The sequence below is a fragment of the Zingiber officinale genome, chromosome 1A, assembly GCF_018446385.1.
Source record: "Zingiber officinale cultivar Zhangliang chromosome 1A, Zo_v1.1, whole genome shotgun sequence".
Lineage (NCBI taxonomy): Eukaryota > Viridiplantae > Streptophyta > Magnoliopsida > Zingiberales > Zingiberaceae > Zingiber > Zingiber officinale.
The window spans coordinates 190,861,048-190,999,476 of record NC_055987.1 but is presented as its reverse complement, the minus strand read 5'-3'; the positions used below and the strand labels follow the sequence as shown (position 1 = coordinate 190,999,476).

Sequence of the window (138,429 nt, the reverse complement as noted above, 5' to 3'; positions counted from 1 at the left end):
CCACTTTGTCATCTTAGTTATTTTGAACTCAGATGCTCGTTATGAGGATAATTTCCCTCATGTGAGACTTTTTCTGTCTCCATTTGATGAAAATTATTTTAATTAGAAATTATTTTGTCACTCTGATTTCTTGTATAAAAGATTATTAAGACGTTTCTTTGCACTATCTTCAGAATAAACATTTTAACCTGTACAAGAGTGATCAGATATCTGCAGAAAGGTATTTGTCTTCAAGAGATTTACGTGGACTCCTGTCACACTGTAGCAAACAGGTATACGTTATTAGTTTTCCTTTCCCCAAAGACATGACATATTTGTCTGAAACGTATTTCCACAAACTGTAGGTTGAAAATGCAATGGCTATGTGGAACAATGATGAGGAGTTCCGCATGCAATATGTTAAATCCAACATGAACAGCACGCTTAGAAGGAAGAGGAGCTCAAAAAAAAGGCAGAAGAATTGGCTAAGAAGGAAGAAGAATTGAGGAAAGAAAAGACTGCAGCTGAGTTAAAAGAACTGCATCGTTTAGAGCAAATTGCAAAATTCAAAGAGGCAGAAGAAAGAAAAAGAAGACTAGCTGAGAAGGCGCAGGCCAGAGCCGAATTCCGAGCACAGAAGGAAGCTGAACAGAGGGAGAAGGTATCAGCCTTGTTCAATACCGAGCTTGCAAATAGCTTTTTCTAATATAAATTTTGCACTGCCTTTTCATAACCACAACAATGCTTGCATCTCTACAGAACCGATCAAAGAAGCAGAAAAAGAAAGGTCTTGCAGTTGAAAAAAGAATTTCAATTAATGGTTCTGAGGAACACACTGCAGCATCTATTGAAAGTACTCAAACTACTCAGGAACTCAATATCAGAGAAACTCTTGCATTACAAAAACCTTCAATGCCAGTACCTGCTTTAAAGCAATTCAACAAGGTGCAACCTATTCCCTCATCACTTCGTAAGAAGGGCAAGAGGAAGATGATGACCACATGGATGTGGGCTATACTAGCCATCATATTGCTAGTCCTACTTCTGACGTCTAACTACATCTCTTTCTCTGGTTACACCTACCAATCACCCTGATTTTTGAAGATATTCTAGCTCCATTCATCATCATACATACATAAAATATAGATCTGAGTGGCATCCATTCTTTGTCCAGTTTTTTTAGATTGTTCTCTCTACTATAATTTGCTATTAATGGTCTATAGAATCATTTTGTTTCATTGGTTCTTCCTACTTCTATTTGAGAATCTTCCACCAGCATGATGCTGGTCTTCTCCAGCTTCTGTTGTAGTAGTTGCTATATATACAATATATCAACTCGATCTGATGATTGACCGCAAGACCCTTGCAAAGTCAAAGTCAAAGGTCTGATTCCACAAGAACAATTTGGAATAAATTGTTCTTGCTGACCTCTTTGCCTTAGCAATTGAACTGTACATAAACAGAGCAGATGGCCCTTGCTCCTAACCATCTTAGCTCATTCATGACAACAGTTTGATTTTGATCAGTTAGAAGGTCTTGTGGAATAAAATATTCACTGATCTGAGACTCTGCTTTCAGCGAGGCTTCCATTAAACTTCTTCATGGTGGAAGGTTGCTACTTTGTTCCACAGTACAGACCTCTTCGGTGGCACCATGCATGTGAAAATAGTTTATTCCACATGGTGATTATGGAATAATTAATCAATTACAAGATAATTTAGAATAAATTAAAGAGAATCATGGACTTGTTTTCCTAGTTGTAATTGTGGCCAGGCACGTCTCTACTATGAGACTCATGTTTTATAAACAAAGTCACGTTTACTTGAGAAGGACGCGTTTATTTAGATTCTTTGGGAGTGAGAAGCTTAACTCGACCAAAGGTTGTTTTGTTAGCCCTCCCTCACCCATCCAAGGCCATTTCGAACTCCCTCACATGCTAGATGCCACCCCGATCCCATCGGGCACCACCTTGGTTCGCCTCATTGGTCATGGGCAGGCCTCTTGTGGGGACATTGCATCTGGTCAAACCTGGTCAGCAAAGAACCCTTAGAACTAGATCAAGAAGGCTAGTTATGCTATTCAGATTTGAAAGCATCTATTAATTTTTTTTAATAGAAATATTGGCAACTGGTTTGGTAGAGTAAACAATTGAGTCTCATCATGCTAATACAGCACATACTTAAGTCTTTATATGTTAATACTTACTCTAGAAGTATTAGCCTCAGATCGCTCCTTCCGCTGCTCCGCCCTAATCCTCTTCTGATGGGCGACGCCACCGCTTGCCTTCCCCTCCGCCGCCGCCGTTGCCATCGTATCCTCCTTGCGGCTGTTTTCTGCCTCTACCTGGTATTACCTGCGCTCTCCCAGGCCGACTCCGATGCCGTCCCCGCAAACACCTCCAACTCAGTTTCCTTCGTTTTCCCCTCCTTCTTCAACGTGGTCAACGGCAGCAATCTCCTCCTCCTCCAGGACGCCGGCTTCAGCCAGGGTGCCCTCCAGCTCACCCCCGACACCGTCAACAACGCCAACTACCTCATCAACAAATCAGGAAACGTCTTCCTCACCCGCTCCTTCAAACTCTGGGAGGACCTCCCCGCCACCGCCACCGCCAACGCCTCCCGGCGCGTCGCTTCCTTCAACACTTCCTTCAACATCAACGTCTACCGCCCGAACGGGGACATCCCCGGCGACGGTCTCGCCTTCGTTATTGCGCGCTCCCTCGACGGTCCGCCGCCCGGCAGCGACGGGGCCTACCTCGGCCTCACCAACGCGACCCTAAACGGCCTCTCGACCAACCAATTCGTCGCCTTGGAGCTGGACACCGTGATGGACAGCAGCGTCGAGGACCCTGACGACAACCACGTCGGCCTCGATATCAACGGCGTCGTCTCCAATGTCACGGCCAATCTGACGCGCCTCGACATCGAGATCGCCCCCGTCAACGCGACCAACTACACGGTGTGGATCAACTACGATGGTGGCGCGCGAGCGATCCGGTTGTACATGGCCGTCGTTGGAAATCCGAAGCCGGCGTCTCCGGCGCTGCAAGCGTCTCTGGATCTAAGCGAGTTCCTGAATCAGCGCTCTTTCTTCGGCTTCACCGGGTCGACTGGGGAGACTTACCAGCTCAACTGCGTGCTGGCGTGGAATCTGACGGTGGAGATCTTGCCGGATGATGACAACGGCGCTCTCTCGGGGTGGAAGTTGGGGGCGGTGATCGGCGCCGCAGCGTTAGTCGGGTTGGCGCTTGTTGTAGGGGTGGTGGTATGGGTGTACATGAGGCGGCGGAGCGTGAGGGGCGTGGACTCGAGGGCGGTGGTGGCGGGGACGCTCAGGAGCCTGCCAGGGACGCCGAGGGAGTTCGAGTTCAAGGAACTGCGGAGGGCGACGAGGAACTTCGACGAGAAGATGAAGCTTGGGCAAGGTGGGTTCGGGGTGGTCTACAGGGGGGTTTTACCGGGAGAGAACCGCGACCTGGCGGTGAAGAAGTTTTCCAGGGGAAGCAGCGGCACCGATGACTTCCTCAAGGAGCTCACCATCATCAATCGCCTCCGCCACAAGCATCTTGTGCCCCTCGTCGGTGAGTCTTTCAATTAGTGTTGCAGAGAAATCGATTTGTCGAGTAGAAAATTTGATCAATTGATCTCTTAATAACAAGCAGGGTGGTGCCATGAAAAGGGGATTCTGCTTCTGGTGTACGAGTACATGCCGAACGGCAGTCTGGATCAGCACCTCTACGGCGGCGACGACCACCGGCCTCTGCTGGGGTGGGAGCGGCGCTACAATATCGTGGCCGGGGTGGGGTCGGCGCTGCACTACCTCCACGAGGAGTACGACCAGCTTGTGATCCACCGCGACCTCAAGTCCTCCAACGTTATGCTCGACGCCGGCTTCGGTGCGCGCCTCGGCGACTTTGGCCTCGCGCGCGCGCTGGAGATCGACAAAACCTCCTACGCCGAGCTGGAGCTAGCCGGCGTCCCCGGCACGCTGGGCTACATCGCTCCTGAGTGCTTCCACACCGGCAAGGCCACGCGCACCTCCGATGTCTTCGGCTTCGGGGCTGTCGTCCTCGAGGTCGTCTGCGGCCGCCGCCCCCGCGGCGACAACGGACAGTTCCTCACCGACTCGGTCTGGAAGCTCCACGGCGACGGCCACATCCTCGACGCCGTCGACCCGCGCCTCGCCGGCGATTTCGACGCGAAGGACGCCGAGCGCCTCCTCCTTCTCGGCCTCGCCTGCAGCCACCCAATCCCGTCCGATCGTCCCAAGACGGAGACCATCCTCCAGATCCTCTCCCGGTCGGTGCCGCCGCCCACAGTGCCGGCCGGGAAGCCTGCCTTCGTGTGGCCCGCCGGCCCCGTGGACGATGAGGAAGACGACGACCTCCGGCTGATGCGCAGGGCGGCGATTAGCATGAGCATGAGCATGACGTCGTCAAACTTTGCATCATCATCCGGGTACACGACCTCGCAGTCCCAATACAGCCGAGATGGACCTCCTCAAGTCTGACGACGAGGCTTATCCCCAAAAGGAGACGACTCTGGAGGAGCTCAAGCAAATGTGCCCAATAAACTATTATTGGCAGTGAGAAGGACGTTAATGGCTGCCGGTCTTCTCAACAAATCCATCGCAATCGCATCGTCATGCAAAACAAATCCATCGCAATCGCATCGTCATGCATTCACTTTGATTCCTTCTCCCTATCGGTCGTCGGTTTCAGGCCTCCGTCGCTGTCTGATTCCCTGTATATGAACCTTCCCATTACTTGCTTGTACAATCTCGAAGTCAACATGTAATTGCAGTCTGCGTCTTTAATCACGCTCCGTGATTTTTTTCTTAACCGAAGAAATCGGCAAATCCCGGTGATAAAGGGAATCCAGAAAGTGCGGATCCAAAGAAAATAACAATCGATATGAAGGTCAAAATTAAAAAGATCAATATAAGAGGATCAACGAGTTTGTTAAATGGTAACCGAGCGAAGTTCTACATCAAAAGTTGACTGGGCATGAGTTGTCCGATTGGTAATGGGATGAGTCAAGTGAAGATGCATGTAGATGATCGGATCTCTATTTCGCTCTGGTATGAACATATTATCTAGACTCATCGTCCCAAGAAAGAGCAGTTAAACAGAGGAATACTTGACCGAGCAGAGGAGTATTCAGTCGAGCGACTATCCCGCTCGATCGATCGACAAAATGCTGATATGTATTTGGATATACTTTTGGAAGATGGCGTCACCGACATATAGCATGGTCTACAGGTGGATCGTACGACGGACGAAACAAAGGGCGTGCCCACAATCAATTGGAGAACGTGTCCATGACTACGTGTCCAGGACAAATTAAGGAACGTGTTCGCAACAATGGAAGAACATGCTCATGCCTCGAAAAGTGCACACGTTGCCCAAGAGGACATTATATAAAGGGGGTTCGTTCACTAGCGCAGGTATCCGTAATTCACTTTTGTCGCTTGTGTTACTGTTCTTTCATCTTCTTCTTCGTACCGGTGAGTGACTTGAGAGTCGAAAGACCAACGTCGAGGACCTCTTCCCTAGCCCGGCACTGACGTTTCTCGTGCTTGCAGATCGGAGCGGGATATACATCCAGTCAACGTAGCAGTCACATCCCCAGTTTTTCATCTCCATGATTTTCGGGTAAGATCATATTGGTGTCGTCCATGGGAACATAGTCTGAATCCGAAATGCGAAGATGGAGAACGCTGGACAACTCATCATGGTTACTTTAACAAAGGAGGAGCTGGATGCGCTGATATAAGCCCGAGCGGCAAAAATAGTAGAGCATCAACAGTAATAGGCATTGACCGATTGCCATGTGCAGGAGTCTGCGGCCTCAGTAGCAGGTCATCCAGCCGGATATGGAGACCGAGTGGATCATGTATCCGTTCGTGGGCATAATAAGAAGTCGGCCAACACATACGGAGACACACCCCATGCGCTGATCCCCTTCCTTCGAGCCCTGTTCCACACTCTAGCAGAGGAGCTAGGCCAAGTGGATAAGGAACGAGGATCTTTCTCGGGCGAAGCGCCTGTTCGAGACACACGTAAAGGGAAAGCACCGAGGAATGAGGATTCGCCCGAGCAGATCAATCAACAGTTTTCGTAGAGAATCTTGGATGACCCTCTACCAAAACGCTACACCTCATTGACAATTGCCAAGTATAACGGAACAACCGATCCGGACGACCACCTGGCCCAGTTTGATAACGGGCCACACTTCATCAGTACATCGACAGGGTGAAGTGTCGGGCCACACTTCATCAGTACACTTCTGAGGCAGCGCAGCGTTGGTTCAAACAAATGTCGATCGATTCGATTAATAGTTTCAAAGACTTTCAAGCGGCATTCTTACATCACTTTGTCAAGAGCTGTCGCTATCAGAAGACGACCGCCAACATATTTTCCTTGAAACAAGGACCTAAGAAGGCACTGAGGGCATACATCAAGTGCTTCAACTAGGTGGTCATGGATATTCCATTAGTCTCCTCAGAAATATTGGTGAACGCCTTTGCCCAGGGGCTCACCGAAGGAGAGTTCTTCCGCTCACTCATCCAGAGGCCACCAAAGGACTTCGACCACCTACTCAGGAGGGCCACGGAGTACCAAAGCGTGGAAGAGGGCCAAGCAGCAAGAAGAAAGGAGGCGTCGGCCAAACCCACAGGAGTGCCTGAACGACGACCGCCTAGTAGCCATCAGCCACCCAAGGAGCCCTGAGCGGGAGGTGCACATCAACACCAGGACCCAAAACGTAGGCCGTATGGCATATAACAGCCAGTCGCCCAAAGGCGGCGAAGGGAAAGGTATGGACGCTAATATTTTGCTCGTTCCATTAGTTGGCAATGCACAACACGCATGATTATTACGATCTGACGCCAATTTAAAGCCGACCGGCTCCTTGAGGATATCACCGTCGATCATCATCATCTAATCGACATAAGAGTCGCCGATTAGCGGAGAGGCGAGATAGCGATCGAGTGGCATCTGATCGGCGTCATCATCAGCCTCATCATCATCAGCTTCAAAGGAGAAACAACACAAGTCCCGCTCGAGCTTCTGCTGAGCGGACTAGGACCTCGGCTCGGGAGGAGGAGAACCGAAACAACACCACTCGGGGAGAGATTGGAATGATCACAGTTGGGACAACTGGCAGTGACTCAAATTGGGCTAGGAAGTCGCATGCCCGACACCTAGAAATACACGCTGTCGGATGCAGCAAGGAAAAAGTCGAGGGACCTGAGATCAGTTTCGCCCCCGAGACCTAGAGGGAGTGGAGATTTCTCACGACGACGCCCTGATCATTCGAGCGGTAATAGCTAATTATAATATTCACCGAACCTTTGTTGATACAGGAAGCTCGGTGAATATTATATTTAAGAAGGCGTTCGACTAGCTGCAAATTGATCGGAGCGAGTTGCAGCCAATGACGACCCCGCTCTACGGGTTCACAGGCAATGAAGTATTCTCAATCGGTCATATTCGACTGGCAATATTGATCGGAGAGGTGTCGCTCAAGAGGACAAGGACCACAAAATTTATTATGGTGGACCGTCGTTCGCCTACAATGTTATATTGGGCTGACTTGCCCTTAACGAGTTTCGAGCGGTGCTGTCCACTTTCTGCCAGAAGATCAAGTTTCCTGTGGACAACAAGGTAGACGAAGTAAAAGGCAATCAACTAACTGCTCGGCGATGCTACGTCGAGATTGTCAAGTCCAAAGTAAGAGCCGCGCGGAAGGCCCCTCGCTTAGAAGTGAATGCCATTAGGGAAAAACATCCCGTGCTGGTTTACAAGGAAAAAGAGAAAGTCCAGTTTTATCCTAGCTGATCGGAGGTCACTACCTTCATCGCTGTCGACCTGATAGAGGAGAGGAAGCTAGAGTTGGTCACCTGCCTTAGGTGAAATCACGACGTGTTCGCCTGGTCGACCCACGAGCTCCCGGGCATCTCGCCAAGTGTAGCTCAGCATGAGTTTCACGTCCGACCGGATGCTCAGCCTGTGAAGCATAAGAAGAGGGACTTAAGTGCAGAGCAAAACTAGATCATCTGGGCGGAGATAGAAAAACTACTTGATGTCGGTCACATCCGCGAGGTTCAGTTTCCCAGCTGGTTCGCCAACATCATGCTGGTCTCCAAGCCGAGCAACAAATGGCGAGTCTGCATCGACTTTCGTGATCTGAACAAGGGTTGTCCGAAGGACTTCTATCCCCTTCTCAGGATAGACCAGATGGTGGACTCCACGGCATGCTGCGAGCTAATCTGCATGTTAGACGCATATCAAGGTTACCACCAACTGTCGCTCCCCCGGGAGGATCAAGAAAAGGTCAGCTTCATCATTGCCGACTGAACTTATTGCTACAATGTCATGTCGTTCGGACTGAAGAATGTTGGCGCCACCTATCAGAGGCTGATGAACAAGGTGTTCTGTCAGTAGATCGGTTGCAACATGGAGGTATATGTTGATGACATACTGATAAAATCCCTCCGAGCTGCTGATCTTTATGCTGATATCAAAGAAACATGTCAAACTTTAAGGGCGTATGGGATAAAGATGAATCCGAACAAGTTCCTGTTCGGAGCAAGGAGCGGTCGCTTCCTCAGATACATCATCACTGAACGAGGGATCGAGGCGAATCCGAGCAAGGTGAAGGCTCTAAGAGACATGCCCCCGCTCGACAACTTGAAGGAGGCCCAACGACTCACCGGACGGATCACCGCGCTATCAAGGTTCATCTCCAAGTCATCCGATCAAAGTCATCCATTTTTCAAGATATTGTGCCGAGCGACCAAGTTCTAGTGAGACGTTGAATGTGACAAGGCGCTAGAAAAGCTTAAAAGGTCCCTTAACTCCTTGCCTGTATTGGCCAAATCCATCGTTGGCGAGTCACTTTTGATTTACTTATCAACCATTAAGTATGTGGTTGGCTAAGTGGTAGTGCGCCAGAATGGCTCAGAGCAACAACCTGTATATTTTCTTAGTTATATGTTAAAAGATGTAGAATCCCACTACACCTATCTCGAAAAATTAGCATACGGACTAGTACTCGCCACTCGAAGGCTTCGTCCATACTTCCTTTCACATCTGATTGTCGTGATGATCAACAGTGCCTTGAGAAGAGCCATTCTTAACCCAGAGGCATCCGGACGACTAATCAAATGGACAACGGAATTGAGTGAATTCGGCATAAAATATCAACCCAGAACGACGATCAAGGCCCAAACATTAGCTGATTTTTTCACTAAGGTCCAGAATGTCGAGCCGAACGCGACCTAGAAAATATATGTAGACAGATCATCCACTCAATAAGGTAGCAATATTGGCATTCTCTTAATCTCGCCACGAAAGGACAGGATGCAATTGTCTGTGCGGCTAGACTATCGGGCTACCAATAATGAAGCCAAGTACGGGCCCTTAATAGTTGGCTTGTACGCGGCTCGGCATGTTGGAGCAGCAAAGGTCATTATCCACTCGGATTCTCAGTTGGCCACTCAGTAGCTATTGGGGGCATTCGAAATAAGCAGCTCTCGACTCAGACTATATGCAGAAGCTTTCGAGAAGTTGAAAGAAAACTTCCAAGAAGTTGTTATATAGAAGATCGCCCTCTCGGACAACCAAATCACGGATGGGTTGGCTAAGTTAGCAAGTTTATTGTCACCGATCATGATAAAGCAGCCAATCGAGCAAGTCTCACTGGTAGCGCACATCGACAGGATGGATAGAATAAACTTCTCGAGCTACTGGAGGACCCCATTGATAGAGGTCCTCCGATAAGATAGCACTCTAGCCAATCAAGAAGAAGCTTGAATGTCGAAAAAGAGGACTAGACAGTTCACTCTGATAGGAGACCAGCTGTATAAAAAAGCTTTCTTAAGGTCGTTGCTCAAGGAAGAAGCGCGAATGTTGAAAACGAGGGTTGGACGGTTCACTCTGATCGGAGACCGGTTGTATAAAAGATCTTTCTTAATGTCGTTGCTCAAATGTGACACTCCAGCCAATCAGGAAGAAGCTTGAATGTTGAAAAAGAGGACTGGATGATTCACTCTGATCAGAGACCAGCTGTATAAAAGAGTTTTCTCAAAACCATTGCTCAAGTGTGTCGGATCAAAGGACGTCAAGTACATCCTTCAAGAAGTATATCAGGGCTCCTACAGAAGCCACCAGGGCGACAGATCGCTAGCCCAAAAGATCCTATTGGTGAGATATTTTTGTCCCACACTGTAAGAGAATGTCGCTCCGACAGTGGCCACCTACTTGTCGTGTCAAAAATATCACAACATCCAACACCGGCCGACTAAGGAGATGAAGACATGCATTGTGTCTTGTCCGTTCGACCAATGAGGCATGGATATCATTGGACCATTTCCAATGGCGATCGGTCAGCGAAGATTTCTGCTCGTCATAGTAGACCACTTTTCAAAGTGGATGGAGGCCAAGCCGATAGCGAAGATAACCGAACACAGGGTCACCAAATTCATATGGTAGAATATCCTATGTCGGTTCGGCATCACTCGCTGGCTCGTCTCGGATAACGGGAGGCAGTTCGCCAAACGGAGACTCAAGAAGTGGTGAGAGGGTTACGACATTGTGCAGGCTTTCACCTCAGTGGCCTACCCTTAGAGTAACGATCAGGCGAAAGTCACCAACCGGGAGATCCTTAAGGGGTTACGAGCTCGGCTCGACCACGTTGGAGGAAGTTGGGTCGATGAGCTCTCGAGTGTCTTGTGGGCTCATCGTACAACACCAAGAGAAGCAACCCGCGTCACACCATTCCACCTGGTGTACAGTGGTGAGACGGTGGTTCTAGTGGAAGTTGGAGTAGAGTCCGATTGGGTGCAACTCTACGACGATGGAAACACCGAGCGGAGGCTCATGGAATTCGACCTTGTGGACGAAGCGCGAGACAAGGCCGTCGTCCGACTGATGGCGTACAGATAACGCATGAAGCAGAACTACAATCGGAGGATAATCCCAAGGTTATTTCAGGTCAGCGACCTGGTTTGGAAAATAATAAAGCAGGTCAATAATGCCACCAAATTAGAGGTTCTATAGGGAGGACCTTTTAAAGTCATTCAGAAGCTCCACTCAGGAGCCTACTACCTACAGGATGAGGATGGGCGAAAGCTCGAGCAACCTTGGAGTGTGAACCATCTCCAATAATATAGGGTTAGGTGAGAGGTGAGTGGTTAAATTCGAATGTACTTGTATAAGTGTAGATCTTGTGGATGCAGGAAGACAATGAATAAAAATTCTAAGTGTTCCAGACTCTTGTGTTATTCGACCAAGTTAAAAGTCGAGCGGCGACTATAAATCCTAGTCTTCATCAACAGTCAAGTGGCGACTATAAACTCATATCTTCGTCAAAAGTCGAGCGACGACTATAAACCCTAGTTTTCACTAACAGTCGAGCGACGACTATAAACCCTAGTTTTCGTCAACAGTCAAGCAGCAACTATAAATCCTAGTCTTCACCAACAGTCAAGCGACAATTATAAACTCATGTCTTCACCAACAGTCGAGCGACGACTATAAATCTATGTCTTCATCAAAAGTCAAGTAGCAACTATAAACCCTAGTCTTCACCAACAGTCGAGCGGCAACTATAAACTCATTTCTTCGTTAAAAGTTGAACGGTGACTATAAATCCCAGTCTTCTTCAACAGTCGAGCGACGACTATAAATTCATGCCTACGCATCAACAGCTGAGCGGCGGCTATAAATTCAAGTCTACGATGAATGGTTGTTGAGCAACGGCTCTAAAACCGAGTCGGTGATGAATAAGGCCGAGTGGCTTCCTAAAGTCATAAAATAAAGTTAACAGGTCGAGTAGTGATCAAAGCAGGGATGCCTCACCATGATATTTCCATTCGGCCTATGCTGGAATGGGCATGTGGTAGTCTCTGGGATTAGCTACACTAACGATCGAGAAAGCAGGGAGTTATACTTAGACAAATTTTATAAAATTTTAAGTGGTGCACAGTCCCAATTATGCCGAACGACAACACATTGCTCAAGCACTTTCAAGATTCAACAAAGTGAAGAGACGTCGAATGGTGAGTCGCCAATAGGCACTTGTAAAGTCTGATTGAAAGATTAAATGTCGAACGGCGATGCATTCATTTTAACTTAGAAAATTTGTTACATATGGAGAAATACAGAAAGTGATCTGAGGAGGCAAAGGCTACTCGAGATAGTTGAGCACGTTGTTAGGGAGCAACTCGGTCAGTTTCTCCCTGTTGATAACATTGTTTGTCAGCGCGGAAAGGAGATAGCAGTCGTCGTTCAACTAGTCGATAGTCCCATCAATTCCGAAGTTGAATAGGCGGAGCGCTCAGTTAGTAAATCGGTCATTGAAGGCATCCGAGTGGAGATAATCCCACTTGAGTACTTCAAATCGACCGGGCTCTACCTCTTGATAAATTTGTAGGGTCGATCGAGAGGCCTCCAACTCTGCTTTTAGAGACTCCAACTCAACATCCTTGGCAGCGAGCTGGACCTTCACCGCAAATTACTCTACCGATCGACTCTCCCGCTCGGCGCTCTGTGCGGACTCGTCCTCCTTCGAGTTTTGAGCTAGGACTCGAGCCTCTTTGTTCTTGATCTCTAAGTCTTCAATGGCTCGGAGTTACATGGTGTTGGCTGAATGGATCTTCGACTCAAAAGAGCTGACTTATTTATTGGGTCTCGCCAGTTGCGAAGTCTGATCGGCGCTCTTGCTCCTCTCTGCCTCCAACAGCTTGGAGCTTCGTTGCAGATCGACCGTCAGTTAGGCCCCCTCGGCGGTTAGCTGCTCCAAGCGCGCCTCAGAAGCCTCCGACTGGCCACTAGAGGCGTGCATCTGTTGGACTTCATGCTTGAGGAAGGCTAGCCTCTGGCACATGACCAAACTCTCAACCGAATATTGTAGTGACAAGGAGAACGTAAGGGTCGAGTGGGCAAACACATGTAAATATAAATGCAATATACTTACCCCAGTGGCCATCTGAGTATGGTCGTTTGCGAGCTCGCCCGGAGAGATGACAAGGGGGGGGGGGGTGCGGCTCATATTTGTACAAGCAGCCCTTGGATCCGAATCTGATGCGAGGGGGTGTGGGATGCAATGTCGTTCGAGCTACGCCATTCATTAGTTGGCAAATGGATGATTGCCGTTATTTGGTGCTGGCCGCTCGGACCAGACGGTTCAGAGGTCGCTCTCCCCATGGACTGGGACCTAGGGACCGGCCGGATAACAGATACTTGTGCGGCCGATGAGGATGGTGGTGGCATGAAGGTGACCGACAGCGAACAGATTGTTCCCGGTCGTAGATCGGACAGCGATGGAGTCCGGTCGGCGGAAACGGAAGTATGGAGCACAGCGACTCCTTGCTTTGGAAGAACGGGCGTTGATGTCTCACCCCGCTCAGATGAAGGGCGTGAACTGGATCGGGCAGGGGTCTGCAGGCCGGATGTGGAGGAGCGGGAGGAAACTTCCGCATGGCGCCTCTTGCGCCGTTGGAGGGGTTTGCCGGAAGTGGCCAACTCTGAAACAACCGCGATTGGCAGCATCGAAGGTCGTTTAGGAAGAAGGTCAGCTGTAGCGGTCGTTGCATCACTAGCCGCTGTCTGACTGCCTCCTGCCTCGCTGACCAGCGCAGGAGTCTCGCCAGCCTCACCAAGTGGGTCTTCAAAAGGGGTGACCGACTGTAAGCCACGGCTCTCCAACTCGGCCACGACCGTTGAGTAGATCTCTGCGTCCATGACCCTACTCTTGCCGGCCAGGCGTGCCCTCAACATGATGCTGGCTGCAAAAAAGGGAGGAAAAGTTAATTAGATTCAAAGATGAGGAGAAGAAAGAGCATACCTAGGCTGGACGATAGGCGTGTTCAGATCGGGCTCAGGCCGAACACATACAGGACGCCCTCCAACAGCAGCTTGTGAATGTAATACTTCTGACCAGCTAAACTAGATGATGCTTGGATAGAGTCCGATCGGTTTCTATATCTCCTAGGAGTCGTCATCACTTCCATTTGCCACTCGGTCGGGAAGTCGGGCCGCCCGGAAAAATGAACAAAGAAATAATGCTCCCTCCAATGCTTATTGGAGGACAACATTTTGTCAAAGAAGATCAAGCCCACTCGAGCTTGGAGCAAGAAGGCCCCCCGACTCGAACAATTTAGGGTAGTAGAAGTAATGAAAGAATTGAGGAGTCAAGGGAAGACCGTGTAAGCGAAAGAGAATTACTACCCGCATAGCAATCTAAAGGAGTTCGACACTAATCGATGTAGGGAAATATGAAAATATTTACAGACGGCGGAAAAAAAAGATGAATGGGAAACCGAAGGCCTGCACTAAATTGGTCCTTAAAGAAAGTCAAAAAGTCGACTAGTGGTTCGTGTGGCCAGTCGTAAGCGGAAGGAAAGGCAACTTGATAAGAAGAGGGAAATTGGAATGTGGATTTCAGCTTTTCTATGTCGTCCCCATCAAACATGGACTCGGTGGAAGTATACCAAAGTCCAGGGACGGACACCGGAGGTTGTGAGGAACTAGTCATCAAAAGCGAGGAAATCTGGAAGAAGTAACGAATGGATTCAATGAAGGAAAAGAAGAAGGAGCTTACTGAGAATGGTCGTCGGAGAAGAAATGTCGCAGACGCCGCTCGAAGACGAAAACGCAGGGAATGAAGACGACGACAAAGCGAAGTAATCTTTATAAACCTCGCAGTCGATCACCCTAAGTCGTCCGATGAAAGGTTGTGAAAAACTAGGAAAATATCCGACTTTAGAATTTGAAAAGGCACCTGTCATATCACCAACGGTTATCTGCCTATCACATTGAGCGTGCGGCGATAGAAAGTAGGACACGTATCGGTAGGTTATAGCGGGGCATTAATGAGGTTTAATTAAAAGGTATGGGTGACATGTTCGACCATAATTTTTAGAGATTTGCACGGTCTTCTAGAAATTGAGATAATGTCAGCCCTTGTTGTTGGGCACCCAGCCAAGAAAGTTTAGAGAAATGGAAAAATTCGCTAAGTATTGACGACAACCATCCCGATCGTCACAGATATTCGATCATGGTATAGCTGAATGGCCAATCCAACACCAAACTTATAAGGTATCATCTAAGCGGCAACTACACATACCCAACAAAGGAATGGTCGGTCAGCCCTCTAACCAGTTACCAGGCCATGGATAGTGTTCGATCGGAGGAGGTCACTCAATACACTACTTGTTCAGTCAGTCGGACTTGTTGCCTCCTTCGACTAAACTTGCGGGAAAGGCTTGTGATGAGGTGATAAAGGAGGCCCACCAAGTGCAGGTCAAAGGAAAAAGATAGCAGCTAACATAGATGTCAAAGTCAAGGAGGTCAACGCCAGAGGACCAACGGGCTCACTAAATGGTAGCTGAGCGGAGCCCTACATCAAGGGCCCACCGGGCATGACTCGCCTGGCCGACAATGGGATGAGCCAAGCGAAGGCGAATGTAGATGACTGGATTGCTATTTCGATTGGGTGTGAACATACTATCTAGACTCGTCATCGTAGGGAAGAGCAGCCGAGCAAAGGAATAGTCGACCGAGCAGAGGAGTACTCGATCGAGCGGCTATCCTATGTTGGTACCCTAAGGTAATTTTGATGTGATCAAACAAGCTAAGTTAGGTCATGTTGAGTTTAACCCTGTGTCTAAGTGTGCATGAACTTAGGAGCACAGGAAGTCGAGCGAAAGACGCAGCTAGCGAGAAGGACGACACGGGAGAGAGCCGACGGGATTTGTGCGTCTGAGGGACGAGATGCTACGGAAGAGTACACCAGCGGACGAGAAGGGAGCGTGCGGTGTTTCCGAGGGATGAGAAACCGAAGTGGAAGATTGCTTGAGAAGCAAAAGACGCAACTGTCCAAGGGATGAAAAGTTGTGGAAGAGTATGCTGGCGGACGAGAAGGAAGCAAGCAGCGATTTCGAGGGACGAGAAGCCAGAGCGAAAGTTTGCTCAAGAAGGTCGGAAGTTGGGTTCGGGTGAGCCCTATTTTAGATGGCCAAAATCACTCAAACGAACGGAGCCGGAGTGGAAAATCCAGACCGATGCGAGCGAAACCGGAGTAGGAGACCGGGACCAAAAATCAACAAAAGCTAATTTTTGTCCCTGTGGTGCCCGGACCTGGTCGAGGCGCCCGGACCAGTCTAGGGCGCCTTAACTAGTGGCGCCCGGACCTGGTCGAGGCACCCAGACCAGTCCGAGATGCCCGGACTGGAACCCTTCCGGATGCCCAGAACCCAATTCTTAGCTAATTCGACGTGGCGTTTGAACATTGCGTCAGGGATAAAGTTTTATTTCATTTCAGGCACCCCCGAGCAGGGCTATATAAGCAGCCCTGCTCCCAGAAGCTAACAACAATAGGAATTACAAAGTAACAACATTTGTGCTTGAGTTTGTCTGAATTTAGCTTTCTGATTATGTGTATTCATTACTGTAAGAGGCTTCTCCGCCCTGAGAAAATTTTTAGTGCATTTTTTCATCTACTTTGGATTAACAACCTCCCCGATTGTAACCAAGTAAATCTGTTGAGCCTCATATTCTTAGTTTATTATTATTTCTATGTTTGTACAAATATTTTAATTAACTTAGAAGTTCGAGAAATGTCTTTTTGTTTTATTTTTGTGCAGGGTCTATTCACCCCCCTCTAGTCGGCTGCCAAGGGTCCTAACAAGTGATATCAGAGTAAGGACACTTCAGGAGGACTAACCGCCAAATGAAGCACACGAGATGGCCAGACCAAGCATCTACCCACTAAAATTCGCGGAGGAGTTCGCGAGCTGGAAAAATAGAATAAACACTACAACAAATATGACTTTCCGCAGCGCATCATCAACGGCGTGTGATTAGAGCGTGCCGTTAATAATAGTTTTTACGGCGTGCCCAATTATGTGCGCTGCGGATAGTATAATGTTTATACAAATGACGGCGTGCAGAAAAAGTATGCTGCCAATAAACTTTTCTATGGCGTGCAAAGTGCGCCGTTAAAACTTAATATTAATGGCGTGCAGAGCACGCTGTTAATATTATTATAATTATATAAATGACGGCGTGCAAAATATATACGCTGTCAATAAATATTATCTGAAAAAAAATATTAACAATATGTTGCACATTGTTAATATTTTTTTTTTTAATTTTAGAATCCCTAAACTTTTGCTCCCACATCACAAGCAATTCCTTAGCCAAATTCTTTCCACCAAATCCCTAAGGCCACCTCGCGACTCCCTCTTCATCAAAATTTTCCGCCGCAAAACTTACTCCTCTTCGCCAAAACCCTTCTTCTCCGCTCGAAACCTTCCCCTCTGCCAAAATCTTCCTCTCTGCCGAAACCTTTTGCGCTTTGCCTCTGCACTCCACCATCTCTACGGTGCTCCTCCTTCATCACTCTCATCGCTGCCCCTTAGTCGCCGCAAGATAACTACAACCTCGCACTTCTGCCCTTATGTGTTCTTCAATGCCTAGCAATGTGAGTCCTCATCGACAACCTCTTCGAAAAATTAAAAAGGGTTTTGATTGGATTAAAAAACATTCTTTTTACCCCTGATTTCTTTTCAGAAAGGCTGATTTCGAAACTCAACAATGTATTGTGGAGGGGGAACTTCGTCTTGAGGGATGACCTCTCTGATCAATCGTACGGGAAGTCTCGTCAGTGGATTCTATGATGTCGGCGATGCCATCAAGTTCACCTTCCCCCTTTCCTTTTCCATGACCTAGCTCAGTTGGAGCGTTATCGAGTACAGTGCCAAATATGAATCCACCAAAGAGCTCCACCACATCAAGGAGATCATAAGGTGGGGTGTCGATTACCTACTAAAAACCTTCAATTCTTCTGTCGACACCACTAATAACATCGTTGCAGAGGTAAAGGAGAGCAAAAAAAGACAGTTTTTATATAAATTAACCCTAAATGGTGCTTTGAAATATTTAGTTTTTGTAGGTTGAGCAAGGTTTAGCTTCAAGAGGATCCAAGCTAAACAACCACTACTCTTGGATGAGGCCAGAGGACATTGATTATCAGTGTTGGTTGCCATCTGTTTGGGCTAGGTGCTCTGACCTCGCCGCAGAGGTTGCTGCTGCTTTAGCTGTAGCTTCCATTGTCTTCAAGAATGACAAGGTCAACTCCTACAAGCTCGTCCATGGCGTTTTCACTCTTTGGAAGTTCGCCTCTAGAGATATCAAGCACAAAAACGTATATGTTGGACAATGGGATGCTGCCTCGTTCAATTCGACTAGTTTAGTTGATTCTTTGAAATGAATTCCACTTCGATACATATTCATCAACTTACAATGAGGTATTCATTATTCCATGGATTCTTTTATGTGGTAGTTTGTTCTCTTAGACAAACTTATGATCTTAATGTTATAGTTAAAGGTATGTGAGATTGTCTTCGATTCATAGGCATCTTTTAGTTGAAATGATGGAAGTATGCATGCCGAAAATTCACAAAGAATAGGAAGTAGAAGTTTAGATGTGCCCAAATTATATTGATATCTATGTGGTAATGTCTTTATGTTTGAGATGATTGCTAGAACAATGATGTTTGTGATGTTAGAGATACAATGTGTTGAAAAGAATGAAGCAATTAGCAATGTGGTTGAGTGTTGTTTGTCATGCTCTAGTGTTTGTAGATGGTTAGAAAGGAGATTTTCAAGCAGTGATACATGGAAAATGTACACTGCTTGTCACAATTTTGTAGATATTGTCACAATTTTCAAGTTTTACTGTACTATCTTCAAGTGTTACTGTACTATCTTGTCACAATTTTGTAGATATTTTAAATAGAATTTTATACATTTAGTTTTAAATTTTTGTAATGTAATGTGTTACATTGGAGTTTTAGCTGTGTTTGTATGAGAAAAGTTTGGTTTGCATGAGAAACTACATACTACTGCATTAACTTAAGTTAATCTAAAAAAGTAGTTGTTTTAAAGGTATATATTGTAGGCTCATTTTTTTATCAGTGAGCTAAAAGTTTAATAATCAGTACTCCTTTTTTTAAATCATTTTTAATACTATATGAGAGGTTTCTCACCAAATTGATATACCTTGTGCCCATGCTATTTGTTTTGTTTTGCCATCTGATTTTGTTTTCTTCTTGAAAACATTTCAGCTTAATGCTCATACTTTTGATTTTCAACAAGTTTATTTTACTGAGCCCCCATTGATCACCTCCTCCTCATGTCTTTTGCTTTATTGACTTAACGATCTTCATTGAGTCCTCAAATTGTTTTACACATCCTCATGCATAAATTTTTTTTCCTCGTGTTTCTTTTCTTTTTTATACACCAATAGATTGTAATAGAAATTAATATGTTTTAGTAATTTTTTATGATTTTATGTACTTAATCTTATCTGTTATTTAATGATTAATGTGAAGTATTCTTATTTTCCTTCTCAACTCATATATGCTTTATTAATTTACTCAAGTTTACTAACTGAAACTCTCATCATGGTTAATGTGTAGGTTGTAATTCCCTTACATCAGCTGATTTCAATTGTGCTCTCTACAAGCAAAACAAATTCCATCGAAAAATATATTCAAGTCGACAATAATGAATTCTGATTCATGGGGTTTCTAAACTATGACGCTACTGTGCACCATCTGCACGAAGCTTTGTACCATATGCAATAGGAAGCATCGCCGCGACTGCATATCCAAATGTTCCAACCATGTAATTTTGGTATTGGGCAATAGACTTAGGGTCTTTCTTTGGTTCATGTCAATATTTATATTGTTGATTAGAGAAATTGATGAGCTTTGTAAAATAATTATTATGAATAAAAATTATGTATTCACATTTTGATTTTATTTTATAATTTATATTCTATTTTAAGTGGTGTATGAATTAGGATAATGCCTAAATTTTAAATTTGTATTATATATTTTAAATAAATATTAGTGATAATTATATGATATTTTAACTACGGCGCACAACGTATGCTGCGGATATTATTTTTCACGACGTGCAATGCATGTCGTGGATATTATTTTTTGCAGCGTATGTTGTGCGCCGTGGATAATAATATCTGCGGCAAGCAAGGCACTTTCTGCGGCGTGCAACGCATGCTGCGGATATTATTTTTCACGGCGTACATTGCACGCCGCGGATAATAATATTCGCAGCATACGTTGCACGCTGCCAATAACCTAGAACTTTCAACAGCTTTCAATTGTGCAGCATACAATGCGCGCTGCGGAAAGTAAATTTGCGCGCTGCGGAAAGTCATTTTTGTTGTAGTGAAAGGTATTTTTCAAAATAGACTTTGATTTATTATTAGTAATGGAATTTGGTTTTGAAGCACCCGAGAGCAAAGAAAAGTATCAATGGACGAAGAAAGAACAAGCCGACTTTGTGGCAAACGACAAGGTAGAGTTTCATCTACTGAGCGTCCTACCGCCACAAGAAGTCAATCGGATCGGAACTTACGAGTTTGCCAAGGAGCTCTAGGAAAAATTCTTGGAACTTCATGAAGGAACCTCGGAGGCGAAACTTTCTAGATGGGACTTACTTCGCAATCAGATCAGCAATCTCCTATTAGAAGAAGACGAAACTATAGCACATCTTCACTTGAGGATCAAGGAGCTCATCACCGGATTTTCAAATCTCGAAGAAAAGGTATGCAGCCGGGATTCGCTAAGGTACACTCTTAATGCATTACTAGAAATACAAAATGGGCATCATTAGTAGATGTCTACTATATCTCTAAGGATTTAAAATCTGTTACCTTAGAAGAGTTATTTTCAACTTTTGAAATTCATGAAACAATATGTGCATATTCAAAGAAGGAGTCAAAGCACAACATTACCTTTAAGGCAAAAATAGACGAACAAAATTCAGAATCCTCTCTCGATGAAGATGAAACGACAATGATGGTAAGGCGATTTAAAAAAATATATTTAAATTTAAAAAAACTAACCATCTGCAGGGTAGAAAGAAATGAAAAAACCAAATGCTACCACTGAATGAAAATGGGCATGTTAAAGACAACTGTCATAAGTTGAAGAACAAGGACAAGGGCAAGAACAAGTAGCATGTCCAATCTAACAAGTATAAAACGCTAAAGGCTACGTGGGATGAAACGTCGTCCGAATTAAAGATTGAGGCTTTCTCTGAACTTGCATTAATGGCAAGCCATCAAGAAAACGAACATGAAGCAAGCTCGTCCGAAATGAGCATCGAGAGGATTGATGAAGGGGGAGCTACATCAGATAAAAGCAGCAGTTCAAGGGGAGTTACGGATGATGGGATCGACAAGGTAAGTCAGGTACGATCTCTATCTCCCGATAAATTATTCAAGTTTGTTAAATTATTGTCAAAGGATTGTTGTAAGCTAGAAAAAGAAAACCAAGAGTTAAAATTGATTCTAGCCAAATCTTGTTCATTAGAAGAATTTGATAAAATAAAACTGAAAAATGATAATTTGCAAAAAGAAATAAAGAACTTGAAAAATTATACATGCTCATATAATACAAGTATTAGAAAATTTAATGGTCTAAATTGGTACCTTAATTATTACAATGGACAAATTAGAAAATTTTTTTGGAAATATATTTCTAAAATATTTTTAATTAACCCAGTTGGAAGGAACCTATATTAGGTTCCAAAATCATTCTTGGATTAAAACTTTAAAGTTAGGGCTTTCAGAGAGTAGAATAAATATTTGATTTCCTTAAGAGGCTTTGTCTAGAAAGTGATTGTTGTTCCAATAATCAAGAAGGTCTAGTACCTCCCCACAGTCTGGAAGTCAATTAATGAAATAAAATTTTTAATTGACTAACTGATAAAGTATTTAATTGTAATTAATGCTTTAAATAGTTACTCAAATATTTTTTACTTAGAAATTTTTTTTTGCAAAACTAAAAGTTTCTAAAATTATTTACATTGCATTTTTTTTTAAGTGATATCAAAATTATTTTCAAAGTTTACAAAAACTTGATAAGTTTTTCAAAATTGTTAGAAAATCAAAGTTTTTTTTTAAACTAAAAACTTTCTTATTTTTGAAAAGTTACACTTAGATTTTTTTTAAGTACCCCACTTTTTATGTGATGAAAGAAAGAGAAGGGAAGATTAAGTCTAGGGGGAGGTAGCTTAACTTTTTTCAATTTTTGCACTTTATTGTAAAATTTATTTCTTTTACTTTATGTTGGTTTACTCTAACTTAACTTGGGTTGCTCATATCAAAAAAAAAGAGATTGTTGGTATCCCAAATTAATTTTGATGTGATCAAACAAGTTAAATTAGGTCATGTTGTGTTTAACCCTGTGTTTAAGTGTGTAGAAACTTAGGAGCACAGGAAGTCGAGCACAAGACGCAGCTAGCGAGAAGGATGGCACAGGAGAGAGTCGACGAGCTCGGTGCATCTAAGGGACGAGGTGCTGCGGAAGAGTACACTGGCGGATGAGAACGGAGCGTGCGGTGTTTCCGAGGGACGAGAAGTCGAAGCAAAAGATTGCTCGAGGAGCAAAAGACGCAGCTGTCCGACGGACGAAAAGCTATAGAAGAGTACGTTGGCAGACGAGAAGGAAGTAAGCAGCGATTTCAAGGGATAAGAAATCGGAGCGGAAGTTTGCTCGAGAAGGTCGGAAGTTGGGTTCGGGTGAGCCCTATTCAGGATGACCAAAATCACCCAAGCAAGCGGAGCTGGAACGAAAGACCCGGATCGATGCGAGCGGAACCGAAGCAAGAGACCGGGACCAAAAATTAGCAAAAACTTATTTTTGGCCCTGAGGGCCCGGACTAGACCGGGGCGCCTAGACCAGTCCGGGGCGCCTGAATTGGGGGCACTCGGACCAGTCCGGGGCTCCCGGAACCCTTCTGAGCGCCCGGACTCCAGGCACCCGGAACCCTTCCGAGCGCCCGGAACCCAATTCTTAGCCAATTCGACGTGGCGTTTGAACGTTGCGTTAGGGATAAAATTTTATCCCATTTCAGGTGCCCCGAGCAGGGCTATATAAGCAGCCATACTCTCAAAAGATAACAACAACAAGAATTACAAATTAACAACACTTGTGCTTGAGTTTGTCTGAGTTTAGCTTTCTGATTCTGTTCGTTCATTATTGTAAGATGCTTCTCTGCTCAGAGGAGACTTTTAGTGCACTTTTTCATCTGTCTTGGATTAACAACCTCCCCAGTTGTAACCAAGTAAATCTATTGAGCCTCGTCTTTTTAGTTTATTATTATTTCTATGTTTATGCAAGTGTTTTAATTAAGTTATAAGTTCGAGAAACGTCTTTTTATTTTGTTTTTGTGCAGCGGCTTTTCATCCCCCCTCTAGCTGCCCGCCAAAGATCCTAACATCCCACTCGACCAATCGGCTGGAACGCTGACGTGTATTTTGACATACTTTTGAGACATGACGTCACCAACACATGGTATGGCCTACAGACAGATTGTACGACAGACAAATCGGAGGACGTGCCCAAGACCAATTGGAGAACGTGTCCATGACCACGTGGGGAACATGTTCACAACCAATGAGAGAACATGCTCATGCCTCAAAAAGCATGCACGTCGCCCATCAGGATATTATATAAAGGGGGGTCCGTACACCGACGTAGGTACGTGTAATTCACCTTTTGCGCTTGTGTTACTGTTGTTTCATCTTTTTCTTTATGTTGATGACTGACTTGAGCGTGGAGGGCCAACGTCGGGGACTCATTCCCTGACCGGACAATGATGTTTCTCATGCTTACATATTTGGAGCGGGGTCTACATCTAGTCAACATCGGAGCGAGGTCTACATTCAGTCAACATCGGAGCGGGATCTACATCCAGTCAACGTAGTACCTACATCCCTAACTTTTCATCTCCACGATTTTTTGGGCTTCATTCTTAAATTTTTTTTAATTTTTCAAAAGATTCTGACTGGTATTTCAATAAATATACATAATCATATCTACTAAAATCGTTAGTAAAAGTACTAAAATATTGGTAGCCTTCTCTAGTTGTTATATTGAAAGGGTCGCATATAACTCTATGTATAAGTCATAACAATTCATTAGCTCGTTCATTTTGTTCACTAAAAAGAGTTTTAGTCATCTTGTCTAATAGATAAGTTTATATACCTCATATGATTCAAAATCAAATTGGTCCAAAACTTTTTCCTTATGAAGTTTAGATATGCATTTCTCATTTATATGACTCAAATGATAGTACCAAAGATATGTTATGTTTAAATTATTGGATTTTAACTATTTTGTATTTATGTTATAAATTAAATTTTCAAGGTCCAGAACGTAAAGTTTATTCATTAATTATATACTATAATAAAATATATCATTTAAATAATAAATAAAATAACATTTGTTATTGTAAATGAAAATTTTTTCCTCTCTAAACTAGAAATATAAATAATATTTCTTGTTAAAAAAAGATAGATCTGTTATCTTAGCAGCCCCCCTAATATTGATCTCACGGATATGGAGGGAGATTCATGTAGGTACATAATAATTCTCAAATTCTAAAATAAACCCAATAGACATTAATCACGGACTAATTTTCCTAGCTAGTTGTAATTGTGTTCCAGCCCATCTCCACTATCAGACTCATGTTTTATAAACAAAGTCACATCTATATAAAAAAATGATAATCTCAATTAACCTCTTTGATTATCTCTGGGGTGACCGATCCGGTTGATTATGCCCTTCATTTGAAGGAAAAATTCTTGTAAATACGTCGTAGCTGGAATTCGAACCGTGAGTATCTGAGAGACAATTTGGATGTCCTACCGTGACACCATGACTCCAAGACCGTCATGTTTATATAGATTCTTTGGGAATGAGTAATTTTTTTTTACATAATGGATTAAAGAAATCTAATTAAGGTGAAGTCGTTTACTTGAGAAGGTAAAAACTAGAAGAGAGGAAATAATGGTGTTCGATGCCACCTCGACCCCATCGGGCACCACCTTGGTTTAATCTCTTCTCACTTTGGTGTGGACATTGATCTGGTCGAACCTGGTCAGCCAAGAACGCGTCAAACAGAATAGTCATGCTACTCAGTCTTTTTCTATTAATACTTAATCCACAAGTATTAGCCTCTCATCGCTCCCTCCGCTGCATGCTCCGCCCAAATCCTCTTCTGATGGCCGTCGCCACCGCTTGCCTTCCCCTCCGTCGCCGTCGCAGCCTCCTTGCGGCCGTTTTCTTCCTCTTCCTGGTATTCCCTGCGCTCTCCCAGGCCTCCTCCGATGCCGTCCCCGCAAACTCCTCCAACTCTCGTTCCTTCGTTTTCCCCTCCTTCGACAACGTGGTCAACGGCAGCAATCTCGTCTTCTTCAAGGACGCCGCCATCAGCCCGGGTGCCCTCCAGCTCACGCCCGACCATTACGACAACGTCGACCAGCTCATGAACAAATCCGGCAACGTCTTCCTCGCCCGCTCCTTCAAACTCTGGGAGGACCTCCCCGCCACCGCCACCGCCAACGCCTCCCAGCGCGTCGCTTCCTTCAACACTTCCTTCAACATCAACGTCTACCGCCCGAACGAGGACATCCCCGGCGACGGTCTCGCCTTCGTTATTGCGCGCTCCCTCGACGGTCCGCCGCCCGGCAGCGAAGGGGCCTACCTCGGCCTCACCAACGCGACCCTAAACGGCCTCTCGACCAACCAATTCGTCGCCTTGGAGCTGGACACCGTGATGGACAGCAGCGTCGAGGACCCTGACGACAACCACGTCGGCCTCGATATCAACGGCGTCGTCTCCAATGTCACGGCCAGTATGACGCGCTTCAACATCTCGATCGCCCCTGTCTACGGGGTCAACTACACGGTGTGGATCAACTACGATGGTGGCGCGCGTTTCATCCGGATGTACATGACCGTCGTTGGAAATCCGAAGCCGGCGTCTCCGGCTCTGCAAGCGCCTCTGGATCTAAGCGAGTACCTGAATCAGCACTCTTTCTTCGGCTTCGCCGGGGCGACTGGGGAGACTTACCAGCTCAATTGCGTGCTGGCGTGGAATCTGACGGTTGAGATCCTGCCGGAGGACGACAACGGTGCTCTCTCGGGGTGGAAGTTGGGGGCGGTGATCGGCGCCGCGGCGTTAGTCGGGTTGGCGCTGGTTGTAGGGGTGGTGGTGTGGATGCACATGAGGCGGCGGAGGGTGAGGGACGTGGACTCGGGGGCAGTGATGGCGGGGACGCTCAGGAGCCTGCCAGGGACGCCGAGGGAGTTCGAGTTCAAGGAACTGCGGAGGGCGACGAGGAACTTCGACGAGAAGATGAAGCTTGGGCAGGGTGGGTTCGGGGTGGTCTACCGGGGGATTTTACCGGGAGAGAACCGCCAGCTGGCGGTGAAGAAGTTTTCCAGGGGAAGCAGCGGCACCGATGACTTCCTCAAGGAGCTCACCATCATCAACCGCCTCCGCCACAAGCATCTTGTGCCCCTCGTCGGTGAGTCTTTCAATTAGTGTTGCAGAGAAATCGATTTGTCGAGTAGAAAATTTGATCAATTGATCTCTTAATAACAATCAGGGTGGTGCCATGAAAAGGGGATTCTGCTTCTGGTGTACGAGTACATGCCGAACGGCAGTCTGGATCAGCACCTCTACGGCGGCGACAACGACCACCGGCCTCTGCTGGGGTGGGAGCGGCGCTACAACATCGTGGCCGGGGTGGGGTCGGCGCTGCACTACCTCCACGAGGAGTACGACCAGCTCGTGATCCACCGCGACCTCAAGTCCTCCAACGTTATGCTCGACGCCGGCTTCGGTGCGCGCCTCGGCGACTTCGGCCTCGCGCGCGCGCTGGAGATCGACAAAACCTCCTACGCCGAGCTGGAGCTGGCCGGCGTCCCCGGCACGCTGGGCTACATCGCCCCTGAGTGCTTCCACACCGGCAAGGCCACGCGCACCTCCGATGTCTTCGGCTTCGGGGCCGTCGTCCTCGAGGTCGTCTGCGGCCGCCGCCCCCGCGGCGACAACGGACAGTTCCTCACCGACTCGGTCTGGAAGCTCCACGGCGACGGCCACATCCTCGACGCCGTCGACCCGCGCCTCGACGGCGAGTTCGACGCCCAGGACGCCGAGCGCCTCCTCCTTCTCGGCCTCGCCTGCAGCCACCCAATCCCGTCCGATCGTCCCAAGACAGAGACCATCCTCCAGATCCTCTCCCGGTCGGTGCCTCCGCCCACAGTGCCGGCCGCGAAGCCCTCCTTCGTCTGGCCCTCCGGCCCCGTGGACGATGAGGAAGACGACCGCCTCCGGCTGATACGCAGGGCGGCGATGAGCATGAGCATGACGTCGTCAAACTATGCGTCATCAGCCGGGTACACGACCTCGCAGTCCCAATACCTCAGCCGAGATGGACCCCCTCCAGTCTGACGGCGAGGTTTATCCCCCAAAGTAGACGACTTTGGAGGAGCTCAAGCAATCTACGCGATAAACTTGGACTATTATTTACAGTGAGAAGGACGTTAATGGCTGCCGGTCGTCTCAACAAATCCATCGCAATCGCATCGTCATGCAAAACAAATAGAATTCATTTTGATTCCTTCTGCCGATCGGTCGTCGGTATGAACCTTCCCAGTACTTGCCTGTACAAAGTCAACATTTAATTTTGTTCTATGTCTTTAAATCGCGTTCCTTGACTATTTTTTTCAGCCGCTTAAAATAATTCTTTTAAAATTGTTTGTCAATAATGTAAATTATATAATGGCAACTATTTGCAAAATAGCTTGGTTCGTTGAAACATTCCTATAAATTGATTGTACAATAAAATATTATTTTGGTGGATCAGCATTAATGAAAATATTTTAAGAACTAAAACTAACTATCTAATTCAAATAGAATTTTTTATATAAAAGTTCGAATAACTTCAGTTGATTTTGAATGAAATATTAGAGGGTCTCAGTTTAAGTGATTGCTAATAATTTTGTTAAAATGCAGTCACCTCAAAGTTTACATGCTTAACATGTATTTTAAATTTAAAATTGTCAAAATATTCCTATAATTAAAAAATTATATGATTCTACCTCATACGCGTTAGGACTGGGTAAATACATTTTGTATAATTTTTTAATTAAAATAAAATGTACGTGATCCGGCAGTAAGAATGGGGGACCCACTTCCTGAAGGGTCTTAACTTGAGAACCGATGAAGGGCTGACTAAGCGGTTAATGGTCGAGCCGATCAGCCGGGTTGATCCGAGCGGAGTTAGAGATAACTCATCCATGGGGTTGGGTGTCCGACGCCAAGGCAGGAGGATCGAAGGGCCGACCGGGAGCCCGAACGGCAGGGGCCAAAGAGCCGAGCGGGCAACCCGCCCGGACAAAATAAGGGCGAGGGGAAAAAAGGTGGCCGAGCGGCCTATGCGCTCGGCTCGGGATATGGAATATCGGTAGAAGCATGTCTGATGATTAGGCCGTACACAAGATCGCACGATGGAGGATCTTGCCGTCACATCATGGAAAGGTTGATACAGTAGCAGTATGGCCTCAGGGACGCCTTTTCTGACGGATCCATATCTGGGCATGGCCCTTCTGACAGACCCATGCCTGGGCATGGTCAAATGCAGGTGATTGCTTTGATTGGCGCGCCCAGGTTTCTTCGAGGGGTCTATATAAGGCCCCAATTTCTTCACCGGAAGTATGCACGTCTTCATCTTGAGGCCACCTTTTTGTCATTCCTCGCCTGACTTGAGCGTCGGAGGACCGTCGCCGGGACACCCCTCCCGGCTCGGTTTTGTTGCAGGTTCGCCGGAGCACTCGAAGATCCAGCAGAGAGCGCCACGTGCCCAGCGTCCACTGACTCTTGGTTCGGACAGGATCAGTACGTATAAGTGCACAGCTAAAAGAGCCGGTGCTCAGTAGCAGCTGCTACTCTAGTTGCCCCGATTACCTCTTTGGTATAGCTAATGATTGGATATAAGCTGTCATCTCGGGACGGTCTAGTCGTTAGCGCATGAAGTGTTGCCATCATGAAGTTTAGAGTTCGAATTTCGATAAAATCGAGATAAATATCTCCCTTATATAGTAGTTACTATTCCAAAGACTATCTTTTGCCGCCATGACTGGGCATAGGCCAGACGGATATTGATCCGGTGGTAAGAATCCGGAACCCCATAACGAGGGGTCAACGCCACTAGGAGGTCAAAGGGCCCAGTGGCTCGTTGGAGAAGGACGAGCCGACCGGATTTGGAAGAAAGGGACATCTGATAGTAAAAAGCACCCTGGTAAGGACCAGGGTTCCGACGCTCAATGAAACAGTACATAATCACCGAGCGGAGGGACGCGCCGCCCGGCCGACGAAGGGAATTAAGGCCGGCCGGACGCCGTTCTTTGCCCTGTCGACCGGACGGATGTCCTAGCCGGGCGATGGGTAAAGAAAGGGAACACCCTCTGACAGCCGTCAAGTCGCATGGCTACGTCATACTCCTACTCTGGTAACGGGATGTCCTGTTGTCCCATCGAAGACATGCTCGGACTGTAGCAGTATGGTGTCAGGTAAGCTCTTTGACAATCGCATACCAAAGTATGGGTTGCTGACACGTCTACACCTCGGTGAACGTGCATTAGTTCTCTCCTCGCTCTATAAATAGAGCCTCTTACTTCGCCGCAGGTACGCGCGAGTCTTCATCTTGCAGCCACCTTCTTCATCTATTTCTTGCCTGACTTGAGCGTCGGAGGGCCGTCGCCGGGACACCCCCCCCCCCCGGCTCGGTTTTGTTGCAGGTTCGCCGGAGCACTCGAGGATCCAGCAGGGAGCGTCACATCCCCAGCATTCGTTGACCCCTGATTCGGACAGGATCAGATATGATTCAAAAAATTTTGAGGGGCGTAGATGACAGTCCACACGGATGTGTATGCAGCGGTGCAGGTATTCTTTTCAAAATCAGAATATGCACTGTCCGTCGTATACTACCGACTGATTTCGTATTGTACGGTGATTTACAAAATCATTTATAAGGTGCTAGCAATCAATTTCGCATGATTTTGAGCAAAATTTTGGATCCTGCACAAGCCGCCTATGTTGAAGGTAGATCCATAGTGGAAACATCCATCTTACTTAAGAATTGTTACGAAAATATGCATGGAAGCGGGTCTCACCGAGACGTGTGCTCAAAGTAGACCTACAAAAGGTTTTTGATACGGTGGATTAAACCTTCTTGATAGCTGCCCTCCCACGTTTTGGCTTCCCTCAACAATATTGGGCTTGGATTGAGGAGTGCATCACAACCTTATCTTAATCGGTGGACATCAATGATGCCATGTATGGATTCCTCAAAAGCCGGAGGGAGCTACAGCAAGGTCACCCGCTCTCACCATTTCTCTTTGAATTATCTTTGGAGGTGTTTTCATGATCACTCAAAGTGACATCAAGGCAGCCCACATTCCACTGTCATCCCATGTGCTGCGGCATGTAGATCTCGTGTTGGTGCAGTCGATTTCCAGGATTTTAATATTTGTTTGAAAATATATTTAATGAATTTCAAATAGTCAAGGTGACTGAAGGCTTGACAGTGGTAAGTAGTTTATTGAGTAACTAACAAGTCCAAATGGTTAAGGTGATTGAAGGATAAACAGTAGTGAGTAGTCTACCGAGTGACTAGTAAGTCCAAGTGGTCACAGTGAGTGAAGGCTTGGCAGTTGTAAGCAATCTACTGAGTGACTAATAAATCCAATTAGTCAAGGTGACTAGAGACTTGGCAGCGATACAAAGTTTACCGAGTGACTAGTTCTAACTAGAGATTAGACAGATGAAAGGTCTTCGAAGAGTAAACTACAAACAAGTGTGGTCGAATGACTTTATAACTATTGTGCTAACACTGCAGTGCGATTTTATATTTATGGTGTTAACTCATTGTTGCAGGAAAATCTTAGTCAATCAGGTTGATCAGACATTAAGCAAGACTAGAAAAAGTTTAAACAAGTCTGGAGGATCAAATATTTAGCGAGTAAGTTAAGGTAAGCTCATGGAGTGGAGTGGTGAGATCATGTCCCAATTGGGACAATCTTAGGAAATGATCCGACTCAAGAAACCAATGGAGGTTTCTAAGTCAAAATCAAAACAGTCCTAACTGTTATATTAATGCATGCATACTTATCTATTTCTAACTTTGTTTTGCAGGATCATTATTATTATACTATGCTAACTTTGTTTTTATAGAAAAATAATGTTTGACATGATCCAAAAGTTTGGTCGATCGAACTAAGTGGTTCAGTTGACATATTCTCAGTGATGAGATTAGATCATATTCAAATTGAGTAAAAGAAGGAAATATTGATTCAGTCGACTAATATAATGATCAGTCGACCAAACATTTTTGTTAACCAAAGATCAGATAAGATCGGATCACTCGAGGTTGGAAATAATATAGTTCAATTGACTGAACATGTGATCAGTCGACTAAACACATTTGATAAGAAAAGATCATATCAGATCGGATCAAGCAACAAAAGGAAGTTCTTGGTGTTTAGCTAACAAAATAGGGATTCAATAGACCGATCCAGGCTGATTTCATGGAAGATACGATCGGGACATATCGTGAACCTGGACGCGAAGCCTAATAAATTATGAAGGCCGATCGACCGAAAAAGGATCAATCGACTGAATAAAAAAGTTATAAAAAAAGCCTTGAGGTCCAAGACTGATGATCAATTCTTTAAACGAATCACTCATTTCTACTCTGCTCTATTCTGTACGTGCAAATGCTAATATGCCAAATCTCTCCGACAACCTACTCTATTTTGTTATTGATAACTTTTCATTATTTACTTGCATTTATTATTATTAAAAGGATAGTAATATGTTACTATCAGCTTTATCTTTGTAAGCTCTTCTCCGTCACCAAAAGCTTTCGGAAGGATATTTTAGTGATTGCCCATTCAAAACGGTCCTAGGGATCATGGGGTCTTAAAGTAGTAGGCACTGAACTACGAACCAAGTAAACCACTTAAGTTCTTATTGTCTTGTTTTACTTTCCATTGTCTATCTTTGTTTTCACAAAAAGAAAGGTTTTTCAAATGAGTAATATTCAACCCCTCCCCTTCTCTCACGTTTTTCAGTCCTACATCACGCACTTGGCATATGTTGACGACCTGCTCATCTTCGCTCGGGAGGACAAATCGACCGTGACCTTAGTGTTAGGTTGCTTAGAGAAGTTTGGGAGCATAATCAAACTTCATCCGAACCTCCACAAATCCAGATTCTATAGTGCAGGGGTGACTGACCGGACCACAGAGAGGCTGATGCAGATTGCCAATTTTCAATGTAGAACCTTTCCGTTCCACTATCTTGACATCTCAATTGTGATGAAGAAGCTCCGTACCAACAATTATGGTATGTTGACAGAGGTTATAATGAGAAAGTTTGCTTCTTTGCTAAGGCATACCTTATCGTAAGCTGGCAAACTCGAATTAGTGAAGACGATGCTCTAAGGTATCAAATGCTTTTGTCTTTCTATCTTACCAATTCCATATGCAATCATCAACAAGATTTATGTCTTATGCCACTAGCTCCTTTGTATGGTCCACCAAGTATTTGCCCATTTCTTAGGCTACCATGTGCTTGGCAAAGGAGGAAGGGGGGATATGGACTACGCAATCGATAAACATGGAACTCCGTATTGTTATTCAAATCTTTGTGGGATATCCAATCCAAAAAGGACTCCCTTTGGGTTCTATAAGTTCATCACCAATACCTCTAGCTCACTGAGATGTGGGAGTGGCAAGTCAAGGCATCCTACAATCCACTCATCAGGAATCTCATCCAAATCTATCAAGCTATCCAGCTAGGAACAGATTTTGTCTAGACTAAGGCAGAGGTTGGTGTGGACAACAGTGTGACCCAAGCTGGTGCATAGAGTGAAGCTACCTAGTGTTATGTTGGTGTGTAGAGCAGAGACACCTAGTGTGGAAGGCGATGCAACCTAGGCTGGCATAGAGGCCCCCAATACATAGGTGGTGCGATCTAGTCTGGTGCGCAGAGCGGAGGCACCCAGTGTGGAGGCGGTGCTTTAAGTACCCCGAGTTGATTTTGATGTGATCAATCGAGTTAAGTTAGGCTTTATGATTTTGATTCCTTTTGTCTAAGTATGCAGGGACTTCAGAACATAAGAAGTCGAGCAGAAGACATAACTAATGAGAAGCGAGCCGACAGACTCAGTGCATCCGAGAGACGAAGAGCCGTAGAAGAGTATATAGGCGGACGAGAAAGACGCTGGCGGTGCTTTTCAGGGATAAGAAGCTGGGGAGGAATACTGCTTGACCTGGCGGTAAGAATGGGGGACCCACAGATGGGGTCCCGTCCGAGCGGAGCCAGAGATTACCCAGCCAAAGGTTTGGGTTTCCGACGCCAAAGCAGAAGAACCGGAGCCGAGTGGCCGAGCGGAGGTGTCCGCTCGGCCGAGGACAGAATGGCCGAGCGGAGGTATCCGCTCGGCCGGAATCGTGGCGAGGGAACAGTGGTTAGCCGAGCGGCCTATTCGCTCGGCTCGGGATATGATATGTCAGCAAAGGCATGATGATTAGACTGTACGCAAGATGACATTATTAAAGGCCCCACCATCACGTCACGGAAAGGTTGATACAGTAGCAGTATGGTCTTATGGATGCCCTTCTGACAGGCCCACACCTAGGCATGGTCGAAAGCAGGTGATCGCTTCGATTGGTGTGCCCAGGTTCCTTCGAGAGGTCTATATAAGACCTCCATTTCTTCAACCGGAGGTACACAAGTCTACATTTTCTGAGCCGCTTTCTTATTCCCTCGCCTAACTTGAGCGTCGGAGGGCCGTCGCCGGGACACCCCCCCCCCCGGCTCGGTTTTGTTGCAGGTTCGCCGGAGCGCTCGAGGATCCAGCAGGGAGCGCCACATCCCTAGCGTCCATTGACCCTGGTTCGGACAGGATCAAATTGGCGCCGTCTGTGGGAACGCGCCTGTATCCGAGCGGAATAGATGGACGAAGCTGGACGACCTCACCGTGACGCTCTCCCAGGAGAAACTTGACGCTCTAATTGAGGCAAGAGCAGCTAAGCTCGTGGAGCAACAGAAACAGAAGGCTCAAGCTGAGCGGATATCTGAGCGGCCTAGGAGGAACGACCGGAGAAGCATTAGAAATGGGGGCAAAATAAGGGTCCGACCAACACTCAAGTGGGAGTAACTCCTGCCCCGATATCGGTCCGACGAGGGAGCCATGATGCGTTTCGACAAGTATATATATTCTTCATCACTCCACGGGTATTCGGGAGTCGAGGAATTGGGTCAGAACCCTCGCTGGTCGGCAGGTCAGTTCTTCAGTTATCCTCTTTCCGTTGTAAGATTTATTATAGTTCCTCGAGCTAAAAGCCCCGTGCCGCTCGGCCGGGAGTGTATAAACCGAGCCACGAGCTCGATGGGAAGACCCCGTGCCGCTCGGCCGGGAGAGTATAAACCGAGCCAAGAGCTCGATAGGAAGCCCGTGCCGCTCGGCCGGGAGTATAAGCCGAGCCCCTAGCTCGATGGGAAGACCCCGTGCCGCTCGACCGGGAGAGTATAAACCGAGCCAAGAGCTCGATGGGAAGCCCGTGCCGCTCGGCCGGGAGTATAAGCTGAGCCCCTAGCTCGATGGGAAGACCCCGTGCCGCTCGGCTGGGAGTGTATAAACCGAGCCACGAGCTCGATGGGAAGACCCCGTGCCGCTCGGCCGGGAGTATAAGCCGAGCCCCGAGCTCGATTGGAAGACCCCGTGCCGCTCGGCCGGGAGTGTATAAACCGAGCCACGAGCTCGATGGGAAGACCCCGTGCCGCTCGGCCGGGAGTGTATAAACCGAGCCACGAGCTCGATGGGAAGACCCCGTGCCGCTCGGCCGGGAGAGTATAAACCGAGCCAAGAGCTCGATGGGAAGCCCGTGCCGCTCGGCCGGGAGTATAAGCCGAGCCCCTAGCTCGATGGGAAGACCCCGTGCCGCTCGGCCGGGAGTGTATAAACCGAGCCACGAGCTCGATGGGAAGACCTCGTGCCGCTCGGTCGGGAGTATAAGCCGAGCCACGAGCTCGATGGGAAGACCCCGTGCCGCTCGGCCGGGAGAGTATAAACCGAGCCAAGAGCTCGATGGGAAGCCCGTACCGTTCGGACGGAGGTATATTAGCCGAGCCAAAAGGCTCGAGCATCGAAGGCCCCGGACCGTTCGGCCGGAGGTAAATTATCCGAGCCAAACGCTCGAGTATCGAAGGCCCCGTACCATTCGGACGGAGGTATATTAGCCGAGCCAAAAGGCTCGAGTGTCGAAGGCCCCGTACCGTTCGGACGGAGGTATATTAGCCGAGCCAAAGGCTCGAGGATCGAAGGCCCCGGACCGTTTGGCCGGAGGTAAATTATCCGAGCCAAACGCTCGAGTATCGAAGGCCCCGTACCGTTCGGATGGAGGTATATTAGCCGAGCCAAAAGGCTCGAGGATCGAAGGCCCCAAGCCGTTCGGCCGGAGGTAAATTATTCGAGCAAAATGCTCAAGGACGAAGGCCCAAGCCGTTCGGCCGGGCGTGCGATATCCTTGCATCGGCATAAAAAACCGAAGGCCCCGTGCCGCTCGGCCGGAGGCAAATTATCGGAGCCAAGCGCTCGACGACGAAGGCCCCGAGCTGCTCAGCCGGAGGTATATTGTACGAGCCAAAGACTCAATTCCGAAGACCCTATGCCGTTCGGCCAGGTAAACATTGTCCAAACTAGGCTTAAAAGCCCGACGAGCTCCGTCGTTAAAGATCAAGAGCCGCGCCGACCGGCTATAAATATCCGCGCCGACGAGCTCCGTCGTTAAAGGTCGAGAGCCGCGCCGACCGGCTATAAATATCCGAGCGGAAGACCGACGAGCTCCGTCGTTAAAAATCGAGAGACGAGCTGGCATCTATAAATCCCCGAGCGGAAGGCCGACGAGCTCCGTCTTTAAAGATCGAGAGCCGCGCCGACCGGCTATAAATATCCGCGCCGTCGAGCTCCGACGTTAAAGATCGAGAGCCGCGCCGACCGGCTATAAATATCCGCGCCGTCGAGCTTCGACGTTAAAGATCGAGAGCCGCGCCGACCGGCTATAAATATTCGCGCCGTCGAGCTCCGACGTTAAAGATCGAGAGCCGCGCCGACCGGCTATAAATATCCGCACCGTCGAGCTTCGACGCTAAAGATCGAGAGCCGCGCCGACCGGCTATAAATATCCGCGCCGATGAGCTCCGTCGTTAAAGATCGAGAGCCGCGCCGACCGGCTATAAATATCCGCGCCGTCGAGCTCCGACGTTAAAGATCGAGAGCCGCGCCGACCGGCTATAAATATCCGCGCCGACGAGCTCCGTCGTTAAAGGTCGAGAGCCGCGCCGACCGGCTATAAATATCCGAGCGGAAGACCGACGAGCTCTGTCGTTAAAAATCGAGAGACGAGCCGGCGTATATAAATCCCCGAGCGGAAGGCCGACGAGCTCCGTCTTTAAAGATCGAGAGCCGCGCCGACCGGCTATAAATATCCGCGCCGTCGAGCTCCGACGTTAAAGATCGAGAGCCGCGCCGACCGGCTATAAATATCCGCGCCGACGAGCTCCGTCGTTAAAGGTCGAGAGCCGCGCCGACCGGCTATAAATATCCGAGCGGAAGACCGACGAGCTCCGTCGTTAAAAATCGAGAGACGAGCCGGCGTCTAAAAATCCCCGAGCGGAAGGCCGACGAGCTCCGTCGTTAAAGATCGAGAGCCGCGCCGACCGGCTATAAATATCCGCGCCATCGAGCTCCGACGTTAAAAATCGAGAGACGAGCCGGCGTCTATAAATATCCGCGCCGACGAGTTCATCATCTAGCCGTTCATTTCAAAACAAAGGGCGTCCCATCGTACGGAGCGTCACCGCCACTAAAGACGAGCCACGTGGCGCTCTGTCACCAAGCGCAATTAACGCGCCCATACCACGCATGCTTCGGCTTAATGAAAAAGACTTGCGCGATTTTCAAGAGGATTTAGACATGCAAACATCCACGTTGGGCGCCAAGGCATACAAAGCGAAGAGCCGAGCGGATAAATTTGGCATAAGGGCCGAACGACTCAAGGGATATCAGCAGCAGCGATAAGGCGACGACTGCCCGCTCGGACACACAGTCCAGTCAGTCGGACTCACTGCCTCCTTCGACTAGACTTGGAGGGGAGGCAAGTGATCCGGCGGTAAGAATGGGGGACCCACAGATGGGGTCCCGTCCGAGCGGAGCCAGAGATTACCCAGCCAAAGGTTTGGGTTTCCGACGCCAAAGCAGAAGAACCGGAGCCGAGTGGCTGAGCGGAGGTGTCCGCTCGGCCGAGGACAGAATGGCCGAGCGGAGGTATCCGCTCGGCCGGAATCGTGGCGAGGGAACAGTGGTTAGCCGAGCGGCCTATTCGCTCGGCTCGGAATATGATATGTCAGCAAAGGCATGATGATTAGACTGTACGCAAGATGACATTATTAAAGGCCCCACCATCACATCACGGAAAGGTTGATACAGTAGCAGTATGGTCTTATGGATGCCCTTCTGACAGGCTCACACCTAGGCATGGTCGAAAGCAGGTGATCGCTTCGATTGGTGTGCCCAGGATCCTTCGAGAGGTCTATATAAGGCCTCCATTTCTTCAACCGGAGGTACACAAGTCTACATTTTCTGAGCCGCTTTCTTATTCCCTCGCCTAACTTGAGCGTCGGAGGGCCGTCGCCGGGACCCCCCCCCCCCCCCCGGCTCGGTTTTGTTGCAGGTTCGCCGGAGCGCTCGGGGATCCAGCAGGGAGCGCCACATCCCCAACGTCCATTGACCCTGGTTCGGACAGGATCACTGCTCAAGGAGAAGACCGAAGTTGGGTTTGGGTGAGCTCAACTCTAGACGCCCGGAGTATCACCCAAACGATCGGACAAGAAAATAGTTAACTCTAAGTTAATCGTGTCTAGACGCTCAAACCCATGAAGCATTCTGATGTACCCATGAGTTAACTATGGATCGAATTAACAGTTCTTCAATCTAATTATCAAAAACATAGAGATGAAGATTCTGATACCATGTAGAAATTGATGCTAAAGAAAACTAGCCATCTTTATTGATGAATAAAAAAAAAGATGGTAAGAAAATAAAGAGTACAAAGTCTTATATAGTTAATTATCAGAAAACCTAAATCCTAAATTGAAAAGATAAAAAACTAAACTACCCTCAAAATTATAAATAAATAATTCTAATTATATAATCTAACACTCTTAATATATGCTATAATGAAATAAAGGATCAATTCTTAATATGTACATATTATTGGAAAAAAAAAAATCTCTTACTCTCTAATCACTGATGATCATTTATAAATTAACTCTATGACTTATTTTCTGAATCTGAAGGATGTACAAGAAGATCAATGAAATTACCATTTGCTACGGTGACAATCTCTTAATACAATTTACCGTTATAAACAAACTTAAAAAATAATATTATAAATTTTATATTGGAAACGCAAAGGTCACCACATTTGACCTGTGAACGCGTGGAGACAAAGTCGTGGGACCGGTCGGTGCCGCCAACTAAGAATTAGACCAGCTCAGAGTCCAACTCCATCAAATTCAAAATGAACAATTTTTTTTTTTGTTAAATTATCACAATTTCTAATTTCTTAATTTATTATCATATTTAAAACTTTTTATACTTATACTCCCATATAAAATTTATTAATTCACATAAACTCTACGATTGCAAATGATATTTACTAATACCACTAATTTTTATAAGTTTAAATATTTTATTATTATTGAGTTTAATATATTGTTGAATTAATAATACTAATACAGCTCCTTTTAGCTAAGTCTCGATGGGCCGTGCAATTGAAACGGCCCACTTAATTTGCATAAGATAAGAAGGAAACCATTAATCGGTTCGATCAATTAGAATTAAAATTTTAATTTAATTTATTGAGCAAATTAAATCGGCTCAATTAGATTAGATCGATGGATGAACAATTACTGATATGAACAGAAACGATCGAGCGAGCTCAACGTACGTAGCTCAGTTTCGCATGCAGAAACCCTCTGTGCGTCTGATCTATACCCACTGCATGCGTCGGCTGCTCGATCGATCGATCGACTGCACGGGAGACGCCAAACAGAAAAACCAGAGCGCAGGGGAAACAACGCGAGCTGAGAGGAGCAGGTGAGTTTGTCGGCCATTGAAGCCCAAATCCCCGGCAGAGATCCGCCCTCCAAGCGACGACGACGCACATATTCTCGTCCTCCCTCCCATTAACCACTAATCATGAAGCATTCATGTGCAGGGATCAGCGAACAAGGCGATGCGAGCATGGATTGTATATTCCAAAGCGGAGGGCAGCAGCGCCACATGCTCCCGCAGCCGGCGAGGCAATCTGTCGAACATGTCGAGTGCCTGCCGCTTCTTCTCCCATTTGGACAAGCAGAGCAAACAGACGTAGCTGATCGACTAGCTACCTCTCATGCACATGCACGTGGTCGTCAACACACAGTAAAACAGGGTTTTCTCTTTGGAAAAAGGCACGGGTATGATGCATGATGATCGAGTCCCACCCGTGTCTTGTATTCATAATAATCTGAAGCAGGTGGGGCATCGTTACACATGCATAGCATGTCTGTCTGAACCTCAATTCTCATGAGAGGAAGAGAAAGAGAAAGAGATCATTCTAGTTTGTTTTTTTGTGTGAATTATAGTGGGAGAAGAGAAGGACTTTGGGGATGGAAAGCGCATGGCTTGGGCCATCACGTTTTGTTTTGAAGTTAAACACCTTTTGTGCATGAATGAAGGTGCTCGTACAATGATAGAAGAAGAAAGAAGAGGAGAAAAAAAAATCTCATCTCGGTAATTAATCCTTGCTCACACGAGCCATCCGAAAGCTATGTAACTGATGTTAGTGGTGCAGATGTTGATGCATGATGATGAAGATAAGGCTTCTTCATTTCCTTGCTAGGGAAGAGATGTATATGGTGATGAGAATTGTAGCTGGGGAATCCACTCAGCTGTGGAGGAGGAAGGAAGAAGCCAAGTAGGATGGTGCCGAGTTTGAGAGAGACCTCACGTAAGGGATCCTTTCAAGAACTTTGACCCTAAATTGTCTCTGCATGCTCTAATTATTACAGAAATATGTTTCAGAAAATAGAGAAAGCACTTTCTCGAATTGGCTAGCTCCTCCATGTGCTCTGTTAGAAGGGAATAGAGACGTACGGCACCTGGAGAAGAATTAAGCCTCTCACTTTTCATTCTTTGTTTCTTTCTCTCTATCTAATGCCTTCTTTAATTCGATTAATTTAATATTAATTTTATATAATTTTTTTATTATTATTTTAAATAAATTTAATTAATTTGATGTTAATTGAAATAACTAATTCGATTAATTCAATTTTAGTAAAACTTTGATTTGATTCATTAGTCAACACTAAATCAATTTTTGATTAATTTATGGACCGAATTAATCAAATGATCATTCCTACTTCCGTTCCGTCCAAGTAAACGGAGCTTAATCTCTGTCTCTCGTCACCTATTTAAATGGACAGCTCTCATGGTGTCTTGCGCATTCGATTCCCCTTTGTTCTTCGTTTGAGACGAGGTAATTAAATTAATGAGGACGATGATTGACTTGGGGAGCCAGAGGGGCAGTGGCCTCTACATCATCGATACTTCCACCGCCGTCGACTGCACCAAGGACGTCCGCTTCGGCCGCCGCTCCTTCCGCAGTCTGATCGAGTGCGTCGTCCCCTGCTGCGCCGGCTTTCCCATTTCCTCCAACGCCTCCGCCTTCGACGAGGACGACTCGGACAACAATTCCACCGCTGCTGCCGTGACTGCTCCCGCTCCCACGGTCGCCGCCGCCACGACCGTCACCGGCACCTTCTTCGGCCACCGCCGCGGCCGCGTCCGGTTCTGCGTCCACGACCACGCCGCCGCGCCGCCGCTGCTGCTGCTGGAGTTCACGGTGCCCACGGCGTACCTCGCGCGGGAGATGCAGCACGGCCTGCTGCGCGTCGCTCTGGAGAGCGGCGGCGGCGGAGGCCGCGGCCCCTTGCTCAGCACGCCGGTGTGGACCATGTACTGCAACGGGCGGAAGGTGGGCTTCGCGATCCGGAGGCGGGCGACGGAGGCCGACGCGGAGGTCTTCAGGCTGATGCGGTCTGTGTCGGCGGGGACCGGAATTCTGCCAGCCGCCTCCGCCGCCGCTGCCGCAGCTGGCGGCGAGGCAGGGGACCTGCTTTACATGCGAGCGAGCTTCGAGCGGGTTATCGGGTCGACGGACTCAGAATCGTTCCACATGATCGACCCGGCAGGGGGAAGAGGAGGACAACAGCTCAGCATCTTCCTCTTCAGAACTTAGATTTCAATGGAATCTAATCACATCGATAATCAATAAAAAAAAAATATGGCAGAATATTATAAACCGAATTAATTTCGTGTAAATAAACTTGTATCGTATTTTTCCAATTATATATAAGGAACTTCTTATCGATGCCAAATCTATCTTCAACTAGCAAATCAATTCATTGTCATTTTAATCCTTATTTTGTCGATTCAAAAAAGAGGAGGATAACAAAGTTAAATAAAAAATTATTATATTGCGCTCAATTATTTCCAACTTTATTTACTTGATCTTGACACATTAGTTTAGGGGTTTAATTCGGCCATTTGGTGTTCTTCCTCCTTGTTCTTGTTATGGTTGGACTAAGATGGGTAGACAAAGAGAATCTTATGGTTCATGATGGGTTTGATGTATCTCTAGTCCCCCCCACCTGTCGATATCCGCACGAGCAATCAATCAACTTTCCGGTTCGACTTAAATTTCTCAATTTCTCGGTGGGTTTACCGATCGACCGAACCGACTGAACGCCGTTTCCTATCGATTATTATCAACTTCACTTTGTTTCTTTTTCACATGATTAAAGTTCTTTTGTACGTATTATGTCACAAAAATGGTCCACGACCATGGATAATGTGTAGTTATCTAGCTAGATCTCGATGGTGAAATAAAATTCTCATGGTGATGTCTAATCTTAATAATTCAATGTATGAAAGTGATATGAAGTCACCTTCGTCCCTTACTGACATTAAATCAGTAAATTGAAAGAAAAAAAGAAGAAAAAGAACTGCTATTATGTTCTAACCTCATGAGTTTATCAGCAACAAGAGGCGATTCAATGGCTCACAGATAACAGCATCAAAGATTATCATCTTGCAGCTGCAGGATCGCAGAATCCGACCGACATCCGGGCATGAAATGATGTTTACCAATTTCTGTTGCCTCCTTGCTGGAAGAACAAACAAGTTCGCGAAAAGTTTTGGTTCACAACAGATGGCACACTAAACATGAAAATTACAAGAAAGCAAACCACCAGCAGGAATCATTGTTTTTTTCCCCCCTTCTTCACTTGAAAGGGAACAAAAGTACAATGGCAGCAGGAAGAAATATCCCAAAGTCAAAAGCCTTATGATTCTTGATTGAATCAGTTAATTGTTTGGTTCAACTGTTCTGAACTGATTTGAGTTTGAAGTTTGCAACTTTAGACATCACCAAAATATACATGTTCAGCAATTCTGAGCACTTTTACAATCCATTGAAGTAAAAACTAGCTTGCTACAATTCTGAATCCATCAACTTGTTTAGATGATCTACTTGGCATTCATATGGCATCACTTTATGAGCTACATGTTCATTTTGCTGATCAGTTTTTCTGGAGATTATTTATAGGTGATCCCAAATAGAATCTTCAAAACTCTATCATGTAATTCTGCTAAGAATTGCTCATCTAAACAGCTAGTGTACGGCAAGTTTGCTGCTTGATGTACAGTTCCATATACTGCGAGCATTGCTTACTAGCATAAACAATTCCTAGCAAAATGAACATATCATAGAACCCATTCATTTTACTTAAAAATATCAATACTATCTTAGCATGTTCTCTATCATTTTATCATTTCTTAAGGATATATCATATAGATATATAATATTTGCACCTCAACTCAAGGAAAAAAAAAAAGAGATATGTAGTATGCCTTAAATAGAGGAAATACACATGCATATTTATGTAAACAGGAATTTTAATGAGTGCGGAATTTGTGATTGATTATTTTATAGAACTATAAGGAACAATAAGAACAATTGGCTATTTTGCAACACAACTCATGCTCAACAGTGCTAACCAAGCACAAAAGAACAACAATATCTCTTACCATGAAGCAAGTTCTTACAGCCTCGTTACCAATGATCAAACACTTGGTTCTCTAGCTAGTGTAATTGAGACCAAACTAAGGGAAGAGAATCAAGAAACAAAATCAAGAGAATCCAACAGTTAATCCATACTTGGCAATGAATTTCCTCTGGTTGCAGCTAAGCATTTCACTTAAACTGCAATGTACGTTTTTTTGCTTCAGAATTTTTTGCCGAAATTCCAAACTCTTCTTCATCCCATGCCGAAAGAACTCAGGGTAATCAGCTATCTCACTGATTTCTCTTCCCATTACTTCAACCAAGAATCTCACTTTGGGTTCCAGGGATTTGCTGACACTCTTGATCAGAATAGGTGGATATCCAGCAACTAAATTTGCAATTTGCTTATTGTCAAAGCCGCACCCCTTTAAGAATGCTAAATTTGGTTTGAGAACCCTATTTACATCCCTACAAAATACTTCAGGAAAATAGCAAACAACCCTTTGCAAACTTAGTTCATCTAGGCCTATCGACTTGAGAAATTCTGTTGTTGGCAAAAGCCGTTTCTCAATGCTATAACCCATTAAAAATGGATTTTTCACTAAAGTTTTACCAATCAACCCCTCCTCATTGAAGCCAATGCTTACAAGGAAATCAGTAATCTGAGTCAATTTCATTTCGCTGTAGCTAATGAGCCTTGGATTAAGCAAGAGCATCTTACCCAGTTGCTTCTCTGAAATTCCTAGTGCTTGGAAGAAAGCTAACAGAGGGCATAGCTTCAACTCAATGCTGTGAGAGAGAATGTCAGGAAATTTGGTGATGGCTGAGGCCACTCCACCAGGCTTTGATCCCAAGGTTGCAAGACACTGGACAGTAGGAACAAGCTTCTGATTCATGCTCAAAGCTAGGATCTTGGGGCACTTGAAGATAACATAAGGAAGCTTCCTCTTTTGAATACCAATGCTTTCCAGGTAATCCCAGTTCTCACTGGCTCTCTCCCTTTCTATGCTCTCCAGCCGATTGCATTTCCTCAGCATTCTGTTTATTTTCTCGTCATCGAATCCTTTCTCCTCGAAGAACTCAACAATACTGAGCTTCTGACCAGTGGCAGTGCCCCTTTCCATTTTTCCTAAGAAAGCCGTGCTTTCTGTTTTGAGATTGAGTAAATCAAAGCATCGAATTTAAGGACAAGTTGAAATTAGCGGAAGCATTATAAAGAAATCAACAAATAAATCATCAAAATTCATCCTTTCCTCAACTACGAATCCACAATAGAATGAAAGGGGAAAACTAACGACTTGAATCACTGCATCAAGGACATGACTACGGAAGACATCGAATTCAAACGCAGTCGCGTAAAAACCTCGCGAAATAAAAAAAAAGTAGAAAGCGAACATACCGACCTTGGCCCTCCGAAGATCCAGGGAAGTCGAGACCTATGAGAGAACCAAGTATTTCGCTAAATCCTCGCTTATCTCACGGAGACCTTATCACGAACAGACGGAGGAAGGGGAGGAAGGAGAACGAACCCTCAAAACCCCACCCTATCCAAGTGCCCTTCGAGGCTCCGTGATTCTCATTTTTTGTTTCGTCCCCGTTTTTTTGTACCCGTTTGTTTACCCGTATAGTGTGTGAAATGAATGTTTCGTAATTATTATTTTTTTGGTTTTTGCTTATTAATCCAATTGCTCATGGGTAAAATGGTAAATCCATTCATTAGCTCTACGAGTATAAATATATGCCGAAACCCTACTCTCCTCCGCTTCTGCTCTCCTGTTCTCTAAGTTTGCGCGGCGGAATTCATAGCCAGAGAGAACCAGAAAATCATGGTAGATTGACGTCCTTCTCTCCTTTTGTGCTGGTGTATAGTAAGGATTCCGCAGTCTTTTACGATCTAGAAAATGATATCTTTTTTATTGGATTTGACCACAGGCGGATGCTTCGGATGCGGTGGACGTCGGAGGGGCGCATCCGAAAAAGAGGACCTTCAGGAAGTTCTCTTACCGCGGTGTAGACCTCGATCAGCTCCTCGACATGGGCCTTGATGAACTCGTCAAGCTCTTCGGCGCTCGCGCTCGAAGAAGGTTTAGATCTCGTCTCTGGCTTTGCGTTTTATTCTTCTTCGTCGGTTTCGCCTTAAAATGGCGCTGATGTGCGCAGGTTCCAGAGAGGCCTCAAAAGAAAGCCAATGGCTCTGATTAAGAAGCTCCGCAAGGCGGTATGATGGTCCTTTATCCCTTCTCTATTTCCACTGCATTTGTTCTTTTATCTACGAAATGCCAAATCAAGTTTTCATTGTAACTAGTTGTATCACTCTTCTTGATGGTATGATTATATTTGTATATGCAATGTAAGAATCCAAAACACATCAACATACTAATTATAGCTGGAAGCGTAAATTTGTTTTTTCTTGCATTTTCTTGGTGGGAATATGAGCGTTTATTTTGTTTAGTGAAATTTCTTATGAAAGTTTATTATCAACTTAAATGGTGCAATCATGAAGGTAGTTTTGCTAAGTGATACATTTTCTTGTTTAAATTAGGCCTTCTAAATCTTATTACATACATTAAAATATGCATAATGGTAGTTCCTTAAAAACTGCGAAAAGTGTAATTGCTTCTGAGATTATTCATATGCTTACATATATTGTTTATGGAAGTGTGGTTCTGTGTGTCTAGTTTTGTGGTGATACACATCTTTGGATAGGATGTTTCAAAGTATTTACCATGTCACTGTTCCTGCAACAGAGAGTTTGTCTGGTTACTAGAATTTACCAAAACCATGAAGTTGCCAAAAGGTATTTGTTATTTATCCTGTCTCTCAAGGTTTTAGATAGTATTAAGACTCATGTAATGGTTCTATAAGCTAAATGAGGCATCAAAACAACACTAGTTAAATAACTGGGTGATCTCTAAGGATTTCTATATATTAATATCTGAATTTAGCACAAATTTGCCATTAATATTAATATCTGAATTCTCAGTATCTGATTCTATGACCAATTTAACACAAAATTGTTGTTCATATCAAGATCTGAGTTCTCAGTATGCGATTCTATTAACTGAATCACCTTGTTTATTGTCGACACAATATTCAGAAGCGAGATGCACCTCCTGGTGAAAAGCCAGAGCCTGTGAGGACGCATCTTAGGAACATGATCATAGTCCCAGAGATGATCGGCAGCATCATTGGCGTATACAATGGAAAGACCTTCAATCAGGTTGAAATCAAGGTAACTATTTTACTAGGTTTAACTAGTGCATAATCAAGATTGTTATCTTATTTTTTATTTATCTGACATCAGCCCGAGATGATTGGTCATTACTTGGCTGAGTTCTCAATATCATACAAGCCCGTGAAGCATGGAAGGCCTGGTATTGGTGCTACTCACTCCTCCAGGTTCATCCCTCTCAAGTAAAAAAATCATGTTCGGAGGATAAAGATCATGTCTACTTAAGTTTCCATGTACGCCTCTCGATTATCTTTAGTTCTTGTATTCTGCAATAAACCATCGGTGGTTTCTTTGTGATTTTGAACGGCAGGCGAATTTTGGTTTCCAATTCTTGAATTGCTACTACTTTTTGGTTGAGCTGTCTGTCTTTAGCTGCCTCCGTTATGTTGAAATGTTGTCGGCAACTTAGTATGGAAAATAAAATCAAAAGCATTTTTTTCTAAAATATTAAATCAAAATCACTAAATCACTTTTTTATTTATAAAATCGGTTATAATGAAAGAGATGGCGAATGGATTCGATGTGATTTAAAATCTCCAAATATTTCTCCACGTAGAAGGAGAAGATACAGATCGTAGAATCTAACGAAGAATTTGCAGAGAGTTAAAATTGCGGTCGGACTCCACCGGTTCCAGTTCCCCAGCCAAAGACGTCATTTAGGAGCTGGTAGGAATTTGAGTTACGGAATTGAGTGCTGCTCCTTCCGCCGGTGGCGCCGACGTCGCAGCCTCCCGTTCCGCCTGCCGCGGCAACCGGCTCACGCTCCTCACCCTCAGCGCCTTCCAGCGTCAACCGCTCGTAGACTGCAGTGGCGAAGCTCGCCACCATGAGCACCACTGATCCCGTGGCCACCAGCGGCCCTGTGACGACGCCGCCGACCACCTGCCCCTGGCTCCCAGCCAAGAACACGGTAAGGCCGCCGGCGCCTGGTGGCGCCGGCGGTGGGAGGACGGTCCCGGTCAGCGAGAGGATCTCGAACGGGCCGCGCAGCGTGACCACAGCGCTCCCCGGCAAGGCAGGGCGGAGCGCCACGCTGGCCAGGGAACCGGCGCCGCTGAGCACGGTGACCCACCTCCCTCGCCGGTGGGTGTACTCCGTGACGCACTCGAGGACGTCGGCGCCGTCGACGACCTCAAGCACGTGTGAGCGCAGGACGTCGGGGGAGTCCCGCTTGACGATAATCGGAGGCTTCGGCTTGTTCTTGGAGCCCTGCGGTCGGCCGCGGGGTCGGCAGACGGTGCTGCCGGCTGGGGAAGAGTGTGATGGCGGCGGGCCGTCGTCTGGGGAAAGCTGGGGTCTTTTCGCCTGCGACTGCTTGAAATCTTGCTTCGACACGTGCACCGACGGCGGTGGCAGACGGAGGAGGTGGTGCACGTGAGGGGGAGGTCTTCCGCCGCCGCTGGGATCACTGGATTCCATCTCCGTCACGTCGACTCGCTCCCGCGGCGATTTCTTCGAAAAGATTCTTCGTCAAAACCGAATCCACAAATAGAAACTTTCTCCCGCAAGAATTCACAACACGAGAAAAGATCGAAAGAGATTAAGAATTTATATATTCTGTTGCACGAAGTTCTCGTCGTGATTTTAAAAAATGATCTATTATATGTAGTTTTATCTTATTTTTTATAAGAGATTATTTTTAAAATTCATCACATAACAATAATTTTATCATTACACCAAAGCTCTCTTTCTAAAAATTTATATATTCATATATCAAAAGCCGGAGTTGCAACACAATCAGTGCAACTTGTTCTCCCACCTTTTTCACCCATCTGATCTGAGAACCCTATCTCTTCCCCTGCACCACCAAAAGCTGCAAGATGCAATCTTTTTCCACAAGATCATCACCTTTTCAGCAGGAAAAAAAAACCAGATCTTGAGCTGTCTATGATTAAGCACCATCTTCCAATATCTTAATAAAAAATGATGATTACGATGAATAACAGGTTTTTGACTTGTGAGTAGGAAAAGGTTTTTAATTAGTGTGTTTTCATGACATGTTAAATAATGGATTAAAAAGGCTTGAAGGTCGCAACAAAATCTATGCTTTCTTTTGTTTTTGACCATTAATGGTGGTTATTAGTGCCTCTTGTGGCCGGTGATTAATTTAAAACCAGTGGCTAATTTAATCAATTAATTGTTTTGAAGTTATCTGCTGCGTAGTTTTGTCCAAACATTAATCATGATGACGAATCACAATAGATCAATCTAATAATTGTGTCCAAACATTATTTGAATTGTGTTTAGAAAATTGAGGAGACATTTATCAATATTTCGATGGTAAGAACGATATCACATGTTCGGATAAATATTGCATGCAATTTTATGTTTGAATAAATAATTGAAAACAATTGATTTAAAATTCTTTATTAGTTTTTTTAAATGCAATTGGTCCACGCAAATCGCAATCGATCGCTAGCCCATTGATTTGCATTAATTGATAAAAAGGTTGGAAGTGGCTAAAGCAATCGATGGAAGTGGATGCTTAAACATGAAGAAACTTGAATAGGGTTTCAGTATTTCACAGGCAGTTTGGTTTGTCTAATCAATCCTCGAGTCAGAAAATTTCCACGCTCGAGGAGTGATTACCATTGAATATTCGCCAATTAGGGTTCTTAAAGGATGCATTTGGCGTCCACACAGTGCAACGAGGCCCCTCTCCATAATTTCGTCTGACCTACCCCACCTTTTCTATTTAATTTTGTGGAAATTGTACTAATTTCCGATAAATATATGTGTTCTTCCTCGATAGGTTCAATTCCTTTCAGTTGCGAGTTTGATCCCGTTTGTCCTCCTTGTTCGTTCGTTTTCTGTGCGAGATTTCTTCTAGTCCTTGTAAAGTTAGCATTTTTGATCGTCCGAACCCCTAAAGCTAGGATTTTGAAAGCCCTAGCTAGGGTTCCGGCGCTCGATCCGTCCCTTGTATCGCTTTCGAGTCTGAATTCGTGCTTTTGGGTTTCTCGATGGCTTTTCACCATTCGGGGCCTGGGTCGGCCTCCGGATCAGCGTCGAGCTCCAGCTCCGGCATCCACTTCCTGAATTCGCCCTTTGGGGACACCACGTACACGAAGGTCTTCGTCGGCGGCCTCGCGTGGGAGACCAAGAGCGAGATGCTCCGCCGCCACTTCGAGCAATTCGGGGAGATACTCGAGGCCGTCGTGATCACGGACAAGAACACCGGCCGATCCAAGGGTTATGGCTTCGTGAGTATCGCTTGGGTTTGCGTTCTTGCGGAATATTGCAGTGTGCGGAAGGGAGATCGTTGCTTTAGCTGTTCTTTTGTGTTTGTTTGTACGGTGGGATTAGGTCACTTTTCGAGATCCTGAATCTGCAAAGCGGGCATGCGTTGATCCAACACCAGTTATTGATGGCCGGCGAGCAAATTGTAACTTGGCTTCCCTTGGAAGGCCACACTCTACTCTTCCATTTGGCGGTATACCAACTACACTTCGATTCTATTGCATCATTTTCACATTGAAAAAAACAATTGTAGAAAAGTGTCTGTCTGAAATGCTAAATGTTTCTTATTTGCTTTCCACCGAATTCATTGTTCTCCTTTGTTGCCAACTTTTTGCACTACGGTGATGATGCTACATTGACACTGACAAAATCTCTTGTTTCTATGCACTAAAGTCTTTTGTATGACTGTTTGAGACCAGAATCTCTTGCTACATATATTGTTTGCAGAGTTTCTTTCCATTTTTTCTTTAAGTTATTAAGTGCGCTTAGTGTGCCATTTAAGGAAATCAAAAATCATTTCCCTTTTTATAAACACATGCATAACAAAGATTTACAGTCAGTTTCTTATTCAGTTAACTTTCATGAAGTTTGATTGATTAATTGCACTAACCTATTCATGAAATTGTTAGACATCTTTTATAAAATAAATATATAAATGAAGGCATTTATTTTGAATTTTTGGAGAGACTTATTTCAAATTAATTGAGCCTTTTGAACCATTTTTTGTCCTTTAGTTTCTCCTATACTCTCTATTCCATGGGTGCCTTGATCCTTGGATATACATTCTGTGATGACCTCAAGATGCTTCTTCCTGTAATTTTTTTTATTTGCGAATGTCATCATCCAGGTTATTGCCTTATTAATTCTCATTGTCAAGCCTATCTATTTTCAAGTGATAATTCCATAGCTTTGTAACAATTTAGTCAGTGACTTTGTGAGCCTTAAGATGCAATTTGTTTAGTTTATGAATTTGACCAGATCATAGAATCTCATTTCCTGTCCTCCTTGAGAACTTTGCATTAACTTGGACTGTTTGTTGGTGAGATCAGCAGAATACCTTGTGGTTCAAAAAACTGAAATTGCCCATTGAAAATGCACATAAAGGAATGAAGATATAGGGAGAGCAACAAACTGCATTTCATGCATTCATTTTAAAGAAATGATCGTACTGATGTTAAGCTTCTCCCCAGCACACTAGTTACGGACTGCATGTTAGTGATAGTCATTCTCCTGATAGAATGTTCTTCTAAAAAGAACTTAGTTTTGTTTCTTTATGTGCTACTTTGTTTGTGAACCTATACATCATCATGGTTAGGGGTGTAATCGAGCTGAGCCGAGCCGAACTCTTGGATGTTTGAGTTTGGCTCGTTTATAATCGAGCCGAGCTCGAGCTTTATTTAACGAATATATTCATAACTCACGAACTTATTCGAGCTTTTATCGAGCCTAAACGAGCTTAATAAATATAAATTATAAATTTAAATATTTATTAAAAACTAAATTATATATTTTAAAAAAATTATAATATTCTTGTTAAAATTTATAATTTTATTATAATAAATAAATTTAATATATTTGTCTATATTTTTCATAAGTAGAGTGTAAAATTTATAAATTCAATATCAAAACTATTATTTTTTTTATTTAAAAGTTGATTTATGAGCTTAACGAACGTGTTCACGAGCTAACGAGCCAAATATTGTGAAGCTTGAGCTTGATTTGTTTATCTTAACGAGCCTCATTAAACGAGCTCAAACGAGCTTTTATCGAATCGAGCTTCGAATAGCTCACGAGCGGTTTGGCTCATTTACATCCCTAATCATGGTGGTTTTAAGTCTTTACTATATTATATTTGCCAAGTGGAAATCTATGACCAAGATGCATTCTACATATTGCATGAGGCTTACTATCAAATGCGAGTGGAATACTAGAATGAGAAGAGCATGAGATGAAGAGAAATGGAGGAACCACCATTGAGTTTTTCTAGAGTAGGCTGCAGTGTAAGCGGAGAGGAAGTAGTATACAGGAGAAAAAAGAGGAACCACAATTGAGTTTACTCTTCTCTATGGATCTTCTGATACTTGCCTGTTTTACATAAGATATCATGGTTATGCAAGGCTTTTTAATGTGGTCCTGCTTCCTTTGGTCTAATAACATTTCATTTTCTGTGATGATTAATCCCTTGTCTATTTTATTTTCTCATAGCCACACTGACCTAGTAGTCATGTTATCAATCATATATTAAATTTCCCTAGTTTCATTCATTGTTTTTATAATTCCTCTTCCAGCAAAAATATTCTGAAAAGGAGATTAGAAGTGAAGTTTTAGAATGTGTAGTAAAATGGAACACATAATTATTTATTGTCTCATTTCTTCAGCAAACACATAAGGCATGTCATTGTCTATTTTACAATAAAATTACTGATATTTTGTTCCATTTTTTGTTTTTAGTCCGCCCAAGGCCAGTAGTCCCTTACATTGGAGGTGTACCTGTTCAGCAAGTGCCATTTGTTGGAAGCCCCACTCATCAAGTGCCAGTTCCATTTAGCTACCAACATGGGTTTCCATATCCACAATATAGGTAAGTTGATTGGCTAAATCTTTCAAAGCCATTTTTTCTGAATGATTTTACCTTTGAATCTTAGCCAACCCACTTAGTGGGGTAAGGCTTGGTTGTTGTTGTATTTTACCTTTGAATCTAGTGTTTGATTACCTTATGGTATCCTTGTTTTAAAGAATGAGTGCTACAAACATTTAGACTGAATGTGTGTAGTAGAAAACTATACGGTGTCTCTGCATCCAGACTTTTCAAGTTGGAACTTTATGATCTGAAATTCTAATGATTAGAATGGATATGGCTATTTTCGGTCTCTTCCATAACATCTTGCCATTATTAGGGAAGAGGAAAAGTTTTTTTTTTGCATCTCATAGTTTCTATAGTCAGTTAAGTTGTGCCATTACCATATGCTAGAGTGAAATACTCTATGTTCCTATTTAATAACATAGAATGAAATAAAAGAATCAGACTGAAGGGAATTGAGATGAGAATTATTGAAAAGGAGTGACTCATTGAATATAATTCCTTTTGTTAAGTTGGTGAGTTTTTTCTTGCCAAAAGTAACTAGCTTATATATAGAGTGTCGTGTATGCGAAGATCAACTATATTAGATGAGAATCAATAGAAACAACAAATATCACGATAAAATGAATTGTTTAATCTATGTGATAAAAAAAACATCAAAAGTTCTATTCTATAAGAAAATTAAGGATGGTGAATGCATCTTATCTTATCAAAGAAGTAACAATTTCTTGTGAAATACTAAGTAAACCTAATATAGCTGTTTATTTGTTTCATTTTTTCTAACATTTTAACAAAACATTAAAAACCTTTCTATTTGTAATATAGATTGAATAAACAAGCAGTATGATATCAAAAGGACCCAATCATGAATGCCACAAATTGTCATGGTGGATCAAATCACTTCATTAAAAACTATGTAAAGCTATATCACTAGTAATAATATTATGTTTGCAAGTTTTTTATTTTGGTTATTTTTTACATTTCACACCCTCAATTTAATTTCTCTAGATGTTGATTCTATAGCTATCTTTGGATATGTTTGTACCATTTTAGCTTTTTCCTCAAATTTTTTTCCTCATTTTATCATCTATTAGTGGCACAACTTATTATGTAGAATGTTATTGTTGATATTCAATCACTTTCCATAGGTCAATCATTTAAGAGATTTGTTGGTTTCCTTGCAGTTACAATCCATACGGACCTGAGTACTTATATCCACAGGTTCAGGGCAACAAGCCATGATATCCTATTTTTGAACTAGATATTCTTTTGAAAGTTTAAGCAGCTGCATCTCTTGTGATTATCTCCATTTTTTTTTTGTCCAGACTGTATATAACCCTTACACAGGACATCATTATCTTCAAGTTTATGGTCTTCCTGGAGCTGTAAACACAGCCATTTATCCACATGGTCAAATTGGCCAGCCCATCTCAGGCGGGCCTGGTTATATGACAATTCAGGGTTACTCAATGCCAGCTCACCAGATTGTGCAATTGAGTGGATCAAATGTCAATGGAATGCCTGGTGCAACTCGACCAGTGATACAAACACCCTATCCAGCTGGTACATTTTCCATGTTAATAAGTCATAATAGTTTGATGGTCATTATCTAGCACTATTATTTAGTTGACTGGCTGAAATGGAGTGCCCTTGTCTAAGATAAGCTTGCAAATTTCAAATTTTCAATACTTGATGGAACTCACCTGAAATTTGTGTGCCATTTTATACGGTTCAGTTTTAACTTAGAGAATCTGACAACGAAAATCATTATCCATTTAGGTTAAATTTTCATTTAATCTTAATGAATATATTCTGAGCTAAAAGGAGGACAGAAAAACTCTGACATTCTTGATCCTTGCTCATGTATATGCAGCTCCCAGCAGCTTTTTATTTTATGGGCACATAGCTAATGCGAGTGGGCATTGTGTTTTATCGTACAGGAATACCGTCCAATGTTCCAGCTCAGCCACACTTCATAGTTCCTGGCCACTCACCACAGTTTGTGCAGGGAAATGGTTCAGATCAAACAGCCGTTTGAAATGAGCATCATGATATCATCTTGAGGTAGATTATGGATCCAACTCTGTGGTTCTTTCTTTTTGTTTTAACTGATCCGATAGCTATTTGTTTCATGTAACAGGTATCCTTAGATTGCAGCAGGACTAAGAAGAGCAGTACTTCACATTAGTGGCGCACATTCTTGCCTTGCAAGTTATCATCTTTGCATTCTAGAGGTTATTTCTAATTTATACTTGTATATGTGGGCAATTTGATAGAATTCTTTCTTAATTATTGGTAGTTGACTGTTGAATTGGCACAAATGAAATATAGTTCATCCTTAGTGTGCTCATTTCATAATTTCTATGCATACGACTATACGAGAATATGCTAGAACCTTCAACCTTTTACCATATGTTTACTTCTGACATGCTGTCTTATAATCAACAGTCCATTTAGTTAATGGCTTTTTCATACTGTTCCTAGTTTGACTATTTAAGAGACTCGTGTATATCATTTGACATGTTGTGCATACATACATTCAATACAATCTGAAAAAGAGCACATGAAGAGTATGAATAGCACGATGAGCAGAACTGGAATTTGTTATTTTTTTTAAAAAAAAAGTGCACGAGTGAGTATAGGCAAAATTATATTTTGATTTAGTTTAAATTAACATGGTAGCTGGAATTAGAATGATTTGAAATATATAGATATCACTAGATATATATTTAGCAGAATTAAATAAGTGGATAAGATCTATATTGACTCTAAATAGTTAGGAGTAATGCCTTTTTGTTGATTGATCTTGTCTGTCGGATAGTCTACTCTAAATAATTAGAGGAAACATTCAAAATTGTCAGCTTGAAAAAATTGCTATTCGTGAATTCAGAAAAATTTGCTAGACCTTTGACTCTATGGTCTGTATGGAAAAGGTTGATCTAGGTAAAAATTCTGGAAAATTTGCTAGTGTGAAGCATTTCCACTTCATCAGAAAGTCTTGTGCGAGGATGTTTTTTTTTTTTGGTAGCTTAAATGCATGATCTTAAAGAACAGGTTGATGTTAACAGTCAGGATCAAGTTATTTGTGCAATATTTAACAATGTAGAAGACAGGCATGTTCTCACCGATTCATTATATAGTTCATGCATCCAAGTTACATATTCTAAGCACCGATTGCTGTGAGGATACCTTTACGGATGCTGCAGAGGTAGATTTGGATTTATATTGCATCATTGATATTAATGACAAAACTGTTCCTGATGTTTTCAGTAGTTTGGTAGCATAGTCAATCTGATCAAGGGGGTCGCAGTCACACATCAAAGTGATTCATGTTTTATGATAAATTTCTCTCTGGTTTCTCGTGCACTTTCAATCAGGAACATGAATATGTTGTTAAAGAAGCAACTCATCCTGTATCGTTGTTCTGGGTAGCAATCATGAATTACATATGAATCTTTTTTTTACAGGTTGTCCTTGTCATGGTCAGTTACAGAGTCATCAAGTTGCTCTAATGGAGGGAGCCGAAAGCACGAGCACAGATCGCTCAGTGTGAAAGATTGGATACCCAAACCTGTGTCCAATCTTCAGCATATATACATATAGGAATCGAGGAGTCAGATTTGGAGTCTGACAACTCCGCAGCTTCCCTGAAAGAAAGAGAAGCTAATTCTATTGTCAGTTGATTTCATATTACTAAATGTTAAGTTCATCTTCAATGTAACAGTCGACCTGTAGCTTCATCACTTCAATTCCATGTGGTATCTATGTTTAGATAGATCTGATGTTATTAAACAAACAGTGTCATGGAAATAATCTGGTATTTGAAGGTGTCAAAACCAGCTCCAGTCAGTATGTGCCCGATTTCCAGTTGATATTTAGTTCATTTTGTTGTGATAATGTTAGTCTCTCTTTTTTTAATTTTTGGATTTTTTTTAGCACATAGTAGTTTGCATTTATCATCTAAATTGCATGTGTGTAACCTCTACGGCCTCAAATTACAGTTTTAACTTGAAGGTTAGTTGAAGACTTGAGATTGCAGAAAGTCATGGCCAAATTGTTTCTGATACTCAACCCGGCCCTTGACAAATGTAACTGCCTTGTCGGTGACAATGCAAGTGGATGCAATCTGGTTGAAGTTCTTCAAGTGCCATACCTCAAGATATAAGATGGATATTGACTTTATCATTCGCAATGTCACAACACAAAATGCTGATACCAGTTTGTCTGTAACTCTTCTCTGGTGGCAAAGGATCCAAATAATAAAACAGAAATTGTTTTTTTTCTTATTCCTCTCATGTAAGAAGGAACAAAAGAATAGAAAAACATAGACTCAAAAAAGCAATGAACATATATCATCATCAGTTTGTAAAACTGAGAGGGTAGAATGGAAAAGGTTTGACAAGAGTTCACGGTGAAAAGAGGTTTCAATGAAGTTTCTGCACGTTTGGAGAGGAAGACATTAGGGTCAAAGTTTCCGTCACGTAAGACATGGCACTTAAAGCTGCTTTAAGGACATCCTGCGAGCAGCCAGGCTTCACAATGCTTCTTACCTATATAAAATTCAAAATATAGTAAAAAATAAGCTGAAAATGTAATATATCATTTCTTTCTTCCAGAATTATGAATTACAGAGAAAAAATATCCTAAGTGATTCATAACCAGCTAATGAAATAGCGCAGAAAGGGTTTATTTTACTGGAAAGTAGTTCCTAGTAAAAATGCTAAGGATGACAAGAATGCAAGAGTAGCAAATTTAAAAAAATCCATTAAATGATATAAAAATAACCTCATCAAGATATTCCTGCAACTTTTTGATCCTGCCCATGTAGTCTTTATCTTCAACACACAGTGTGAGAGGTTTAACATCAGCACCTGGTCCTTCAAATTGGACAGGCCCTGGGTTTCTATAGATATCGTCCATCAGAAGTCTTGAGAAGTTGTTTCGTAGTAACCTGGAATACAAATTTAGGTAAGGTTGACTGATAAAAACATGTTAATCTATAGTTTGCAGATGGAGGAAATAATCAAAAAGATCCTTGACTCAAATATTCTAATGAAATACTTGCATTCTTACTCTACGAATGAAGATTCCACAAATTATTATATCTGGTTAACCTTGTGCATTCAATAGAAAAAGAGAAATACCTAGCAATGAAATAGAAAGTTCAAAAAAGGATCAGTGAGAAACTACATACTCATATGCTTTTCCTTTCAAGTCAACTGTGGCTGGATGGATGGCAGGTTTTCCAATTGAGGTGACTCCAGGATGACATGACCAATGTTTCTTCACAGTCATCATTGCCTAGCAATAATCGAAGCCTCTCGTCAAATGAAATTTATGTACATCAGTAAAGGACAATTCTAACTTAACCCTTAGAATTTGCCATAAATTGCAATTTAATCCTAAAACTAAAAGTGTCGATTTGGGCCAGCAGAGTTTGCAAGTTTGTTCAGTTTGGCCGTTCAAAGCATTTGAATTTCAGTAACAAGTTGATGAGTCACAGGTCTTACTGTAAATGGAGCAGCACCACATTTCCACTTGTTGGCAGGGTTTTTCAGATTTGTAATGGTAGCCATGTACCCATTCAAGCCAGCTGCTAATATGTGATAGCACACATGGCCAAGAACCTAAAAAGAGCATTAATTTGATAGACGTCACAACTCAGATGAGGAACTTAAACATACCAGTTGCAAAATGTAAGACATACAAAGGCATAGTCGCAATCAAATTTTGATGGTAAGGATCCTCGAGCTTGATACCCAAAAAAGTGGCATATTGCATTGAACTTTTTTCCTTTGTAAGTACCTTCCTTCTGTAAAATAATCCACAACTTAAACTGTTTGCATAGAGGATAAAAGATGCAGCATAAAAATAAATAAAAGGGTCATGACCATTAATAGAAAGTAAAAACTAAGTTGTCAGTCTGAACTACTGGAAATTCTTGAATTTAAGTTGAACTTACTAAACGCTTGTTCATTTCTGTCTCAACTAAATGTGCAAGAAGCTTCTCTGTCTCAATCTATATAGAAAAACACCAAGCAAAAGTAAGAGAAGAAAATGACTCCTCTTCAAATATTTTCAATATGTCAAAATGTTGAACGTTTACTTGGGAAAGCTGTGCAGAGTCATCAGATTCAGGATGTAGAAGTAACTGCAGTGTACAACATGCGGTTTTAGATTTGATAAATATTTCAGGAAATATTTTCCACCATCTAGTGAATAAACATCTAAATATATTCTAATACACAAAGAAGCAACTCAAGAAAGACCTATACCTGTTTCCTGATGAATGGTGGCAAGAATTCGAATAAAGCAGAAGCCCAAGGTGAAAGTTGAGAGGAAATATCATCAACAGACACTCCCCGGTGATGAAGAGCATGAATTTCCTAATCCATTTGACCATTAAATTATCTAAAAACAAGTCTCTGAGCTTCAATCTAACAAGCAACGAAAGTATAATGAAGCAAGGTTTATTTTACCTGAAGCAAGGCATATAATTCTGGTATACTCTCCACAAGCCCTTCCGGAATAAGGATGACACCGTGATTCTTGTCTGTATCAGAAGCAATTGGTACATCAGTAAATGATTCATAGAACAGTACAGCAAGAGAGAATCCACATGTTACCCTTCTCAGCCCTGGCCTGGACTGCATCACATAATTGTTTTGTAATATCAAAAATTGTAGATTTAGATGATGTGACCTCCTCCCCTAGGATAACCTGAACCAGTAACAATAAACCAAGAGTAGAATCTGAGTAACATAGAAAATAAAAATAATAAGAAGAAGAAGATAAAAGGCAGCAAGAACAGATAAATGCAACCAGAAATAAGAACTTACCAGATTGGGATGTGACTGGAGAGTGCATTCCAAAGCTACATGGGAAGCCTTACGGCCCATCAGGCGAATAAAGTAATAATACTGAAAAGCAAATGAAATCTTAAATAAGTCAAAGAAACAAAATAAAGCAAAGCAAGTCATAATAAGCCCTCAGATAGTGTACGATTGAAAGCACCATGTACAAAAGAACAAATGCTAAAAATTTCCAATTCAGTGCTGATTACTAGATCAGCTTGGAATGATACCAGATTAGTGTTGATTCATATCAACGGACAATAAGGACAGGGAAATGTCTGGTTCAATCACCACTCAATGTTTTCTAGATATCTCCCCTTCCAGTATGATCCACCAACTAATGCAAACCCTAGTTTTGATTTACAACATCATCTATAGAGTGAATCAAAGTTTCTCATCTGTGTCAACCACCAGATATGGAGGAACACTAAAGGAAATGGATTTGTATATTTGACAGGAATAGCAACCATTTATCCAAACTTGCAATAGAAGAATTGACACAAGAGAGCAAATGAATGATGAAACCCAAGGATTGAGAGATGGTATATTCATTCTTGTACAGCACAAGAGGATACACAAAGAATATAGCTCTCACTAAAGTATATACTAGGATGAACACTGATGCAAATTTTCTTCAAGTTTCTGTGACATGTCACCTTCCAAAAGTGGGCACATGGCACAAAGAGAAAAGCATGGAAAAAACAACAAAATGATACTTTCTGAAATAGAGTATATAATTTATATAATTTTTATCCTTGAAAGGAATCAAGGACATAAAGTGAAAACTAGGTGGATTTTTTTTGTATTTTTCAGTGCTATGTTCAAACACAACACACAACCATCACTCTACGTTATCACAAAGCTTTGGTTTTAAGCTAAAGGAGCAAGACAGTACCTTTTCAGCTGAGAGGGCATCTGTGCATACGTTACTTATCAGTTGTGAGTTAACCTGCAAATAGAATGACGAGAGTAATTTTTGTTAGGATATTTCATTGAACAATATCAGCCACAACCATGGGAAAGTGTAAGACGCAACCAGAATGTATTTTGAAAATCAAAATAAAAAGGCTATGAGAAATATGATTCTCTGAATTTAAAAGAAAATAAAAGGTAACTCCAGTTGCAATTCATCTTAGGAAAAATTATGTAACTAAGTTCACTAAAAAAACAATACCTTGCATATTGTGTCAAACCCAACATTTGTTTCAACAAACTGATTCTTTAGATCTCCATTCAAGGTTACAGGAACTCCAACCACCTGTCAGCAAAATTTCTTCGCATTTAATACTTCTAGAAGATCAAACAAAACAACCTTTTTCCTCATAAAGATCCACCAAAATTTGCAATAGTAGATACATCAATTTGTCAAATTAAAGTCCTTTGGACACCAAATAGATACAAAAAATATTAGTTAGTTTGTTGAATCAACAAACTCAAAATCTGGAACCTTTGTTGGGCATTTTAACTCCGCAAATGTCTCAGCAAGCTGGGCAGCATCTGTGTTGGAAGTAACTCCTAGAGAATTGCAAAAAAAAAAAAAAAAAAAAAAGGATAATCAACAGTTAATCCTGGCTATCTGAATAGACATACTTTTGCATAATTAGACAATACCTCCAATAATGACAAGGCCGTCTAACATCAAGTCTTTGCAGGCCAACATTGCAGCATTGACTTGTTCTGTTGATCTTATCTGATCCTTTGTCCGGCCAAGTAAATCATAGCCACCTACAAAGCCAAGGAAAAATTATAGTTAGAAGAAATATATGAATAAAGTAGAAGAAAAACTGTCAGATCATAGGTATCCTTCAAAAAACCTTGATTTTTATAAGTTGACAGGATATCGTCAGTTATTTCCACTGTTTGCTTTGCAAATAATCCTTCGGTACCTCCTGCAAGGAATGAGAATAAATAATGTTAAAGGATACATATACAATTCATCAAAATTGTAGACCATCTAAATCATCCAAGTAGCTACCTAGTAAACACAATTTTGTAAAGCAAAACAAATATGATTTAAACATAACAACTAGAACAATAATTTCTGGGACAAAAAGCATTTGATTGTTGAGGTAGGTCCAAAAAGCATTTGAAAGATATTAGTACACTTTGAGCCTTATTTTTTTTTAAAAAAAAAAAACTCCAAGAATTAAGATTGAATGGACTTAACACATTCTTGGATATAGAGAACAACCTAACAAACAAGTCTGTTGCATGAAAAAAAATAATAATTTAGATCTTTGGAGGCTTCCACTATGGCAAAATTCCTTTTCCTATAGCAGGATGTTTATTGAAGTATTCTTTTTCTGATTGTACCCAAAAAAAGTAGTCATAACAATAATAAGCAATTAAAACAGCACACTGATCAAAACTCATAAAATGAAAGTTAGTAAAATGCATAGAAGAGATGCATAAAATGAAATTAGTATTCTTTTTCTGATTGTGCTGGTAGAAAGTCAAGACAAAAGCATAGAAGAGATGCTAAGATTGGATGGTAAGTACTAACTTGGCATTAGTAAAATGCATAAAGAACAGCATAAAACTCCAAAGGGCTAAGATTTTAGACCCAAGTATAAGAAAGAATCAGCAAAAATCTAAAATATCCAAACTTATGAGCACTAAGAAACACTCAAATGAACAATTAAATTAACCTTTTCAATCAAGAATGGAAACAACTATTCATCTATAGATTATGATTAATATCTCATAAGAAATAGGATTTAGAAAATTATAAAGTTAAATGATTTAGTGGATTAATAATAATGACAAATTAAAAATTGTGAAATGTATGAATGCCCAATTTTACTTTGTTGGGCAATTACCATTTCTATACTCCATGCACCATGGTTGGTTTGAAAATTTACCTTTGAGGAACTGCACCTCTTTCCATGATGTAGTAACCTCAAGATTTACATAGATAAATAGACTTGCATAAGGGTAAAAAGACAAACCTCATATAACCAATTTATATTTGACCAATGAATATCATATGTAGAATTAAGATGCAAATTCTACTAAGAGCACAAGTGTTGAGGTGTATAACAATTTGAACCAGATATCATTACAGATAATGCAACAAAAAAGCTATATTTATATACTTTTAATGAATATTTAATAAATACTGGACATACCAACAAATCCAAGCAATGTACTTTTAGGGTTGTGGGTTTTGATAGCATCATGAAGACCCCAAATGACGTTGTGCCCCCCTGGGGATTGCCTCCCACAGAATACTATACCAACCCTACAACAAGAAGCAAAATGGTTAGAAGTTGCTTGAAAAAAGCTACTAAGACAAATTGCATGTTAAGTATTGATTTTTATAAAGAAAAAAAACTATTAAATTTAAAATTTGCTAAAATCCTGAATCAACAATAAACCCAAGACACATCTAACCATGGTTTAAAATCTCGAGCTATCAGAGTTTTGGTGTATGACCGGAACGATACGATTTCAATACTATATCATGTCATGCCGATATGATTTCGGTATTTTTTTAAATATAATATTATTTAAAAATAACAAATTTAATCTAAATATTAAAAATAAAATAATTTTCTAAAAAGAAGAAAAATATACAAGATCGTACTCCTCTATATGGTAAATAAATAATAAATTTTATTATATATTTTTAAAATTAAAATAAATAAAAATATATATATTAAATTAATGAAATAATTTTATTAGGTTTTGATTAAGCTTATTTAGATTATCAATTATTGCGGGGAGTTAATTGAAAATATTAATATAAAGTTTAAGTTTCATCAAGTTTATCTTAAGTTTTTTTTTTCCTGCAACATCGTGCGAGCGTCCTACCCTACGCAACACAGCATCCTCGCGAGGCCACGACCGCCTCGTGATGACCTTAAGGCCGTCACAACCTCACAGACCTTGCGGTCGCGGTGCGGGTAGGTACCGATACTAATCCTGTGCTGGAATGGTAAATATTGCCCATTTAAGGCAGCACAGTTCGGTATTTCAATCCATGCATCTAACTAATCTCCATACACAAAATTTGCATAATGTAAGTTAATCAACTTGTTAAAAATTTCTGATCAATTCAAGCTTATTACTTATGTGTCAGAGGTTGACTCTCCATGAGATGACAAATCAGGTTGGCATGCATACACCTCAATCCAGCCAATAAGTTGCAGATTGACTAGATAACTGCGAGTTAGACTGATAGGTTATAATCAATATTTTCAAAACCAGATTACACATGACTCAATGAACTGGCAGACTGCCAGGTTACTGATATGAATGTTTCAGCCAGCCAGTCACCTAATCCTTGTTCATCAAAACACAATCCAGCGTGGCTTCAGTAAAGGCACAGTTATTGCTGAACAGCAAAAGTATCACCATACTTCACAAATATATCCTTGGGTCAAGTGTACCAATTTCCTCCATCCATACAGCCTCATCCAATTGAGAGACCCTCCTAATTGGATCATCAGTTCATACTTCAATCACAATGATCCTCTTGTTTGCAATTAGCTTATCCTCTAAGAAAATACTAGACTAGAGCGAACTTATAAATTTCCTAGTACATTCTGTATATATACAGTCTATCATTTTTGAGTTGCTAATTCTACAAAACCTCTATTTTCATACTCGTAGTGCATTGGATGACACATGTAAATGTTGTCAAGTTGAAAGGTCCACAATGTAATGTACCTGATATAAAATAGCTCTTGTATTTTAAGAGGATGTCAATACTAGAAAGATGAATTTATATAAGAAAATACACCTAATATTTGGTTGCTCCACTATGATATGCGCATCTGGAACTTTCGCACTAGGCCTTAAAAAATGTGCCAATGGTTGCCCATAAGTGTGTGGAAATACTTGGCTAATGACATGTGCATTAGTGGGATTAACAGCAGTTGTTGCATCTCCAAACTCAACTCTGACTGCATTGCCCTGAGGAGAGGATACAAGAATAATCTCTTAGAACATACCAGAATACAATATGAGTAGCAACAAGACTAATGACCAGCAACAGAAATAACCTATATTAAGACAGCTGAATCAAATAAAGAATGCTTGCTGAGTTGGGTTCAATAGACCAAGGTCAAGCCATGATAGAGTTTTAGCCAATAAAATATGATACAACGATAATTTTGTATCTGGCATTAAATTAACTTGGAACCACATGCGTCTAAAACACATTTTACTAAAAGAAACGTAGTTGTATGCAAACCTAGAGCAATAGCATAATGAACCATCCCCAGGATCTATTGTTAAGAAGAATGAATGACTATTTTCATTAGTAGCATGAAACCAGCCCGGTTACCGAATAAACAACCAGAAAACAAGAAAATGAGAAATTGTCCTCTGTTCTACAACATTTGAATAATTCTAGATTTGATCGAAAATGTAAAATATTATAGAAAAATTCAAGCTTTTTCAAATTTTGGAGATGAAAAATATTATATTTTGGGTTTAAATTAAATTTCAAATTTTGTAATTCCAATCCTCTTCTCCACTCTCCTCCATATGATCGTCTCTCTCCAAATTTCTCTCTTTCTCTTGTCTCTCATATTTCACTGTGCATGCCCATCAACACTCGACCCTCATGTTGTCTCGTCATGCCAATATGGTCTTGCTTGCCAACGACACACAAAATAGTGATTTCCTCTCGTGCCAATTGGCACAGCTCGGCATTTCAATCCTTGCAATAGACTATGTATATGTTCTAAGGGATAATTACATGTATATAAAGGACACAATGTAGAAGCCCTAAACCTAAAATATCAATGTGGGTAATGGAATTGCTGAACATCCATGACATCTGATAAAAAAAAATGATTTTTATGCAAGAATAGAAATGCATTATTATGAACTGGCATTACTGGACGTTGATTCAAGTAAATGTCAAAATCTGTAAAATAACCATCAATTGTCATTATTTTTTGCAACTGTATTTATATTCTTGAAGACAAGCAGTAGAGACAATTATTTACTATATGAAAATTTGCTATAATAGTTACAATGTTTAGACAATGCATCCATGCAAAATGGTAGCCTAACAATTCCACATATATGTCTAAGCTTTTGAGAATTCGTCGTTGATAGGTTCGAATTCAGGAGTTCAAAAAAGGGGGAAAATTTAAAAAAAAAAATCCATTCAGATTCCATATCATTATCAATAAAAAAACGTAATGAACCATTTCATTTAACTAACTTTTTCTAAAATTGACAAAAAGGATCCTCAAAATAAAACGTTTGTCGCATGATTGGACAAAAATTAACAAACGTAAGTGCTAAAACAGCATCTCCACTAGAGTTAACTAGTCCAGAAAGAATTTCTCCCAGCCAGGACTAACGACACGCTTAAGAATACTTTCATTACCTCCCTAAGCAGTCCTGAAAAAACTGTCAGTAAAAATAAACAAAAACGAAGACTGCTCAGTGCGCCACAACCGCCCGAGCTCTTCGTGAAACGTTTAAATGACACACAATATCGAGCGCGTAAAGCATGCAAAGAAGAGAGATCTGAAACGACAGTTTCATCTCGCACTATCAAACTCTCAAACCACCAAAAAAACTTCCAGATCCAACAGGAATGCAGAGCATGGACGACGATCCAGCAATTCCCCCGAAAAACCCCACACAACAAATAGAAAACGCACTATTCTCTATACCCGATCAAAAACAAGCGAGGGTGGACAAAACGGCGACGGCAGGAAGACAAAAACACAGCCCAAAAATAGCGGAAACGAGACCTGAAGGCACGGCGGAAGTTCCGGTTGGTACAGCGAACGCTGCTTTTGCAGATCTGAGAGCTCCCTGGGCACGCCGTAGTCGGAATCCATCCTCCTCCGCCTGCCTCTCTCTCTCTGCCTTCCTCTCGCTTCTACTTGCCTTGTTGCCCCGCCGCAGCCCGTTAAGTAATGAATTGAAAAGAAGCGCTGAAGCGGTAGGTTTACCTTACAGTCGAACCAAGTCAATGTCCGTTTCCCATCCGAACCACCAATCAGCTAAATGTCTCACCTGAGTTGTTCATTTTAGTGGGCCCGAATTACTACACCAATGGTAGATCATATTTTACTTAAGCGTTGTCTAAACAGAGACAGGCGATCCGAAGCCTCAAGTATCGACTGTCGCCACCAAAACCTCTGATCCAATTCCAACCGTTCGAAAATGCCCGGAATCTTTTATTTATTCACAGAAAGGCCATCACTGGGACCCGGAAATTATCCGATCCATTTAAGAAAAATATTGAGTGCCATAAGATTCGTGTCCAGACACGTACCCGCCCGATAGATATTCTTCGTGATGTTGACTTATAACTTGACGGTTGGCATCCGTTTTAGATGAGGTGGACCTTAAAATAAGAGAATTATTTTAATAATTTTTAAAAATATATCTATGTTTAAAATATTGCTTATATTCGATTAAAATATTATTTGTCTCGTTTGGATATTTGTAATTTGAGCATTTAATGGAAATATTTTAATCTTTCCAATTTTTATTTTATATTTTTAAAAAATATATATACTTCCAAATTTATCGCTTATAATATTATTTTCCTTAAAAAATTACTAGAAATTATTGGGGGGTGATCTGGAATTGTGCATGACAAATTTTGCTCACCAGCTGCGAAAGATTCTTCCACTGAGATTTCTTCTCTCCCACGATTTGTTCGGTACGCTTCTCTGCTTCGCCCTGCCAAATTCAAAAACCTTTTTTAATTGTGCTTTTTTTTTCCGGGAGCAAATCGAGTGAAAGAAGGCTGAGGAACAGATCTCGTAATTTCTCTAATTTTTCTTGTAGATTTCCTTCTGAATTTGTTGTTTCAGGGTTTAATACCTTTATTTTTTTTATCTTCCGAAAACCAAACGGGTTCCTAAATTTCTCATCTGATAATTTCTTATTTTAATTAATTACCAAATTTCGAATTTCATATTTTTATTTCACCCAAAAACTCGGTCGTTCTTGACCAGAATAATTTTTTAAAACAAAAACCCCTGTTTTTTACCACGCTTTCTTGTGTTCGCCGTGAAATTCTTATTTCCTCTTCTGAAGTCATGTAACTTTTGAACTAGATCTAAAAAGCTGCGATTTTGATGCTGTTTCCCCCCTTTTTCCTATGTTGTTTCAGGAAACGCCGGAAAATTTTGAGAAATCAGTTTGAATTCTACTTTCTTTTCATTGTAGGAGTATAGAATTGCTCAGAAATGTATCCGTGAAAATAAAAATCTGATCTTCTTGCACTTTCTTAATGCCCGGCGAAGGTTTCCGTCAATTCATGTTTGCCGCCGGGCGGTCAGTGTTGGGATTGTAGCAGTCGGGAAGCATAAAAGGAGCTAACCCATGGAAAGAAATCTGTCTTCTCTGTTCAACGCGAAGGTTGTTGATCATGAGAATGGTGTTCGCGTCTACGAACCATCAGGCAGTGCCAGTGTTACTCCCATGTCTCAGGGAGTGACTGGTTGGAGTTCCAGTGTCACTCGTCAATTCCATGCAGTGGCAGGCGGCGGCGGCGTCCTTTCTCCCGGCAATAGCTCCGGGGAGTCCTTCAAGAGAAAGCGTGGCCGTCCAAGGAAGTATGGTACCGATGGCACGCCAGTACTCGGCGTGCCACCGCTATCTACAAGTCCGGCGGCTCCTCCTCCGAGCACCGGAATGTTCTCTCCGGCTACTCATGTAGCTGCAACAGTTGCTGCAGAGGGTGCCAAAAGGGCTAGAGGTCGTCCACGAGGTTCAACCAACAAGCGACACATAAAAGCTCTTGGTAAGCTACATTCTCACTGTAACCTGTAATTTGTATTGTAAGTTGTTTGCTTCTTGGAAAAGTTTACAAGTCTTCCATGAAGTTTCTGTTGTTTTCTTCCTTGGTTGTCAATTGAAATCAGTTGGATTTATCTAATTCACGGTATTCTATTTAGTATGGTTATCTATTTGGCTCTAGAAATTGCAACTTTGATGACATCAAGAATTGCTTGTCTTCGGTCCGCCATGGCATTTGTGTTTCTTACAAGGTAAATTACTTGCAGGTTCAACTGGAACTGGATTTATGCCTCATGTTATTGCAGTTAAAACTGGAGGTAAGTCTTGTTTGTTTGTTAAGCGAGAAATGAGTTTAACAGCATTCTATGTGATATTGTCCGATGATCATTCCTACTTCCGTTCCGTCCAAGTAAACGGAGCTTAATCTCTGTCTCTCGTCACCTATTTAAATGGACAGCTCTCATGGTGTCTTGCGCATTCGATTCCCCTTTGTTCTTCGTTTGAGACGAGGTAATTAAATTAATGAGGACGATGATTGACTTGGGGAGCCAGAGGGGCAGTGGCCTCTACATCATCGATACTTCCACCGCCGTCGACTGCACCAAGGACGTCCGCTTCGGCCGCCGCTCCTTCCGCAGTCTGATCGAGTGCGTCGTCCCCTGCTGCGCCGGCTTTCCCATTTCCTCCAACGCCTCCGCCTTCGACGAGGACGACTCGGACAACAATTCCACCGCTGCTGCCGTGACTGCTCCCGCTCCCACGGTCGCCGCCGCCACGACCGTCACCGGCACCTTCTTCGGCCACCGCCGCGGCCGCGTCCGGTTCTGCGTCCACGACCACGCCGCCGCGCCGCCGCTGCTGCTCCTGGAGTTCACGGTGCCCACGGCGTACCTCGCGCGGGAGATGCAGCACGGCCTGCTGCGCGTCGCTCTGGAGAGCGGCGGCGGCGGAGGCCGCGGCCCCTTGCTCAGCACGCCGGTGTGGACCATGTACTGCAACGGGCGGAAGGTGGGCTTCGCGATCCGGAGGCGGGCGACGGAGGCCGACGCGGAGGTCTTCAGGCTGATGCGGTCTGTGTCGGCGGGGACCGGAATTCTGCCAGCCGCCTCCGCCGCCGCTGCCGCAGCTGGCGGCGAGGCAGGGGACCTGCTTTACATGCGAGCGAGCTTCGAGCGGGTTATCGGGTCGACGGACTCAGAATCGTTCCACATGATCGACCCGGCAGGGGGAAGAGGAGGACAACAGCTCAGCATCTTCCTCTTCAGAACTTAGATTTCAATGGAATCTAATCACATCGATAATCAATAAAAAAAAAATATGGCAGAATATTATAAACCGAATTAATTTCGTGTAAATAAACTTGTATCGTATTTTTCCAATTATATATAAGGAACTTCTTATCGATGCCAAATCTATCTTCAACTAGCAAATCAATTCATTGTCATTTTAATCCTTATTTTGTCGATTCAAAAAAGAGGAGGATAACAAAGTTAAATAAAAAATTATTATATTGCGCTCAATTATTTCCAACTTTATTTACTTGATCTTGACACATTAGTTTAGGGGTTTAATTCGGCCATTTGGTGTTCTTCCTCCTTGTTCTTGTTATGGTTGGACTAAGATGGGTAGACAAAGAGAATCTTATGGTTCATGATGGGTTTGATGTATCTCTAGTCCCCCCCACCTGTCGATATCCGCACGAGCAATCAATCAACTTTCCGGTTCGACTTAAATTTCTCAATTTCTCGGTGGGTTTACCGATCGACCGAACCGACTGAACGCCGTTTCCTATCGATTATTATCAACTTCACTTTGTTTCTTTTTCACATGATTAAAGTTCTTTTGTACGTATTATGTCACAAAAATGGTCCACGACCATGGATAATGTGTAGTTATCTAGCTAGATCTCGATGGTGAAATAAAATTCTCATGGTGATGTCTAATCTTAATAATTCAATGTATGAAAGTGATATGAAGTCACCTTCGTCCCTTACTGACATTAAATCAGTAAATTGAAAGAAAAAAAGAAGAAAAAGAACTGCTATTATGTTCTAACCTCATGAGTTTATCAGCAACAAGAGGCGATTCAATGGCTCACAGATAACAGCATCAAAGATTATCATCTTGCAGCTGCAGGATCGCAGAATCCGACCGACATCCGGGCATGAAATGATGTTTACCAATTTCTGTTGCCTCCTTGCTGGAAGAACAAACAAGTTCGCGAAAAGTTTTGGTTCACAACAGATGGCACACTAAACATGAAAATTACAAGAAAGCAAACCACCAGCAGGAATCATTGTTTTTTTCCCCCCTTCTTCACTTGAAAGGGAACAAAAGTACAATGGCAGCAGGAAGAAATATCCCAAAGTCAAAAGCCTTATGATTCTTGATTGAATCAGTTAATTGTTTGGTTCAACTGTTCTGAACTGATTTGAGTTTGAAGTTTGCAACTTTAGACATCACCAAAATATACATGTTCAGCAATTCTGAGCACTTTTACAATCCATTGAAGTAAAAACTAGCTTGCTACAATTCTGAATCCATCAACTTGTTTAGATGATCTACTTGGCATTCATATGGCATCACTTTATGAGCTACATGTTCATTTTGCTGATCAGTTTTTCTGGAGATTATTTATAGGTGATCCCAAATAGAATCTTCAAAACTCTATCATGTAATTCTGCTAAGAATTGCTCATCTAAACAGCTAGTGTACGGCAAGTTTGCTGCTTGATGTACAGTTCCATATACTGCGAGCATTGCTTACTAGCATAAACAATTTCTAGCAAAATGAACATATCATAGAACCCATTCATTTTACTTAAAAATATCAATACTATCTTAGCATGTTCTCTATCATTTTATCATTTCTTAAGGATATATCATATAGATATATAATATTTGCACCTCAACTCAAGGAAAAAAAAAAAGAGATATGTAGTATGCCTTAAATAGAGGAAATACACATGCATATTTATGTAAACAGGAATTTTAATGAGTGCGGAATTTGTGATTGATTATTTTATAGAACTATAAGGAACAATAAGAACAATTGGCTATTTTGCAACACAACTCATGCTCAACAGTGCTAACCAAGCACAAAAGAACAACAATATCTCTTACCATGAAGCAAGTTCTTACAGCCTCGTTACCAATGATCAAACACTTGGTTCTCTAGCTAGTGTAATTGAGACCAAACTAAGGGAAGAGAATCAAGAAACAAAATCAAGAGAATCCAACAGTTAATCCATACTTGGCAATGAATTTCCTCTGGTTGCAGCTAAGCATTTCACTTAAACTGCAATGTACGTTTTTTTGCTTCAGAATATTTTGCCGAAATTCCAAACTCTTCTTCATCCCATGCCGAAAGAACTCAGGGTAATCAGCTATCTCACTGATTTCTCTTCCCATTACTTCAACCAAGAATCTCACTTTGGGTTCCAGGGATTTGCTGACACTCTTGATCAGAATAGGTGGATATCCAGCAACTAAATTTGCAATTTGCTTATTGTCAAAGCCGCACCCCTTTAAGAATGCTAAATTTGGTTTGAGAACCCTATTTACATCCCTACAAAATACTTCAGGAAAATAGCAAACAACCCTTTGCAAACTTAGTTCATCTAGGCCTATCGACTTGAGAAATTCTGTTGTTGGCAAAAGCCGTTTCTCAATGCTATAACCCATTAAAAATGGATTTTTCACTAAAGTTTTACCAATCAACCCCTCCTCATTGAAGCCAATGCTTACAAGGAAATCAGTAATCTGAGTCAATTTCATTTCGCTGTAGCTAATGAGCCTTGGATTAAGCAAGAGCATCTTACCCAGTTGCTTCTCTGAAATTCCTAGTGCTTGGAAGAAAGCTAACAGAGGGCATAGCTTCAACTCAATGCTGTGAGAGAGAATGTCAGGAAATTTGGTGATGGCTGAGGCCACTCCACCAGGCTTTGATCCCAAGGTTGCAAGACACTGGACAGTAGGAACAAGCTTCTGATTCATGCTCAAAGCTAGGATCTTGGGGCACTTGAAGATAACATAAGGAAGCTTCCTCTTTTGAATACCAATGCTTTCCAGGTAATCCCAGTTCTCACTGGCTCTCTCCCTTTCTATGCTCTCCAGCCGATTGCATTTCCTCAGCATTCTGTTTATTTTCTCGTCATCGAATCCTTTCTCCTCGAAGAACTCAACAATACTGAGCTTCTGACCAGTGGCAGTGCCCCTTTCCATTTTTCCTAAGAAAGCCGTGCTTTCTGTTTTGAGATTGAGTAAATCAAAGCATCGAATTTAAGGACAAGTTGAAATTAGCGGAAGCATTATAAAGAAATCAACAAATAAATCATCAAAATTCATCCTTTCCTCAACTACGAATCCACAATAGAATGAAAGGGGAAAACTAACGACTTGAATCACTGCATCAAGGACATGACTACGGAAGACATCGAATTCAAACGCAGTCGCGTAAAAACCTCGCGAAATAAAAAAGTAGAAAGCGAACATACCGACCTTGGCCCTCCGAAGATCCAGGGAAGTCGAGACCTATGAGAGAACCAAGTATTTCGCTAAATCCTCGCTTATCTCACGGAGACCTTATCACGAACAGACGGAGGAAGGGGAGGAAGGAGAACGAACCCTCAAAACCCCACCCTATCCAAGTGCCCTTCGAGGCTCCGTGATTCTCATTTTTTGTTTCGTCCCCGTTTTTTTGTACCCGTTTGTTTACCCGTATAGTGTGTGAAATGAATGTTTCGTAATTATTATTTTTTTGGTTTTTGCTTATTAATCCAATTGCTCATGGGTAAAATGGTAAATCCATTCATTAGCTCTACGAGTATAAATATATGCCGAAACCCTACTCTCCTCCGCTTCTGCTCTCCTGTTCTCTAAGTTTGCGCGGCGGAATTCATAGCCAGAGAGAACCAGAAAATCATGGTAGATTGACGTCCTTCTCTCCTTTTGTGCTGGTGTATAGTAAGGATTCCGCAGTCTTTTACGATCTAGAAAATGATATCTTTTTTATTGGATTTGACCACAGGCGGATGCTTCGGATGCGGTGGACGTCGGAGGGGCGCATCCGAAAAAGAGGACCTTCAGGAAGTTCTCTTACCGCGGTGTAGACCTCGATCAGCTCCTCGACATGGGCCTTGATGAACTCGTCAAGCTCTTCGGCGCTCGCGCTCGAAGAAGGTTTAGATCTCGTCTCTGGCTTTGCGTTTTATTCTTCTTCGTCGGTTTCGCCTTAAAATGGCGCTGATGTGCGCAGGTTCCAGAGAGGCCTCAAAAGAAAGCCAATGGCTCTGATTAAGAAGCTCCGCAAGGCGGTATGATGGTCCTTTATCCCTTCTCTATTTCCACTGCATTTGTTCTTTTATCTACGAAATGCCAAATCAAGTTTTCATTGTAACTAGTTGTATCACTCTTCTTGATGGTATGATTATATTTGTATATGCAATGTAAGAATCCAAAACACATCAACATACTAATTATAGCTGGAAGCGTAAATTTGTTTTTTCTTGCATTTTCTTGGTGGGAATATGAGCATTTATTTTGTTTAGTGAAATTTCTTATGAAAGTTTATTATCAGCTTAAATGGTGCAATCATCAAGGTAGTTTTGCTAAGTGATACATTTTCTTGTTTAAATTAGGCCTTCTAAACCTTATTACATACATTAAAATATGCATAATGGTAGTTCCTTAAAAACTGCGAAAAGTGTAATTGCTTCTGAGATTATTCATATGCATACATATATTGTTTATGGAAGTGTGGTTCTGTGTGTCTAGTTTTGTGGTGATACACATCTTTGGATAGGCTGTTTCAAAGTATTTACCATGTCACTGTTCCTGCAACACAGAGTTTGTCTGGTTACTAGAATTTACCAAAACCATGAAGTTGCCAAAAGGTATTTGTTATTTATCCTGTCTCTTAAGGTTTTAGATAGTATTAAGACTCATGTAATGGTTCTATAAGCTAAATGAGGCATCAAAACAACACAAGTTAAATAGCTGGGTGATGTCTAAGGATTTCTATATATTAATATATGAATTTAGCACAAATTTTCCATTCATATTAATATCTGAATTCTCAGTATCTGATTCTATAACCAATTTAACACAAAATTGCTGTTCATATCAATATCTGATTTCTCAGTATGCGATTCTATTAACTGAATCACCTTGTTTATTGTCGACACAATATTCAGAAGCGAGATGCACCTCCTGGTGAAAAGCCAGAGCCTGTGAGGACGCATCTTAGGAACATGATCATAGTCCCAGAGATGATCGGCAGCATCATTGGCGTATACAATGGAAAAACCTTCAATCAGGTTGAAATCAAGGTAACTATTTTACTAGGTTTAACTAGTGCATAATCAAGATTGTTATCTTATTTTTGATTTTTCTGACATCAGCCCGAGATGATTGGTCATTACTTGGCTGAGTTCTCAATATCATACAAGCCCGTGAAGCATGGAAGGCCTAGTATTGGTGCTACTCACTCCTCCAGGTTCATCCCTCTCAAGTAAAAAAATCATGTTCGGAGGATAAAGATCATGTATGCCTCTCGATTATCTTTAGTTCTTGTATTCTGCAATAAACCATCGGTGGTTTCTTTGTGATTTTGAACGGCAGGCGAATTTTGGTTTCCAATTCTTGAATTGCTACTACTTTTTGGTTGAGCTGTCTGTCTTTAGCTGCCTCCGTTATGTTGAAATGTTGTCGGCAACTTAGTATGGAAAATAAAATCAAAAGCATTTTTTTCTAAAATATTAAATCAAAATCACTAAATCACTTTTTTATTTATAAAATCGGTTATAATGAAAGAGATGGCGAATGGATTCGATGTGATTTAAAATCTCCAAATATTTCTCCACGTAGAAGGAGAAGATACAGATCGTAGAATCTAACGAAGAATTTGCAGAGAGTTAAAATTGCGGTCGGACTCCACCGGTTCCAGTTCCCCAGCCAAAGACGTCATTTAGGAGCTGGTAGGAATTTGAGTTACGGAATTGAGTGCTGCTCCTTCCGCCGGTGGCGCCGACGTCGCAGCCTCCCGTTCCGCCTGCCGCGGCAACCGGCTCACGCTCCTCACCCTCAGCGCCTTCCAGCGTCAACCGCTCGTAGACTGCAGTGGCGAAGCTCGCCACCATGAGCACCACTGATCCCGTGGCCACCAGCGGCCCTGTGACGACGCCGCCGACCACCTGCCCCTGGCTCCCAGCCAAGAACACGGTAAGGCCGCCGGCGCCTGGTGGCGCCGGCGGTGGGAGGACGGTCCCACCGCGCGAGAGGATCTCGAACGGGCCGCGCAGCGTGACCACAGCGCTCCCCGGCAAGGCAGGGCGGAGCGCCACGCTGGCCAGGGAACCGGCGCCGCTGAGCACGGTGACCCACCTCCCTCGCCGGTGGGTGTACTCCGTGACGCACTCGAGGACGTCGGCGCCGTCGACGACCTCAAGCACGTGTGAGCGCAGGACGTCGGGGGAGTCCCGCTTGACGATAATCGGAGGCTTCGGCTTGTTCTTGGAGCCCTGCGGTCGGCCGCGGGGTCGGCAGACGGTGCTGCCGGCTGGGGAAGAGTGTGATGGCGGCGGGCCGTCGTCTGGGGAAAGCTGGGGTCTTTTCGCCTGCGACTGCTTGAAATCTTGCTTCGACACGTGCACCGACGGCGGTGGCAGACGGAGGAGGTGGTGCACGTGAGGGGGAGGTCTTCCGCCGCCGCTGGGATCACTGGATTCCATCTCCGTCACGTCGACTCGCTCCCGCGGCGATTTCTTCGAAAAGATTCTTCGTCAAAACCGAATCCACAAATAGAAACTTTCTCCCGCAAGAATTCACAACACGAGAAAAGATCGAAAGAGATTAAGAATTTATATATTCTGTTGCACGAAGTTCTCGTCGTGATTTTAAAAAATGATCTATTATATGTAGTTTTATCTTATTTTTTATAAGAGATTATTTTTAAAATTCATCACATAACAATAATTTTATCATTACACCAAAGCTCTCTTTCTAAAAATTTATATATTCATATATCAAAAGCCGGAGTTGCAACACAATCAGTGCAACTTGTTCTCCCACCTTTTTCACCCATCTGATCTGAGAACCCTATCTCTTCCCCTGCACCACCAAAAGCTGCAAGATGCAATCTTTTTCCACAAGATCATCACCTTTTCAGCAGGAAAAAAAAACCAGATCTTGAGCTGTCTATGATTAAGCACCATCTTCCAATATCTTAATAAAAAATGATGATTACGATGAATAACAGGTTTTTGACTTGTGAGTAGGAAAAGGTTTTTAATTAGTGTGTTTTCATGACATGTTAAATAATGGATTAAAAAGGTTTGAAGGTCGCAAATAAAATCTATGCTTTCTTTTGTTTTTGACCATTAATGGTGGTTATTAGTGCCTCTTGTGGCCGGTGATTAATTTAAAACCAGTGGCTAATTTAATCAATTAATTGTTTTGAAGTTATCTGCTGCGTAGTTTTGTCCAAACATTAATCATGATGACGAATCACAATAGATCAATCTAATAATTGTGTCCAAACATTATTTGAATTGTGTTTAGAAAATTGAGGAGACATTTATCAATATTTCGATGGTAAGAACGATATCACATGTTCGGATAAATATTGCATGCAATTTTATGTTTGAATAAATAATTGAAAACAATTGATTTAAAATTCTTTATTAGTTTTTTTAAATGCAATTGGTCCACGCAAATCGCAATCGATCGCTAGCCCATTGATTTGCATTAATTGATAAAAAGGTTGGAAGTGGCTAAAGCAATCGATGGAAGTGGATGCTTAAACATGAAGAAACTTGAATAGGGTTTCAGTATTTCACAGGCAGTTTGGTTTGTCTAATCAATCCTCGAGTCAGAAAATTTCCACGCTCGAGGAGTGATTACCATTGAATATTCGCCAATTAGGGTTCTTAAAGGATGCATTTGGCGTCCACACAGTGCAACGAGGCCCCTCTCCATAATTTCGTCTGACCTACCCCACCTTTTCTATTTAATTTTGTGGAAATTGTACTAATTTCCGATAAATATATGTGTTCTTCCTCGATAGGTTCAATTCCTTTCAGTTGCGAGTTTGATCCCGTTTGTCCTCCTTGTTCGTTCGTTTTCTGTGCGAGATTTCTTCTAGTCCTTGTAAAGTTAGCATTTTTGATCGTCCGAACCCCTAAAGCTAGGATTTTGAAAGCCCTAGCTAGGGTTCCGGCGCTCGATCCGTCCCTTGTATCGCTTTCGAGTCTGAATTCGTGCTTTTGGGTTTCTCGATGGCTTTTCACCATTCGGGGCCTGGGTCGGCCTCCGGATCAGCGTCGAGCTCCAGCTCCGGCATCCACTTCCTGAATTCGCCCTTTGGGGACACCACGTACACGAAGGTCTTCGTCGGCGGCCTCGCGTGGGAGACCAAGAGCGAGATGCTCCGCCGCCACTTCGAGCAATTCGGGGAGATACTCGAGGCCGTCGTGATCACGGACAAGAACACCGGCCGATCCAAGGGTTATGGCTTCGTGAGTATCGCTTGGGTTTGCGTTCTTGCGGAATATTGCAGTGTGCGGAAGGGAGATCGTTGCTTTAGCTGTTCTTTTGTGTTTGTTTGTACGGTGGGATTAGGTCACTTTTCGAGATCCTGAATCTGCAAAGCGGGCATGCGTTGATCCAACACCAGTTATTGATGGCCGGCGAGCAAATTGTAACTTGGCTTCCCTTGGAAGGCCACACTCTACTCTTCCATTTGGCGGTATACCAACTACACTTCGATTCTATTGCATCATTTTCACATTGAAAAAAACAATTGTAGAAAAGTGTCTGTCTGAAATGCTAAATGTTTCTTATTTGCTTTCCACCGAATTCATTGTTCTCCTTTGTTGCCAACTTTTTGCACTACGGTGATGATGCTACATTGACACTGACAAAATCTCTTGTTTCTATGCACTAAAGTCTTTTGTATGACTGTTTGAGACCAGAATCTCTTGCTACATATATTGTTTGCAGAGTTTCTTTCCATTTTTTCTTTAAGTTATTAAGTGCGCTTAGTGTGCCATTTAAGGAAATCAAAAATCATTTCCCTTTTTATAAACACATGCATAACAAAGATTTACAGTCAGTTTCTTATTCAGTTAACTTTCATGAAGTTTGATTGATTAATTGCACTAACCTATTCATGAAATTGTTAGACATCTTTTATAAAATAAATATATAAATGAAGGCATTTATTTTGAATTTTTGGAGAGACTTATTTCAAATTAATTGAGCCTTTTGAACCATTTTTTGTCCTTTAGTTTCTCCTATACTCTCTATTCCATGGGTGCCTTGATCCTTGGATATACATTCTGTGATGACCTCAAGATGCTTCTTCCTGTAATTTTTTTTATTTGCGAATGTCATCATCCAGGTTATTGCCTTATTAATTCTCATTGTCAAGCCTATCTATTTTCAAGTGATAATTCCATAGCTTTGTAACAATTTAGTCAGTGACTTTGTGAGCCTTAAGATGCAATTTGTTTAGTTTATGAATTTGACCAGATCATAGAATCTCATTTCCTGTCCTCCTTGAGAACTTTGCATTAACTTGGACTGTTTGTTGGTGAGATCAGCAGAATACCTTGTGGTTCAAAAAACTGAAATTGCCCATTGAAAATGCACATAAAGGAATGAAGATATAGGGAGAGCAACAAACTGCATTTCATGCATTCATTTTAAAGAAATGATCGTACTGATGTTAAGCTTCTCCCCAGCACACTAGTTACGGACTGCATGTTAGTGATAGTCATTCTCCTGATAGAATGTTCTTCTAAAAAGAACTTAGTTTTGTTTCTTTATGTGCTACTTTGTTTGTGAACCTATACATCATCATGGTTAGGGGTGTAATCGAGCTGAGCCGAGCCGAACTCTTGGATGTTTGAGTTTAGATCGTTTATAATCGAGTCGAGCTCGAACTTTATTTAACAAATATATTCATGGCTCACGAGCTTATTTGAGCTTTTATCGAATCTAAACCAGCGTAATAAATATAAATTATAAATTATAAATTTAAATATTCATTAAAAACTAAATTATATATTGTTTAAAAAATTATAATATTCTTATTAAAATTTATAATTTTATTCTAATAAATCAATTTAATATATTTGTCTATATTTTTCATAAATAGAGTGTAAAATCTATAAATTCAATATCAAAACTATTAATTTTTTATTTAAAAGTTGATTTATGAGTTTAACGAACATGTTCACGAGCTAACGAGCCGAATATTGTGAAGCTTGAGCTTGGTTTGTTTATCTTAACGAGCCTCATTAAACGAGCTCAAACGAGCTTTTATCGAATCGAGCTTCGAATAGCTCACGAGCGGTTTGGCTCATTTACATCCCTAATCATGGTGGTTTTAAGTCTTTACTATATTATATTTGCCAAGTGGAAATCTATGACCAAGATGCATTCTACATATTGCATGAGGCTTACTATCAAATGCGAGTGGAATACTAGAATGAGAAGAGCATGAGATGAAGAGAAATGGAGGAACCACCATTGAGTTTTTCTAGAGTAGGCTGCAGTGTAAGCGGAGAGGAAGTAGTATACAGGAGAAAAAAGAGGAACCACAATTGAGTTTACTCTTCTCTATGGATCTTCTGATACTTGCCTGTTTTACATAAGATATCATGGTTATGCAAGGCTTTTTAATGTGGTCCTGCTTCCTTTGGTCTAATAACATTTCATTTTCTGTGATGATTAATCCCTTGTCTATTTTATTTTCTCATAGCCACACTGACCTAGTAGTCATGTTATCAATCATATATTAAATTTCCCTAGTTTCATTCATTGTTTTTATAATTCCTCTTCCAGCAAAAATATTCTGAAAAGGAGATTAGAAGTGAAGTTTTAGAATGTGTAGTAAAATGGAACACATAATTATTTATTGTCTCATTTCTTCAGCAAACACATAAGGCATGTCATTGTCTATTTTACAATAAAATTACTGATATTTTGTTCCATTTTTTGTTTTTAGTCCGCCCAAGGCCAGTAGTCCCTTACATTGGAGGTGTACCTGTTCAGCAAGTGCCATTTGTTGGAAGCCCCACTCATCAAGTGCCAGTTCCATTTAGCTACCAACATGGGTTTCCATATCCACAATATAGGTAAGTTGATTGGCTAAATCTTTCAAAGCCATTTTTTCTGAATGATTTTACCTTTGAATCTTAGCCAACCCACTTAGTGGGGTAAGGCTTGGTTGTTGTTGTATTTTACCTTTGAATCTAGTGTTTGATTACCTTATGGTATCCTTGTTTTAAAGAATGAGTGCTACAAACATTTAGACTGAATGTGTGTAGTAGAAAACTATACGGTGTCTCTGCATCCAGACTTTTCAAGTTGGAACTTTATGATCTGAAATTCTAATGATTAGAATGGATATGGCTATTTTCGGTCTCTTCCATAACATCTTGCCATTATTAGGGAAGAGGAAAAGTTTTTTTTTTGCATCTCATAGTTTCTATAGTCAGTTAAGTTGTGCCATTACCATATGCTAGAGTGAAATACTCTATGTTCCTATTTAATAACATAGAATGAAATAAAAGAATCAGACTGAAGGGAATTGAGATGAGAATTATTGAAAAGGAGTGACTCATTGAATATAATTCCTTTTGTTAAGTTGGTGAGTTTTTTCTTGCCAAAAGTAACTAGCTTATATATAGAGTGTCGTGTATGCGAAGATCAACTATATTAGATGAGAATCAATAGAAACAACAAATATCACGATAAAATGAATTGTTTAATCTATGTGATAAAAAAAACATCAAAAGTTCTATTCTATAAGAAAATTAAGGATGGTGAATGCATCTTATCTTATCAAAGAAGTAACAATTTCTTGTGAAATACTAAGTAAACCTAATATAGCTGTTTATTTGTTTCATTTTTTCTAACATTTTAACAAAACATTAAAAACCTTTCTATTTGTAATATAGATTGAATAAACAAGCAGTATGATATCAAAAGGACCCAATCATGAATGCCACAAATTGTCATGGTGGATCAAATCACTTCATTAAAAACTATGTAAAGCTATATCACTAGTAATAATATTATGTTTGCAAGTTTTTTATTTTGGTTATTTTTTACATTTCACACCCTCAATTTAATTTCTCTAGATGTTGATTCTATAGCTATCTTTGGATATGTTTGTACCATTTTAGCTTTTTCCTCAAATTTTTTTCCTCATTTTATCATCTATTAGTGGCACAACTTATTATGTAGAATGTTATTGTTGATATTCAATCACTTTCCATAGGTCAATCATTTAAGAGATTTGTTGGTTTCCTTGCAGTTACAATCCATACGGACCTGAGTACTTATATCCACAGGTTCAGGGCAACAAGCCATGATATCCTATTTTTGAACTAGATATTCTTTTGAAAGTTTAAGCAGCTGCATCTCTTGTGATTATCTCCATTTTTTTTTTGTCCAGACTGTATATAACCCTTACACAGGACATCATTATCTTCAAGTTTATGGTCTTCCTGGAGCTGTAAACACAGCCATTTATCCACATGGTCAAATTGGCCAGCCCATCTCAGGCGGGCCTGGTTATATGACAATTCAGGGTTACTCAATGCCAGCTCACCAGATTGTGCAATTGAGTGGATCAAATGTCAATGGAATGCCTGGTGCAACTCGACCAGTGATACAAACACCCTATCCAGCTGGTACATTTTCCATGTTAATAAGTCATAATAGTTTGATGGTCATTATCTAGCACTATTATTTAGTTGACTGGCTGAAATGGAGTGCCCTTGTCTAAGATAAGCTTGCAAATTTCAAATTTTCAATACTTGATGGAACTCACCTGAAATTTGTGTGCCATTTTATACGGTTCAGTTTTAACTTAGAGAATCTGACAACGAAAATCATTATCCATTTAGGTTAAATTTTCATTTAATCTTAATGAATATATTCTGAGCTAAAAGGAGGACAGAAAAACTCTGACATTCTTGATCCTTGCTCATGTATATGCAGCTCCCAGCAGCTTTTTATTTTATGGGCACATAGCTAATGCGAGTGGGCATTGTGTTTTATCGTACAGGAATACCGTCCAATGTTCCAGCTCAGCCACACTTCATAGTTCCTGGCCACTCACCACAGTTTGTGCAGGGAAATGGTTCAGATCAAACAGCCGTTTGAAATGAGCATCATGATATCATCTTGAGGTAGATTATGGATCCAACTCTGTGGTTCTTTCTTTTTGTTTTAACTGATCCGATAGCTATTTGTTTCATGTAACAGGTATCCTTAGATTGCAGCAGGACTAAGAAGAGCAGTACTTCACATTAGTGGCGCACATTCTTGCCTTGCAAGTTATCATCTTTGCATTCTAGAGGTTATTTCTAATTTATACTTGTATATGTGGGCAATTTGATAGAATTCTTTCTTAATTATTGGTAGTTGACTGTTGAATTGGCACAAATGAAATATAGTTCATCCTTAGTGTGCTCATTTCATAATTTCTATGCATACGACTATACGAGAATATGCTAGAACCTTCAACCTTTTACCATATGTTTACTTCTGACATGCTGTCTTATAATCAACAGTCCATTTAGTTAATGGCTTTTTCATACTGTTCCTAGTTTGACTATTTAAGAGACTCGTGTATATCATTTGACATGTTGTGCATACATACATTCAATACAATCTGAAAAAGAGCACATGAAGAGTATGAATAGCACGATGAGCAGAACTGGAATTTGTTATTTTTTTTAAAAAAAAAGTGCACGAGTGAGTATAGGCAAAATTATATTTTGATTTAGTTTAAATTAACATGGTAGCTGGAATTAGAATGATTTGAAATATATAGATATCACTAGATATATATTTAGCAGAATTAAATAAGTGGATAAGATCTATATTGACTCTAAATAGTTAGGAGTAATGCCTTTTTGTTGATTGATCTTGTCTGTCGGATAGTCTACTCTAAATAATTAGAGGAAACATTCAAAATTGTCAGCTTGAAAAAATTGCTATTCGTGAATTCAGAAAAATTTGCTAGACCTTTGACTCTATGGTCTGTATGGAAAAGGTTGATCTAGGTAAAAATTCTGGAAAATTTGCTAGTGTGAAGCATTTCCACTTCATCAGAAAGTCTTGTGCGAGGATGTTTTTTTTTTTTGGTAGCTTAAATGCATGATCTTAAAGAACAGGTTGATGTTAACAGTCAGGATCAAGTTATTTGTGCAATATTTAACAATGTAGAAGACAGGCATGTTCTCACCGATTCATTATATAGTTCATGCATCCAAGTTACATATTCTAAGCACCGATTGCTGTGAGGATACCTTTACGGATGCTGCAGAGGTAGATTTGGATTTATATTGCATCATTGATATTAATGACAAAACTGTTCCTGATGTTTTCAGTAGTTTGGTAGCATAGTCAATCTGATCAAGGGGGTCGCAGTCACACATCAAAGTGATTCATGTTTTATGATAAATTTCTCTCTGGTTTCTCGTGCACTTTCAATCAGGAACATGAATATGTTGTTAAAGAAGCAACTCATCCTGTATCGTTGTTCTGGGTAGCAATCATGAATTACATATGAATCTTTTTTTTACAGGTTGTCCTTGTCATGGTCAGTTACAGAGTCATCAAGTTGCTCTAATGGAGGGAGCCGAAAGCACGAGCACAGATCGCTCAGTGTGAAAGATTGGATACCCAAACCTGTGTCCAATCTTCAGCATATATACATATAGGAATCGAGGAGTCAGATTTGGAGTCTGACAACTCCGCAGCTTCCCTGAAAGAAAGAGAAGCTAATTCTATTGTCAGTTGATTTCATATTACTAAATGTTAAGTTCATCTTCAATGTAACAGTCGACCTGTAGCTTCATCACTTCAATTCCATGTGGTATCTATGTTTAGATAGATCTGATGTTATTAAACAAACAGTGTCATGGAAATAATCTGGTATTTGAAGGTGTCAAAACCAGCTCCAGTCAGTATGTGCCCGATTTCCAGTTGATATTTAGTTCATTTTGTTGTGATAATGTTAGTCTCTCTTTTTTTAATTTTTGGATTTTTTTTAGCACATAGTAGTTTGCATTTATCATCTAAATTGCATGTGTGTAACCTCTACGGCCTCAAATTACAGTTTTAACTTGAAGGTTAGTTGAAGACTTGAGATTGCAGAAAGTCATGGCCAAATTGTTTCTGATACTCAACCCGGCCCTTGACAAATGTAACTGCCTTGTCGGTGACAATGCAAGTGGATGCAATCTGGTTGAAGTTCTTCAAGTGCCATACCTCAAGATATAAGATGGATATTGACTTTATCATTCGCAATGTCACAACACAAAATGCTGATACCAGTTTGTCTGTAACTCTTCTCTGGTGGCAAAGGATCCAAATAATAAAACAGAAATTGTTTTTTTTCTTATTCCTCTCATGTAAGAAGGAACAAAAGAATAGAAAAACATAGACTCAAAAAAGCAATGAACATATATCATCATCAGTTTGTAAAACTGAGAGGGTAGAATGGAAAAGGTTTGACAAGAGTTCACGGTGAAAAGAGGTTTCAATGAAGTTTCTGCACGTTTGGAGAGGAAGACATTAGGGTCAAAGTTTCCGTCACGTAAGACATGGCACTTAAAGCTGCTTTAAGGACATCCTGCGAGCAGCCAGGCTTCACAATGCTTCTTACCTATATAAAATTCAAAATATAGTAAAAAATAAGCTGAAAATGTAATATATCATTTCTTTCTTCCAGAATTATGAATTACAGAGAAAAAATATCCTAAGTGATTCATAACCAGCTAATGAAATAGCGCAGAAAGGGTTTATTTTACTGGAAAGTAGTTCCTAGTAAAAATGCTAAGGATGACAAGAATGCAAGAGTAGCAAATTTAAAAAATCCATTAAATGATATAAAAATAACCTCATCAAGATATTCCTGCAACTTTTTGATCCTGCCCATGTAGTCTTTATCTTCAACACACAGTGTGAGAGGTTTAACATCAGCACCTGGTCCTTCAAATTGGACAGGCCCTGGGTTTCTATAGATATCGTCCATCAGAAGTCTTGAGAAGTTGTTTCGTAGTAACCTGGAATACAAATTTAGGTAAGGTTGACTGATAAAACATGTTAATCTATAGTTTGCAGATGGAGGAAATAATCAAAAAGATCCTTGACTCAAATATTCTAATGAAATACTTGCATTCTTACTCTACGAATGAAGATTCCACAAATTATTATATCTGGTTAACCTTGTGCATTCAATAGAAAAAGAGAAATACCTAGCAATGAAATAGAAAGTTCAAAAAAGGATCAGTGAGAAACTACATACTCATATGCTTTTCCTTTCAAGTCAACTGTGGCTGGATGGATGGCAGGTTTTCCAATTGAGGTGACTCCAGGATGACATGACCAATGTTTCTTCACAGTCATCATTGCCTAGCAATAATCGAAGCCTCTCGTCAAATGAAATTTATGTACATCAGTAAAGGACAATTCTAACTTAACCCTTAGAATTTGCCATAAATTGCAATTTAATCCTAAAACTAAAAGTGTCGATTTGGGCCAGCAGAGTTTGCAAGTTTGTTCAGTTTGGCCGTTCAAAGCATTTGAATTTCAGTAACAAGTTGATGAGTCACAGGTCTTACTGTAAATGGAGCAGCACCACATTTCCACTTGTTGGCAGGGTTTTTCAGATTTGTAATGGTAGCCATGTACCCATTCAAGCCAGCTGCTAATATGTGATAGCACACATGGCCAAGAACCTAAAAAGAGCATTAATTTGATAGACGTCACAACTCAGATGAGGAACTTAAACATACCAGTTGCAAAATGTAAGACATACAAAGGCATAGTCGCAATCAAATTTTGATGGTAAGGATCCTCGAGCTTGATACCCAAAAAAGTGGCATATTGCATTGAACTTTTTTCCTTTGTAAGTACCTTCCTTCTGTAAAATAATCCACAACTTAAACTGTTTGCATAGAGGATAAAAGATGCAGCATAAAAATAAATAAAAGGGTCATGACCATTAATAGAAAGTAAAAACTAAGTTGTCAGTCTGAACTACTGGAAATTCTTGAATTTAAGTTGAACTTACTAAACGCTTGTTCATTTCTGTCTCAACTAAATGTGCAAGAAGCTTCTCTGTCTCAATCTATATAGAAAAACACCAAGCAAAAGTAAGAGAAGAAAATGACTCCTCTTCAAATATTTTCAATATGTCAAAATGTTGAACGTTTACTTGGGAAAGCTGTGCAGAGTCATCAGATTCAGGATGTAGAAGTAACTGCAGTGTACAACATGCGGTTTTAGATTTGATAAATATTTCAGGAAATATTTTCCACCATCTAGTGAATAAACATCTAAATATATTCTAATACACAAAGAAGCAACTCAAGAAAGACCTATACCTGTTTCCTGATGAATGGTGGCAAGAATTGAAATAAAGCAGAAGCCCAAGGTGAAAGTTGAGAGGAAATATCATCAACAGACACTCCCCGGTGATGAAGAGCATGAATTTCCTAATCCATTTGACCATTAAATTATCTAAAAACAAGTCTCTGAGCTTCAATCTAACAAGCAACGAAAGTATAATGAAGCAAGGTTTATTTTACCTGAAGCAAGGCATATAATTCTGGTATACTCTCCACAAGCCCTTCCGGAATAAGGATGACACCGTGATTCTTGTCTGTATCAGAAGCAATTGGTACATCAGTAAATGATTCATAGAACAGTACAGCAAGAGAGAATCCACATGTTACCCTTCTCAGCCCTGGCCTGGACTGCATCACATAATTGTTTTGTAATATCAAAAATTGTAGATTTAGATGATGTGACCTCCTCCCCTAGGATAACCTGAACCAGTAACAATAAACCAAGAGTAGAATCTGAGTAACATAGAAAATAAAAATAATAAGAAGAAGAAGATAAAAGGCAGCAAGAACAGATAAATGCAACCAGAAATAAGAACTTACCAGATTGGGATGTGACTGGAGAGTGCATTCCAAAGCTACATGGGAAGCCTTACGGCCCATCAGGCGAATAAAGTAATAATACTGAAAAGCAAATGAAATCTTAAATAAGTCAAAGAAACAAAATAAAGCAAAGCAAGTCATAATAAGCCCTCAGATAGTGTACGATTGAAAGCACCATGTACAAAAGAACAAATGCTAAAAATTTCCAATTCAGTGCTGATTACTAGATCAGCTTGGAATGATACCAGATTAGTGTTGATTCATATCAACGGACAATAAGGACAGGGAAATGTCTGGTTCAATCACCACTCAATGTTTTCTAGATATCTCCCCTTCCAGTATGATCCACCAACTAATGCAAACCCTAGTTTTGATTTACAACATCATCTATAGAGTGAATCAAAGTTTCTCATCTGTGTCAACCACCAGATATGGAGGAACACTAAAGGAAATGGATTTGTATATTTGACAGGAATAGCAACCATTTATCCAAACTTGCAATAGAAGAATTGACACAAGAGAGCAAATGAATGATGAAACCCAAGGATTGAGAGATGGTATATTCATTCTTGTACAGCACAAGAGGATACACAAAGAATATAGCTCTCACTAAAGTATATACTAGGATGAACACTGATGCAAATTTTCTTCAAGTTTCTGTGACATGTCACCTTCCAAAAGTGGGCACATGGCACAAAGAGAAAAGCATGGAAAAAACAACAAAATGATACTTTCTGAAATAGAGTATATAATTTATATAATTTTTATCCTTGAAAGGAATCAAGGACATAAAGTGAAAACTAGGTGGATTTTTTTTGTATTTTTCAGTGCTATGTTCAAACACAACACACAACCATCACTCTACGTTATCACAAAGCTTTGGTTTTAAGCTAAAGGAGCAAGACAGTACCTTTTCAGCTGAGAGGGCATCTGTGCATACGTTACTTATCAGTTGTGAGTTAACCTGCAAATAGAATGACGAGAGTAATTTTTGTTAGGATATTTCATTGAACAATATCAGCCACAACCATGGGAAAGTGTAAGACGCAACCAGAATGTATTTTGAAAATCAAAATAAAAAGGCTATGAGAAATATGATTCTCTGAATTTAAAAGAAAATAAAAGGTAACTCCAGTTGCAATTCATCTTAGGAAAAATTATGTAACTAAGTTCACTAAAAAAACAATACCTTGCATATTGTGTCAAACCCAACATTTGTTTCAACAAACTGATTCTTTAGATCTCCATTCAAGGTTACAGGAACTCCAACCACCTGTCAGCAAAATTTCTTCGCATTTAATACTTCTAGAAGATCAAACAAAACAACCTTTTTCCTCATAAAGATCCACCAAAATTTGCAATAGTAGATACATCAATTTGTCAAATTAAAGTCCTTTGGACACCAAATAGATACAAAAAATATTAGTTAGTTTGTTGAATCAACAAACTCAAAATCTGGAACCTTTGTTGGGCATTTTAACTCCGCAAATGTCTCAGCAAGCTGGGCAGCATCTGTGTTGGAAGTAACTCCTAGAGAATTGCAAAAAAAAAAAAAAAAAAAAAAGGATAATCAACAGTTAATCCTGGCTATCTGAATAGACATACTTTTGCATAATTAGACAATACCTCCAATAATGACAAGGCCGTCTAACATCAAGTCTTTGCAGGCCAACATTGCAGCATTGACTTGTTCTGTTGATCTTATCTGATCCTTTGTCCGGCCAAGTAAATCATAGCCACCTACAAAGCCAAGGAAAAATTATAGTTAGAAGAAATATATGAATAAAGTAGAAGAAAAACTGTCAGATCATAGGTATCCTTCAAAAAACCTTGATTTTTATAAGTTGACAGGATATCGTCAGTTATTTCCACTGTTTGCTTTGCAAATAATCCTTCGGTACCTCCTGCAAGGAATGAGAATAAATAATGTTAAAGGATACATATACAATTCATCAAAATTGTAGACCATCTAAATCATCCAAGTAGCTACCTAGTAAACACAATTTTGTAAAGCAAAACAAATATGATTTAAACATAACAACTAGAACAATAATTTCTGGGACAAAAAGCATTTGATTGTTGAGGTAGGTCCAAAAAGCATTTGAAAGATATTAGTACACTTTGAGCCTTATTTTTTTTTAAAAAAAAAAAACTCCAAGAATTAAGATTGAATGGACTTAACACATTCTTGGATATAGAGAACAACCTAACAAACAAGTCTGTTGCATGAAAAAAAATAATAATTTAGATCTTTGGAGGCTTCCACTATGGCAAAATTCCTTTTCCTATAGCAGGATGTTTATTGAAGTATTCTTTTTCTGATTGTACCCAAAAAAAGTAGTCATAACAATAATAAGCAATTAAAACAGCACACTGATCAAAACTCATAAAATGAAAGTTAGTAAAATGCATAGAAGAGATGCATAAAATGAAATTAGTATTCTTTTTCTGATTGTGCTGGTAGAAAGTCAAGACAAAAGCATAGAAGAGATGCTAAGATTGGATGGTAAGTACTAACTTGGCATTAGTAAAATGCATAAAGAACAGCATAAAACTCCAAAGGGCTAAGATTTTAGACCCAAGTATAAGAAAGAATCAGCAAAAATCTAAAATATCCAAACTTATGAGCACTAAGAAACACTCAAATGAACAATTAAATTAACCTTTTCAATCAAGAATGGAAACAACTATTCATCTATAGATTATGATTAATATCTCATAAGAAATAGGATTTAGAAAATTATAAAGTTAAATGATTTAGTGGATTAATAATAATGACAAATTAAAAATTGTGAAATGTATGAATGCCCAATTTTACTTTGTTGGGCAATTACCATTTCTATACTCCATGCACCATGGTTGGTTTGAAAATTTACCTTTGAGGAACTGCACCTCTTTCCATGATGTAGTAACCTCAAGATTTACATAGATAAATAGACTTGCATAAGGGTAAAAAGACAAACCTCATATAACCAATTTATATTTGACCAATGAATATCATATGTAGAATTAAGATGCAAATTCTACTAAGAGCACAAGTGTTGAGGTGTATAACAATTTGAACCAGATATCATTACAGATAATGCAACAAAAAAGCTATATTTATATACTTTTAATGAATATTTAATAAATACTGGACATACCAACAAATCCAAGCAATGTACTTTTAGGGTTGTGGGTTTTGATAGCATCATGAAGACCCCAAATGACGTTGTGCCCCCCTGGGGATTGCCTCCCACAGAATACTATACCAACCCTACAACAAGAAGCAAAATGGTTAGAAGTTGCTTGAAAAAAGCTACTAAGACAAATTGCATGTTAAGTATTGATTTTTATAAAGAAAAAAAACTATTAAATTTAAAATTTGCTAAAATCCTGAATCAACAATAAACCCAAGACACATCTAACCATGGTTTAAAATCTCGAGCTATCAGAGTTTTGGTGTATGACCGGAACGATACGATTTCAATACTATATCATGTCATGCCGATATGATTTCGGTATTTTTTTAAATATAATATTATTTAAAAATAACAAATTTAATCTAAATATTAAAAATAAAATAATTTTCTAAAAAGAAGAAAAATATACAAGATCGTACTCCTCTATATGGTAAATAAATAATAAATTTTATTATATATTTTTAAAATTAAAATAAATAAAAATATATATATTAAATTAATGAAATAATTTTATTAGGTTTTGATTAAGCTTATTTAGATTATCAATTATTGCGGGGAGTTAATTGAAAATATTAATATAAAGTTTAAGTTTCATCAAGTTTATCTTAAGTTTTTTTTTTCCTGCAACATCGTGCGAGCGTCCTACCCTACGCAACACAGCATCCTCGCGAGGCCACGACCGCCTCGTGATGACCTTGCGAGGCCGTCACAACCTCACAGACCTTGCGGTCGCGGTGCGGGTAGGTACCGATACTAATCCTGTGCTGGAATGGTAAATATTGCCCATTTAAGGCAGCACAGTTCGGTATTTCAATCCATGCATCTAACTAATCTCCATACACAAAATTTGCATAATGTAAGTTAATCAACTTGTTAAAAATTTCTGATCAATTCAAGCTTATTACTTATGTGTCAGAGGTTGACTCTCCATGAGATGACAAATCAGGTTGGCATGCATACACCTCAATCCAGCCAATAAGTTGCAGATTGACTAGATAACTGCGAGTTAGACTGATAGGTTATAATCAATATTTTCAAAACCAGATTACACATGACTCAATGAACTGGCAGACTGCCAGGTTACTGATATGAATGTTTCAGCCAGCCAGTCACCTAATCCTTGTTCATCAAAACACAATCCAGCGTGGCTTCAGTAAAGGCACAGTTATTGCTGAACAGCAAAAGTATCACCATACTTCACAAATATATCCTTGGGTCAAGTGTACCAATTTCCTCCATCCATACAGCCTCATCCAATTGAGAGACCCTCCTAATTGGATCATCAGTTCATACTTCAATCACAATGATCCTCTTGTTTGCAATTAGCTTATCCTCTAAGAAAATACTAGACTAGAGCGAACTTATAAATTTCCTAGTACATTCTGTATATATACAGTCTATCATTTTTGAGTTGCTAATTCTACAAAACCTCTATTTTCATACTCGTAGTGCATTGGATGACACATGTAAATGTTGTCAAGTTGAAAGGTCCACAATGTAATGTACCTGATATAAAATAGCTCTTGTATTTTAAGAGGATGTCAATACTAGAAAGATGAATTTATATAAGAAAATACACCTAATATTTGGTTGCTCCACTATGATATGCGCATCTGGAACTTTCGCACTAGGCCTTAAAAAATGTGCCAATGGTTGCCCATAAGTGTGTGGAAATACTTGGCTAATGACATGTGCATTAGTGGGATTAACAGCAGTTGTTGCATCTCCAAACTCAACTCTGACTGCATTGCCCTGAGGAGAGGATACAAGAATAATCTCTTAGAACATACCAGAATACAATATGAGTAGCAACAAGACTAATGACCAGCAACAGAAATAACCTATATTAAGACAGCTGAATCAAATAAAGAATGCTTGCTGAGTTGGGTTCAATAGACCAAGGTCAAGCCATGATAGAGTTTTAGCCAATAAAATATGATACAACGATAATTTTGTATCTGGCATTAAATTAACTTGGAACCACATGCGTCTAAAACACATTTTACTAAAAGAAACGTAGTTGTATGCAAACCTAGAGCAATAGCATAATGAACCATCCCCAGGATCTATTGTTAAGAAGAATGAATGACTATTTTCATTAGTAGCATGAAACCAGCCCGGTTACCGAATAAACAACCAGAAAACAAGAAAATGAGAAATTGTCCTCTGTTCTACAACATTTGAATAATTCTAGATTTGATCGAAAATGTAAAATATTATAGAAAAATTCAAGCTTTTTCAAATTTTGGAGATGAAAAATATTATATTTTGGGTTTAAATTAAATTTCAAATTTTGTAATTCCAATCCTCTTCTCCACTCTCCTCCATATGATCGTCTCTCTCCAAATTTCTCTCTTTCTCTTGTCTCTCATATTTCACTGTGCATGCCCATCAACACTCGACCCTCATGTTGTCTCGTCATGCCAATATGGTCTTGCTTGCCAACGACACACAAAATAGTGATTTCCTCTCGTGCCAATTGGCACAGCTCGGCATTTCAATCCTTGCAATAGACTATGTATATGTTCTAAGGGATAATTACATGTATATAAAGGACACAATGTAGAAGCCCTAAACCTAAAATATCAATGTGGGTAATGGAATTGCTGAACATCCATGACATCTGATAAAAAAAAATGATTTTTATGCAAGAATAGAAATGCATTATTATGAACTGGCATTACTGGACGTTGATTCAAGTAAATGTCAAAATCTGTAAAATAACCATCAATTGTCATTATTTTTTGCAACTGTATTTATATTCTTGAAGACAAGCAGTAGAGACAATTATTTACTATATGAAAATTTGCTATAATAGTTACAATGTTTAGACAATGCATCCATGCAAAATGGTAGCCTAACAATTCCACATATATGTCTAAGCTTTTGAGAATTCGTCGTTGATAGGTTCGAATTCAGGAGTTCAAAAAAGGGGGAAAATTTAAAAAAAAAAATCCATTCAGATTCCATATCATTATCAATAAAAAAACGTAATGAACCATTTCATTTAACTAACTTTTTCTAAAATTGACAAAAAGGATCCTCAAAATAAAACGTTTGTCGCATGATTGGACAAAAATTAACAAACGTAAGTGCTAAAACAGCATCTCCACTAGAGTTAACTAGTCCAGAAAGAATTTCTCCCAGCCAGGACTAACGACACGCTTAAGAATACTTTCATTACCTCCCTAAGCAGTCCTGAAAAAACTGTCAGTAAAAATAAACAAAAACGAAGACTGCTCAGTGCGCCACAACCGCCCGAGCTCTTCGTGAAACGTTTAAATGACACACAATATCGAGCGCGTAAAGCATGCAAAGAAGAGAGATCTGAAACGACAGTTTCATCTCGCACTATCAAACTCTCAAACCACCAAAAAAACTTCCAGATCCAACAGGAATGCAGAGCATGGACGACGATCCAGCAATTCCCCCGAAAAACCCCCACACAACAAATAGAAAACGCACTATTCTCTATACCCGATCAAAAACAAGCGAGGGTGGACAAAACGGCGACGGCAGGAAGACAAAAACACAGCCCAAAAATAGCGGAAACGAGACCTGAAGGCACGGCGGAAGTTCCGGTTGGTACAGCGAACGCTGCTTTTGCAGATCTGAGAGCTCCCTGGGCACGCCGTAGTCGGAATCCATCCTCCTCCGCCTGCCTCTCTCTCTCTGCCTTCCTCTCGCTTCTACTTGCCTTGTTGCCCCGCCGCAGCCCGTTAAGTAATGAATTGAAAAGAAGCGCTGAAGCGGTAGGTTTACCTTACAGTCGAACCAAGTCAATGTCCGTTTCCCATCCGAACCACCAATCAGCTAAATGTCTCACCTGAGTTGTTCATTTTAGTGGGCCCGAATTACTACACCAATGGTAGATCATATTTTACTTAAGCGTTGTCTAAACAGAGACAGGCGATCCGAAGCCTCAAGTATCGACTGTCGCCACCAAAACCTCTGATCCAATTCCAACCGTTCGAAAATGCCCGGAATCTTTTATTTATTCACAGAAAGGCCATCACTGGGACCCGGAAATTATCCGATCCATTTAAGAAAAATATTGAGTGCCATAAGATTCGTGTCCAGACACGTACCCGCCCGATAGATATTCTTCGTGATGTTGACTTATAACTTGACGGTTGGCATCCGTTTTAGATGAGGTGGACCTTAAAATAAGAGAATTATTTTAATAATTTTTAAAAATATATCTATGTTTAAAATATTGCTTATATTCGATTAAAATATTATTTGTCTCGTTTGGATATTTGTAATTTGAGCATTTAATGGAAATATTTTAATCTTTCCAATTTTTATTTTATATTTTTAAAAAATATATATACTTCCAAATTTATCGCTTATAATATTATTTTCCTTAAAAAATTACTAGAAATTATTGGGGGGTGATCTGGAATTGTGCATGACAAATTTTGCTCACCAGCTGCGAAAGATTCTTCCACTGAGATTTCTTCTCTCCCACGATTTGTTCGGTACGCTTCTCTGCTTCGCCCTGCCAAATTCAAAAACCTTTTTTAATTGTGCTTTTTTTTTCCGGGAGCAAATCGAGTGAAAGAAGGCTGAGGAACAGATCTCGTAATTTCTCTAATTTTTCTTGTAGATTTCCTTCTGAATTTGTTGTTTCAGGGTTTAATACCTTTATTTTTTTTATCTTCCGAAAACCAAACGGGTTCCTAAATTTCTCATCTGATAATTTCTTATTTTAATTAATTACCAAATTTCGAATTTCATATTTTTATTTCACCCAAAAACTCGGTCGTTCTTGACCAGAATAATTTTTTAAAACAAAAACCCCTGTTTTTTACCACGCTTTCTTGTGTTCGCCGTGAAATTCTTATTTCCTCTTCTGAAGTCATGTAACTTTTGAACTAGATCTAAAAAGCTGCGATTTTGATGCTGTTTCCCCCCTTTTTCCTATGTTGTTTCAGGAAACGCCGGAAAATTTTGAGAAATCAGTTTGAATTCTACTTTCTTTTCATTGTAGGAGTATAGAATTGCTCAGAAATGTATCCGTGAAAATAAAAATCTGATCTTCTTGCACTTTCTTAATGCCCGGCGAAGGTTTCCGTCAATTCATGTTTGCCGCCGGGCGGTCAGTGTTGGGATTGTAGCAGTCGGGAAGCATAAAAGGAGCTAACCCATGGAAAGAAATCTGTCTTCTCTGTTCAACGCGAAGGTTGTTGATCATGAGAATGGTGTTCGCGTCTACGAACCATCAGGCAGTGCCAGTGTTACTCCCATGTCTCAGGGAGTGACTGGTTGGAGTTCCAGTGTCACTCGTCAATTCCATGCAGTGGCAGGCGGCGGCGGCGTCCTTTCTCCCGGCAATAGCTCCGGGGAGTCCTTCAAGAGAAAGCGTGGCCGTCCAAGGAAGTATGGTACCGATGGCACGCCAGTACTCGGCGTGCCACCGCTATCTACAAGTCCGGCGGCTCCTCCTCCGAGCACCGGAATGTTCTCTCCGGCTACTCATGTAGCTGCAACAGTTGCTGCAGAGGGTGCCAAAAGGGCTAGAGGTCGTCCACGAGGTTCAACCAACAAGCGACACATAAAAGCTCTTGGTAAGCTACATTCTCACTGTAACCTGTAATTTGTATTGTAAGTTGTTTGCTTCTTGGAAAAGTTTACAAGTCTTCCATGAAGTTTCTGTTGTTTTCTTCCTTGGTTGTCAATTGAAATCAGTTGGATTTATCTAATTCACGGTATTCTATTTAGTATGGTTATCTATTTGGCTCTAGAAATTGCAACTTTGATGACATCAAGAATTGCTTGTCTTCGGTCCGCCATGGCATTTGTGTTTCTTACAAGGTAAATTACTTGCAGGTTCAACTGGAACTGGATTTATGCCTCATGTTATTGCAGTTAAAACTGGAGAGGTAAGTCTTGTTTGTTTTGTTAAACGAGAAATGAGTTTAACAGCATTCTATTTGATATTGTCCGGAATCTGAGTCATACGAAGGTCGGATGAGCTGTCGCTGGTGTTGATGGAGAGGTAAATATGACACTCTTATCGTATGTGTCCCAGAGAACGGACAACCCCGTGGCACTAACGGACGGCGGTAACTAAGCCAGCGGTACTTGAGCTCTGCGCACACTAAGACAAGCACACGGAACGTTAGAAGCCACAAACCAGGAAAAAAGTCTCCGGAGCAGCCATCCGACGCTCAAATCAGGTCATTTTTTCTCAAGTAGAAAGAAAAGTAGAAGACAAGTGCAAATGTGCGAAAGAGCGTACATGCTCAAAGGAGAGGATCCCCTTTTTATATGACAGTGCGTACCTCTGGAGTTTGACTAATGTCAGGGAATGTCGGGTGTCAGGACATGTTTGGTGATGGAGGACACGTGACACCCTCTTGTGGATTGGAAGAAGATTTCATCCGCAGATGACCGCAAATCATTGAAATATTCCCTGACATACAGCAGTTATTCTCTGACAGACGGTTACAATTTCCTGACTTTGTTATCGCGTAGCGCCTTCTGTCTCGTCTGGGTATGACTAGGAGCAACTTGGGATGATCTGTCAGGTATAGCACGTGGCCTAAGTCTTGAGGGGCAGGGAGAACTGTGGGGAGATCGCTTGCGCTCAAGAGCTAACTGAGAGTTGGCCTATTGAGAGAACCGGGTTTGGATATAACCGAACTGTGAAAACCCAGCCAGTTGGAGCAAGTCAGGCATCACCCCAATTGCACATTCTGCTTCAAATCTGGGATCTTGATCTGTAAGTACTCGACTGGCATCATGCGGCTGATAACACCAGGCGGTCCTACCTCTTCTTTCCCTAACTGCTGACTGTCACGCCCTCCTGACTGTTGACTGTCATCTTCTCTTGATTTCTGACTGTCATGTCTCCTTGACTCTCGACGATCGGATCCTACCATGATGCACCATATCACTATTATTTTTGAAATTTTTGCTACATCATGATGCTTTCATCACTAGTATAGAATAATTCAATAGGTGGAACTTAGTTGAACACGAATTAAGCAGTAAAATAGTTATGAAGTTTCAATCTAAAGATTATTGATGAAGAACAATAATCAGCTAAATAGTTGTTTTCTCCAAGTTTAAGCCATCTTTTTAGCTTCACTTATACTATTTGGGTCAGCTAAATAGTAAGACTCATTTTGACTGTAGTTGAAGAACTAGGAAGGTGCTAGTCTGATTAGGTCTCCAAGCATGCATAGGTGTGACTGGTGAGATATTTTGTAGAAAAGCAGGTTTCACGATGTCATGCATCAACTATTCAACTCAAACATCCTCATGAGGTAATCAGATATAATCAAAGAACTATTATGTTATTGCTAGGTGATACGATGCGTGTTTTGTGAAGTCAATAGGATAATGTGGCCCGAAGTCAAGGTCGAAAGAGGGTCAACAGTCAAACTGATTTGGAGGACAGGAAGGTCAAAAGTCAGGTCTCCGTGGCGGGTCAGCAGTCAAGCTGATGTGGAAGGTAGGAAGGTCAAAAGTCCAGCTGACGTGTCCAAAGTCAAAGTCTCAGCGGATAGGGCGGTCAAAGGAGGAGATCATAAGACCGGCCTTAACAGAGTAATAAGCGGTAAATGGGCCCGCGGACCCGATATAGCTAAGGACGGAGAATACAAGCCAATAGGTCTGAGGCAGACCCAACGTGCAGGTCGGGACGTTCATGCCCTGGATAACAGCAGACAGATGTGGGTCGGCAGGCAGACCTAGCGTGCAGGTCAGGACGTTCATGCCCTGGATAACAGCAGACAGATGTGGGTCAGCAGGCAAACCCAACGTGCAGGTCGGGACGTTCATACCCTGGATAACAGCAGATAGATGTGGGGCGGCAAGTAGACCCAGCGTACAGGTCGGGACGTTCATGCCTTGGATAACAACAGACAGATGTGGGTCGGCAGACAGACCCAGCGTGCAGGTCGGGACGTTCATGCCCTGGATAACAGCAGACAGATGTGGGTTGGCGGACAGACCCAGCATGCAGGTCGGGACATTCATGCCCTGGATAACAGCAGACAAGTGTGGGTCGGCAGACAGACCCAGCGTGCAGGTCGGGACACTCACACCTTGGATAACAACAGACAGATGTGGGTCGGCAAACAGGCCCAGCGTGCAGGTCGGGACACCCCAAGCCAAAAGTCACCAGTCTGAACATAGACCTGGAAGGCAGATCGAGATAGCAGACGACAAGGGCAGATCCGGACACGAGCTTAACACAGATCGGAATATACAAGTTGAAGGCAACAGTATATAAAAACAGGGCAAGTCCAGATCCTGGATCGGTCAAGGGCTACAGGACAAATCAGCCGAGGAATCGCAACCGCTTGTCAGAGGGAATAATCAAGGTGTCAGGGAATATACCAACAGTAGGGGTTTAATACACCTTTGGTTTTGCCGCCAGCTTATTAGGAAGAGCCACGTGTCAACCACCGTCAGACAAAGCCTGACAGCCGACATTCCCTGACACCCGTCAGACCCAGGAATCTTCGTTGCAGTATAAAAAGGGATGTCTTGTCCCTTATGCAGGTACGCTCACTCGTCATTTTTCACTAGTCATTTACTTCTCATCCTTTCTCTGCGATTTCTGAGGGAAAAGTACCTGACTTGAGCGTCAGAGAGCCTGACCCGGAGACTTTTTCCCTGGTTCTTGGTCTCTAACGACCGGTAGACTCATCTGAGTGTATGCAGAACAATAGCGTCATCGTCCTGATCATCTTTCTTCAGAGGCCGCCCGTACGAACTTTTCCAAGAGGGTATCCAGCGTATCCAGCACTTCAACGACTCTCTGTCAACCTTTCGCACAACAAGATCCGTCGTCATCCGACTCAGCTTCCGGACGGGATCACTAGGCTTCAATATCGAATCCTTTTGTTGCACCTGCTAACTTGAACCTCACAAGTTTTGCAGATTATATTGCTTGTAATTTCAATGTTCGTCTCTAGCTCAGTCAACACCAAACTGCTTATATCTGCTTTCTTATACTTTTCAGGATGTATCAGCAAAGATCATGGAATTCTCGCAGCAAAGCAGACGTGCGATTTGCGTCCTGTCTGCAAATGGTGCAATTGCAAATGCCTCTCTCTGTCAGGCTGATACACACGGTAGCACCTTAACTTACGAGGTCAGGCTCCGAATCTACTACGCACCTTTCATCACTACATTTTGTGACTTAAGTTGATCTTTTGAATCAACTGTGGAAATGCCTGTATCACCTGTTCGATGCTTAAACCTGATATAACACTTGGTGTAACGTTGTTTACAATTTCATGCCCTTTTTAACAGGGTCGTTTTGAAATCTTGTCACTCTCTGGATCATTCCTGCTGACCCAGAGTGGAGGAGGCCAGCATCGTCAAACAGGCAGTCAATGTGTTTCATTAGCCGATCCCGACGGGCATGTCATAGGCGGCCGGGTGGCGGGCGCATTGATAGCGGCCTCACCGGTGCAGGTAACGTTACTACTATATGTTTCTTGTTGCTTTTTGGTGAAGAAGGCAAGTGAATGAAAATGATCGAAACTGCTGCTGCAGGTGATCGTGGGCAGCTTTAGCTCTCAAGGTCAAGGGAAGAAGGGAACTTTGCAGTCGAGCACTTCAGGGCCTTCTGCGTCCGGGGCAAAAGGCTTGGAAAGACTCGCGTCGCTTGCCGGCAGCTTCTCGGCTTGAGCACCACGACACACAGTGAACTAACTTTATACAAGTAGAGATTTCCAGCCAGCCGCCAAATAGCAGCAGTCCTCTGTGTTTCCTGTGTTAATTGAATCGATTGAGGTTGTGTACACATTCTTTCTTCTTCTTAATTTTTGTGGGAAAATGCTGGTATAAACTTCAAGATCCAAAAGTATTATACACGTTTTGATCACGTGAACTGCACTACTAAGGTCAAACGTTGGTATTTAACAATTCTTGACCACCGTCGGCCTTTGTCTCTTCCGGCGTGCTATAATTGGAATTCCAAGCCAGCTCCAGGTCACTACTTGACGAGCAAATGGCTTATCCTTGGACTGCTCTGCTCTCCTCTGCGTTCCTTATCCTCGTCACAGCTCCCGCCGTGCTCTCCGCCTTCGATTGCAACGCCGGCGACCGTGCCGCCCTCCTCGCAGTCAAGCACGCCCTCGGCAGCCCTCCCTTGCTCGCCACGTGGCTCCCCAACACCAACTGCTGCGCCTGGGACAACCTCTACTGCGATACCACCACCGGCCGCGTCTACAACGTCTACATCTACGACGCCGGCGTCGCCCCCGGCACCCCAGTCCCCGCCGCGTTAGGAGACCTCCCGTTCCTGGAAAGCCTCTCCCTCGAGGACATGCCCGGCCTCTCCGGGCCCATCCCTCCCTCCTTCGCCCGCCTCTCCCGCCTCTACCTCCTGTGGATCTCCAACACCTCTGTTTCCGGCCAAGTCCCGGCCTTCCTCGTCGGCACCAACCTCAGCGCGCTCACCCTGCCAAACAACAAGCTCTCCGGCGCCATCCCCCCGCAGCTGGCCCGGCTTCCGTACCTCCGGTACTTGGATCTCAGCGGCAACCATCTCTCCGGCTCGATACCGCCGGGGTTGCTCCACGGCGAGTACCAGTTCCTCGTACTGTCGAACAACAGGTTGAGCGGGGAGATCCCCGCATCGTACGGCGAGGGGGACGTGAACACGATCGACTTGGGGCGGAACCGGCTGAGTGGTGACCCGGCGTTCTTGTTCAACCGGACGCGGCCGACGGTGAAGCTGGATCTGTCGCGGAACGAGTTCGGGTTCGACCTGACGAAGGCGGAGATGCCGTGGCAGATGGAATACCTGGACCTGAGCCACAACCGCCTCCGGGGCGGCGTCCCGAAGTCACTCAAGGACTTGTACAAGCTGCGGGTGCTCGACTTGTCTTACAACACGCTGTGCGGGGAGATCCCGACGGGGAGGGCGATGGCGTACCACGCTGCGGCGAGCTACCTCCACAATAAGTGCCTCTGCGGTACGCCGCTACCGCCATGCCGTCGCCTGTGAGCGGAGCTACGGCATGCGTCGCGGTCTCGAGAGAGTTAATTAAGTCGAGTGCAGCTTGCTCTGTTCGTTTTCTTCTCTGACCGTGATCCATCTCCCGGCAGCGCAATCAATAATCAGGATCGCTCTGTGTTTTGTGTCAAAACAAAAGGAACTTTAGATCTTATTCGTAATTTATTTATAGAAATGAGTTTCGATATATTATATATTCCATCACAGAGTTTAAGAATTAAAAAATATGGTCTCGTATCTAACATTTACCATTTGTAGCAATTTCTATTTTATAGCTAATATAACTATGTGTCAACTTGGTTGTATCAGTTACGAAGATAGTTGAATAATTATATCAGGTGAGTTGTATTTTTAATAAAAAAAAATAAAATTAGACTTTGATGATTTTTAAAACGGTATTTTACCAAAGAACACAAGTAATTATGTATTTTCTACTATCACTTATGTGGTTTTTGAAATGTGTAGTCTCTTTTTGCCTTTTTACTTATCTCTTTTTTTCATTTTTACTTTTCTCTATTCTTGTTTACATTTTATTCAAATAATACCTTTTATTTGTTTTTAGATTTTTCAGCAACATAGTATTAATGTTTTTCGAAGGTATAGCAAAATTGTTACCGACTTAAAATTTTAAGAGAGTATAACTTTTAACTGGGATTGAACCACAGGACGTACAATATATCAAATTAAAACTCGTTTAGAGATCTTAAATTTGATATATTGTATGCCACATGGTTCAATATGAATCAAAAGTTATTACTTCTCAAAGTTTACTCAACATATATATTCTAGTAGCTACAAAATCGTAACTGCTACAAATTCAACTTTAAAAAGTCATAACTTTTAATTCATATTGAACTATTAAACACACAATATATCAAATAAAAAAATTTTGAATAAGTTTTAATTTGATATATTAAGTGTTTTGTATTTCAATACGAATTAAAAGTTATAGTTTCTCAAAGTAAATTATAGTTGTATTAGCTAAGATTTCATAGTTGTTAGAATGTGTTGTTGATCTTCGAAAGACTAGTAATAATGTTGTTGCTGAATTAAACTTTGAGAGACCACACTTTTTTTATTGAGATTTAATCATAAGACATAATATATCAAATCGAAAATCTCTGAATGAGTTTTGATTTGATATATTGTGCGTCTCATGGTTCAATTCCAATCAAAAGTTTTAGTCTTTCAAAGTTTAAGTCAGCAACAACGTTGTTGCTAGTCTTTCGAAGATCAACAACAAGTTGTAGCAACTACAAAATCGTGGCAGCTATAACTATAAGTTATAACTTTGAGAGTCGTACCTTTTCATTTGGGTTGAATTACAAGATACATAATATATCAAATCAAAGCTCGTTTAAAGATCTTCGGTTTGATATATTGTGTATCTCATGGTTAAATCTGAGTCAAAAGTTATGACCTCTCAAAATTTACTCAGCATACACGTTGTAGCAACTATAAAAATATAGTTGTTACAACTACAAGTTAAATTTTGAGAGATGATAACTTTTAATTCAGATTGAACTATGGGGCACACAATATATCAAATTAAAGATCTTTGAACAAACTTCGATTTGATATATTATGTGTCATGTAGTTCAACCCGAATCAAAAGTTATGATATCTCAAATTATAATTTATAGTTTTATCAGCTATGATTTCATAGCATATACAATGTATTGTTGATTTTTAAAAGATTATAACTTTTGACTGGGATTAAACCACTACATGCATAATATATTAAATTGAATCTCGTTCGAAGATCTTCGATTTGATATATTCTGTGTCTCATGATCTTATCTAAGTCAAATGTTATGGTCTTTCAAAGTTTAAGACAGTAACAACATTGTTGCTGACCTTTTGGATTAGCAATACATTATAGCAACTATGAAATCATAGCTGCTACAACTATAAGTTATCGGTTTGAGAAGTCATGACTTTTGATTCAGATTGAACTACAAGACGCATAATATATCAAATCAAAGTTCGTTCAAAGATCTTTGATTTGATATATTGTACATTCTATGTTTCAATCTGAGTCAAAAGTTATGACCTCTTAAAATTTACTCAGTATACACGTAGCAGCTACAAAATCATAACTTCTACAACTATAAGTTCAACTTTAAGAGGTGATATATGTTGGTGCAATCGATTTCTAGGGTTTCGATATTTGACAATATGTCAATGTATGGTCAAGTTGACTTAGGGTTAATCCAAAAAAGACTTGATATTTGGAAGAAAGAAATATAGTCAGAAATAGATGACTAGCAAGGGTAAGTCATCCTAACCCAAGGTTAGGCATGTGAGAAGTCTACTAAGCTAATAGTCCTAACTGGAGGTTAGGCAAAGAGAAGTCCTGGTGAGTAAAGTTTGATCCTAGTGAGTGAAATTAGGTGGTTGAAGTTCTGGTGAATAAAGTCAGGCCGTAGTGAGTGAAAATAGGTGGTGGAAGTTTTTGTGAGTGAAATTAGGTAGTGAAAGTCGAGGTAAATGAAGTTAGGCAATGGAAGTTCTAGTGAGTGAAGCTAGGCAACCTTAGGGGAAGGTAACCCTACGTCATAAGTGTTGTTATCTTGACGTCCGCTAAAGGGGGGTGAATAGCATCTCACCCAAAACGTCGCTTTCTACAATGGTTAGTACACATAGCGGAATACAAAAATAAATACTAATAAGAGAAAACAAACCTAACACGTAGATTTAACGTCGTTCGGAGATAAAACTCCTGCTCCACGGTTATCCGTAAGGTGGACGATCCCTATCCGCCAGTGGATGACTCCCCGGAAAACCTCCGGCTAGCTCAAGCTCCTTGTCGGTGGAGAAATTGTTGGAGTGTATACTGAAAGCCTAAGCTTTGTAAACATTCATTATGAATAAAGAATCACATTTGGTCAAATTGTCTACATTTGTTTGTAGTTGTTCAATTAATTTATATTGTAGATAACATAGCATGTGGTGTCATATGCAGAAGATAATGTTATCAGTACCTTATAAATTATAAACAGTAGCTCACGACCAAAATGGAAAGGAACAAACCATTAGTAGGTCGTAGTGTAATTAGGTATCAGTTTATCTTGACTGTATAATTACACTAGTACACTCAGAGTGTATTGAGTAGGACCATTTGAGGTCGTTTCTTTTGTACTGACTTTATAAAGAAACAAAGACCTCGGTTATTATGGAAGTATGTGCTCTTAATCCTAATATAATAACAAGCACATATATTTGATATTTATTTCTTTAATTTATCAATGGGTGAGGTTTAGTTCGATGAATCAATAAGCCCGATAAATTGGGAAATGATATCACTTATAGTGTGTGTTGTTGATTATAGAAGGAAACTGTGTCCTAGAGATACTAGGTTGATAATGTCCTCAAGAGGAGCTCATAAGGATTGTCATGTTAAACCCTGCAGGTGGACTTAGTCCGACATGATGATAAGGTTGAGTGGTACTACTCTTGGACTAAGATATTAATTAAATGAGTTGTCAGTAACTCACTTAATTAGTGGACATTCGATATCTTAAACACAGGGAGACTAACACACTCATAATAAGAAGGAGCCCAAAAATGTAATTTGGGATTGGTGTGGTAGTTCAATGATAGTTCTATAGTGGAATGAATTATCATTGATAAAATTAAGTTGTGTGTTCGGGGCGAACACGGGATGCTTAATTTTATCGGGAGACCAAAACCAATTCCTCCTCTCGGTCCCTATCGTAGCCTCTTATTTATAGAGTTCTATACCCACCTATACCCACCTTCTATACCCACCCAATTGGGGCCGGCCAAGCTAGCTTGGGAACAAGCTAGGGCCGACCTATGGCCGGCCCTAGCTTGAACCCAAGCTAGTGGGGGCCGACCAAATTAAATTAAAAAGGAATTTTAATTTTAATTTTTATTATGTGGAAGAAATAATTTATTAAAGAGAATTTAAATTAAAATATCTCTCTTATAAAAGATCTACAAAAGATTAAAGAAAGAGATTAGATCTCTTTCCTTATTTGTAGATTGGTGAGATATTTTATTTTCTCTTTAAAATTATTCACATGATAATAAAATTAAAATTATAAAAATTGTCTTTTATTAACCATGAAGAGATTTTTAAAGAGAAATTTTATTTTTTAAAATTTCCGGAAACAAATTAGGAAGTTTTAATTTGTTGATTGAAACTCTCCTAATTTGCTCTTTTGATTGTGGCCGACCATCACAAGTTGATTGGGAAATTTTATTTTATTTTTCTCAATTAATTCATGTCAAGGAAAATTAAGGAAATTTTATTGTAATTAAATTTCCTAATTTGCCTAGGCCAAGGAATATAAAAGAAGGGGTGAGGGTGCCTTCATGAGATAGAACATCTATTATTCCTCTCCCTCTTTTGTTCCTTGGTCTGGCCGGCCATCCTCTCCCTCTCTTCCTCTTGTGGTGGCCGAACCCTTCTCTTCCATTGGAGCTTTTGTGGTGGCCGGATACTACTCGGAGAAGAAGAAGAAGAAGGAGAGAAAGCTAGCATCTCTTGGAGCTTGGTTAGTATTTTGGTTTTCTTCTTTGGTGAAGTTCTTCCTTTGTGGCCGAACCTTGCTTGGAGGAGAAGAAGGTGGTTGGTGGTTTCTCATCTCGGTAGATCGTTGCCCACACAACGTCCGAGGTTAGAAGAGGAATACGGTAGAAGATCAAGAGGTTTTTCTACAAGGTATAACTAGTAATTTTTATTTCCGCATCATGCTAGTTATTTATGGAAATAATACCAAATACAAGAGGCTTACGTTCTAGAATTTCGAATATGTTTTTTTTCGATGCTGTGTTCTTTTGTTTTTCTTTTCCTTGTGATTTGATTGTTCTCTTTGGTTAACCTAAAGTTATTTTAGGAAATTAAATATTAGCTTTCTATAAAAGGTTTTGTCTAGTCGGTGGTGGTTGCTCCCATATCCAAGAAGGCCATGTGCCTCGCCACGTCAGTACTGGGAACCAATTATGGAAATTAATATTTAATGGAATTAATAACTTAAGGAGACTTGGGTCGAACGTGTAAAGTTCCGCAGGAGATCCAAGTCAAAACCTAAAAGAACAAATAGATTAAGTTTTGGATCAAACGTGTTAAGTTCCGCAGGCGATCCAAAATTTAATTTAAAAGAACACATGGTAGCTAGGAAAAGGTTCAGACCTTTGTACAAAATTTTTGTACAGTGGAACCTATAGGTTTTCCGAGTAGCAACCAACAGAAATCTTGCCACAAATACTTGAATACAAGCAGACCGATCACACGAGGTCTTGCGAGACTCTAATAGGCTTTAACAAAGTCTATTTCGTCAACTTTGCCCAAGCACCCCAAGCTCTATTAAATAGAGCTCGGGAGGAAACACCAAGTGTTTTCCCGTCACGAGTCGACTGGTACAACTACCAGTCGACTGGTCCTAAGTGAAATTCAACTGTTAGAAGCCAACGGTCGACTATCAGTCGACTGCTACAGTGCACCAGTCGACTACTACAGTGTACCAGTCGACTGCTACAGTACCGGTTGACTGCTATAGTGTTGGTTGACTGTTATAGTGCCGAATGACTATTTTCGCAGCCGTCGGGTACAGAAACACTTTGTGCCCTACCTAGTCAACTAGTCAAACCCTAATCAGGATTTGACCGCCGAATATATTCACTCAGCACTCGTCCTCATCCGACCAACCAAGACCTAGCCTTCTAGCCTCCTCCATCAGCCTCATGTCCCTCGGATGTCTCCCCATCCTTCACGTCTTGCCTTCTGGAGCTTCCTTTGGCCTTATCCTTGTTGTCGGGTCTTCCTTTGCCAAGAGGATCCTCACCTCCGGGACTTCATCCATTGCCAATTCACACTTGGACTTACGTTGCCAGGACTACATGTTTGGACTTACATCGCTAAAACTACATGTTTGGACTTACGTTACCAAGACTACATGCTAGGACTTACACTGTCAAAACTCATTCTTGGACTTTCCTCCTTTGCCAAGATTACACTTGGACTTTCTTTGTTATACATGTATCTTGCACACTCATAATGCATATCAAATATAATAATAAACCTAACTTAAATCTTTGCCCAAACATCAAAACCTAGGGCACTTAGATTGCTCCAACAATCTCTCTCTTTTTGATGTTTAGTAACCTGTTTAAGTTAGGGAAACATAAATGCAATAACAATGCGAATAGACATAAAATCTACGCATGCATAAGTCATGGAACCTAACCCTAGGCTCCCCCTTCACCTAAGCTCCCCCTTGAGCTAGGATTTTCCGCAAAGGTAAACTTCTCCCCCTTTGCCTGAACAACTCTCCCCCTTCACCTAAGCTCCCCTTAGCTAGGATTTCTTGCAAAGGTGTATAGGTTTCCCACTTAAATCTAAACTTCTCTCCCTTTGGCACATATCAAAAAGAGGTTCAACAATATCCTAATTATTAAAAACTTGTCATTCAAACTTATCATAAACTCATGTATTTATTCCCCATAGATCTCATACATCTAAACGAGTTGACACGGTTAAGAACAGTACTGAAAAATAATTTCAGGCTAGTATCAGTCGACTGCACTAGGTATCAGTCGACTGCCCCCTTTAATTTCCACTCAGAGTCCTCTGTGTTCGAAATACATTATTACCAATCGACTGGTATCGACACCAGTCGACTGCTCTCATCAAAATGAGCTTACAGAGATATTCTGTGCTCAAAAATACTGTTACCAGCCGACTGGTACCCTATTTCTGTAAAAAATCAACCTTTTTAACTCAACTTCAGAAATGCACCAGAAATTCCACAGACCTCCAAAAATTCTCAAATTTTGTGGAGAGATCTATTTTACCCTTGTCTACTTGGAAAAAATATATATATATAAATATATTTATCACAGATCCCAAGAATGATACAAAATTCAAAACTATCTAAATGGTTCAATTGAACATTGACATAAAGTCCTAGTTTTTGCTTCCTCTTGATGTATTTGTACATGCTAAACCACAATGCATCCCTAGCATTGGTTTATATGACATATATATATCCAAAACTAATTTTCATGCAATATGAAATATTTTTCATATTTTCATGCATGATACTTAACCCAATTGTGTCAATTTCTTGGATTTGAGACTCAAATCTGTCTCTAAACCACTTTGACACATTTGATGACCCACTTTGAGTCCCAAGAATAATCCGCTTGAGATTCATTTACCATATATCTCAAAAACTCTTTGAGCTCCCCCTAGAGCTCTTAGTCTTAGCCACCTCTCTAGGTGACTCATCTACTATGACTAGGCCACTTCGGTACACCTCGGGTGACACTTAGCCTACAAAACTCACCTTATTAACTTTAGACATCTTGTTTTTAGTTAATTTATTCTTGTCCTTAACCTTGGACACCTCATCCTTGCTGTAATTATATGTCATCCTAGCATATTCCTTCTTATTGACCTTGGATGACTTTCCTTTGTCCTTGGTCACTCCTCCCTTATCAATGTCATGTGCCACCTTAGAACTTGACCTCCTTTTGGTCTTGGAGGGACCCAATTTGATATTTTTGGATTTTTGACCACCCAAATACATGTCAAGTCCTTTAGGTTCAATAATGAACCTTTCTAGGACTTTCTCCATTTCCTCAAGCTTTGCCTTCAAGGCTTGCTTTTTCAATTCTAGGGTTCTAACCCTAGAATCAACATGTCCATCATGGACATTCCTAGACCTACCCTTCCTAGGCATATGTCTCCCCTTCTTAGGATTAATGCCTAGATTTTCAACCACCTTCTTCTCCTTAGGTAAGATAGGTTGTTTCCTTTTAGGTCTATCATTTGAAAATGATTTCCTAGGGTTATCACCTACATTAACCCTATTCCTATCATTATATCTAAAACCATAAATATGCATGGGCAAATAATTCATATTATTTCTAACATACATGGAGGAATTTGAATTTGAACTTGAATTCAAGTTAGGGTTTACCTCCCTTACCCTTTAAGCTCTCTTCTTCTCCCACTTCTTGAAGTGCACTAATTTCATGAGCTCTCCTCTTCTTGGACACTTTGTGTGGTAGTGACCCCACTCACCACATATGAAGCATTGAATATGCTTCTTCTCCTTGACTTCATCCCTACAACCCACATTAGTTCTTAAAGCAACTTTACTAGGTTTTGGGATTACCTCCTGATCCGGCGGTAAGAACAGGGGACCCTCGTTGTAAGGGGTCAACGCCACGTGGAAGTCAAAAGGCCAGGCGGTCCATCGAAGAAGGTCGGATCAAATAGGCCGACCGAAGAAAGGGGTCTGACCGACCGGGCGGCCGCCCGGTGTTTAGCCGATGGCAAAAGGCACCCCTATGGAAGTCGGGGTTCCGACGCTCATTGAGCAAGACCGTAGGGCCGAGCGGACTGCACGCTCGGCCGAAGACATGAAGCATACTGCTAACAGTCGCCACAAAACACATTACCGATAATTTCCCGAGTGGACCATCATATATGACCGGTCGGACGGAAGCTGGACGTGGGCCGGTCGGACACCCGGCAGGAGTTCGGGGAAAAAGACAAGGGACATCTTCTGACAGCTGGCATGCTTCGTGATATGGTCATACTCCAAATCACGTGACAGGGGGTTCCGCTGTCCCATCGAGGATATGCTTGGACTGTAGCAGTATGGGTCAGGTAAGCTCACTGACAAGCCCTTACTGGAGTATGGGCTACGGACACGTGTACACCTCGATATGTGTGCACTCGCTTCTCTGCTGCCCTATATAAAGGCCCTCATCCTTCGCCGGAGGTACGCGTTCTAATATTTCGAGAGCCACTTTGTCACTGCTTGCTTGCCTGACTTGAGCGTCGGAGGGTCGCCGCCGAGAACCCCTTTCCAGCCCGACTTTTGTGCAGGTTCGCCGGAGCTTCGTGCAACCAGTCGAAGATCCACATCAGCAGCCGGGAGCGCCACGTGCCCAGCGTCCGTTGGTTCATCATTCGAACAGGATCAAATTGGCGCCGTCTGTGGGAATGCTCCTGCATCCGAACGGAAACAATGGACGAGACTGGACGACAACACACGGTAACGCTCTCCACGGAGGAACTCGACGCTCTGATCGAGTTGAGGGCCGCCAAGCTTGTGGAGCAAAAACACAAGGCAACAGCCGAGCGGCCAGAGCAGCAAGCAACCTCAGCATCTGGTGGCCGAGCGGAAGCACCTCAAGCCACCGTTGCATTCCACCGGGCCCTATTTCGCACCCTCGAAGCCGCACCCACTCATAGAGATCGGGGATCTTCTTCGGATGAAATGCCGAGACGAGATGACAGAAAAGGAAAAGCCCCTCGAGCGGACTCATCTCCCGAGCGGATTAATCGCCAATTTTCAGAGGCTATCCTACGAGACCCTCTGCCCAAGCACTACGTGCCTCCGACGATTGGCGAATACAACGGAACCACTGATCCGGATGATCATTTGGGCAAGTTTGACAACACGGTAACCCTGCATCAATACACAGATGGGGTGAAGTGTTGGGTTTTCCTCACCACCCTATCTGGATCAGCTCAACGTTGGTTTCGGAGGTTACCGGACGGATCCATCACTAGCTTCAAGGACTTCCGGACGGCTTTCCTCCATCACTTTGCAAGCAGTCGGCGCTATCAAAAAACCAGCGTTAGTCTGTTCGCCATCAAACAAGAAGCCCGTGAATCGCTCCGAGCTTACATCCAGCGGTTCAACAAAGTGGCCATGGATATTCCAACGGCCACCTCGGAGACCATGATGAATGCCTTCACACAAGGCCTCGTGGATGGGGATTTCTTCCGATCGCTCATTCGGAAGCCTCCCCGAGACTACGATCACATGCTACACCGGACCAACGAATACATCAACGTGGAGGAAGCGCAAGCGGCCAGGAAAAAAGAAACTCTAACCGAGCGGGCTCCTCCTGCCGAGCGGAAACAGCACGCCGCTCATCAGCCGCCCAGAGGACCGAGGGCCGAAACAATCCGCTCCCCCCATGCCAGGTCTAACGTGCAAGAGGTAGTTGCTGCCCGGCCTAAGCCAAAGAAGAAATGGACCCCGATGTTCTGCTCCTTCCACCGGACGGATACGCACAACACAAGGGATTGTTGAAGTCTTCCCTTCGTGGCTCATCTCGTTCCCCGGAATGGCGGCCGACGGTCTCCCTCAGTCGACAGGCGACAGAGAACTCATGAAGCCGATCGGACGCAAGCTGATAGGCGACAGCAACAGACTCCCAATCGGCATCGCTCTCCAAGGCAGGAGAATCGCCGAACGTCAAGAGAACGGTCTCGACCATCCGCTCGGGAAGAAGAAAATAGAAGTAATACTTCCCGAGACGAGATCAACATTATCACTGGCGGGCCGACCGGAGGAGACTCCAACCGAGCAAGAAAGGCGAGCGTCCGGCAGCTCCAGATCCATGCAGTCGGCTGCAGCCGAGAGCGGGCGAGTGGACCCGAAATCAGTTTTGGGCCTGGGGACTTGGAAGGAGTTGAAGTGCCCCACGACGACGCTCTGCTCATCAAAGCGGTAATAGCCAACTACACTATTCACCACGTTTTTATTGACACAGGAAGCTCGGTCAACATAATATTCAAAAAGGCGTTCGATCAACTACAAATTGACAGCGCCGAGCTGCTGCCCATGACAACCCCCCTCTACAGGTTTACGGGCAATGAAGTCCTACCGGTCGGACAAATCTGGCTGGCCATCTCACTGGGAGAAGAGCCGCTCAGGAGGACGCGGACAGCGAACTTCGTGGTGGTAGACTCTCCCTCCTCCTACAACGTCATTCTGGGACGACCGGCGCTCAGTGAGCTCCGAGCGGCCGTCTCTACCTTCCACCAGAAGATCAAGTTCCCCGTCGAAGACAAAAGTGGGAGAAGTACGGGGAGATCAATTAGCAGCTCGGCGATGCTACGTCGAAATGGTCCGAGCAGAAGCAAATTCCGCTCGGAAGTCGCCACAGATCGAGGTGAATGCTATAACTGAAAAGCCTCCCTCTTTAGTTTATGAAGAAAAAGAGGAAGTGCAGATACACCCGACCCGATCGGAGGCCACGACATTCATCGCATCCGACCTAGAGGCGAATCAGAAAGAGGAGGTGATCCAATGCCTCCAGAGAAACCATGATGTCTTCGTCTGGTCGACACATGAGCTGCTCGGAATTTCACCAAGTATAGCGCAGCATGAGCTACACGTCCGACCGGACGCACGACCAGTAAAGCAAAGAAAAAGGGACTTCAGCGCCGAGCAGAATTCCATCATCCGAGCGGAGGTGGAAAAACTCTTGGAGGCCGGCCATATCCGCGAGGTGCAGTTCCCGAGCTGGCTGGCGAACGTAGTATTAGTCTCCAAGCCGGGCAACAAGTGGAGAGTATGCATAGATTTTCGGGATCTCAACAAAGCTTGCCCGAAAGACTTTTATCCTCTGCCCCGGATAGATCAGCTAGTGGACTCTACGGCCGGCTGCGAATTAATATGTATGCTCGACGCTTACCAAGGCTATCATCAAGTGCCGCTCGCCCGTGAAGATCAAGAAAAAGTCAGCTTCGTGATGGCCGACGGCACCTACTGCTATAATGTGATGCCGTTCGGATTGAAGAACGCGGGAGCCACTTATCAACGCTTGATGAACAAAGTGTTCAAGGAGCAGATCGGGCGGAATCTGGAAGTTTATGTGGACGACATTCTCATCAAGTCCGTTTGAGCGGCCGATCTCTTCAAAGACATGGAGGAAACCTTCCGAACGCTACGCAAATATGGAGTCAAGCTAAATCCCCAGAAGTGCCTGTTCGGAGCAAAAGGAGGGCGTTTCTTGGGGTACATAGTGACTGAGCGGGGCATCGAAGCAAATCCCAGCAAGGTGAAAGCTCTACAAGACATGCCGCCTCCAAGAAATACAAGGGAAGTGCAGCGTTTGACCGGTCGGATAACTGCTCTGTCCAGATTCATCTCCAAAACCGCTGACCGGAGTCTTTCTTTTTTCAAAATCTTGCGCAAGGCCAATAAGTTTCATTAGGACGAAGAATGTGATCGGGCGTTCGAAGATTTGAAGGCATATCTGAGCTCTCTTCCGGTATTAGCCAAGCCGACTGCGGGTGAGCCACTTTATATGTACTTGTCTTCAACCGAGCAAGCAATTGGCTCGGCACTAGTGAGGGCGAGCGGAGAAGATTCTGTGTATTTCCTTAGTCATATTTTAAAAGATGTTGAATCTCGCTACACGGGGCTCGAGAAGCTGGCTTTCTCTCTGGTCCTCGCCGCTCGGCGCCTTCGTCCATACTTCCTAGCGCATACCATCATTGTCAAAACCAATAGCCCGCTCGGACGTGTATTACTAAATCCAGAAGCGTCCGGGCGGCTCATCAAATGGACGACGGAGTTAAGTGAATTTGACATCCAGTACCAATCCCGCTCGGCAATCAAAGCGCAGTCCTTGACAGATTTTGTGACTGAAGTGCAGAATTCAGAGCCGAAAGGTATGTGGAAAATATTTGTGGACGGATCATCCACTCGGCTCGGAAGCGGGATTGGAATACTGTTGCTCTCCCCTCAAGAAGAAAAGATGCACTTATCCGTCCGGCTGGATTATAAAGCTACAAACAACGAAGCAGAGTATGAGGCCCTCATAGCCGGCTTGCAGGCAGCACGGCATGTGGGTGCCGGTCGGGTAACGCTTCATTCGGATTCCCAGTTGGCCGCTCAGCAGCTCTCTGGCACCTTTGAAATCAACAACGCTCGGCTCAAGGTTTACGCTGAAGCCTTTGAAAAGCTCAAAGCCAATTTTAGAGAAGTCATTGTTCGGAAGATACCCCGATCGGAGAACCAAGCGACCGATGAGTTGGCCAAACTCGCAAGCTCAATAACGCCGGTCGCCATTCAGCAACCGATTGAACAAGTATTGTTGGTGGCGCACGTCGACCGTATGGAGGGCCTCACGTTTCCGAGCGACTGGAGGACACCCATCACGGAGTTTCTGCGCTCGGGCGCCACACCGTCCGATCAGAATGAAGCTCAGCTGCTAAGAAGGAGAGCCGGTCGGTTCACACTCATCGGCGATCAGCTTTACAAGAAGGCTTTCTCACGCCCGCTGTTGAAATGCGTGAGCTCGGAGGACTCGGCTTACATCCTCCAAGAAGTACATCAAGGATCATGCGGAGGACATCCGGGCGGACGATCGCTGGCTAAGAAGATCCTGTTGGCTGGGTACTTCTGGCCAACCTTACAAGCAGACGCCGCTCGGACCGTGTCGACGTGCCTTTCGTGCCAGAAGTACCATAACTTCTACCACCGGACGGCAGAGGAAATGAAGGCATCAACAGTCTCATGTCCGTTCGATCAGTGGAGAATGGATATCGTTGGTCCATTTCCTATGGCGACCGGACAGCGGAAATTTCTGCTAGTGGCGGCCAATTATTTTTCCAAGTGGGTGGAGGCCGAGCCGCTAGCCAGGATCACCGAACAGATGGTCAAAAAGTTCATATGGCAGCACATCATCTGTCGGTTCGGCATCCCTCGCCGACTAGTTTCCGACAACGGACGGCAGTTTACCGGAAAATTGCTCGAAGATTGGTGCCAAAGCTATGGCATCGAGCAACACTTCACGTCCGTAGCATACCCCCAAAGCAATGGTCAAGCTGAAGTAGCTAATCGAGAAATTCTTCGTGTTCTGCGTGCTCGGCTCGACCATTTGGGAGGAAGTTGGGTGGATGAAATGCCGGGCGTCTTATGGGCCATCCGAACGACTCCAAAGGAAGGGACGGGCGTCACGCCTTTCCACTTGGTGTATGGCGGCGAAGCGGTTATTCCTGTCGAAGTTGGAGTCGAGTCCACTCGGATCCAGAATTATGATGACAACAACGCCGAGCGGAGGAACATGGAGCTGGATTTGGTCGAAGAAGAGAGAGCCAAGGCATCCGTCCGGCTGATGGCGTACCGTCATAGGATGAAGCAGAATTACAACCGGCGAGTAATCCCAAGATCATTTCAGGTCGGCGACCTTGTCTGGAAGAAAGTGAAGCTGGTCGGCGACGTCGGCAAGCTAGAAGCTCCGTGGGCGGGTCCTTTCAAAATCATCGAAAAGCTCCGCTCGGGCGCTTACTATTTGGAGGATGAAGACGGACGGCAGCTGGATCGGCCATGGAGTGCAAATCATCTCCAGCCTTATAGAGCTGGGTGAAAGGTGCACTGATGTAACTCATTTTTGTGTATTTACTAGTCGCCTATGTCCTTGTAATGCAGGAAGCAAAAAAATAAAAACGCATTGAGCATTATCCGCCGAATGGCCTACTGCGTGAAGACCCCATGCCGTTCGGCCGGGCGTATACTTATACGAGCCAAATGCTCGAAGGCAAAGACCCCGTGTCGTTCGGCCGGGCATATAAATTACACTGTCGAAGGCTCGATAGTAAAGACCCCCTGCCGTTCGGTAGTAAAATTAGCCTTAATAGGCCGTCGAGCTCCGACGTTAAATATCGAGAGACGAGCCGACGTCTATAAACGTCCGAGCGGAAGACCGTCGAGCTCCGACGTTAAATATCGAGAGACGAGCCGGCGTCTATAAACGTCCGAGCGGAAGACCGTCGAGCTCCGACGTTAAATATCGAGAGACGAGCCGGCGTCTATAAACGTCCGAGCGGAAGACCGTCGAGCTCCGACGTTAAATATCGAGAGACGGCGTCTATAAACGTCCGAGCGGAATACCGTCCGCCACCGCCATACCCTTAAAGAGAGAGGTAGCCACGTGTCAGCAAGTTACTGGTTAACGCACGTGGTTGACAAACGCCTCGACATAAGCTCCAAGGCACGGGCAAGATATCGACGAACGGCCGAGCGTCTATAACCGTCCGAGCGGACTGAGCCGGCGTTAAATATCGAGAGACGAGCCGGCGTCTATAAACGTCCGAGCGGAAGACTGTCGAGCTCCGACGTTTAATATCGAGAGACGAGCCGACGTCTATAAATATTCCGAGCGGAAGAAGGCAATAAAAAAGGACTGCAAGTGTCCGAGAAACTCGCCGCCAATATCGTTCGACCGACTCTACCTTCCGCTCGGCTTAGAGCCCAAAGGTACTTATCGACTTCTAGCGAGCGATCTCTGCTATCAAAGCGGAATGTTACGCATTCGAAATATTTAGCCGAGCGGAAGGGCAACGCCAAGTACTTCGGAAAAATCCCTTTCGAATGCCAGAGGTGTGATAATAGGCGAGCGGACAACACACATATTAACTAGCAAAAGGACAAAGTGCAAAAGGACAAAGTACGCGAAAGGAAAACATTGCATTAAAATTAAAACTTTAGGCCGAGCGGCCTAAGTACAAAACAGGATCATTTTTTGGCCTAGCGGCCTAACTACATATACCGACGTCTACTCAAGGTAATCATAAAGGGTCTTGGGGATGTTATCCAGAAGCGCCACTTGATCGCCGACCGGAATATTAGTGGACTCTGGAAGAAGGCCCTTGGACTTTAGATATGTCATGGTAGCGGTCATAGCCAAGTCGAAGGCTGTGTACATCCGCTCGCAAATTTTCTCAGAGAATTCGGGCGAGCGGATGTAGCCCTGTCTCAAAGCAGCGACTCGACTCGGCTCGGCATCTTGATATTCTTTGAAAGCCGCCTGAGAGCCAGTGAGGGCCTCGTTCAGATTCTGAAGCTTTTCCACGTCGGTCGAGCGGCCCGCCTTCTCTCTGTCGAGCTGCTCCATCAGCTCTTTTACCTTCAGCTCCAGGCCCCGAGCCTCCACGTTATTTTTCTCCAGATCAGAGATGGCCGTATTTTTTCGAGTGGTGGCCAGGGTTAATTTTGTGTCGAGCGACTTGACTTGTCGCTCAGACTCGGCCAAGGCGTGGGCCTGATCGGCTGTTTTCTTCTGCTCGGCCGCCAGCATATCCTGAGCCCTCTTAAGCTCCTTCTACAGCTCGGAGTACGACGGGCCTTGAGAGCCGGACGGACCGCACGCCGCCTTTAGCTGCCTTAACTCCTCATACACCATGGCTAGGCGGTTGGAGACTGCAATCTCCTCCACCCATCTCTGGCAAAAGAAAATTAGAGTTTTCAGTGGCCGATCGGAGAGAATGCATACAAAACTTCGGAGAAAGCGAACTTACCCCCCGTGGCCTCCTGCATGTGGCTATTGGCCAAGTTTCGGAGGGGGATCATTGCGATACGCGCCCGAGCATCGGCCCAAATCTCAACTAGGGGCCCTTTCAAGGTAATGGTGTGCTCAGGCGCGGTGGGTCGGGCGGCCTCTGGCAATAGCTCTTCAGTCGAGAGATGAAGAGTAACCCGAATCGTGCGGCCATGACCGGGGGTCGTCCGACCGGCAGTCGGAAGGGGATCAGAAGTGGACTGAGTGACGAGCGGGCGGAAGAGCGCTGACCGGAGTAGCCTCAATTGGAGCAGCCGGATCGCCCCATTCAGAAGGCGTCCGGTCGGACGAAATGGTTTCGGCCTCTGGCGCCTTACCCCGAGCAGTCGCATTGACCCGCTCGGATGGTTGGACCGCGGAGGTAGCCGACCGCAGGGGAGTCTCCACTTGGCGCCTCTTTTGTAGAGGCTGCTCCTCCTCCCGAGCGGAACCTTCCTCGGGGGCAGTTGGTTCTCCGGGGGGGTGGCTCCGCTGGCCACGTTTTGTTGAGAAGCTTGAGCAGCCGATTCAGCCTGAGTCCCGCTCTCTCCTTCGTGGGATCCGACCGGCTGGATACCCAACGCTTCCATTTCTCTGGCCGCCGCGGCTTCTAGCGCTGCCGCCTTTCTCTTCAAAACGTCGGCCATCACCGAATCCATGACGATGTCCGCTGCAAGGGAAAGAAAAGAAATCAGTTAGCAATTAAAGCAAATGCCCAAGCAAAATTCTTACCGAAGCCAGTCGGAAGAGGAGTCCGTATGGGACTCAGGTCGAAGATGTACATCACTCCTTCGTGAAGAAGCTTATTGATGTCAAGTCGCAGACCGGCTAGTATATTTGCAGCGTGGAGATAGTCCAGTCGGGTCTTGAATTTCTTTAGCTCGGGAATGGGGGGCAAGCTGACCTGCCACTTGGTCGGGAAGTTGGCCTGATCGGGCATACGGATGTAGAAAAAATAATCCTTCCAATGTTTATTGGAAGTAGGTAGCTTGTTGAAGAAGACTAAGCCGGGTCGAGCTTGGAACATGAAGGTGCCCGGCTCGGCTTGCTTGGGTAATAAAAATAAAAAAAGACCTCCGATCGGAGGGGGATGTTGTGAATCTTGAATAAAACAACAACACCACAGAGGAGACGAAAGGTGTTGGGTACCAGACTCCCGAGCGGAACACCGAAAAAATTACAAACGTCTATGATGAAAGGATGTACAGGGAAACGCAGACCGGCGGTAAACTGGTCGCGGAAGACACAGAATGCTCCACGCGGCGGCTTGTGTGGCCGAGCGGAGGGACCAGCTAAAAGAAGTTCAAAATCGTCGGGAATATCAAAATTATCAGTCAGGATATCAAAGTCACGCCGGTCGAATCGGGACTGCATGGTGGTGTACCATGGGCCAAGGGACTGGTCTTCCGGATGAGAAGAACTAGCCATGGTCCGATCGGAAGGAATCGAAAAGGCAAAAAGGCAAAAGGAGGAAAACAGCGAACGAAAGGATATCCCGAGGATGAAAATATGGAAAAGGAATGTAAGGAAAGCACCGGAAACAAGGAAAGATGGCCTTACGATGAGAAGGAGCGGAAAAGAGGCGCCGGAGGTCGTCGGAAAACAGAAGCGGAATCGCCGGAGCTCCAAAGCGCTGGGGGCAGGGGTCGAAATCGCGGAGGCAAATAAGAGAAAGAGAAGAAAACGAAGAATTTATAGGGTGGAGGCCGGGCGACCTCCACCGTTGGATCCAGGTCACGGGAATCAAAGCGTACATCGCGCCGTCCATTTCGAATCGCTTCGATCCCATCAAAGCACCATGCCACCGCCGCCGTACGATGATGACAGTGCGCCACGTGGCATTCGACTATTCGAAGCATTTAATGAACGCATGCTCAGCCTTAATGTTGAAGATTGGCGCAGATTACGAGGAGATCCAATGAAGGCCACTGTTGATTCACTCAAGGCCATCTCTGTGGTAGGCCGATCGGAAGATAGTAGCACGAAGGAGCCGCCCGGCCAGTCTCGCAGTCCAGTCAGTCGGACTAATCGCCTCCTTCGACTAGACTTGAAGGGGAGGCAAGTGATCCGACGGTAAGAACAGGGGACCCTCATTGTAAGGGGTCAACGTCACGTGGAAGTCAAAGGGCCAGGCGGTCCATCGAAGAAGGTCGGATCAAATAGGCCGACCGGAGAAAGGGGTCTGACCGACCGGGCGACCGCTCGGTGTTTAGCCGATGGCAAAAGGTACCCCTATGGAAGTCGGGGTTCCAGCGCTCATTGAGCAAGACCGTAGGGCCGAGCGGACTGCACGCTCGGCCGAAGACATGAAGCATACTGCTAACAGTCGCCACAAAACACATTACCGATAATTTCCCGAGTGGACCATCATATATGACCGGTCGGACGGAAGCTGGACGTGGGCCGGTCGGACGCCCGGCAGGAGTTCGGGGAAAAAGACAAGGGACATCTTCTGACAGCTGGCATGCTTCGTGATATGGTCATACTCCAAATCACGCGACAGGGGGTTCCGCTGTCCCATCGAGGACATGCTTGGACTGTAGCAGTATGGGTCAGGTAAGCTCACTGACAAGCCCTTACTAGAGTATGGGCTACGGACACGTGTACACCTCGATATGTGTGCACTCACTTCTCTGCTGCCCTATATAAAGGCCCTCATCCTTCGCCGAAGGTACGCATTCTAATATTTCGAGAGCCACTTTGTCACTGCTTGCTTGCCTGACTTGAGCGTCGGAGGGTCGCCGCCGGGAACCCCTTCCCGGCCCGACTTCTGTGCAGGTTCGCCGGAGCTTCGTGCAACCAGTCGAAGATCCACATCAGCAGCCGAGAGCGCCACGTGCCCAGCGTCCGTTGGTTCAGCATTCGGACAGGATCACCTCCTTTATCTTCTTGAGTGAAGGACACCTATTCTTGTAGTGCCCCATGTTGGTGCAATCGACCTCCAAGGTTTTAATGTCAGACAAATATGTTTAAGTATGCTTAAGTATGTTTAAGTATGGAGTTTGATCTAGGGAAGTCATAGTTGTAGGCTAGGCAAGGGAAGTCCTAGTTAGAGGCTAGGCAAGGTGAGAAATCTCGGTATATTGTGGAAGCCAGGTGGATAGGTCTGGAGGACTTGATCCCTGGGTAGCCGAATACTGAGTCATAGTTGTAGGTTAGGTAAGGGAAATCTCGATATGTCGTGGAAGCCAGGTGGATAGGTCTAGAGGACTTGATCCCTGGGTAGCCGAATACTGAGTCTTGGTGAGTGAAGCCAGGTTGAGAAAACTCTAGGGTGTGGTAACCTTAGATAACGAGAAGTTTTGGAGTAATAAACTCCAAGCAAGGTTGATTGGATGGTTTCCGGTCGACTATGCGCGGTCGACCAGACCAGCGGATCTCTGTAAATCTATGTTTAGGTTTACCATTGTTTTCTGTATTACTATTATTGTTGTTGGCTAATGTAGTATTGCAGGAAAAGTCTTAGTGGATCAGGCGATCAGACACTGAGCAGGCAAAAGTCCAAACATGTCTGGAGGAGCATGTTTGGTAGGTAAGTTGAGGTAAACAACTGGAGGAGCGACAGTGAGGTCGGGTTTCCAAAGCGAACAACCTAAGGTCGCTGATCTAACTGAAGAAACCGGGAAGGTTTCCAAGTTGAGATCAAGACAGTCCTACTGTCTTTATATTACTCATGCATTATATATTACTGTTTTAACCTTTGTGTTGCAGGAATACTTTGCTTAACTCTGTGTTGCAGGTATAGCCGAATCGGTCGACCGAACAGGGGGATCAGTCGACCGAACCAAGTTGACTCAGCACAGATCAGTTATGTCAGCAACGATCAGAAGCAAAAGGAAGTTAAGCTGATCGGTCGACCGAACCCATGGATCGGTCGACCGAATGATCAATATTAATGACCCAGTAAATGCAGAACACGACAAATCTCGACGAACAGGGAAGGAGCCTGTTCGATCGACCGAACAAGGGGATCGGTTGACCGAACCCTTAAAGACCAATTAATGCCAGAGATTCGAGCCAGCGTCAGACTCCAGCTGGAGGGGGTCGAAGCTGGTTCGGTCGACCAAACAGAGGGATCGGTCGACCGAACCTCCAGTACACCTATAAATTCAGAGTTTAAGAATTAAAAATGAAAAATAATATGCTAAGTAAAAAGTTTTAAAAATAGACGCGTAAAGTGATGGATCCCTCAAAAAATAAAATGATGGGTCATTTTATATGTCTATTTTTAAATTTTTCTTTGAATTTTTTTCCTTAAATATATCATTGCTCATTAAAAATTATGGTCTCGTATCTAACATTTACTATTTGTAACAATTATTATTTTATAGTTAATAAAATAACTATGTGTCAACTCTGTTGTATTAGTTACGAAGATAATTGAATAATTATATGAGGTGAGTTATATTTTTAATAAAAAAATAAAATAAAATTAGACTTTGATGATTTTTAAAACGGTAATTTACCAAAGAGCATAAGTAATTATGTGTTTTCTACTATTGGTTTTTGAAATGTGGAGTCTCTTTTTGTCTTTTTACTTATCTCTTTTTTCATTTTTACTTTTCTCTATTCTTGTTTACCTTTTATCCAAAAAAAAAAAATCTAAACTATATTTGTTTTTATGGTGTTGCTAATTTTAAAAAAAAATTAGAAAACCTATATTATTGATTTTTCAGCAACATAATGTTGTTATTTTTCGAAGGTGTTACAGATTTTTGAAAACCAGTAGTAAAATTGTTACCGACTTAAAGATTTAAGAGACTATAACTTTTAATTGAGATTAAATCACAGAACACATAATATATCAAATCAAAACTTGTTCAGAGATCTTTAATTTGATATATTGTTTCTGTTTGTTACATGGTTCAATATAAATCAAAAGTTATCACTTCTCAAAGTTTACCCAGCATATATATTATAGTAGCTACAAAATCGTAACTGCTACAAGTTCAATTTTAAAAAGTCATAACTTTTAATTCATATTGAACTATGAAATACACAATATATCTAATCGAAAATATTTGAATAAGTTTTAATTTGATATATTAAGTGTTTTGTAGTTCAATACGAATTAAAAGTTATAGTCTCTTAAAGTAACTTATAGTTGTATTAGCTAAGATTTCATAGTTGTTAAAACGTGTTGTTGATCTTCGAAAGACTAGCAACAATATTGTTGCTAAATTAAACTTTGAGAAACTATAACTTTTGATTGAGATTTAATCATAAGACACACAATATATCAAATCAAAAATCTTTGAACGAGTTTTAATTTGATATATTGTGTGTCTCGTGGTTCAATTCCAATCAAAAGTTTTAGTCTTTCAAAGTTTAAGTCAGCAACAAAGTTGTTGCTAGCCTTCCGAAGATCAACAACAAGTTGTAGCAACTACAAAATCGTGGCTTCTATAACTATAAGTTATACCTTTGAGAGTCATACCTTTTCATTTGGGTTGAATTACAAGATACATAATATATCAAATCAAATCTTATTTAAAGATCTTCGGTTTGATATATTGTGTATCTCATGCTTAAATCTAAGTCAAAAGTTATAATCTCTCAAAATTTACTCAGCATACATGTTGTAGCAGCTAAAAAACTGTAGCTGCTACAACTACAAGTTAAATTTTGAGAGATGATAACTTTTAATTCAGATTGAACTATGGGATACACAATATATCAAATTAAAGATCTTTGAACAAACTTTGATTTGATATATTATGTGCCTTATAGTTCAAACCGGATCAAAAGTTATGATCTCTCAAATTATAATTTATAGTTTTATCAGCTATGATTTCGTAGCATATACAACGTAATGCTGATTTTTAAATGATTATAACTTTTGTCTGGGATTAAACCACCACATGCATAATATATTAAATTGAATCTCGTTCAAAGATCTTCGATTTGATATATTCTGTGTCTCATGATCTTATCTAAGTCAAAAGTTATGATCTTTCAAAGTTTAAGTCAGTAACAACATTGTTGCTGACATTTTGGATTAGCAATACATTATAGCAACTATGAAATCATAGTTGCTATAACTATAAGTTATAGGTTTGAGAAGTTATAACTTTTGATTCGGATTGAACTACAAGATGCATAATATATCAAATCAAAGCTCATTCAAAGATCTTTGATTTGATATATTGTACATTCTATGGTTAAATTTGAGTCAAAAGTTATAACCTCTTAAAATTTAATCAGTATACATGTAGCAGCTACAAAATCATAACTTCTACAACTTCAAGTTCAACTTTAAGAGGTGATACCTGTTGGTGCAATCAATTTCTAGGGTTTCGATATTTGACAATATGTCAATGTATGGTCAAGTTAACTTAGGGTTAATCTAAAAAAAACTTGATGTTTGAAAGAGAGAAATATAGTCAGAAATAGATGACTAGCAAGGGTAAGTCATCCTAACCCAAGGTTAGGCAGGTGAGAAGCCTACTAAGCCAGTAGTCCTAACTGGAGGTTAGGCAAAGAGAAGTCCTAGTGAGTGAAAATAGGTGGTGAAAGTCCTTATGAGTGAAGTTAGGTAGTGAAAGTCCTGGTGAGTGAAGTTAGGCAATGGAAGTTCTAGTGAGTGAAGCTAGGCAACCTTAGGGGAAGGTACCCCTAGGTAATAAGAAGTCTTAGAGGAGTAAACTTCGAGCATGTGTTACCAACTGGTTTCCAGTCAACTGCCCACGGCCGACTGAACCAGCGAATCTTGAAAGTTACTAACACTGATTTACTTGAATATTTTATATCTATTGTGCTAACTTAGTATTGCAAAAAAGTCTTAGTTGATCAGGTTGGTCAAACACTAAGCAGGGGCAGAAAAAGTCTAAGCAGGTCTAGAAGACCAGATATTTAGTAGGTAAGGTTAGGTAAATAATTGGAGGAGAGAGATCTATAGGTCCCCGGTCGACCGATAAGATTGGGGTGAATTGTCTGAAATAGCAAACAAGCCCTTTCTTGATCTTTGGACTAAGTTATACAAACACTTGTTTATAAACTAAAATTAAATGCATAAAATAAAAATAGAGGCAAAATATATTTACTTAGTCTTTAATCAGAGGATTACTAATGCAAGTTAAATGTAGCTGATTAAAATCTCCTTCTAAAGGTGGAGTAGCCTCTTACAACGTTAAAAGCGTAAAAAATTAAAGAACAGAACTATAAGCTGAAGCACATAATTCGTTTACAAGTGTTGTTCTAAACTACTGAGATCAGGACTCTATTTATAGTCTGTTGGTCGAATTTGACCGTTTGTTGATGTGGCAGCTCCGAACATCTGGAAGGGGTCTGAGCGTCTAGGTGTGGATAAAACTTTATCCACATCACAACGGCTCGACAAAGATAAAATTTATTTGGTCATGGCACCCGGACCAGATTCGGGCACTCGGACGCCTACGCTCATGCAGGCTCCTGTGGAGGCGCCCTGGGCTGCCAGGTCAGTCCAGGTGCCTAGGCAGTTCGGGTGCTTGGAGTTGGTCCAGGCGCCCGGACAGTCAACAACCTGTTGATTATCCATTTCTCCTTCGTTCCGGCTCCGTTCGCTGGGATGATTTTGACCATCCGAAATAGGGCTCACCCGAACTCATTTTTTTGCCTTCTCCTCGAGCAAGCTTTCGCTTAGGCTTCTCATCACTTGAAAATGTCGCACGCTTCCTTCTCATCCGCTAGCATACTTTTCCGCAGCATCTCATCCCTTAGATGCACCAAACCCGTCGACTTTCTCCCATGCCATCTTTTTCGCTAGCTACGTCTTTCGCTCGACTTCCTGTGTTCTTAAATTCTTACACATTTAGATACAATGCATCAAACAAACATAGGACCTAACTTGATTTGATTTATCACACCTAAACCATAACGAGTACTTACAAGATCTAGTGAGGACGAGCCCCAGTGGACTGTAGGCATTGGTTCAACTTAGATTAATTTTGAAAGTCTAAGTTGAGACCATGACTAGATCCTCGTCTTGGTAAGACATGATCTAAGTCATAATAAATTTATTTTATTATTGTGCTAACTCTATTTTGTAGGATATATTTGTTATTTGGACTAATGAGTTTTTGCTGGAGTTAATAGCAAAAATCAGTCTCGGATGAACAGTGTCCGAGGTGCCTCGAATCAACACTTGGAGGCACCCTGGACATGGTGGAGGCACCCTCATAGAGAAGGCACCTCGAAGGTATGTTGGAGGCACCTTGGAACGCTTGGAGGCCCCCTCGTGCGAATAAAGATTGCAGATATTAGAGCAGATAGAGGTTGCAGTTGGAGGTGCCTCAAATAGGGTTGGAGGCACCTTAGATAGGGTTTGAGGCGCCCTTAACACTCTATAAAAGTCCTATTCAGCCAGCACAAAGCAATACTTCAAGACAACTGATTTTATGTGCTTCCTTGACCATTTGACTACTCCTATCGTACACTACTACTCAGCCTCATTTAAGCCTTAACAACACAAGAATGACACGGCGTAGCTACATGCTCAAATGAGCCTAGGCTTGGGTAACATATAGTTATTGTGTAATATTACTCTATCTTTCTTTCTGCTTATTATATTTTAAGGTTAGTAGTATTGTTACCAACCTAACTTTTGTAAAGAAGTAATTTGATTATAAATTATCCATCGATAGATCTGAGGAACCTGGATCTTAGAGTAGGAGTCGCCGAAGACTCCAAACAAAGTAATTAACCGATTGTGTACTTTTGTTTTATTACTTAGTTTGTTTCAATTCCGTTGCGTACTCATCTTCAAAATCGAAAAAGAGTAAGTTTATAAAATCACGTGATTTACCCCTCCCCTCTCTCACGTGCACCAGTCCTACAATAACTTTTAATTCAAATTCAACTATGAGACACATAATATATCAAATTAAAAATCTTTAAACGAGTTTCGATTTAATATATTATGCATTCTGCAGTTTAACCCAAATCAAAAGTTATGTCTCTCAATGTTATAATTTATAGTTATAGCAGTTAAAATTTCGTAACAGCTACAACATGTTGTTGATCTTCGAAAGACCAACAACAACTTTGTTGCCGACTTAAACTTTGAAATACTATAACTTTTGACTGAGATTGAATCACGAAACACATAATAAATCAAATCAAATATCTCTAAACAAGTTTTGATTTGATATATTGTGTCTCATGATTTAATTCCAGTCAAAAGTTATGGTCTTTTGAAAATAAGCAATATGTTATAACAGCTATGAAATCGTAGCTACTACAACTACAAGTTATAACTTTGAAAGACTATAACTTTTGATTCCGATTGAGTTACAGAATGCATGATATATAAAATAGAAGCTCATTCAAAGAACTTCAATTTAATATATTGTGTCTCTCATGGTTTAATAGGAATCAAAAGTTATAACATCTTAAAGTTGAACTTATAGTTATAGCATCTACGATATGATAGGTGAACTTTGAGAAATGATAACTTTTGATTCAGATTGAACTATGTGATGCTCAATATATCAAATCGAAGATCTCTGAATGAGTTTCGATCTGATATATTATGCATCTCATGGTTAAATTTCAATCAAAAGTTACGATCTCAAAGTTTAAATTAATAACAATGTTTTTGCTAGTTTATGAAAATCAACAACACCTTCAAAAATTAGCAACATTGTATTGCCAAAAAGTTAACATTTTTTGAAAACAAGTAACGTAACATTGTTATTGAAAAACAACAACAATATTTTGTTGCTGATTTCGAAAAATCAATAAAACAGTAAAAAAAAAAAAAAAAAAAAAAAGATAAACAGTAAAAACGAAGAGAGACTAAGTTATTTGGACATTTTTAAAATTACATACGTGATCGAGAAAAACATATAATCACTTAGGTTGTTTAGTAAATTATAGTTTTAAAAAGAAATAGAGTCTTTTAATTTTTTATTATCCAATAACGATCTTTTAGTATCGATCTCATAGATATGAAGGAAAGTAAATCATAGATACACAACCTTAGGCAGATGGTACTTTTAAATGTCAATGATGGAGAAGATGGCAAGCTCCAATCGGTTCACATGGCTTTGCAAGACTTGTCAGTGATCCAAATTTACTGACTTTGAAAAACACAAGAAAATTTCTTCATAGTTGAATATTATCCTTGAAAACTAAAATTTTTTTTGGGAGGGGGAGGGGGGGCTAGCAGATTGGAAAACTAAAATTTATTTGAAATTGAATTATATATGGGCCAGTTTTCCACTATTTATTTTTATTAATTTTTTATCTCCACGAGGCCCATTTCAAAATTTCCATTACTGAAATGACATGGCAAGCCATTAATATGGGGAAATAATGTGTTTGATCCTGTCCGAACCAAGAGTCAGCGGACGCTGGGCACGTGGCGCTCTCTGCTGGATCCTCGAGTGCTCCGGCGAACCTGCAACAAAACCGAGCCGGGAGGGGTGTCCCGGCGACGGTCCTCCGACGCTCAAGTCAGGCGAGGAATGACAAGAAGGTAGCCTCAAGATGAAGACGTGCATACCTCCGGTGAAGAAATTGAGGCCTTATATAGACCCCTCGAAGAAACCTGGGCGCGCCAATCAAAGCAATCACCTGCATTTGACCATGCCCAGACATGGGTCTGTCAGAAGGGCCATGCCTGGATATGGATCCGTCAGAAAAGGCGTCCCTGAGGCCATACTGCTACTGTATCAACCTCTCCATGATGTGACGGCAAGATCCTCCATCGTGCGATCTTGTGTACGGCCTAATCATCAGACATGCTTCTACCGATATCCCATATCCCGAGCCGAGCGCATAGGCCGCTCGGCCACCTTTTTGTCCCCTCGCCCTTATTTTGTCCGGGCGGGTTGCCCGCTCGGCTCTTTGGCCACTGCCGTTCGGTCTCCCGGTCGGCCCTTCGATCCTCCTGCCTTGGCGTCGGACACCCAACCCCATGGATGGGTTATCTCTAACTCCACTCGGACCAACCCGGCTGATCGACTCGGCCATTGACCGCTTAGTCAGCCCTTCATCGGTTCTCAAGCTAAGACCCTTCAGAAAGTGGGTCCCCCATTCTTACTGCCGCTTCCCTTCAAGTCTAGTCGAAGGAGGCAGTGAGTCCGACTGACTGGACTATATGTGTCCGAGCGGGCGGTAGCCGCTTCCATAATCTTCCTTTTAGCCGTTCGGCCCTTATGCCGGATTCAGCCGCTCGGCTCTTCGTTTCGGATGCCTTGTTGTTCAACGTGGACGTTTGCTTGCTTAAATCTTCTCGAAAATCGCGCAAATCCTTCCCATTAAGTCGCAGCATGCGCGGTATGACGCGCATTAATTGCGCCTAGTGGCAAGGCGACACGTGGCTCTTCTCACGTGGCGGCGATGCTTAGTACGATGGGACGCGATTGCTTCGAAATAGACGGTCGGATGAAGGCCTCGTCTTTCGTGACCTGCATCTGACGGCGGAGGCCAACCAACCTTGGCAATATAAAGCTTCCGTCTTCTCCCTTCGCCGTGTGCTTGCTCGTGCTTCCTCCGTCTGCCTCCCCTGCCGCTGTAGCCTCCGACGATCCAGTCCCAGTTTCCGGCTGATCTTTTCCGCCCGTTTCCTTCTCAGTGAGTCTTCTTCCTTCACTTACTAGGTTTTCCCTGCTCATTTCGCCTCTTTCGCTCCCATTCCTCTGTTTTCTTGCCCTCTTATTGCTCCTCCGAGATGGCAAGCTCCTCTGAGCCCGCTGTTGGTGTTTATGGCCCTTGGTATATGACCATGGAGAGTCGGTTTGATGAAGAGGGCGCTCGGCGTCTTGTTCGGACGTATGGGATCCCTGATGACCACGAAATAATTATAGCCAGCCCGTCCGATCGGCCCCATAACCCGCCGATCGGCACCATTTGCTTTTTTCTAGACCAATTCCAGGGCGGCCTTAGATTTCCTACCCATCCATTCATTTTGGAGGTTTGTAATTATTTCCGCATCCCGCTCGGCCAGCTTGTGCCGAACTCCTTTAGGTTGCTGAGCGGGGTGGTTGTCCTCTTTAAGCTGCATAGTATCCCACTTGACCCTAAAATATTCCACTTCTTCTTCTACCCCAAACAATCCGAGTTGGGCACTTTCATTTTCCAGAGTAGAATAGGCTTTAAATTTTTTGATAATATGCCGACCTCCAACAAGCACTGGAAGGAATTTTTCTTCTACATCCGACTTCCCGAGCGGCCGGCATTTCGAACCAAATGGCAGACCGCTGTGCCGACTCAGCCGGAGCTCGGCAAGTTCAGAAGCAATCCAGCCTATCTTCATGCAGCGAATTGGTTGTCTGGTCAGCGATACAAGATCGACCAGTTGCTGCTCAAGGGGGTGTTATATATTTTTGGGTTATCTCCCGTTCGGGCCAATCTTCCCTACCGTATGGGTAAGAGACTCTTTACTCCCTTTACCTTTTTTATCTAACTGATTTTAATTTCTCCTATTGCAGCTGAAGTCATGTGCCGCTCCAAAGCTACCGCTCATCTGAAACTGAAGGCCGTGGAGATCGAGGCGGCCACCAAAAAGGAGCTCGCCGAGCGGGGTCTCATCCCCAGCCGCCCGGCAGATGCGGGAGAGGAGGGGGCGCAGTCCGCCCCTGAAACAGATGCTGCCCCATCCGCTTCAACGGAGGTTGAGGCGGATCCTGTTTCCTCGGCTCCCGCCGAGCTGGGAATTCCCCCGTCCGGGGATCCACCGCTAGAACTTCGGCGAAAACGTCGAAGAGACTCCGGTCCTCCGCCACCCCAAGAGGGGGAACCACATGAGCCGATCGGCGTTACTTCGCCCGATCGCACGCCGTCGCAGATCGGGACTCCTGTGACATCGCCTCCTGCGCAGCCCACCGACTCTCCTCCCCGGACTCGTCGCCGCTTACATCGGTTGGGCGAAACTTCCACCATAGGGGAGTCCTCGCCAGGCAGCTGAAGAATCGCCGGCCGACCACCCAACCATCAAGACCACCTCCGATTCCCATCGGAGGAATATTTACTATCCGCCGATCGGCCTTCAAGCCCGTTCACGAAATAACCTTGACGGGTCCGCTTGCTGCTTTTGAGGACGCGCAGATTCAAGCGGCCCTCATGACGCCCAAGCACTCGGCGACAACAACATGCGCAGCCACTCGGTGTACTCATTTTTCTTCCTGTTCCATGCCACTATTTGATTCCCGATTTCATTATTTCCTTGGGCTGAGCAAATCGCCACTAGCCGTCGGCTGAGCTGGAGGGTCTCTGGAAAAACTTCAATTGTCGGGGTCCGTCGGTAGGCGGGAGAAACAAACCTCGAGGCCGAGAAGAAGGTCGCCGATCCGTCAAGGTGGCCCGACTCAAGACTTGGTGAAGAAGCGACGGACGTGAAGCGCCGGCCTAAGAGGCGAGCGATTGCTGATCCGGATAAAATGAAAGTCAAGTCCGGCCCTAGATAGTCTAAGAAGCTAGAGGCCGAGCTGAATGCCGAGCGAGAGATCCGTTCGGCGGAGCGCACAAAGGCCGAGGTGGACTTGAAGGCTGTTCAAGACACCTTAACCGCTTCCCGCGCGGCATTCAGAAAATATAAAGAGGGTGAGCCGAGCCGCCTAGCAGCCGCGCGCCAGGAATACCTCCACTCGGAGAGGTTCGGCCTAAAATTCGGTGGCAACGTCTCTTCCACTTTCGCCAAAGCGGTCAAGGTCACCGTGACATACTTGAAGAAAGGGGGCCACCTTCCCGAGGGAATGCATATTCCCGCTTCCGACCTGGCGGCCATGATTGATGATATTCCTGACGCCTTCTTCAGCTTTGAAGACCCTGAGTGAGGCGGGTTATTTCGAGTTACCTTCTGTATTTCATCCGCTCGGCGGATGTAAAATTTTTGTGCGTGCCGTTCGGCATAATTCTTCTTTTAAAGAAACGCTGCTCCTTTGTTTGTTTTCCTACTCATTGTCCATAATATTCTTCTGTTTGCTTAACGTTGATACTTAGAGTTAGTCCTGCTCTTAAGGGTTCTCCTTCACGCATCCGATCGGCTTGGCACATTGCATAGGGTCCGAGCTAGGTAGCCTACTCACTTTGCACGTATCTTGCCTGCGTGAAGTCCACAAAGCCGAGTATCGAAGGGCCAACTCCCAATCGGGCCTGAATTTTTTAATATTTGTAGTTTCCACGGTCTTACTTTGATATTCGTTTTTCCGCTCGGATGTTTATAGCCGATCGGCGCGGCTCTTGATCTTTAACGACGGTGCTCGTCGGTCTTCCGCTCGGAGGGTTTATAGACGCCGGCTCGTCTCTCGATTTTTAACGACGATGCTCGTCGGTGCGGATGTTTATAGCCGATCGGCGCGGCTCTCGATTTTTAACGACGGTGCTCGTCGGTCTTCCGCTCGGGGATTTATAGACGCCGGCTCGTCTCTCGATCTTTAACGACGGAGCTCGTCGGGGCGGATGTTTATAGCCGATCGGCGCGGCTCTCGATCTTTAACGACGGTGCTCGTCGGTCTTCCTTCGGAGGGTTTATAGACGCCACCGCTCTCGATTTTTAACGACGGTGCTCGTCGGCGCGGATGTTTATAGCCGATCGGTAGCGGCTCTTGATCTTTAACGACGGTGCTCGTCGGTCTTCCGCCCGGATAGTAGACGGCGCGCTCTCGATTTTAACGACGGTGCTCGTCGGCGCGGATGTTTATAGCCGATCGGCGCGGCTCTCGATCTTTAACGACGGTGCTCGTCGGCGCGGATGTTTATAGCCGATCGGCGCGGCTCTCGATTTTTAACGACGGTGCTCGTCAGCGCGGATGTTTATAGTCGATCGGCGCGGCTCTCGATTTTTAACGACTGTGCTCGTCGGTTTTCCGCTCGGTTTTTATAGCCGGTCGGTGCGGCTCTCGATTTTTAACGACGATGCTCGTCGGCGCGGATGTTTATAGCCGATCGGCGCGGCTCTCGATCTTTAACGACGGTGCTCGTCGGTCTTCCGCTCGGAGGGTTTATAGACGCCGGCACGTCTCTCGATTTTTAACGACGGTGCTCGTCGGCGCAGATGTTTATAGCCGATCGGCGCGACTCTCGATCTTTAACGACGGTGCTCGTCGGTCTTCCGCTCGGAGGGTTTATAGACGCCGGCACGTCTCTACGGTTTAACGTCTGGGCTAGACGGCCTTCGAGGTTGACTCCTTACCAGGTCAAGCGACCTTGGCCTTCATATCTCGCGCTTGAACAATATTTATGCCCGGCCGAACAGCACGGGTCATTCGCTTGCGAACCTGATCGGTAGGGAGGCTTTCCCTATTCGAGTGCTTGGCTCGGATAATCCCTATGCCCCTTTTACCCAAGAACGTACTCCTGGCCGAACGGCTCAGGGTCTGCTCCGAGCATTTTGGCTCGGATAATTTATATCCGTCCGAATGGTACGGGGCTTCCGTTGCTAGAGCGTTTGGCGCCAATTTGATCCGTATACCTCCGGCCGAGAGGTTCGGGGCCTTCGTTGTCGAGCACTTGGCTCGGAAAACCATATACCTAGCCGACCGGCTCAGGCCTTCGCTCCAAGCAATAACCTCCCTCTATCATCCTGAGCAGCGCAGGGCTTTGGTTTCCTTCCTGCCACACTGGTATGCAGCCCGGCCGAACTGCTCGGGGTCTTCGATTTCGAATGCTGCTTATATTCTATACGCAGCCCGGCCGAACGGCCTGGGGTCTTCGGTTTCAAATGCTGCTTATATTCTATACGCAGCCCGGCCGAACGGCCTGGGGTCTTCGGTCTCGAGCTCCCGGCTCGGATACAAACCTCCCGGCCGATCGGCTCGGGGGCCTTCGGTGTACGATGATAATGCCTTATATTCGCTCTTTTGACTTTTCATCTCTGCATTTCAAGTATTTAGTCGAAAAATGAAATACACGGTGATTTACGATGATACACCTTTCACCCCGCGCGGTAAGGCTGGAGGTGGTAGCTCCACGGCCTATCTAGTCGTCGTCCTCATCCTCCGGATAATACGCCCGAGCGAGCTTTCGATGATTTTGAAAGGGCCCGCCCATGGAGCTTCAAGCTTGCCGACGTCGCCAACCGGCTTGACTTTCCTCCGGATAAGATCGCCGACTTGGAACGATCCGGGACACGACGGTTGTAGTTTTGCTTCATCCGTGACGGTATGCCATCAGCCGAACGGACGCCTTTGCCCTCTCCTCTTCTACCAAATCCAGCCCATGTTTCTCCGCTTGGCGTTGTCATCATCATAGCTCTGGATCCTGGCTGACTCAACGCCGACTTCGACCGGTATGACAGCCTCACCGCCATATACCAAATGGAACGGTGTGACTCCCGTCCCTTCTTTTGGCGTCGTTCGGATAGCCCACAAGACGCTCGGCACTTCATCCGGCCAACTCCTCCCAAATGGTCGAGCAGAATACGAAAAATTTCCCGGTTGGCGACTTCAGCTTGACCGTTGCTCTGAGGATAGGCCACGGACGTGAAATGTTGCTCAATGTCGTAGCTTTTGCACCAATCCTCTAACATCTTCCCTGTGAACTGCCGCCCGTTGTCGGACACTAGTCGGCGAGGGATGCCGAACCGACAAATGATGTGTTGCCAGATGAATTTTTTAACCATCTGTTCAGTGATCTTTGCCAGCGGCTCGGCCTCCACCCACTTGGAGAAATAGTCTACCGCCACTAGTAAAAATTTCCTCTGCCCGGTCGCCATCGGAAATGGACCCACAATATCCATTCCCCATTGATCGAACGGACATGAGATGGTTGATGCCTTCATCTCCTCTGCCGGTCGGTGGGAGAAGTTGTGATACTTCTGGCATGAAAGGCATGTAGATACTGTCCGAGCGGCATCTGTTTGTAAAGTTGGCCAAAAGTATCCGGCCAAGAGGATCTTCTTGGCCAATGAGCGTCCGCCCGGATGACCCCGCATGATCCTTGATGTACTTCCTGGAGGATGTAAGCTGAGTCCTCCGAGCTTACACATTTCAGCAAAGGGCGCGAGAAAGCTATCTTGTAAAGCTGATCTCCGATGAGTGTGAACTGACCGCTCTTCTGAGCCGGGCTGCATATTCATCGGATGGTGTGGTGCCCGAACGGAGGAATTCTATAATAGGTGTCCTCCAGTCACTTGGAAATGTGAGGCCTTGCATCCGATCGACATGCGCCACCAGTAGCGTTTTTTCAATTGGTTGCTGAACGACGGCCGGCGTTATTGAGCTCGCTAGTTTGGCTAACTCATCAGCTGCTTGGTTCGTGGGATCTTCTGAATAAGCACCTCTTGGAAAGTAGCTTTGAGTTTTCAAAGGCCTCAGCGTAGAGTTTGAGCCGAACACAGTTGATTTCAAAGGTGCTGGAAAGTTGCTGAGCGCCAACTGTGAATCGAATAGAGTGTCACCCGAGTGCTCCCACATGCCGTGCTGCCTGCAATCCGGCTATGAGGGCCTCATACCTGCTTCATTGTTAGTAGCTTTGTAATCTAGCCGGACGGATAGGTGCATCTTTTCTTCCCGAGGTGAGAGTAGTAATATTCGATCCTCATCAGTGGAGGATCCATCCACATATTCTCCACATAGCTTCCGGCTCGGCCTTCAGTCACAAAATCAGCCAAGGATTGGGCTTTAATCGCCGGAGCGGGCTGATATTGGATGTCAAATTCACTTAATTGCCGTCCACTTGATAAGCCGTCCGGACGCTCCGGATTCAACAGACTCTTCCAAGTGGACTGTTCGTCCGGACAATAATGGTATGGGCCAAGAAATACGGCGCCGAGCGGCTAGAACTAAAGCAAAGGCCAACTTCGCGAGCCCGGTGTGAGATTCAACATCTTTTAAAATGTGGCTTAGAAAATACACCTGCTGTTCTTCGCCGTCGCCCTCACCAGTGCTGAGCCTACAGTGCTCGGTTGACGACAGATACATATAAAGTGACTCACCCCAGATCGGCTTGGCTACACGCAGAGAATTAAGATATGTCTTCAACTCTTCAAATGCTCGATCACATTCTTCATCCCACTGAAATTTAGTAGCTCTTGCAGATCTTGAAGAATGGCAGGCTCCGGTCGGATGACTTGGAGATGAATCTGGATCCGACCGGTCAACCTTTGCACTTCTCTTGTATTTCTTGGGGGCGGCATGTCTTGCGTTGCTTTAATCTTCGGATTTGCTTCAATTCCCTCGGTCACTATATACCCGAACGCCCTCCTTTGGCTCGAACAGGCACTTTTGGGGTTTAGTTTGACTCCATATTTGCGCAGCTTCGGAAGGTTTCTTCCATATCCTTGAAAAGATCGGCGCTCGGACGGATTTGATAAGAATGTCGTCCACATAAACTTCCAGATTCCGCCCGATCGCTCCTTGAAAACCTTGTTCATCAAGCGTTGATAGGTGGCTCCGTCTTCAATCCGAACGGCATCACATTGTAACAATATGTGCCGTCAGCCGTTACGAAGCTTACTTTTTCTTGGTCTTCTCGGGCGAGCGGTACTTGATGATATCCTTGGTAAGCATCAAGCATGCAAATTAGTTCACAGCCGGCCGTGGAGTCTACCAACCGATCTATCCGAGGCAGAGGATAAAAATCCTTGGGGCATGCCTTGTTTAAATCTCGAAAGTCGACGCAGACCCTCCACTTGCCGCCCGGCTTGGAGACCAAGACTACGTTGGCCAGCCAGCTCGGGCACTGCACCTCGCGTATGTGGCCGGCCTTCAGAAGTTTTTCCACCTCCGCCCGAATAATGGCATTACGCTCGTGGAAGTCCCTTTTCTCCGCTTCCTCGGTCGGCGTCCGGGACATGCAATTCATCTTTGCGCGGCTCGACGAAATTCGGGTAACTCATGTGTCGACCAAACGAAGACATCATGATTTCGTTGGAGGCATTGAATCAGCTTCTCCTTCTGTTCTTTCCCCAGATTAGAGGCGATAAAAGTCGTGGCCTCCGATCGGGTCGGATGGATCTGGACTTCCTCCTTTTCATCATAAATTAAAGCAGGAGGTTTCTCGGTTATGGCGTGTACCTCAATTCGGGAGCCTTCCGAGCGGAACAAGCCTCTGCTCGGATCATCTCTATATAGCACCGTCGAGCTGCTAGCTCCCCGCACTTCTCCTACTTTGTCCTCCACGGGAACTTTATCTTCGGTGGAAGGTTGAGACAAGCTGCTCGGAATTCGCGGCGCGGTAAATCCCAAAATGACGTTGTAGGATGAGGGAGAGTCGACCACCACGGTTAAGCATCCGGTCCTCTGGCTCTTCTCCCGGTGGCCAGATTTGTCCGAAATATGAACTTCACATTACCGTAAACCCGTAGGCGGGGTTGTCATGGGCGTGACTCGGCTCGATCAATTTGCGGTGATCGAACGCCTTCTTGAATATGATGTTGACCGAGCTCCTGTGTCAACAAATATCGATGAATGGTGTAATTTGCTATTACCGCTTTAATGTCGTGGGGTACTTCAACTCCTTCTAAGTCCCGGGTCCGAAAGTGATTTCGCCCACTTGCCCGCTCTTGGCCGCACCGACCACATGGATCTGCGGTGACGGACGCCCGCCTTCGGCTCGGTTGGAATCTCCTCGGTCGGCCCACCAGCAACGTTGATCTCGCCCGGAAGTATTGCTCCTATTTTCCTCCTCCCGAGCGGACGGTCGTGACCGTTCTCTAGACGCCCGGCGATTCTCCTGCCTCGGGGATCGGTGCCGCTCGGGTGTCCGCTGGTGTCGTCCCTCGGTGCGGGTCCGGTCAGCTTCATGAGTCCTACGTCTCCTGTCGATGGGAGGCGACCGTCGTTCGGCTTTCACGGGAACAGGATTGGACACAAAGGGAAGGCTTGGCAATCCCTCGTGTTGTGCGTATCCGTTTGGTGGAATTTGCAGAACATAGGGTCCACCTCTTCTTTGGCTTGGCGGCGGCCACTTCTTGTCGGCGATCGGCGTGAGGGATCGAATGCTTGACCCTCGGTCCTCGGGTGGGCTGGCGGTGTCTTGTTTCGCTCGGTATGAGCAGTGCCTTTGGAGTTTCCTTTTTCCGAGTGGCTTGCGCTTCTTCCACATTTATATATTCGTTGGCCCGATGTAGCATGTGATCATAATCTCGGGGCGGCTTTCGGATGAGCGACCGAAAGAAGTCCCCATCCACAAGGCCTTGCGTGAAGGCATTCATCATCGTCTCCGATGTGGCCGTTGGGATATCCATCGCCACTTGGTTGAATCGCTGAATATAGCCTCGAAGCGATTCTTTCGGCTCTTGCTTGATGGCGAATAAGATGACACTTGTCTTTTGATAGCGCCGACTACTGGCGAAGTGGTGGAGGAAGGCTGTTCGGAATTCCTTGAAGCTCGTGATGGATCCGTCCGGCAACCTTCGAAACCACCGTTGAGCCGATCCCGAGAGGGTGGTAAGGAAAACTCTACACTTTACTTCATCTGTGTACTGATGGAGCGTGGCTGTATTATCGAACTTACCCAGATGATCATCCGGGTCCGTTGTTCCATTGTATTCGCCGATCGTCGGAGGCACGTAGTGCTTGGGCAGAGGGTCCCGTAGGATAACCTCCGAAAATTGGCGATTGATCCGGTCGGGGGAGTAGTCCGCTCGGGGAGCTTTCCCCTTCCTGTCATCCCGCCTTGGCATTTCATCTGAGGAAGATCCTCTATCTCTTCGGGCTGGTATGGCTTCAGGGGTGCGAAACAAGGTCCGATGGAATGCGACGGTGGTTGGAGGCGCTTCCGCTCGGCCATGAGACGCAGATGTTGCTTGCTGCTCCGCCCGCTCGGCGGATGCTTTTTGTTTTTGCTCCATGAGTTTGGCGGCCCTTATCTCGACCAGGCGTCGAGTTCTTCTTGAAAGCGTCACCGTGTGTTGTCGTCCCCCTCGTCCATTGTCTCCGTCGGATGCGGGAGGCGTTCCCAGACGGCGAAATTTGATCTGTCGAACCAAGAGTCGGACGCTGGGCACGTGGCGCTCTCTGCTGGATCCTCGAGTGCTCCGGCGAACCTGCAACAAAACCGAGCCGGGAGGGGTGTCCCGGCGACGGTCCTCCGACGCTCAAGTCAGGCGAGGAATGACAAGAAGGTAGCCTCAAGATGAAGACGTGCATACCTCCGGTGAAGAAATTGAGGCCTTATATAGACCCCTCGAAGAAGCCTGGGCGCGCCAATCAAAGCAATCACCTGCATTTGACCATGCCCAGACATGGGTCTGTCAGAAGGGCCATGCCTGGATATGGATCCGTCAGAAAAGGCGTCCCTGAGGCCATACTGCTACTGTATCAACCTCTCCATGATGTGACGGCAAGATCCTCCATCGTGCGATCTTGTGTACGGCCTAATCATCAGACATGCTTCTACCGATATCCCATATCCCGAGCCGAGCGCATAGGCCGCTCGGCCACCTTTTTGTCCCCTCGCCCTTATTTTGTCTGGGCGGGTTGCCCGCTCGGCTCTTTGGCCCCTGCCGTTCGGTCTCCCGGTCGGCCCTTCGATCCTCCTGCCTTGGCGTCGGACACCC

At 43.1% G+C, this 138,429-nt stretch overlaps 18 protein-coding genes across 24 annotated transcripts in view; 12 read left to right on the top strand and 6 right to left on the bottom strand.

Annotated features, from left to right (window-relative positions):
• Positions 1–640, top strand: part of LOC122038868 (proton pump-interactor 1-like) — a 4,962-nt gene extending 4,322 nt beyond the window's left edge. The window contains exons 7-8 of the mRNA XM_042598830.1: positions 174–272; positions 345–640. Of these exons, the coding sequence (XP_042454764.1) occupies positions 174–272; positions 345–485 (240 nt within the window). The 3' untranslated portion in view covers positions 486–640. The remainder of the gene's footprint in view (positions 1–173; positions 273–344) is intronic.
• A 1,529-nt stretch (positions 641–2,169) lies between these two features.
• Positions 2,170–4,797, top strand: LOC122038866 (probable L-type lectin-domain containing receptor kinase S.5). Its single transcript, XM_042598828.1, has 2 exons — positions 2,170–3,559; positions 3,641–4,797. The coding sequence occupies exons 1-2, from the start codon at positions 2,242–2,244 to the stop codon at positions 4,486–4,488; spliced, it is 2,166 nt and encodes a 721-aa protein (XP_042454762.1). The 5' UTR covers positions 2,170–2,241; the 3' UTR covers positions 4,489–4,797.
• Positions 4,798–24,822: 20,025 nt separating this feature from the next.
• LOC122038867 (probable L-type lectin-domain containing receptor kinase S.5) lies at positions 24,823–27,581 on the top strand. The gene is made up of 2 exons (XM_042598829.1): positions 24,823–26,396; positions 26,478–27,581. Exons 1-2 carry the CDS (start codon positions 24,995–24,997, stop codon positions 27,323–27,325), a joined length of 2,250 nt encoding a protein of 749 aa, XP_042454763.1. The 5' UTR covers positions 24,823–24,994; the 3' UTR covers positions 27,326–27,581.
• Positions 27,582–40,472: 12,891 nt separating this feature from the next.
• On the top strand, positions 40,473–41,437 carry LOC122038865 (protein MIZU-KUSSEI 1-like). Its single transcript, XM_042598826.1, has one exon. The coding sequence runs from the start codon at positions 40,537–40,539 to the stop codon at positions 41,284–41,286; it is 750 nt and encodes a 249-aa protein (XP_042454760.1). The 5' UTR covers positions 40,473–40,536; the 3' UTR covers positions 41,287–41,437.
• Positions 41,438–43,086: 1,649 nt separating this feature from the next.
• Positions 43,087–44,692, bottom strand: LOC122038863 (transcription termination factor MTERF6, chloroplastic/mitochondrial-like). Of its 4 annotated transcripts, none has more exons than XM_042598823.1 (2): positions 44,513–44,692; positions 43,087–44,260 (listed from the first exon to the last, which is right to left on the bottom strand). In XM_042598823.1, the coding sequence occupies exon 2, from the start codon at positions 44,235–44,237 to the stop codon at positions 43,239–43,241; it is 999 nt and encodes a 332-aa protein (XP_042454757.1). In that variant the 5' UTR covers positions 44,238–44,260; positions 44,513–44,692; the 3' UTR covers positions 43,087–43,238. The 4 variants fall into 4 exon arrangements, with proteins under 4 accessions (XP_042454757.1, XP_042454759.1, XP_042454758.1 ...); XM_042598825.1 differs by having other exon boundaries at positions 43,087–44,242; XM_042598824.1 differs by having other exon boundaries at positions 43,087–44,242; positions 44,517–44,692.
• Positions 44,693–44,867: 175 nt separating this feature from the next.
• Positions 44,868–46,702, top strand: LOC122038862 (40S ribosomal protein S15-like). Its single transcript, XM_042598821.1, has 5 exons — positions 44,868–44,942; positions 45,046–45,197; positions 45,274–45,331; positions 46,211–46,345; positions 46,418–46,702. Exons 1-5 carry the CDS (start codon positions 44,940–44,942, stop codon positions 46,529–46,531), a joined length of 462 nt encoding a protein of 153 aa, XP_042454755.1. The 5' UTR covers positions 44,868–44,939; the 3' UTR covers positions 46,532–46,702.
• Positions 46,703–46,859: 157 nt separating this feature from the next.
• Positions 46,860–47,629, bottom strand: LOC122008732 (AT-hook motif nuclear-localized protein 29-like; the record flags this gene model as incomplete). Its single annotated transcript, XM_042564568.1, has 1 exon — positions 46,860–47,629. A coding segment is annotated over one exon (681 nt), but the record flags the coding sequence as incomplete, so codon positions are not given.
• A 1,183-nt stretch (positions 47,630–48,812) lies between these two features.
• Positions 48,813–56,063, top strand: LOC122038861 (RNA-binding protein 24-like). The gene is made up of 8 exons (XM_042598820.1): positions 48,813–49,548; positions 49,652–49,778; positions 52,037–52,166; positions 53,351–53,387; positions 53,492–53,729; positions 54,107–54,230; positions 54,307–54,400; positions 55,634–56,063. The coding sequence occupies exons 1-6, from the start codon at positions 49,309–49,311 to the stop codon at positions 54,202–54,204; spliced, it is 870 nt and encodes a 289-aa protein (XP_042454754.1). The 5' UTR covers positions 48,813–49,308; the 3' UTR covers positions 54,205–54,230; positions 54,307–54,400; positions 55,634–56,063.
• Positions 56,064–56,426: 363 nt separating this feature from the next.
• Positions 56,427–65,896, bottom strand: LOC122038860 (pyrophosphate--fructose 6-phosphate 1-phosphotransferase subunit alpha-like). The gene is made up of 19 exons (XM_042598819.1): positions 65,743–65,896; positions 63,765–63,937; positions 62,149–62,261; positions 60,835–60,909; positions 60,632–60,745; positions 60,468–60,535; positions 60,195–60,278; positions 59,916–59,969; positions 59,006–59,086; positions 58,793–58,886; positions 58,646–58,719; positions 58,442–58,552; positions 58,273–58,317; positions 58,129–58,185; positions 57,874–57,978; positions 57,677–57,793; positions 57,361–57,467; positions 56,952–57,117; positions 56,427–56,716 (listed from the first exon to the last, which is right to left on the bottom strand). Exons 1-19 carry the CDS (start codon positions 65,830–65,832, stop codon positions 56,591–56,593), a joined length of 1,854 nt encoding a protein of 617 aa, XP_042454753.1. The 5' UTR covers positions 65,833–65,896; the 3' UTR covers positions 56,427–56,590.
• A 671-nt stretch (positions 65,897–66,567) lies between these two features.
• LOC122008722 (AT-hook motif nuclear-localized protein 10-like) lies at positions 66,568–68,174 on the top strand. The gene is made up of 4 exons (XM_042564557.1): positions 66,568–66,665; positions 67,122–67,754; positions 68,017–68,067; positions 68,110–68,174. The coding sequence occupies exons 2-4, from the start codon at positions 67,334–67,336 to the stop codon at positions 68,172–68,174; spliced, it is 537 nt and encodes a 178-aa protein (XP_042420491.1). The 5' UTR covers positions 66,568–66,665; positions 67,122–67,333.
• A 56-nt stretch (positions 68,175–68,230) lies between these two features.
• On the top strand, positions 68,231–69,173 carry LOC122038859 (protein MIZU-KUSSEI 1-like). Its single transcript, XM_042598818.1, has one exon. The coding sequence runs from the start codon at positions 68,273–68,275 to the stop codon at positions 69,020–69,022; it is 750 nt and encodes a 249-aa protein (XP_042454752.1). The 5' UTR covers positions 68,231–68,272; the 3' UTR covers positions 69,023–69,173.
• A 1,649-nt stretch (positions 69,174–70,822) lies between these two features.
• LOC122038858 (transcription termination factor MTERF6, chloroplastic/mitochondrial-like) lies at positions 70,823–72,426 on the bottom strand. 4 transcript variants are annotated; one of them, XM_042598817.1, is made up of 2 exons: positions 72,246–72,426; positions 70,823–71,978 (listed from the first exon to the last, which is right to left on the bottom strand). In XM_042598817.1, the coding sequence occupies exon 2, from the start codon at positions 71,971–71,973 to the stop codon at positions 70,975–70,977; it is 999 nt and encodes a 332-aa protein (XP_042454751.1). In that variant the 5' UTR covers positions 71,974–71,978; positions 72,246–72,426; the 3' UTR covers positions 70,823–70,974. The 4 variants fall into 4 exon arrangements, with proteins under 4 accessions (XP_042454751.1, XP_042454749.1, XP_042454747.1 ...); XM_042598815.1 differs by having other exon boundaries at positions 70,823–71,996; positions 72,246–72,425; XM_042598813.1 differs by having other exon boundaries at positions 70,823–71,996; positions 72,250–72,425.
• A 174-nt stretch (positions 72,427–72,600) lies between these two features.
• LOC122013764 (40S ribosomal protein S15-like) lies at positions 72,601–74,364 on the top strand. Its single transcript, XM_042569993.1, has 5 exons — positions 72,601–72,675; positions 72,779–72,930; positions 73,007–73,064; positions 73,944–74,078; positions 74,151–74,364. Exons 1-5 carry the CDS (start codon positions 72,673–72,675, stop codon positions 74,262–74,264), a joined length of 462 nt encoding a protein of 153 aa, XP_042425927.1. The 5' UTR covers positions 72,601–72,672; the 3' UTR covers positions 74,265–74,364.
• A 210-nt stretch (positions 74,365–74,574) lies between these two features.
• On the bottom strand, positions 74,575–75,344 carry LOC122008715 (AT-hook motif nuclear-localized protein 29-like; the record flags this gene model as incomplete). The annotated part of the gene is made up of 1 exon (XM_042564545.1): positions 74,575–75,344. A coding segment is annotated over one exon (681 nt), but the record flags the coding sequence as incomplete, so codon positions are not given.
• Positions 75,345–76,529: 1,185 nt separating this feature from the next.
• LOC122038857 (RNA-binding protein 24-like) lies at positions 76,530–83,786 on the top strand. Its single transcript, XM_042598812.1, has 8 exons — positions 76,530–77,264; positions 77,368–77,494; positions 79,760–79,889; positions 81,074–81,110; positions 81,215–81,452; positions 81,830–81,953; positions 82,030–82,123; positions 83,357–83,786. Exons 1-6 carry the CDS (start codon positions 77,025–77,027, stop codon positions 81,925–81,927), a joined length of 870 nt encoding a protein of 289 aa, XP_042454746.1. The 5' UTR covers positions 76,530–77,024; the 3' UTR covers positions 81,928–81,953; positions 82,030–82,123; positions 83,357–83,786.
• A 363-nt stretch (positions 83,787–84,149) lies between these two features.
• Positions 84,150–93,620, bottom strand: LOC122038856 (pyrophosphate--fructose 6-phosphate 1-phosphotransferase subunit alpha-like). Its single transcript, XM_042598811.1, has 19 exons — positions 93,467–93,620; positions 91,488–91,660; positions 89,870–89,982; positions 88,556–88,630; positions 88,353–88,466; positions 88,189–88,256; positions 87,916–87,999; positions 87,637–87,690; positions 86,727–86,807; positions 86,514–86,607; positions 86,367–86,440; positions 86,163–86,273; positions 85,994–86,038; positions 85,850–85,906; positions 85,595–85,699; positions 85,398–85,514; positions 85,082–85,188; positions 84,674–84,839; positions 84,150–84,439 (listed from the first exon to the last, which is right to left on the bottom strand). The coding sequence occupies exons 1-19, from the start codon at positions 93,554–93,556 to the stop codon at positions 84,314–84,316; spliced, it is 1,854 nt and encodes a 617-aa protein (XP_042454745.1). The 5' UTR covers positions 93,557–93,620; the 3' UTR covers positions 84,150–84,313.
• Positions 93,621–94,343: 723 nt separating this feature from the next.
• Positions 94,344–99,021, top strand: LOC122038854 (AT-hook motif nuclear-localized protein 10-like). The gene is made up of 3 exons (XM_042598810.1): positions 94,344–94,492; positions 94,846–95,478; positions 98,889–99,021. Exons 2-3 carry the CDS (start codon positions 95,058–95,060, stop codon positions 98,990–98,992), a joined length of 525 nt encoding a protein of 174 aa, XP_042454744.1. The 5' UTR covers positions 94,344–94,492; positions 94,846–95,057; the 3' UTR covers positions 98,993–99,021.
• Positions 99,022–99,181: 160 nt separating this feature from the next.
• LOC122038853 (polygalacturonase inhibitor 1-like) lies at positions 99,182–101,082 on the top strand. The gene is made up of 2 exons (XM_042598809.1): positions 99,182–99,346; positions 99,428–101,082. The coding sequence occupies exon 2, from the start codon at positions 99,885–99,887 to the stop codon at positions 100,884–100,886; it is 1,002 nt and encodes a 333-aa protein (XP_042454743.1). The 5' UTR covers positions 99,182–99,346; positions 99,428–99,884; the 3' UTR covers positions 100,887–101,082.
• The last annotated feature ends 37,347 nt before the right edge of the window (positions 101,083–138,429 follow it).

What these genes read in the sequence shown, in the direction of transcription:
- LOC122038859 (XM_042598818.1), top strand. Translation starts at nt 68,273, where the DNA reads ATGAGGACGATGATTGACTTGGGGAGCCAGAGGGGCAGTGGCCTCTAC.
- LOC122038861 (XM_042598820.1), top strand. Translation starts at nt 49,309, where the DNA reads ATGGCTTTTCACCATTCGGGGCCTGGGTCGGCCTCCGGATCAGCGTCG. An exon ending in CTCTACTCTTCCATTTGGCG is followed by an intron (nt 49,779 to 52,036) that starts GTATACCAACTA and finishes TTTTGTTTTTAG; the next exon opens with TCCGCCCAAGGCCAGTAGTC. An exon ending in ACAAACACCCTATCCAGCTG is followed by an intron (nt 53,730 to 54,106) that starts GTACATTTTCCA and finishes TTTATCGTACAG; the next exon opens with GAATACCGTCCAATGTTCCA.
- LOC122038854 (XM_042598810.1), top strand. Translation starts at nt 95,058, where the DNA reads ATGGAAAGAAATCTGTCTTCTCTGTTCAACGCGAAGGTTGTTGATCAT. An exon ending in GCGACACATAAAAGCTCTTG is followed by an intron (nt 95,479 to 98,888) that starts GTAAGCTACATT and finishes TATACTTTTCAG; the next exon opens with GATGTATCAGCAAAGATCAT.
- LOC122038853 (XM_042598809.1), top strand. Translation starts at nt 99,885, where the DNA reads ATGGCTTATCCTTGGACTGCTCTGCTCTCCTCTGCGTTCCTTATCCTC.
- LOC122038857 (XM_042598812.1), top strand. Translation starts at nt 77,025, where the DNA reads ATGGCTTTTCACCATTCGGGGCCTGGGTCGGCCTCCGGATCAGCGTCG. An exon ending in GATCCAAGGGTTATGGCTTC is followed by an intron (nt 77,265 to 77,367) that starts GTGAGTATCGCT and finishes CGGTGGGATTAG; the next exon opens with GTCACTTTTCGAGATCCTGA. An exon ending in CTGAGTACTTATATCCACAG is followed by an intron (nt 81,111 to 81,214) that starts GTTCAGGGCAAC and finishes TTTTTTGTCCAG; the next exon opens with ACTGTATATAACCCTTACAC.
- LOC122038858 (XM_042598817.1), bottom strand. Translation starts at nt 71,973, where the DNA reads ATGGAAAGGGGCACTGCCACTGGTCAGAAGCTCAGTATTGTTGAGTTC.
- LOC122038860 (XM_042598819.1), bottom strand. Translation starts at nt 65,832, where the DNA reads ATGGATTCCGACTACGGCGTGCCCAGGGAGCTCTCAGATCTGCAAAAG. An exon ending in CAGAAATGAACAAGCGTTTA is followed by an intron (nt 57,979 to 58,128) that starts GTAAGTTCAACT and finishes ATTATTTTACAG; the next exon opens with AAGGAAGGTACTTACAAAGG. An exon ending in TTGAAAGGAAAAGCATATGA is followed by an intron (nt 57,118 to 57,360) that starts GTATGTAGTTTC and finishes TTTGTATTCCAG; the next exon opens with GTTACTACGAAACAACTTCT.
- LOC122038856 (XM_042598811.1), bottom strand. Translation starts at nt 93,556, where the DNA reads ATGGATTCCGACTACGGCGTGCCCAGGGAGCTCTCAGATCTGCAAAAG. An exon ending in CCAGGCCAGGGCTGAGAAGG is followed by an intron (nt 86,441 to 86,513) that starts GTAACATGTGGA and finishes CTTCTGATACAG; the next exon opens with ACAAGAATCACGGTGTCATC. An exon ending in GTGGTGCTGCTCCATTTACA is followed by an intron (nt 85,189 to 85,397) that starts GTAAGACCTGTG and finishes GATTATTGCTAG; the next exon opens with GCAATGATGACTGTGAAGAA.
- LOC122038865 (XM_042598826.1), top strand. Translation starts at nt 40,537, where the DNA reads ATGAGGACGATGATTGACTTGGGGAGCCAGAGGGGCAGTGGCCTCTAC.
- LOC122008722 (XM_042564557.1), top strand. Translation starts at nt 67,334, where the DNA reads ATGGAAAGAAATCTGTCTTCTCTGTTCAACGCGAAGGTTGTTGATCAT. An exon ending in GCGACACATAAAAGCTCTTG is followed by an intron (nt 67,755 to 68,016) that starts GTAAGCTACATT and finishes AATTACTTGCAG; the next exon opens with GTTCAACTGGAACTGGATTT. An exon ending in TATTGCAGTTAAAACTGGAG is followed by an intron (nt 68,068 to 68,109) that starts GTAAGTCTTGTT and finishes TGAGTTTAACAG; the next exon opens with CATTCTATGTGATATTGTCC.
- LOC122038863 (XM_042598823.1), bottom strand. Translation starts at nt 44,237, where the DNA reads ATGGAAAGGGGCACTGCCACTGGTCAGAAGCTCAGTATTGTTGAGTTC.
- LOC122013764 (XM_042569993.1), top strand. An exon ending in GGCGCTCGCGCTCGAAGAAG is followed by an intron (nt 72,931 to 73,006) that starts GTTTAGATCTCG and finishes TGATGTGCGCAG; the next exon opens with GTTCCAGAGAGGCCTCAAAA. An exon ending in TTAAGAAGCTCCGCAAGGCG is followed by an intron (nt 73,065 to 73,943) that starts GTATGATGGTCC and finishes CACAATATTCAG; the next exon opens with AAGCGAGATGCACCTCCTGG.
- LOC122038862 (XM_042598821.1), top strand. An exon ending in TTAAGAAGCTCCGCAAGGCG is followed by an intron (nt 45,332 to 46,210) that starts GTATGATGGTCC and finishes CACAATATTCAG; the next exon opens with AAGCGAGATGCACCTCCTGG. An exon ending in TCAATCAGGTTGAAATCAAG is followed by an intron (nt 46,346 to 46,417) that starts GTAACTATTTTA and finishes ATCTGACATCAG; the next exon opens with CCCGAGATGATTGGTCATTA.
- LOC122038867 (XM_042598829.1), top strand. Translation starts at nt 24,995, where the DNA reads ATGCTACTCAGTCTTTTTCTATTAATACTTAATCCACAAGTATTAGCC. An exon ending in GCATCTTGTGCCCCTCGTCG is followed by an intron (nt 26,397 to 26,477) that starts GTGAGTCTTTCA and finishes AATAACAATCAG; the next exon opens with GGTGGTGCCATGAAAAGGGG.
- LOC122038866 (XM_042598828.1), top strand. Translation starts at nt 2,242, where the DNA reads ATGGGCGACGCCACCGCTTGCCTTCCCCTCCGCCGCCGCCGTTGCCAT. An exon ending in GCATCTTGTGCCCCTCGTCG is followed by an intron (nt 3,560 to 3,640) that starts GTGAGTCTTTCA and finishes AATAACAAGCAG; the next exon opens with GGTGGTGCCATGAAAAGGGG.